The 121896-nt window shown below is 34.4% G+C and overlaps 3 protein-coding genes across 15 annotated transcripts; 1 reads left to right on the forward strand and 2 right to left on the reverse strand.

Annotated features, from left to right (window-relative positions):
• Window positions 1-1445: 1445 nt before the first annotated feature.
• Window positions 1446-4778, reverse strand: LOC134846478 (uncharacterized). Its single transcript, XM_063863852.1, has 4 exons — window positions 4709-4778; window positions 3116-3216; window positions 2171-2273; window positions 1446-1829 (listed from the first exon to the last, which is right to left on the reverse strand). The coding sequence occupies exons 2-4, from the start codon at window positions 3167-3169 to the stop codon at window positions 1558-1560; spliced, it is 429 nt and encodes a 142-aa protein (XP_063719922.1). The 5' UTR covers window positions 3170-3216; window positions 4709-4778; the 3' UTR covers window positions 1446-1557.
• A 10111-nt stretch (window positions 4779-14889) lies between these two features.
• On the forward strand, window positions 14890-81129 carry LOC134845999 (spondin-1-like). 13 transcript variants are annotated; one of them, XM_063863152.1, is made up of 19 exons: window positions 14890-15002; window positions 19383-19885; window positions 21109-21209; window positions 43959-44098; window positions 47567-47640; window positions 52626-52694; window positions 56438-56452; window positions 57635-57766; window positions 60377-60391; window positions 60700-60714; window positions 62173-62208; window positions 63364-63527; window positions 63937-64070; window positions 66820-66934; window positions 68749-68838; window positions 69440-69542; window positions 76850-76955; window positions 78101-78288; window positions 80625-81129. In XM_063863152.1, the coding sequence occupies exons 2-19, from the start codon at window positions 19558-19560 to the stop codon at window positions 80825-80827; spliced, it is 2028 nt and encodes a 675-aa protein (XP_063719222.1). In that variant the 5' UTR covers window positions 14890-15002; window positions 19383-19557; the 3' UTR covers window positions 80828-81129. The 13 variants fall into 13 exon arrangements, 12 of the variants coding, with proteins under 12 accessions (XP_063719222.1, XP_063719223.1, XP_063719221.1 ...); XM_063863153.1 differs by lacking the exon at window positions 14890-15002 and adding an exon at window positions 15196-15373; XM_063863151.1 differs by lacking the exon at window positions 14890-15002 and adding an exon at window positions 18200-18293.
• Window positions 81127-120585, reverse strand: LOC134845998 (protein fantom-like). Its single transcript, XM_063863150.1, has 2 exons — window positions 116911-120585; window positions 81127-82285 (listed from the first exon to the last, which is right to left on the reverse strand). The coding sequence occupies exons 1-2, from the start codon at window positions 120543-120545 to the stop codon at window positions 82033-82035; spliced, it is 3888 nt and encodes a 1295-aa protein (XP_063719220.1). The 5' UTR covers window positions 120546-120585; the 3' UTR covers window positions 81127-82032.
• Window positions 120586-121896: the final 1311 nt, after the last annotated feature.

Here is a 121896-nt window from a genome sequence, read left to right on the forward strand (position 1 = left end):
TTTTGTTTTGTAAATTAGCCAGTTTATTGAAACTGGTTTCAGATGTTTTCTTCCTGTGGCAATTTCCTCGCAAACCAAAATTAAACTAAATTTTTAAGTTTAAACAAGACTGCTCGTATCAGGGCAAAGCCCTGAATGTTCCGACTGCCTTTTAATGTTTAATAAAATGTAATTAAAATGAAATTTTTTTTTCTAAAATTTGAAATTTTTCATGAAAATCATCCCCTCACACGCCATCTAAAGTACAAGAGGATAGATTTTGCTCCTTGTAACAAATCAATTATGCCAAATAAGCTTCTTCCAACTAATTTGGAACGATTTCTAAGACGGATTAAATCTCCGCTTACGCGTTAATAGCGCGAATTATATCGCGCGTTAATTGTCCCAAATTGGTCAAAATGGCCAAAATGGCAATCTTTAAACCCTCATAACTTCACGAAAAATGATCACAGGTGAAATATCTTTTCAAATTTAAGCTCAGGACAACAATATCTTTTGAATGATAAAAAAAAATTCCGTCAAAAATGGCTAGTTAAAAAGTCGAAATTTGTCTGAAGAAAAAAAACCCACCCCGAGCACAAATATTCCGTTACTTTCGTACCGAAAGTCGGAACAATTAGTAAGCTTGTGTTACTTTTAATACAACGGAAAGGCAACAGATGAATTAAATAGTTAAAAGAGTTCGTTTGTCTAAAAACGGTTGTATCTGTTTTTATTGAAACAGACATTAAAACGTCTTGGAAACTAATGTCAGAAAAAATGGCACAATTGTGAAACAACCTAACTACTTATGAAAATGCTGTGCATGACTCAGAGCAGTCATTTTTTTTAAAATACCTGCCGGAACAATGTTTTTGTTGGCTCATTCCAATCATCAGCGCCAAATTACTCATACAATTTATCTTTTCTTTGACGCCGGACTGGGTAACTCTATGAATCTTTTCGTCTGTTACTTTCCCGCGTTATGAAGAGTAAGACTAGCTTATCAGGTTGTTGAAGAACTAAACTGAGCTCATTAACTGGTCTTTAAAACAAAACAAGCTGTTTTACGACTTCAAAACAAAATGCCTCACATTTTTGTCCAATTAGCTCCTGCAATTTAATTTAAGCTAGCTTGTGTCAAAGTTTTAGCCCTATTTCTTCATTAATTGAAGAGAAAACGAAAACAAAACCTGAAAAAAAAAAATCATTCAACTGCTCATTGAGAGCAAAAAGTTTCCATTTCTTGCTCATGACTGGACTGTAGTTCAATAAAAATTGGGATCAAAAAACAAATAAGGGAGATTATTGTTCATTTGGTTTTGAAATATTATTTTCAGCCAATCAGATTTGAGCATAGTACATGCAGGCCTAATGGTTTGATTTCACTATTCAGTTTTTGAAGGGATTGTTCACTTGGTCTATTCAGGGTGGAGATTGCCCACATTTCACATGGGCCAAAAACTGATAGTCGAAAGGAACAGTGCAATTATCGAAAAAGCAAACAAATTCAAAAACCAAAATGCAATATCTGATATAATGGGTGCAGCTATGTTTCTGAGGATGCCAGTTTTTCATTCACCGATTGGCCGAACTGTTCAGAGATGCGCCGAAGTCTTCTTCGGCTAACATCCAAATTGGCGGCTCGATCAGGCTCGACTTCATCGATTTTACTGTCGTCTTTTGTGATTGCGCGTTGTCCTCCTCCAATTGCTCGACTCTGGGGTCAAATTTGGGAATCGTCGGTTTCGAGGACTCGTGACGACGCTGCTGTTTATTCTTGTCACCTCTTCGCTTTGGAGCGTTTTTGCTGAACGGAATTAGCCCTATCCCCCCTGTCATAAGGCAACCTAGTAATAGTAATAAATTTATTAATAAACCAGTAATATTTTTTTTTTAAATTGAAAAAAAAATTGTTGGTCCCTGGCAACGAGCAATCCTGCACGCTCTTAAACTATTCACAATATCTATCGGTCATTGACCTCTATTCCTGTCAATATATTTTCACTTCAGATAATCAGAAATTAATTTTTTTTTTTTCAAACTAATTTCACCGATTTTCGATAATGCTCAATTTCACCATTCGTGTATCCCGCTTAGTTAGTTCTATTTCCGGGAAATAATCTGACATGTATAAACTCGATGTTTTTTATTGCAAAGAAAAATTCAAACTTTCTAACAAACCACTTGCTTTTCTTAATGATTGGTTCGGTGTTGTGGCGTCTCAATATTCTCACTCTGTGCACTCCACTTGTGTTCACGATGACATCTTTAGTGGCCAGAGGTCTGGACACCTAAGTGTTGAAATAAATAGATCATCAAATAAAATTACAGTGCAACAAGAATAGCTGGTTGCCGTGAGCTCAGCTTCAGAACTTCCCATTAACAGTTGACTTTGCAAACAACAATTTGAAAAAAAAACAAGAATAACCAGTCACTTTTTTTTTCTTCAAACTAGTGTCGTTGTTTGGGCTTGAACTATACAAACGCGTCAAAAGTTAGTAGATGAGACATAATCGACATCTTTTGTCTCCAAAAAATGAACAGAAAACGAAAAGGCAAAAGAAAACATTTCAAAAAGAAGTTTTTTTGTTGAGAATTATTTTTGAAGCCAGGACACCAAACTATTAGACCCCCTGACAAACCAAAGTATCTCCCTTTGATACTATTTTGCGACATCCAGTTTAATTCAACGGACCAAAACTGGCCAAAATTTTTCCAAAGACGCCGGTATATAAAACTTTGAGGGGTGAGCGCGCCAGAAAAAAAAATTTTCGGTCAAATTTTCTAAAAGCTGCCTGAAAGCGGAACTTTTGGCCTGTTTTTTTTTCCCACAAAAATACGCGTGAAAGTATAAACAAAAGTAATTTTTTGTTTTTAATTTTTTGAGAAAGCTCGGAAAAATATTTTTGTCGACCAAAAAAGTCGCCAAAATCTTGAAAGTTTTTTGAAAATCCGCGGAATCTCGACAGAAGCATTGATACGCGCCTGATTGAAAGTTTTCAAAAAAAGTGATTGAAATTTTTTTAAATGATGTTTTTTTAGTTGAAAAGCCCGAAAAATTAATTTTGACGACCAAAAAAAAATTTAAAAATCCGGCAAAACCCTCGACAAAACCCGCGCCTGAGTGAGATACCTTGCCGATGTTCTTCATCTCCACGTCCTCCTGTGCCGGCTGACATCCAGACATGCAGGAGACATACCGAGTGGAGTCATCCAGATAGGTCACATCTGCCACTGGAGAAAAAAGAGAAAAACCAATTAGTTTTTAGGATAAGATAGAAATATACAATAGAAAACGTAGTGTAGTTCAAGTAGGCATAACATTGGGCACTTTAGATCAAAACAAATGGGTCAGGTAAACCGAGTGCGGCTCTTTTGTCCGAGGCCATCTTCAACTATGTTCTTACTGTTGAAGTGTATATTTTGCTCTTTCTGAGGGAAAAATGCCAGAAAATTGTGAAAGAGCCGGGAAAAGTGCGCGAAACTATGCAAATGATTTCTTTTTTTGTTCATGCGTTCTAATATTTCATTTTTCATTCATGTCTTGTCATGAAAGAACATGTGTGAAAGAGCAAAAACATACTCTTCTGAGAAAAGTGAGAACTTAAAATCAAGACCTCTTCTAGTTTCCATAGGTTTCAATTTTTGGATAATTTTTTTTTTATATTTAAAAGGAGGAAATCGTTTTTAAGGTCGGACATTTTCTTAAGTTTAAAGGCCAAAATAGTTCTTTATAGGGCTGGGGGAAGAAATTGTCTACTTTTTCTTAGACCCTATAAAGACCCTATTTTGAGCAAATTTTCTGCGCCGCGGGCAATTTTATGAAAAAAAAACAGGCCAAAAATTTTGACCATAAAAATGCGTTTTTCGGCGTGCTTTCATCCACCAAAATCAGTACATATTGGCGTCAAAGGTTCCCTTGCAAAATTTATAGCTTCAATCAACCAAAAATGGAGATCTCAAAATAGTACAAAGGGGGACTCTGCGGGTTGACAGGGGTCAAATCCCTGAGGGGAGGGCTTCCACTCCTCCCCCTCCGCCCTAATTGTCTTCTTGCTACACCTACTGTATATAGCTTCGAGTAGAACAAGCAAAACTTATTGTGCTCAAAAAGTTATCGTGGTTTTTTAAAACAAAAAACTTCAAATTGGTATTGAGAGTTACGGAAATGGGGGCCAAATTGGGTTGCGGAAATGGCCATTGCGCGACCGTAAGTCCTCTTTTGCGCCAAATATTGAGTCGCGGAAAATCGCAACTTAAGGCGCGCAAATTCGCGATCCAGCTTATTTAAACAAAGAGGCGTAAATATTGGAGAAAACCGCTTAGATTTAAAGGGCGCATCCAAAATTTTCCAGCTCGCAGTTTTTCAAAAAAAAAAAACAAATTTGAAAACGATTCGATTTTTATACCTTGTAAGCACTCCTAAAATACTAAAAAAGACCTTATTTATTCAAAAAAAGCTTCCGTGCTGCCATTTTTGAGTGCGGGCACTTTTGAATAGGTTTTGAAAGGAATCGCTCCCTTCAAAATTAGTAGATTTTGGTGCCAAAAGCCCATACAGCAAATTGTCAGAGCCGAAAACGGTTGTCGTAAAATAGAAAGAAAGGGCTCTCAAAATCGCCAAGAGGCGTACTCAAACCCCCCCCCCCCGTCCACTGCTGGTTTTCAATATGATTGAAGATTGAACTCGACAGACTAGCATCGAGTAGTAGGCGTATAGTCTAACAGTTCTCATATATGCTGAACTGTTCTGGATCTCCGATGGTGTAGCTGTCTTTCCTGTTTCTGTTCTCCCCCCTCCCCCTCCCTCCCAGCAGTCTCCCCCAACAACAGTTCTTCACCATTATGGCCGTCATCATCAGGACACAACACACCAGAATCAGCAACACTTTTATCAGATTGATTTCCTCGTCCTCTTTTCCAGGAATCTTCATGTACACCTAAAGTAACAGGCAAATAACAATTATTTAGACTATTTACCAGAGAAATAAACTTAAATATGACATTTTTTCCCGCGAGGATAATGATCAACTTATTTTACTGCATACAATTTGCGGTTACTTTTGGCTATTTTTCTGCGCCCAGCGACGCTAACTCTTACTCAAGCGACGAGCATGAACAAAAATTTAACAAACAAGAAAAATTTCCGGAAGCTGTGCAAGTAGCAAAGAAAGTTTCGACACAATAAATACTTGCAAAAAATACAAAAAAGTCGGTTTTCAGACTGAGTTTTCCGACACTGAAGGCGTAGGGAATCTTTGAGCTCAATTGTGTTTTCTATTTTGGGATCTTTTTAACTATATGCTCATCTTTTGCAAAAGAGGGGTCGATTCCTTACAATATTCATATGCTTATCAGTTCAATTTTTCCTTCATAGGGGAGCCAATTCGCTACAACGTACAATAGGGGAGCAACAAGATCCAATTTTTATATAAGCAAGTTCAGGTAAGCAATAAACGCTTCACGTGGAATCTATGACATGTAATATAATATACCCTTCAATCGTGATTCTACTTGCAAAAAAAAGTTTCGAAAGCAAAGGATTTAAGCTGTGTACAGAAAACGCAGTCTGAAAACTTAATTTTCAAGACCAACTTGTTGCAAAAACATGCTGAAATTACCCTTCTAAATCTTATAAGAAAACATAACAAGCTGAAAAACAAGGTTAATTAAGCTCTGATTAATTGAGCCTAGATAAGGGTCTCCCTTTCACAACAAAATCAAAAATAAAGTCCAAAAAATCTGAAAAAACATCACTCTTGTTGCAATTTTCTGTGCTATTTATGCAACAACCCATTAATCTTAGTTTATTTTTTTTTGCCGGAGAAGGAAAAACGTAATAACAGAAGAAATGCAAAAATACGTTTCAAAGGAACAACTTTTTTTTTCACTGCCGTTGCTCGATTCGTGTTTGGCGCCGTAAAAGACTACAAAAGTAAAAAATTCTTCACATTTTTGGAACTAGATTTCTTCGGGACTTTTTCAATTGACTTTCCAAACTCTCACAAAATACTATTAAAAGGAAAAAAATTATCTTTTTTTTTCTCGAAAATAGCGTCTCATTGGATTTTTTCGTTAGATCACTAAATTTTTCTCTTCGCTGTACAGTTTTAACATATTTTTTCTGCTTATGTTAATGGTTATTCAGCTTTTAAACTTGAAACAAAAGCTGCCAAAAATATGTCAAACTACACGTTAAAAAACAAAACTAGCGTGTGAAGAAATCAAACATTCAAACAGGGGCGGATCCAGAATTTTCTCGTGGGGTGGTGGATTTAAAAAAAAAGTTCGACCAATTTGATTTTTTGAGCTGTACCAAATCACTATGAAGACCCTACTTTGACCAAATTTTTTGCCTTTAGAAAGATTTTAGGGCCAGTAAGCCAAAAATGGATATCTCAATAGTTCAAAAAGGGGACCCTTTAGTTCGGCAGGGGGTCGAATTCTAGAGAAGGGGTGCTTTCAAATACGGCGCTAATTTCGTTTTTCTTCAAAAAAATACGAAAACGTGAATGCGTTTTTGTTTCCAACTCGAAAACCAAAAGTGATCGAAGAACAAGCTCCTTAAAAATTTTTGATAGTTTTTGATTCCGTTATACTGATACGGGACAAAAACCGTTTTTTCAAATTGTTTCTCTTCTAAAATAAATAAGGAGAAAATTTTTTTTGAGATATTGAAACTTTCCCAAAATGTTTCTAGAGAATACTGAAGAGTGACCGTTAGAATTTTCCTAAAACGGGGATTCTCCATTGAACACATAGCACGTTTCTTGTCACAGTAGTTTTCGACAGTGTCAAAAAGTATCCGAAAAATATTCAAAATTTCAAAATTTGCTCTGTTTAAAGGCCATAAGTTTTTCTAACAAACTTGAGCATAGTCAATTATAAAAGGCGGCTTTCAACAATCTGTCATTTTCATTAAGACGGTCATACAAAATAAAAGATTTTTCCGACTGCAAAATTTTTTTGTATCAAAATATTTGTGAGTGGGTGAAAAGCAGAGGAGCTTCCCACTACCCGTTATCTCCATTGAACCCATGATGTCTAAATTGGGAGGTTAGTTTTCCTGAATAATCAAAAAGATTCAAAAAACGGTCAAAAAATTAAAAACTTGCATGTCCGAGATTTATAGCTTTTGGAGTAAAAATTAGGAATAGCCATTTATGCAGAAGAAATGTACGCAACTTTTTACTCCGATTGAATTGAAAAAATCAGATTTTCTACGGGAATGGTAGTTCTCGTGAATAGTTAAGAATTAATGTTTTCGTTTTTCGATTTTCATGAGTTATAAGTAAAATAGTTTAAGCGTAGTCGAGTTTCCAAAGGATAAATGAACGGTCAAAAAAATGAAAAAAAAATCCGATGAAAAAAAAGTAAATTGCCGCTAATGCAGAGCAGCTCCTCGTTTTTCGGGATTCTCATCGAGCCCGCAATCTCAGCTTTGGGGGTTAGTTTTCAAGAAATGTCAAACATATTCAGAAAACGATCAAAAAACTTTACAGAACTTGTCTATTCCGAGGGCCATATTTTTAGGTGCAAAAAATGGGTGAAGCCGCTTATACAGGAGAACGTTCGAAAACCCGTCATAGGTATTATTAATTAAAAATGATTGCAATAATAAAATAAAAAGGTTAAAAAATGAAGCAGGTTGGAAATTGGTTTTAAAAATTCTTGTACAGGATTACAATTTACTTGCTTTCGCAAGTGTAATCAAACCAAAATGTCACATAAACATTTTAAAACTTCATTACGCTAAGAAGAGGCGCACAATTAATGTTTTCCACAGTTAATGTTTTTGTGGAAAATAAAAGCTTCTTGGGTCTTATTACATTTACTTGATATCAACACAGTTTGGGAAAATGCATTTAAAAATCAGGTTTTTTCTTTGGTTAATTTAAACCAAAAAGGTAGCAGCTTAGGATTTTGGCGACAAGGACTAGTATAATTGCGATTGCTTTTTCGGGTCAAAAAAATTGATATTTTGATCTCGACTAAGTAAAACATTTTTTTTTGATAAAATGAGGTTAAATTGCCCTATTTAGCACAATTTTCTATAGTTTTTTAATCTAAAAACGCGTTTTTTTATCGCGCGCCACTCCAAATATGTACCACCAATGCGTATCGTCTTAAATTAAACAATAACTTTATCTTCAATCAAGGAAGTCGCTAATTAGCTTTGCGTTTTCTGACGTATACAAGTGTTTTTGTCGGCAAATTTCAGAGGTTAAAAATAAAATGTAGAATTTTTCGGCCAAAAAAGTTGCATTGCAAGTATGAGCGCATGAATATTTCACTAGAAAAAAAATTGGTAACCAAGCAGGGCAGAAATTTGCAACCACTGCATTTGATGATTAAAATTTGAAACAATTGACGAAAAAAAAACAAGTTATTTTGTTTTCACTTTCTTTTTTCTTAGTTTTCTGCTGTTGTTTGGGTCCTCAAAGAGCTGAAAGTTCACTTCCGGAAATTTGATCAAAACATGTTTTACTCCATTTTTACTGGGTGTTTGTAAAAAAGGACGTTTTTGATCGATGAGAGCAAGCGCCACTGACCTTCACATAGCTGTAGGGCGCGTATTTGATTGGTTCTCCTTCAAAATACCTCGGATACTTGGTCAAATCCAGACCATAATATGTCGTCATTCTGAATCAAAGATAGCCAAATATACCAAAAAAATTTTTTTAGCGCATTAGATCAATCACATGTTCCTGACGATAAAAGTTCTACAAACATTTATAAATTGAACAGTTGTTTTTGTTTGATTTCAGCTTTTACCAAAAGTGGAATTAATTAAACTGAGCCGGATAAATTGTTGTAACTTATTTGATGGTGCAAAAATGGAGCAAATCTGACATAGCGTAAAACAAAAAATCAAACAACGCTCCAAATTGCTGTAGTATTATCTTTTTGTAGATTTATCGCAAATTTTATGGCGGAAAAGTTTAAATAATTGATGTTCAAACGGATTTTTTTAGCATTGAAAAAACCGAAATGTAATCAAATGCAGCTGTTATAATTTTTGCGCCATTGACGCATGTCCTGTTCCAGGAAAACAACGCCTTTCTATTATAAAAAGTAATGAAATTTCCGTCACGCTTTTTCTAATTAATTGACTGGAACTAGAAAATCTGGATGTTTTTTTTTCAGTTAATGCGATTTGATCGAAGTTCGAAACTGTACTTTATGTGCCTCCAAAACTCCAAGTTGAAAAAAAAATTGGCCTAACTATCACAGAGACCTGTTGATTATTTCGCAAACTACATCCGTGACAGTTAGACCATGGAAGTTTTACCATGGAAACGATTTAATCTTACTGAGTGTAAATTGTCTTTAGGAATTGTTTAAGGCTAATTTTCCGCCTGTGTTCCACTTAGTCTAGATTTTGCCGCAAGAAGCTTTCGTATTTAATTACAAGACTGCTCGTATTCAAAGCAAAGCCCAAATTGTTTCGACAGCAACTTAAAGCAGAAAAAAAAACAGCTTTTTCTTCAAAAAGTGAATTTTACCGAGAGAAATTTTGAAAAGCGGTTTAATGCTACCAAAAGGTATATTTTCTTTCACTTATGGTTTTCTCTCGTGCCTACTTGGGCTTAATCTAGTTGTATGTCTCGACCCGACTGCATGAGCAGTGGTAAAAGCTTTTGTGTAGTTTTTTGGGATCAGTGACCATTCAATTTTTGGCTTCCTGCCAAAGTGTGATTAAAACGGGGAGAATCTGGCTACTGAAAAATTTGTTACTTGACTGTTTTCTACAGTTTTTTTAATACTGATTCAGTATCTCGATGGTTTTCTTCTAATTTCAGAGCTTTATTTTTCTTTGACCGTTTGAATAGTAGTACCTTTCACAAATCCGCATCAACCTGTTAATGATGACCAGACAAAATGTGTATTTTTATTCCTTCAGATTGATAATGCATTTTAATTTCAAAACCTGCGTACAGGTCCGTTCTAATATTTTGTAGTATGTTTTGTGCAAAAAAGTTACTCTCTTGAAATTTCGAAAAATTTTCTCATCCACTTAATTTGGTAAGAATAGTTGATGAAATCTAATTTACTAAACTGTTGAACTTTGGGTCGGCGTAATCTAACTGAAGCTAATTGTTGGGCGCATCAAGAAGGGAGAGAGAAAAAGCTTTTTGCGAAGTGAATGAGCTCATTGGTTCTAGCTTTTAAAAATTTACCAAACTTAGTGCACTCATGGCAATTTTTGCCTAATTATCAACATCTCTCTGCAATCTCGGCCTCTACAGGTACTGGACCGCATCGACCATCAACTCATCTCCTGGGTGCGATCTGTGCAGCCGGATCAGAACTGCGAGTTGAAGACTGAAGCCGATCGTCGATGATTATATGCAGCCTTCCACCACCGCTGCTAAATTCCAGAAAACTTTGCTTTGAGGAAAAAATTTCGCAATTCTTGTTTCTGATCGACGTCGTAGTTTTAGTCTTGCGTCATCTTTTCGGTTTAGGATTGCGGAAGCAATTTTTTGTGTTTTGGTGTTGCGAGAGCAATTTTCTGTCCTCCGCCAATTTCTTGTTTCTGAGAGAAACTTTATTGACCTGTTCGAGCCTCCTAATAGATTTGGTTGTGCGTTTCTTGTGGAAATTTGCGAAAAGTGTGGCGTTCTCATTTAGTCTTTTCCGACCAACTTCGAATTACGGCATCTGCCTGGGTCGTATGGCTAGCTGTCTTGTCTGATTTGACCTGGATGGCTTTTTTTGTGAATACGAACTCGTTGAGCTCATTGGTTGTTTTTTAAAAGTCTGAAAAGGTACAGAATTCACTGGTGGGTGAACAAATATCATCAGAGCGGCAATGAAAAGATGACACAGTTGATTTCGTTGTGTTGCAGATATGAACAATGAACAGCTGCGTTACATTTGGGAAATTTGAAAAATGGTCTCAATTTGTTGTGTCAGGATGCTAAAGACGAGGCTCGAATGTGATTGGTAGTTTTTTTGTATATATCAAAAACGCCCTCTTGCGATTAGCATCTGTTTCCGAAAGTAAAACGTCAGAATCCTGAAACAATCAAAATTTTATATGACTGTTAATTCAATACACAATTTTTGACTGCTAATTTTGACGGAAACGTCATGACTTAAACGGCTATCGAATTGCCATAAAAAATTGTCAACAAAGTAGTTTATAGTCTGCAAACTATTTATGATAGCGGACGCTACCGGCTAATTTGTTAAGCGTTCAAGTTTGGTCAAGAATGGGACTTTGAACTAGAAAAAAAGACGAAAAAATGTCTTTGCCGGATTGTTCACACATGTATCTTCATCCTACTATTAATACACTGTATAAGCAAAGGGCCTGTGAGGGATTCGAACCCTTCCCGAACTCAACTACTTGCTTTTGGCGTTTCTTTATCTTAGAACGCTCGGCAACCTGTTCTTTTTATGAGAGTATTTCAACATTAATTCAAGCACTTAATTTTTACTTCCTCAACTTAATCTTCTCTTCATCCAAAAGGAGAAGGGTTGAAGCGAGCTTAGGAAACTGACAAGTAAGTTTGCCGAACGTGGACGTAAAACAGCAAAGACGGCGACACAATCCCTACCTTAATGCGAGCGGGTATTAGCCTTTGGGCTGTTCGTTTCAACTACCCAAACGAGGTCACCAATTTTAAGTTTACGGTCGGGTCGGGAGCACCACTTCTTGCGCTTGTTGACATACTCTCCGGCCAATGTGATCATATATCATTCGCATACCGTTGCGCACGGATATATCGTTTCTAATGGTCAAAACAATCATCAGCAAAAATAGTCGAAAATTTTGCGATATGTTGCCCAAACAGAAGTGATTAGGCAACTTTTACTAAGCAGAGATCTTCATCTGTCATTATACGGGAAACTATTATCTAAGTAGATATTCGCTCAAGACTGCGTACATTTCTTTCCCATAGCCCACCATGATGTGGGGCTCCTGGTGATTTTAATTTCCCCTTTATCATTTATGTACCAGAGGGAAGGTAGGAGCTTGTTCCACTCATTTATCCATACAAGTATATGTTTTTCCGCGCTAATTGAATCGGTTCCGTTTTTGGACCAAAAGGCGGTGGAGGTAGCGCGGCGCTCGATAAGTCACTTTTTGCTCATCCAACAAGAGCTTGTATCTGGCAAAGGTGGTTAAATGAAAATATCTAGGTTTTTTTCTAGCAGCACCGGATGGTTACACGATATGTACTAAAGTAATCCACACCGCAAAATTTGCTAAGACCCCAAACGCTCATTCGGGAGATCCGACGACATCATCGCTTTTATCGCTATGGTTTTTTGTACACGGCATATGAAGCAAGCACTTTTGTGAACAGGTTGCAATACGACTATTTGACTGATCATTGTTGTTAGATGACAATAGCCCAAAGTCCTCTGGGAAATTTTTTTCTTTGTGAAAGCCACAACAAATTTTTAAATTGGTCGGTTAAGGCTGTATAAGAGTTACGCAAATGTTTGTGACTGCTTAGTAGTCACAGTCGGCACAAAAACATCCGTAGTAAATGGCGAGAATAGCTAAAAACGCTCCAAACTATAAACGGTTTTGTTGGTGCACTGGTACTATACTATCTAAGAAATTACCGTTGTTGTCAATACCATCATCAACAGGGCTCTGAAGGCGAGTTTACTTAATGAAGTCTGTTAAAAGTTTGACTGGCCAATCATTTGTTAATTTTAAGCTAGGTTCTAGGACCCGACTTACTTCTTTCAAATAATCAGCTGAAATGCGCGAGTTTCAGTGTTCGCAGGTTATTCGTCACTACCGACAAGAGACGTCTCATCAACCCTAATCAAATCGAAAAATTGTGTCATCCAGTTCGCGACAAACACGGAAAGTTTTTCTCTCCAGATAAGCCACCGAACACGATACTTAAAGACAGGCTGCACCATCGTCGTAACGATAATCGGTCACGCAATCGAATAGACATAGGTCGATGAAATTGTGTCACTTTGTCGATATGGTTTGTTATAGGGTTGTAAGGAAGCAAATGGTTTGACTGAACTCATTTATAATGTAATTCAGAGCCAGTTTACCCGGCACCGACGCGTTTTTTTTTCAGGTTAATTACATCAAATTTGCAAACGCCATAAATATACCTAAGAAAACGGGAAATAATTTTTGATTTCTTGTACTCTTCTAGGCATTTGAAGCTCGACGCATCGACGTTTCTCAGATGGCATGTAAAATTTCTGAAATTCAAATTCTGCTTAGTTAGAGGTTGAAGTTCGGTCGACCAAAAAAACTATACAGAGAAAAAATATTTTGTTATATCTGTGAAAAAATGGAGAAAAATTTCAAGAACAATTCGGGTACGTTTTGTATTTGGTTGCGTTTTATTTTTTTTTGTTTTCGCGCAAAATCGGGTAACACAAATAATCATATTCATGAGCCGAGTGATCTATCATGATAAAGTGTTTTCAGCCGTAATTCAAACGAAATTCATAAGAGAAAAAACGGTTTGAACTTTTTGAGATTTTGTCTAACTTCGAGCAAGTACGCGATCGAGTAATGCTTTTATATGAAAATTTGCAGTTTTTAGAACGAAATTTTGGTTTTAGTTATTGTAAGACTATGTAGCGCTTGTTTGGCAAAACAAAGTTTTTTTTAATAAAAAAAATTAGAATTTGGTGCAAGTTAGAAAAAAACTTTTTTTTTTCTTTTATTTTTTTTTTCGTTGTTTTAACTCATTTTTTGGAGACAAATGTTGCCGATGAAGCCTGACTTACTAATTTTCACGCAATTGTATAGTTCCGAATCACACCACCCACTAAACACACGACACTAATTTGAAAAAAAAAACTTTTGTATCTATTTTTTTTATGATTATGGTCAGAACATTCTGCTCTACTTGCACAGTAACCGGCTAGCCTTGTTATATATGGTTTTATTTGATGTTTTAGAGCCAAATAGTTTTTGAAAGTTCTCTAGTTTGGAAGTATGTCTTCACTTTTAGTCATTTTTTTCATCTTTCTTCATCGCTAACACCGTGTACTTTGCATAAAAATAACGTTAAGTATTTGATAAGTTTTTTGAAGATACTGAATGCTTGAAAAAAAATCAAATTTGACCCGAATACTGAAAAATACGAGCTAAGCTGCATAAAGCGGCCTTGAATTGAAAACAAGAGCTTTTTTTATCACCGATTTATTTTCAGAGCCACCGAAATCTTCTTTCTGAGCTCCTTTTTGAAGTCTTTGTAAACTAAACAAATAATTGCATCTTGTTGCTAAGACCGTTTTTGCGAAAATATTTGAAGGTATGTCAAAATTAGTTGCACAAAAAGTGCTGAAGGAATACATACCCTCTGGATGATGAACTTCGTCTCAAAGTCCAGCATTGGTCGACAACTTTTTTATGAAACAAAAACATAAAATGGCCTCTAAACAGTAGAGCATTAAACAAGTGGAGAAGTTTTTGAGTGTTCTTGGGAGACATCAGAAAATCGAATTGGGCTTGAGAAAAGTTTTTCGAAAACTTTTTTTTATAACCCCCACCTAGGGAAAATACCAGACCAACGCCTGGTTTCAAATATATAGATTCCAATATGTGAGAAAAGTACGCAAAAAAGCATGAGTTCATTATTTAAAATTTATAAAAAATCAACCTTGAAAAAAGCAAAACGAGGGGGAAATAGAGGCGGAATTTTCCAGCAAAATTTTTTCAAAGTTTTCGGACCATGAACCTCTTAGCGAAGAACAATTTTTAGGGTTCTTATGAAGTTATTGTTAACGGTATAACTATTTTAATCTACTATAGTCTAAGAAACATCATCAAATCGATCTCTTGAATTAAGGCTAATGCATACCCTTGGGATACTTTTCTATCAAATCTTGAGAGTACTCATTTTCTCATTAATTTAAGACCTGTCATCAGCTAATGGCATTTTGTATGCAGACTTAGAACTAACCAGTGATCATTAGCAAGATGAGGAGCCTGTTTACATGACAGCTAAGAGTTTTTATTTTCACTTCAACTTTTTGACAAGTCGGATTAACTAACTGGTTAAAATTGTACGGTAAGTTATACAATTTTGCACCAAACAATTATGATCTTAGTAATAACTTATTGAAATTTTAAAAGCAATAGTAAGTTTTATAAAATGATTTATTTTTATTGCACCGATTACTTTGACCTGTGAATCGATCGTCACAGATATGTGCAAAAAGCAATGTATATTATGCATTATATATTGTTACTCACTTCAAAAATAAGAAGTGTTGTCAATCGTTTTCTATCAAAAAGCTGTTTTTCGGCTTAGCTAAAATGAAGTTTTTATTGAGTTGGTTTAGTAATGTGATGTTGTCAAATTACCGTTAAAATTACAGCGCTTACAAAAAGTACAAATTGTTTTCATTTATGTTTCAAAGACTCTGGACTGCTCTACGCGTAAGTAAATATCTATTCTGGAAAGAAAGTTGAATTGTTCTGATTTCATCGTCTGAGTATCACCGATTAATTACGTGTTTTTGTACAATTTAGCATTTGAAAACTCAGTTTTACCATTTTTTGTTGTGTTTGCGAAGTGCAATTTCGCCTCTGCGCATAAAATTATCAACATTTTAGAATATTGCGCGAAATTATTGTTGCAGTTGCAATATTAATGCAAAGATATTTTCATCGCAACAAGCTGGATTTTGTGCTCAGCAATCGGATATTCTTGTTTGTTCTTTCATTTAAAATTTTCTCAAAATAACATGCGCTCTGACGGCTAAAATTGGTCAAATTGAAATTTGAACAAGACTGCTCGTATCAGGGCGAAGCCCTGAAAGTTCCGACTGCCTATTAATGTTTATGGAGCAGTAATAACATAAACAGCATAAAAAAATTAAATGAAATAAAATATTATGAAAAACGTGTTTTCTAAAATTTGAAAATTTTTCTATGAAAATCATCCCCCCACACGCCATATAAAGTACAAAACAATAGATTTCGCTCCTTGTAACAAATCAATTAAGGCAAATAAGTTTCTTTCAACCAATTTGGAACGATTTCTAAGACGGATTAAATCTCCGCTTATTACGCGTTAATAGCGCGAATTATATCTCGCGTTAATTGTCCCAAATTGGTCAAAAGGGCAATCTTTAAACCCTCATAACTTTACGAAAAATGGTCACAGGTGAAATATTTTTTCAAATTTAAGCCCATGACAACAATAGCTTTCGAATGATATAAAAAAAAATTCCGTCAAAAATGGCTAGTTAAAAAGTTGAAATTTGTCTGAAGAAAAAAAAACCCACCCCGAGCACAAATATTCCGCTACTTTCGTATCGAAAGTCGGAACAATAACTTCAAGAAGACTTTTTTTGATCTGCAGTGAAAACTGCCTCGCTACAGTTGATATCAAAAATCAAAGTTGTTTTTACAGCTGATATTTAGAACACGATGGAAACACAACAAGGATAGCCGGTTGCTGTGAAAATACCACAGAATGTTCCGACCATAGTCTTTAAAAGTCTACTAATTTTTTTTTCAAATAAGTGTAGATTTGTCTGCATCGTGTGATAAAAGGATCTGCTATAAAACTATAATATAGGCATATTAGAGAGTCATAGCCGATTAATCAAAAATGTCAACCGGTTTTTCTCGAAACTAGAAATAATTTTTGGGAATTTTTTAATGTGTTTCGAATCACGACTGAAAGGGATTAAATAAGATTTATTACTCAGCCCAGTCCAATGTTTAATTGACTACCTAATTTTGTGTGAATAACAAAACTAAGAAAAAGAAAACACACCCGAATTCAAAGTTCCGCCCCATTTCAAATGGTGGGAACAGCAAAAAAGTGAAAGTTTGAAAAAAAAAAAATGGTAGAAAGAAGAATTGAGAGGAGCTGTCGTTTTTTGCTAAAAAATGATGAATCATAGATTACGGGTGACGTTATGCCATCAAACAAAACAAGATTAACTGAAAGTTTAAAAAATACTAGAAAATCACAAATACCGGGTTTTGAAAAAATCAAAAACAAAATTTTTTGAAACTTCTCATCAGAAAGTCTAATTACAAAGTTTAACTCTGAAGCTTCGCCCTGATGCGAGCAGTATTGTTGATCCTATAGGTGACGACCTCTGTTTTTTTACGTTTTTGGTCCTTGAAGCTTTTTTCACTGCAATATAGCAAAATCCTTGAAGCGAATTGAGATCGAACTAACAAACTTGTGATACTCATCGCGTCTTTTGAGCCCAAACATCAACACGAAAAGTCAACTGAAAAGCAGAGGTTTTAATTTTTTTTCAGTTTTTTCTATCGTTTGACTGTTAAATATAATTATTGATTATAATTATTGCTGATTATAATTGATATGTAATCATTATGAAATGAATATACAAAAAAAGACAAAATCGCTTCGAATTCATTTAAATCGATTTTTTGCTACTGAAATCCTATAAAATGAAACCAAAAAATTTGCCAAAAAATAGCTTTAAATATATTTATATTCGATTGAAGTTGAATTGTTAAGCTACAGTTTCCTTACGAGGCCAAACTGTGCACTGGATAGGAGCACAATTTTGTGTCTGTATGTTCCTGGATTCCAGAGACAAGTCTTTAAAAATGTTAAAGTTTTGTCGGAACGATCAAAGAGAAGGTAAGAACAAAAAAAACGAAGGGAACGTCCTTGCTGCGGAATCCGCTTACAATGCACAAAATGCACAGTTTGGCCTCGTAATGTTTGTATCAAAGCAAGCCAATTTTGAATTGATTCAAAATCGAATTTTTTACAGTTCTTTTTTTTATAATTTGTAGAAAAATTGATTGCAATCTATTTCTTGTCAGTACAGATAGCTTTCACAAGACTATTTTTTTGCATTTTTTTTCGGTTTTTCTTTTTTTAAACACTAGTTATTGTGTGATAGGGCTTCGGCAATTTCAGCTTTACTTCAAATGACACTTTTCAGGGTGTTTTTTTTCTCCACTCATATGGGACTTTTTATCAAGCCATTTGTTAAACAGTCTGAAAGGTATTGATGATAAGTGCTCAAGCTACAAAAAAGTTTGCCGCTAAATTATTTGTTTTAATCGTGATTTGCGATCACGCTAGAAAAAAAGAGCAGTTATGGGGGTTTAAAAATTCAGGCACTTAAAGGGCAATCAAAACATTCAGGGCCCTAATACGAGCCGTTTTGGTTGCTGTGTTAAAAGTTAAAACATATAGGCTATAAAAATATATCCAATGAGTGGTTTGATTTTACAAAAGTGCAGGTGATAATACAGGATATCAATTAACCCATGCGAAAAAAATGTTGGTTCCTTCTATACGATAAAAACGGGAACAATAACTTCAACTACGCTGCAAACTGTGATGTGAAAAGTTTGTATTATTTTACACAGGCACTTTCACTTTTTATTAGATTTATGTTTTATCTATATAATCTGAATGTTAAATACACAAGGTTTTTCAAAACTTCTCGAATGTATTCTATCAAATTTGGTCAATTTGAACCAACCATTTCAATAGGCAGACATATCCGACTACACAACCAGACATGACCAATGTCTTTCCTCTTTAGTTTGAAAGGAATCTCAAATAAAAAAAATGCGATTTGCAGCCGTTTGTAAGTAAAATGCATAGATTTAGTCCACATCAACTTCAGTTCCATTCATTACTCAGTGGTTTCTAAATAATAGGGCGAGATGATTTTATGGACCGGTTTGATCATTCAACAACGGACCAATTAGATTCTTTCATGGTCTTATTTGGCGACAGATACAGAAGCCATACACAAACTTTTAAGATAACAGTCGTGACACTACAATTGTGTCAATTCAACCGATTTGTAGCAAAATGATGAATAACACACAAAAGCTTTATGTTCAAAAACATCCAAAACCCAAGCCACAAATATTTATCAATTAAAAACGAAACAAAAAAGGTTAAAATCAAACCAAAAAAAAAACTGAAAATGGATTTTTTTTTGTTGAAAACAGTTCCATGGGGCACATTAATCGCAGTTGTCAATGAGTGGAGCAAGCTTTTGTTTTGGTTACAAAAAATCCATGCAAACAAACTTTTGGAAATTTTGCACAAGTAATTTTGCCACAGTAAACTTCCACTCGTTCAATGCACACAGCGGATGTCCAGCTAAAAAATTAAATATGGTACCATGCAAAAATCTTTCCATTATAGTGGTACATATTTATTTCAACATCAATAATGCATCAAGCATCAAGTATGAATTATGAAAACGGCTTCCTTTTCATTTGGTTCCGTTTTTAGCTGAAAATGTTGAGCCGTAAAAAAAACTAACGTAAAGTTGTTTTATTGCTTAAAATCACTGGTTTTCATTGATTTATTGAGGGAAGTTTTGGATATTACATATTTCCGGCTTCGATTTGGAAGTTAGTTTGCGAAAATTTAAAACACTCTAGGTGAAGAAATTTTGATTGACGAATATTTCAGATGGCAGCCACGAAATCAGAGACGCAGTCGCTCATCAAGCTCCTCCATCATGAACTTTATTAATTCTGCATTAACTAATGTTTAATTGATTCATTTCTTTTCACCTATTCTAGAACTAGAAAAACTTAAGTGAATATCAAAAATACTCAAATTTTACAAATTTATTGTCCAAACAATGAGACTCTATTTATTGAAAAGCGAACCTTTCTTTTTATATTATTTAAGTCTCCTATCCTTTATTCGATTAACTTACTCTTCGCCGTCGGTTCGGGGCACTATGCGTATGTCCCCACTGAGTGTATTATTATCACTTGGACTAGTGCTCTGCGGACTTGGTCACGTGGGTGCAATGCCGGATGGAAACCCCGGCCACTGGTGCAGTCGCTTCCCAGGAGGGCACGAGGTGGAGGCGCTGGGGGGCGATAACGGCTACTTCATTGAAGTCAGACACGCCACCTCCAAGCTAGTCGTGAACGACTTCGTCCCATCTCACAAATATGAAGGTTAAGAAATTATTTGAAGGTGAGAAAAATATGAAGGTGAAAAAAACCTGTGTAGCCCCCAACAACAAGATAGACACCCTAGTGATATATAACACATTCTGTTTTAGGACCATAGATTTTTTTTACTGGGGATGCTATTATGGGAAAGGACCCAAAGTTATGTCAATTGTGTTCAGATTCAATTGAATTGATTTGCTTATGCCCAAGGGCGGATCTAGGATTTTCTCGAGGGGGGGGGGGGGTGGGGTGGCTGATTTTTAAAAAAATTTCGAAAACTTTGTCGATTTTTTTCTTAGGTTGACCAAATTGATTTTCTGAGCTCTCCTAAATCACTATAGAGACCCCATTTTGACCAAATTTTTTGCACCGCAAGCAAAATTTTCAAAAAAAGGCCAAAAAAGCGTTTTAGGCAATTTTTAGAAAAATTTGACCAAAAAAATGCGTTTTTGTCGGCGCGCGCTCACCACTCAAATTAGAACATTTTGGCGTCGATGGCGTCTTTAGAAAATTTGAGGGTCCGTCACAAAAAATGGATATCTCAAAACAGTACAAAGAGGTCGAATTCCTGAACGCCCATCCCCCTCCCTAAATCCGCTGGTGCTTATGCCTCAATTTTTTGCCCCAAATTGCTTCGCAACTGAAAATCATAAGTAAACTTTAGACAAAATTTTTAGCGAAAAATTGAAATTTTTCTGATGGTTTTTAGTTAATTCTTGGTCGCAATGCTTCATTTTATAGCTCATAATTTTGATTCATCAAATTTAACATCTTTTATAACCTGTTTCTAAAGCGCTCACAATCTCCGAATTTTAATAATTCAAAAAATCTTATAAATTCTCTGCGATCTTTGTTTTTCGTCTTCTATTGTTTTTGGATTTTCTTCACAATCTTCACCCCATCTTCAAGATCGTTGGCACGGTCTTGCGAAGTTCTTAAAGAACTTTCTTCAAGCTTTGATAAAAGTCGCAAAAAATTCTGGGACCAGGAAGCCTAATCAATTTCGGCTCATGAAATGACCTCTCTATTATAATTTGTTTTTAAAATTTATTTGTGAATATTAAAAAAACAGAAGATGGCATACCATATTCGTTCATACGCGATATTTAATTTTTGCTATTATGATATTTTACGGTAGCTTTAGAACTGTTGAATTGTTGAACTTTTATTGATTATGTCAACTCTCGTACAGTGAAATTCAGTGAAAAGATTTCGTCTCGTTTCAGTCTCGATCGCGACCAGTCGGGACCCCTTCAAGGGCTTCGCCATAGTGTCTGCCGACCCCTCCTCCTCCTTCAATGAAGAGCAGTACTTAGGACACTTCGAGGTCAGAGTGATTAATTAAAATTAAGACGATTTATCCAAAAGGGAAAGCGCCAACATACGAGCTCTTCAGCTCATCTCGGAGAACCGCTGTTGAGCTCCTCTTTAAAAACCACGTGGATTTTTTTTGGTTCTTTTTTTTTCGGGCTGGGTAATTATCACTCACCCTCTAGCAACCAGCACTGAGTTAAGTTGTATGGTCTAACTCATAGAGTAATTTCGGATAGGGTACACCGTCTGCTCGTCACGCTATCTTATTTTCGGCCGGATAGATTCGTGCAACTTCTTAGTCTAATACCGATCCTAATCTTACTCTTATATCTACTAGTCTCAGGGTGTTTAACTAGTCTCTGCTAGGCTCAATAGATCTAGAGTATACTGGCTTATTGCGGCAGCTGAAGTTCTCTTGGAGAAGCAACTAATTTCTAAGTTAAATTCAAATCTCTCTGGTGCTGCAATTACAAGTAATTTCAGCACTTACAAATAAGTGGGTTGTTAGTTGGATGGATTATGATTGGTTAATATTAAATATTTTACAGTGGTAAAATATCTAATTTATCCAATACTAAAATGTAGTTTAGATCAGGTTCCACCCATCCGGGTTTTACAGAGTTTTTTGGTACTATCTTTCTTCTCTGCAATTTGAAGGATGGATGATGAACGTTTGTATTTGGCGAACATAATTTTCTTATCCGGTTCCTCTTGGATAAGGAAGTTCCAGGACGCTGGAATTATGGATAGGAAATTGTTATGTCGTCATTCGACAACGACTGTGATCCCCAATGAAATCGATCCGATTTCAAGATGGTTGCTACGACGGGTTTTCCTGTATTATGTAGAGAACTTGTTTTGTGTGCAACCTCGTCTGGGAATGGCGTGAAGATCATGTGTGGAAGGGATGCCTTGTAACTCGGATCTGTACGTATACTTGAGCATCGAGGTGGTCATTGGTCTAGTTCAATGAAGTCCTTTTCTGAGAAGTCAAGTCGTACTCTAAATCCTTTTGAGTCGTGATTGTGGACGGCATGTCGGTTGTGCTTAGCCATTCTTTCGTTCGAGTGTGATGGGATCATCTAGTTTTTGGAAGTTCGTCTTTGTTCTTGTGTATTGATCTATATACTGCAAAGTATGATTTACATTTTATTAAATTATGTTAACTCTGTTTTTTAATCATGAATTTAGTTAGTTGTTTTCACAAAAGCGTTTTGTTTTAGTTCGGTTATTTTGAAGAGTTACTCACCCTTGAGTACCTCTTATTAAAAATTGAAGTGTGGTCACAAAGCGTGGATCTAGCGCGGTGGGTTAGGCCGGCTATAGAGCATGCTCAGGACGTCGTCTCTGATGGGTTAGGCCAGGAGTGGGAGTATGATTTCATGCTGTTTCTTTGAGATGTCCCGTTATGTGATAACGTTTTATGTTGGTTTTATGTTGGTCTTTCTTATGTTACTTTGGTTGTGTCCTCTTTTCAAAAATCAAATTGTTTTTGGTATTGGTTTGTCTTGCGACTTTTTTGTGTTTTTTTATTTCTTTCTTAGACTTTATAATAGTCTTCAAAAGATTAAATTATCCAGTTTTAAACTGGGTTAATCCGGTTTGGGTACCGTTGGTTTTCTTTTCTTAGTCATGCTGCCATTTTATGATTTGTGGTGTTTAGTAAGCTGCGTTGGTTAGTTTGATTTAGTATATAATTCCTTTCCAACCGGGTTAAAAAAAAGTTTGCAGCTTGTTATCGTGTGTTAGAGTTGTTTATAGTGAAAGCTTGAAACTTAAAATCATTATTTAAACAATTCTTCGTGGGCGAGCTGTGCGGGTGGTGGGAAAGCAAAAAGTGGGATTATTGGGATTTGAGTTTGGAGGTTGGCTGGGTGGGAATTTGAGCGATGGAGGGATCCAAGTTGTCGGCTCATCGTGGGCTAAAAAAATGATTATTTTGAGATTGAAAAGTGGTGGTGTGAGGTTGTTCTTTAACTTTTTCATATGTATTTTCATTTTGTGAATGATGTGTCATTATGTGTTGGATGGGACTTTGTGTTGTATCTTGTCTAGAATTTGGATTATGTGCTAGGTTTCGAAAATTACGGGGAACTAATGATAATGAATGGTTTTGTGCTGGGTCATAGTTGCGGAGGATTTATTGCATTGAATTTGATTTTTACTGCGTGTTGGGGAAATTTAAAATTATAAATTTTCATCGTATTTAATTTTACTGCTTTGTGGGGAAATAATTTATAAATGAAATTACACATTTGGTATGAATTTTACTACATTATTTAGTGCAAGAAATTAATGAATTTTAAGATAATTCAACAAGTTTGTATTTTTATTTTTCTTTTCTGTTTTGTAGGTGATTGTGGTGCGAAGACTAGAAATATAGATCAAACATTGATAAAAAATGGTTAGTACTAATTTAAATTTCTTAGTGAAGAGTATTTTAAATTTTTTTTTACCTGTTAATCTTCTGGGAAAAAGCCGTGGGGGAAGATGTCGTGTATCATATCTGATTTTGTTAGTAATTTGGCTAGTATTTCAATCGTATGAAGTTTTTAGTTTGTAGCAGTGGCCAAAGCAATTGAAGTGCTTTGATGGTTTTTAGTTCTTCGGTGCCAACTGCAAACTCACAAGGTGTGTTTTGAATGAGGTTATATATCTTATGATTATATTTAGTATTGTGAATGAATTCTAATATGGGTATTTCAATAGGCTGGATAAATTCATGCGGGATAAGGAAGGGTCGTGATTCTTCGGCATTAAGGGTCTTCGTGATGGGACAAAATATATACATTTGGGTAACTGGGTCATAGTTGCGGAGGATGCCATGGAGGTTAGTATCTTTGATGCAGTATGTAAAATTAAGGAAAAATGGTGACGTGTACTTTGAATTAAGAAACTGAAAACGGTGGTGAGGTTGTCTTGATGGGGTATGCAAATCAAAATGATTTTGTATAAAACGATAGTATGTATATGTGTGGGTTTGTTTACTGCGTAACATAATATCGTGGGAACAGTGCAAATCGCGTTCATGTGGTGAAAGAAAGTGAAAGCTTATTGAAAATAACTGAAATTTGTCATGGAAACTTTCGTAAGCTTGAATATCAGCTAGTGATTCTGAAATAATGTGATCATACTTTCTCTCAAAAATATTAAGTGTGAATACGTATGATGTTTTGATGAAAAATTTTTCTGTTAGTTGCGGGTTAGCGAAGCGGTCTTCATCTAAAAATTGGTCTTGATTGGTTCGGATGATATTATGGTCGTAATATTCTATTGTAAATTCGTTAGCTCGGGGTGCAGTGAATGTTTTTAGTAATTTTTTATATCCTACGTAAGTAAATTGTCGAGGTGTTAGTGTTGTAGTGAGTCTATATAACATGTCTTTGTTTCTTTCTATGCTGTCATGAGTATTAGTTAGTGGTAGGCAAAGGGGGTTAGTAAAATGATAATAAGCTGTCCAATGAAGTGTTGGCATTAAAACATGTTCATCTACAAAACTACGTGTGTCATTAGTATCGTTACGTGTGTTTAATGTATATTGTGGAAATGAGGGTAAGGTGATTGCAAGAAAATTTTTTGTGTTTGTGTGTTGCGGGTGATTAATATATTCGCAGGCTGTTCCGGGTTTGGTCGGGAATGGGTGATTCGGGAATTTTCGTTTAAAAGTGCGATAAGCTGGGTGAGTGCTACTAGGTGTTTCAGTGGATGTGGATGATTGTGTGAATGATGCAGTGTAAGCTGAGGAGGGTGTAGGAGTAGGTGGGTTTGAGGATTCTATTGTGGATGATAGTTGATGTATTGTGAGGGTGTTAGGGTGTATTAACTGTTGCTGTAGGGTAATAAAATTATCGAGTCCCTGGGAAATTTGGGGGGAATTATTATATGATCTGTCGGAATGAAGTGGAGAATAGGTTGGGGTCACTTGCGAAACATAAGAAGGAGTGGAAACGGATGGGAGTGAATGATTTGATGGAATTGGTTGAAAAGGGGGTTTTGAAAAAACTGAGGGGTTGGTCTGAGTATAATTTGATGGGGATGGTTCGGAGTCTGCAATTTCGTCAGGGGTTTCTACATTAGGATTATTAAATTGTGAGATAGAGTATAAAACTGAAATATCTGAGTTAGTGTCAGAATTCGCGCTTGATGATATACTAATAACCGGAAAATTGGGTGGTGGGAAAGCAAAAAGTGGGATTATTGGGATTTGAGTTTGGAGGTTGGCTGGGTGGGAATTTGAGCGATGGAGGGATCCAAGTTGTCGGCTCATTGTGGGCGAAAAAAAATGATTATTTTGAGATTGAAAAGTGGTGGTGTGAGGTTGTTCTATAACTTGTTCATATGTATTTTCATTTTGTGAATGATGTGTCATTATGTGTTGGATGGGACTTTGTGTTGTATTTTGTCTAGAATTTGGATTATGTGTGATTGCTAGGTTTCGAAAATTACGGGGAACTAATGATAATGAATGGTTTTGCGGTAGGGGTGGCAACTGTGGTGCGGTAGGTGTTATCTCTATATTATTGTGTTCTTCGTCGTAAGTGTTCTGTCTTGTGGATATTTTCGTGTTATATTCTTTTATTTGTGCATCTAGAAGTATTTTGTTTATTGATGATGAAAAAATTCCAAAAAATCCTGCAAACAGTATGCGTGCTACACTTGCATGTCTGTTTACTTGTGTGTGTATAGCGCATGTGTTATAGATTCCTTTTAAGAGTGAGAAAAGAAATCCTATAAAATTAAACATTGCGTATAAGATTGTTAATTTTTCTAAGATGTAATAGGGCCATCCTAGAAAAGCTAGAATTTCGTTTTTTAATGTGACAAAATTGAAGATATTTATAGATGAAATATCTTGTGTTCTGTATTTTTCACCGTTTAAAAATATGTAGTCTTTGATATCTTTAAAATATCCGCTATAGTCTTGTGTATAAATGTCTGCGAATCCTGCGGTTTCGGCAAGTTTTCTTAAATTCTGGTCAATTGATTGTCTTTGTATTGTGTCCATTTGTGTTAATAATTCTTGAAATTGTTCGGTTCTAATTTGATGCTGGATATCTGATTTAGAATATATTCCAATTGATTGTAAATCAATATTTGGATTACGAGCAATGGCTCTGATGCTTTCGGGTGAAAACTCTTTGAGTGATTGCATTAATGTAGGGTATGGTGTAAGGAGATAGTATTTATCTTCATCGGGATTGAATTGTACTACATTGTGGCTATTTTCTGACCCACAAGGGACTGCGGTATCCCAAAAATATGTCCGTTTTGAAAGTGTGTCGAAAAAATGTACTTTATTTTTATAGAATATAGGGATTCTTTTATAACAACGTTTATCTTCAAAAACATATAGTGGTGATACTTTTTTGATACAAGTATAAAACCATAAAATATTTCCTTCGTAGTCTAGAAAATTTTATCTATTTCCAGACAATAAGTATCCTGCGTAGGGTATTTTTAGTACTGCTAGTGCGAGTGATTGTAAGATTTGTGTTCTTTCCAATGCGCATAACTGGTGAAGTGTTTCTAATTCGGAGAGTGACATTTCTTGAAAAATTCGACTAATTGTGTAGTCTAACTTCATATCTAAGTGAATATCGTAATGAGTATTACCAAAATAGGTGCTATTCATTAATGATAATTCTTGTAAACGTGTGCTTTTACTATCATGTGGTTTTAGTTTTCCACCAGGTTGACCTGTGCTTTTTTGAAAGTTAACTGGGATGTATGATGTTCCTTCATTTATAAGATGACTTGTGGCATAAGGGTCAAATTTTAGTTTTCCAGTGGTCATGTCGAAACCTTTTTCGTATTCGACAAGTATTTCAGAGTATTGTGTTTTATAAAGTGGATTTCTGTATTTACATGCAAATTCAGTTTCTTGATAGATTTGGAAACGTGTTAATTTATTTTCAATTTCATGAATATTTCTAAAGTCATTACTTTGTTTTCGGGATGGGTTTACTTGTTCGTATGGAATTGATTCTTTAAAATATTTTTCATGAAATTTTATCATTCGAGCGTATATTTTTGCTACTTGAAATGTTGTGCATGTATCTTCGGGAAACCAAACAATTGTTGCTTGTGTCCGTGTTGTAGGGTCACAATAACCTTGATCATTTTTGCAAGGTAATCTAATTCCTTGATAGATCATTGTGTTATCTGATAAATCTCGTGTGAGTTGTACTTTTTCGAGTTGTAATTTCCAATCGAAAAACATTATTTCTTGATATCCTTTATTTTTTGTGTCTGCTTTGCAGTTTGAAGGGTCATTTATTCCAATGTGTGGTTCCAGTGTTTATCGTGTATGTCATAAGTTAATCTTCCGTGTGCGCCGTTGTATGGGTATTTTTCGTCTAGTTTTATATGTCCTTGATATCTTTCAAGCTGTGCTTGGTGTACAGAATCGGCAAAGACTTGAAAATTTACTAATTTTCTGTCTGTATTTTTATTTCTTGTTATATTTAGTCTGAGTAGTTCGTTTTTACAATCACCGGGATTTAGATGTAAAAGTCGTTCTAAATTACTTTGATAGAATGATTCGTGGTCAAGTCGGTTCTTATTTCCATTGGAAACTTGTGAACAGTGTACTTTCTTTTCGGAAAATGTTGCTGTAAATTTATATCCTATAACTGTTGTTGCTCGGGCTTTTGAATAGAGTGTCGCTATTACATTTGTAGTTTCTATAGCTTGTGGTTCTGTTTCGCATTGTGATACTTGATTTATTGCATATTTGTGTAGTGTTTTTTGTTCGTTTTCTTCACAATCGCAGTGTGTTACTAATAAATCCTGGGGTCCTGTGCAAGGAGAAGGATTTGTGTTCTGGTCGGAAAATATTAGAAAAAAGATGTGTTGAAATGTTAATATTTTTAGAATATACATGTGTATGATAATCCTGAGCATGGGTTATAAAATGTAACGTAACCAATTGTGTTTTTGGTGTATCTATCGTATTTATGTATTACTTCAGTGGTTATAAATGGTGGCGGTAGTGATTGAGCTGTTATTTTTGGTGGATTTAATGGGTAGGAGTGTTGAACAATATTATTAAGTTTGATTGTGACTTCAAATTTTAATTGGAGACTATTTTGTTGAAGTATTTGAATATTGTGTTCACGAATATCTTTGTGGATATCTTGTCTATTTTGTAGTCTATTGAGTGCCCAACTGTGGAGTCGGTTACTTTCTTGATTTTGTCCAAATAATGGTGGGGGTGCTACGAATGTGTTCCAATCTAATCGTAAAGGGATATTTGTTGATGATTGTTCTCGATATCTAGCGTCGAGGTTATTTGGAAAATTTATTGGGAAAAGTGTCGGTGAGTTTTGACTTAATGATGGTGTTGACGGTAGTGATAATGTTTCTGGTAGTGATGATAGTGTTGTATCCGTAGAAATATCTATTGGATCAGTCACTAAGTTTGGTTCACCTTGTGTATAAGAGTGTGTTGTCCAATATGGTAGTCGTGCGGTGGGATTGGGGGGTTAAAGGGATTTTCACGTATTTGCTCAGATGTTGGTGTTGAACCTAAGTAATCTGAGGGTATGCTCGAGGTGCTACGTTGTGAAAGGAGTGGGGGAGTTTCTGGTAATGTACTACTTGGATTTTCTGAAGTAGTTGGTGTAGGTGATTGGGGTATATCAAAATGAACTCTAGGAGTTTGAAAACTTCTGTTTCGTCGTGGATGTATAATTTGTCTATTTATTTCGACTGTATTTTGGTTTTGACTAATGTTTCTTATTGTGCTTAATTCTTGTGGTAATGTGGGGTACAAATTATATGCTGGTTCACTTAGAGGTGCCTGTCGCTGAACTGGTTCTAATGGTTCGGATAAGCGAGCGTGTCGTTCTTCAAAAGTGTATGGATTATCTTGAAAAGAAATTCGTGTGGATGTTTGGGGATTTTGGGTAGTTGTGGGTATTGCTGGATTTTCTTGGGATGATGTCGGTGAAGACTGATTTTGTGATCGTTGGTTAGCAATTTTTTAAAGTGTTCGGTTGATTTTTTCTAGTGGGAAGTTTATGTTTATTGTAGTATTCTTCAATGATAAGAATTAAAAGGATTGTTGCTAAGGCGAATGTGACTATTGCCTTTTTTTTACATTTGCACATTGTCAGTATTAGGGATGATAAAAATATGATGAAAATTACAAATAGTAAAAAAATATCTGTTCTACTAAAAATTGTTCGTATCATTTAAATAGATTGTGAATTATCGTACCTGTGAATATGATCAATGATTTGGGAAAGTTGGAGATATATTTCAAATAGGGAGTAGAAAATTAAAAAAATGTGGCAAAAAATTATTAAAATGATTATAAAAGCTTCAAAAGTATCAAATAGAAATATGAACAAAAGTTTGAATAAAATGAAAAAGTTATTAAAAGATTTAAGATTGTATGTTTTAAGATTTTGACTGTTTGAAAGAAAAGCATTTAAGAAATGATTTCTTCGTCGAATATTTTTTGTTGTTTGAGGCGAGATTCAAGTCTGGTCGAGTTATTTATTGATTTTTTGACAAGTGTGTTGAGTTTTGTGAAAAATTGTTGGGGGCTAATTTTATGGTGTTTGGGAGGTCTTCTTTGCTTTATTTTTATTTTTCGGGTGATCTGGGGTATTTTTGAAATATTTGTACTTTAGGCAAAATGATTATAGTCCTTCTTTACTTTAGGCTAATTTGTTATTTTTGGTTGGAGGGTTTTTGAGGTCTGAGTTGGGAAAATATTGTTGATCTTTGCGTTATTAGACAGGGGAGGGTTGTAATATTATGGTGGTATTTGTTTTAGTTGTCAAGTTTTAGCGAGTTGCTTATTTTTGACCTGGAGGTTGTAAAGTTATAGTTATAGATATGCCTGGAGTTTAATATCTTTCGGCTAGTAGGTTGGTGTTAGAGATATAGAAGGTGACGGATTTAAGTGAAACCTATTGGCTGAATTTGAACTAGAATTGTTGCTTGTTGGTCAGCATGTTATCTTGAAAAATGAAAGTTCAAATTGATCCAGAGGTGCAAAAATTATTTATTTTAAAATTAAAGTTGTTTTTGAAATTCAACTTTCTTTAATATTTTAGATTGTGAGATGAATGTTTTGTAGTTTTTACGTGGTTGATTTCTAAGTCGTGATAATTCTCTATGTTCTGATTTTTCTACTTGTTCTTGTGGTAGAATTTTTTCTATCATTTTCCTGTTTTTTCTTTCTTTTTGAGGTATTTTTGGGTCTGGTTTTATATGATTGTTTTGAGTTGTGGTTTGTTTTTGATTTTGGTTTTCATGATGAACGTTGTGTTGTTCATCTATTTCTTTTTCTGTATGTGAATGACTTTGAATAACTTTAAAACCTGTGAAAGAATATAATTGAGTTAATTCGCGTAGCGCGTATTCTTTTGGGTAGTAGGGCAATAGATTGTTTCGATGTTGAACAATTTTTTTTAGTTGATTCTGTGAGTTTATACGTTACGTCAGTGGGTTTGGTAATTATTTGGTATGGTCCTTTCCGAAGTGGTTGTAATTTCTTAGAGATTCCTTTTTGCGTATTAAAGTTAGGTAGTAAAACAAATGTTCCAATTTTTAAATCTGTGGCTGGTGTAAAGCGTGAATTAGTTTGATCGTTAATGTTTTGCCTTTGTAACAATTTCTTTGTTACTTTTTTTTTTAAATATCATAGTGTTTTTTATCTCTATTTAATATCCATTCGGTATGTGTGCCGGAGGCTAATTTAAGAATTTGTGGGTGATGAAAATGATCTTCATCATGTGTGTGTAAAGGTAGGTTATAACAAATTGAGTCTTTATTTGGTTGGCAATAACCTTGTGAATTTTTATGGGCATTTGCTGTAAACATAAATGGTTTACGTGGCTTTTGATTAAAAACCATTTCGTATGGTGACATTCCTAAAGTTGTCGTGATTTATGAATTGTATGCTAAGGGAAATAATTTTACATCTGCTGACCATTCTGTGTATTTTGTATCATTTCCAATTATGATACATCTGAGATATTCTTGAAGTGAACGGTTCATACCTTCGACTAAACCGTTTGTCCAAGGTGCATGAGATGTACGTGGTTTATGTTTAATATTATATAAGTGGCATAGTGTGATGATTTCATTATTTATGAATTCTGTACCGTTGTCTGTAACTAAGATTTCGGGTAATCCGAATTTAGCTATCCAATGTTCATAAAGCGTCGTTTAAGCATAATAAGCATTACAATGTGGTACTGGGTTGAGTGCTACATAATGTGTGAATGCGTCAACAATGACCATAATGTAGGAGTTTCCTTCTGAGGATGGTGAGATTGGTCCTTTTGTGTCGAATGAAATTCTATGGTTGAAATATAAACTTTGTCCTTTAAAATCTTGTTTTTGTGCTATTTGTTTTTGGTTTGGGTAAGATTTGTTCAATTGACATATTATACAATCATTGCATAATACTTTTTATCCAAATTGGTGCATTTGGGAAATAAACATTTTGTGTAAAGTTTTAGTATGTTTTCTCTGATCCGGAGTGTCCTTAGTATTTTGTGTATGTGAGATGTTAAAAGCTATTAATATCATAGTTAAAGGAAGACAGGGAAATTTAGAATCGTTTAATTTATTTTCTAAAAGATCTGTATTTTCATTAATTGTTGTGTTATTAAATTTTCGGAAATATCGGAGGAGTGTTTTATTTCCTAAAATTGTGGTATCTGCTTTTACGGGCTTAGTTTTGTATTTGTGCCATGATTTTAATTGTCTAATTACTAAGTCGAGATTTTGATAGTGTTTTAGAGTTCAAGTGTAATTTTATCTGTTGGAGGGGGGGAGAAAAATATTGCCAATTTCTAGTTTTGATAGGGGAATTGTGTCAAGTGGGTCATGGAGGTCAAAAACTTGGTTGATTGTGTATTTTAAATCTTTCGTTTGTGGTCCTGATAAATTTAATTTATCGGTTAAATTTTCTTTTTCAATTAATGGAAAAAGGTCTTTTTTATGCGAGTTTTGTTTTATTCTCTTTTGTTGAGTATTATTTTTTATCCATTGTGAGTATGGAATTGGTTTAAAAGTTGCTGTTACAAGTAAATCAACTTCGTAGTGATTATTTTGGCAATCTAAGTAAAGTGGGAAATGTTGTAGATTCTTTATCTGTGATTGATCAAAGTCAGTTTTTACTGCATATTTGCATTCTAATCGGGGTAATGTTTCATCTTCTGCGAGATAAAATTTAATATTTTGTGGTATTTCAACTGTAGTTTTTCGTGTTAGTAATTCAGGTGGCGTATTTCTACTTAATGTATCTGGTAATGCAAGGTTTTTTCCTGCTGTCCAAACTATATGTAAGTTTGGGAATTTCATTAGAATTAGTTGAAATCTATAAACTCTATGATTTGGATTTGATTTTTGTGTAAAGAGAAATATAATTGGTTTATGATCTGTGAATAAAACTGTTGGGTGTTTTGATCCAAGTATCAGAAGTTCATATTCTGTAAGTGTATAAATTATAGCTGTACATTCTCTCATTAGAGTTGAGAGTCGTAGCTCTGCTTGTGTGAATAATCGTGATTTTGCTGATATAAAGTTCATTTTATTTGTTCCACTATGTGATTGTAGCAATGTTGCGCCGATGCCAAAATTTGAAGCATCGCACATTGCATAGAATGGTTGATTTGGATCTGCAATCGTATTTGAAATTTGTTCAGTTAAAAGTTTTTCAATTTCTTCAAATCGTGTTTGATGTTCAGTGGTCCATTCAAAATTATTTTGTTGTCTGAGGATATTATAAAAAGGTCTTAAGTATAATTGCATTTTGTAAACATCTTTACCTAAAAAATTTAACATTCCAAGAAATTCTTGGGTTTTTTTTATTTGTAGGTGGCTGAAGTTTTTGAATGGCGTCAATGCGTAATTTTAATGGAGTGATAGTGTTTCGTTCAATATTATGTCCTAAAAATTTAACGCGTGTTAAAAAGAAGTGTGATTTATCGGGGGCTGCTTTCAGATTTTTGTTCTGAAGTATCTTATGGTATTGTTCTAAAACTGTAAACATCTCGTCTTTGGTTTGCGATTGCATAAAAACATCGTCTAAATAGGTGATTGCATTTTTCTTGAGTATTAGTAGTCTAAAAAATTTACTCATAAAAGCTGAAAAAGCTGCTGGTCCTATGGATATTCCATAGAATAAGCGATTAAATTCATATTGTTGATTTCCAATAACAAATTGTGTTAAACGTCGTGATTGTTCATCTAGTGGCATTTGAATGTATGCACTATTCATAACTGCGGTTGTGAAGTATTTACCATTTATCTTTGTTAAGATAACTTGTATTGGTTCAATGGGCCAATTGCATTTTGATTAGTCAATTAGTGAATTGAGGTATGTAGCGTCTAAAACTATTTTTAGTGATTCACCTTTGCTAGAATGATAACAGGGTTAATGAAGGTATTTCCTTTTGGTTGTTCTTCTTTATTTACTGGTGAAATAATTTCGTATTGTTCTAAAATGTCAAGTAATCTGTTTACCTTGTCATGTAAGTGAATCGGTACTTTACTTGCTCTTTGTTTTTTGAAAACTGCGTCAGGTTTTAACGGAAGGTGTAGTGATGAACTAACTTTTCCAACGTCAAATTTTGATTTTGCATAAACTGTTGAATATTTTAACAGTTGTTTTGCTAATTTAACAAATTCAATTTGTGTAATTTGTGAGTGTTCAAAATTGAACATTGTTATAAATTTTTTTGCTCTTTTGTGTAATTTGTTATATTGAATGTTGGTTTAAAATATGGTGTTTTTGTGAAGTAATCTGTGTTTCTTTTTTCATTACTTATTATATTATTTATGGATAATTCTTCGTCAAGAATTGTTGATTGACAAATATCTAATAATTGGAGTATATTATTAACGCGGTAGGCTACTTCATTTATAGGTGAAATTGTAGCATTTGTTTGACAATATCCTAAAAGTCCTAAGGGTAATGTTACTTGATATATTTTTTGAGTATTTTATAGATGAGATTGTAATTTTGAAAAATTTGTGAATAGGTTTAAATTCGAAGTCTGACATGAAAATTTGTTGTTTATTTTGACTGTTGTTATACTGGTGAACTTGTTTTATTGAAAAATTATATATATTTCCTGATAGAGGTTTCAGGTGTTTCCGTTGTTGATTGTAAATGGGGTAAGGGGTAAAATTTTGAGAAAAATGGCGGTTGTTTGTTTAATCTTTGGAAGAATGTTAAGGCTGTGTTTTTTGCTTTTGTATATTTGTCTTTGATATAGATTTTACTGTTTAAGATGTTTATTGTTGGTATATATTTACTAATAAATGGTATGTCAATGATTTTGTGCTTAATATCAGTAATATGGAATGTTTGTTTAAAGGGCTTGTTCAAAATCTTGTTTCGTTCCATTGTTCTTGTGGGAAGGAGGAATAATTGGATTTCTCCATAGTTTACTAATGTTGATCCTTGTTTTTTGTTTTTGTTTTTGTGTATTTATCTTTGATATGTATCTTACTATTTAAGATGTTGATTGTTGGTATATACTTAGATATAAATGGTATGCCAATGATATTGTGTTAAATATTAGTAACATGAAATATTTGTTTAAATGGTTTGTTCAAAATTTTGTTTTGTTCCATTGTTCTCGTGGGGAGAAGAAATAATTGGATTTTTCCATAATTTACTAATGTTGATCCTTGTGCTGTTGCTAATTTGCTAGAGGTTTCAAGAGGTGTTAAATTTGGATGCAATGTTTTGATTTCCTTCCATGTAGGAATATTAATTATATTTGATTCTGCTCCTGAGTAAATTAAAAAATCAATTTCAAGATCTGGTGGTTGAAATTCTTTATTTTTTGGACTCTCTAAGAGAAATGGAATTGTCCAAATTTTTTCTCTTGTTTGTTCGTTTTGTATATTTTGATAAATATGGTTTGTGTTTCATCTTTTTTATCGGGTTTAATTACCGTGTTAATTTTGTTGACTTCTTGTGTAGTTTGTGTATTATCAATGGGTCCAATATAGTAATTGTGGAGGAGTTCCAATTGATTTTCATATATATGTGAAGTGAAAGGTTGTTCATATATGATAGGTTCATAGTCGTTTTCGACTGTTATCATATTTACAGAGATGGTATTATCTGTATCACTTTCTGTATCTGACGATTCTTAATTTATATGATTTAGTTGTAGTTCGTTACTTCCTTTGTCATCAATACCTGGGGGGTTTGAAGTTGTTTCTTCAATTGTCTGCACTTGATTAATGTGTCTTTGATGTTTTGGTGTGCTACTTCTATATCGATGTTTAGAATCGGGATAACGGTTATTATTCCTATGTGGTGACTGGGAATAATTTCTGTATCGATTATTGTAACTTGAGTTTCGATTTTGTGAATTATTTCGTGTTCTGTTTTGGTAATTATCATTTGATCTGTGATAATTTGATCTGTTATATGAATTATTCCTTGATCTACTGATTGGATAATTCTGATTTCGATTGTTTGAATAACTTCTATTTCTACTATGTGAATAGTTTCTATTTCTGTTGTATGATGAGTTTCGTGATTGATTATTGGAATAGTGTCTATTCCTTGGGTTTGATTGGGAACTGGATCCAGAAACAAATTGTGTTGTATTGGAATTTGATCGTGAATAGTTATTTTGGTTATTTTGGCTATTCGATCGACTATATCTATTTTGTGAGAAATTTCGTGTATTTCCTCGTTCGGGTGATCTACCTCTATAACTTGAGTTATATGGTGATTGATTTCTTGTGTAATTTGAGTTGCTTGGAAGTGGTTTTCCTGAACTGTTATTACTATATATATTTTTGTTTGGTAGATTTTTGTCTTTTTTCATGTATTGATAGAATGATTTATTTGGCCTTTGAGGTTTATTCTGATTGTCTTGTTGTTTTTGTCTACATTCGGAAATACTCGGTCCGTATCGTCGGCAATAATTACACCATTTTTTGAAAGATGGTTTGCCTGTAAACTTTGGATGTTTTTCGTAGATATTTAGTATTTCAGTGATTTTTTCAATCAGGTCTGTGTCTGATTCTTGTACATTATTTATATGTGTAGTATTTGTTTCAATTCGATTAACATATTGTAGTTTTAGATTTTCGGTTTCTTCGAATTTCATTGTTATTTCTGCTTGTTTTAGTTTATACACTAATTTTTCTAAAATCTAAATCTGGCTCTCGAATTGAGGAAGGATGAGATGCTCTCTTTTTTATAGCTATTTTCCTTAATTGAGGTGTTATGGTCATCATTAAAATTTCTGTCATTTTTGTGTTTTTATAGTCATGTGTAATGAGTGAGTATGCTTTTCGAACTAGTGTTTCGATACGTACTGCTGATTGTTTAATTGTTTCATTTGGTATCTGCGTATTTCGTTGCATAAAACTCTTTGATGTTGTTTGTTTCTTTCAGAGTCAAACATTTTTGAAAATTCTGTGTGAATCTTTTCCAGTCTGATTTTAATTCTATGGGTAATACTGAAAACCATTTTTGAGCTGCGCCATCTAGTGTTGTTTGTAATAACGCTGTGCGTCTATGTATCCAATTTTGATGTAGTGGCGTATTAATTGGTTCAGGTCCTATATTTAAACCTAAATTTGCTGTTACTGCATTTAAGTAATCTTCTACAGAATATTCAGGGTCTGTTCCTGTGAATACCATCAGTAGTTTATTGGATGTTATTGATGATCCACCCATGAGGTATGGATTCATTGTCATCTGTAGTGATTCTGCGGCATTTGGCATTTGAGAAAAATTTGAAAAGTGATTTTTTGTTATTTCGTGTTGCTGAAGGTAAAATGGAAGCGGTCTTTCATTTTGCATTTGAGTTGGTTGATAAGAATGCATTAACATTGGATTTTGTGGTTGTATTCGTGGAAAAGATTGTGTGTTAAATGGGTTTTGTAAATGCATTTGTTGTGGATTTTGTATATTTGTTGGATTTTGTGGGTAAATTTTCATATTTTGAGATGGTTGAGATTGTCGCGGTCTCTGTGTGCGATATTTTTTAGTATATGGTGCAAAAATATCTGGTTGGTGATAATCATCTTCCTCAGATGATAAATAGTTTGTATTATATGGTGTATGTTGTTTATTTTTATTTTGTTGAAAGAATGGATAATTTTCACTATAATCCTGTGTAGGTTGTGGATTATCTGGAAAGTTTACTGAATTGGTTGATGTTTTTGGGAGATTCCAATAATGTGAACATACGTGATTTAAATTTTGTGTATTTTTCCGGGGGGGTTGATTTGTTTTTTGTTGGTGAGCATAATTATAATTGTGTTTTGCAAAAGTATTTCTTGTGAACGGTTTTCGTGTTTTTGACGGTATTGTCATTGGTCTATACGTTTGATAGTCCATATGTGAATATTTTGGAGCAACCGACGGTTTAACGGTTGATTGTAAGGTTACTTGTGTTAGTGATGTATTTGTATTTCTTGGTGTTGTCAGATTGGTGTGTATTGGTGAAGCACTTTGTTGTGTAGTTGTTGCTGTTGTTTGGGCGATTTCTTCGTTTATGAAGTGTGATGGTGTTTGAATATCTTGTTGTGTAAGATTCCTGGTTCCATTGAGTTTTCATTATGTATGACCGTCGAATTTAAACTGTTATTTTGTGTATCAGGTAAAAATGTATTATAATTTAATGGTGTTGCATCAATGGTTAATGGTACTACTTTCACATAATCTCTGTGAAAAGATATTGTACTTATTGCTTGACTTGAGATAGCTTGTGGGATATTTAGAAATGCATGATGAGACCAGTCAGGGTCCCAAACGTAATCTGATTGTTCTGAAAGAACAGTGTCGTCATTGGTATTTTGAGGTCTAAAATTTTTTCTTGCTTGTGAAATTAAATCTAATTTGTGGGTGAAATAATCTATTATAAACCATGCTAAAATCTTTTGTAAATCATGTTTAGTGTTTTGTGAAACATCTTCTTTAGTGAAATTTTTGCGAATTATATGTAGAATGTTGAAAATACTGTGATTTCATTTCGTACTTTTGTATGTTTGGATGTTTCAGTTGGTGATATACTTTGAACTTCTGTTTTTTCTAATATAGATATATAACTATATATTATTGCAAAAACTTCGTTAGTGAATATTGAGTTTGCTCTTTTTGAATTATGATATTGTATGCTTTTGATATATTCTATGAATACTTTTGAAAATTCTAATTCAATATCGTCTGTTTGAATTACATATTTACGATGGGCTGTATTTGGTGTGCTGAATTCTATGGTGTAGATTTCATATTGTTGTGTTAGATTACATATGTCTTTCAAATAATGTTCAATAATTTGTCTTTTGATTTTTACATCTAGGAATTCTTCTTTCCATGGGCTGATTCCTGGTTCAAACAAATTTACGAGTAAGTTCTTGCAAAAATCGTGTTGTCCTCTATCATCGAGTGAATCTATAAGAAAGGGAAAAACTGCTTCGTCATCTGGACTTTCGTCACTTTGAGTGTGGCTCATTTTTTCGTTTGATTACTGTTAACATATAACTATCGATTTGTCTAATTGGTTGATTCCAATTATACAGGTGTACTGGTTTGTGTTTGTATTGCTTTTTTGTTCTTCTTTTTCCTCTTTTTGATGAATTTGAAGTTGTTTCTGAGTCGGAAAAATATAATTGATCATGGATGGGACAATTTTTATCTATTGATTCTTTTAATTTGTATAGTTCGTCTAAACTATTGACTTCTGATTCAGAAAATGCATTTCTATTTTTTGAAAATCTTTTTCGTGTGATTTGTCTTTGTTTGTTTATATATATTTTCTTTTTATTGTTTGTCGTTTTCGGTTTCTTCGAATTTCATTGTTATTTCTGCTTGTTTTAGTTTATCTACTAATTTTTCTAAAATCTAAATCTGGCTCTCGAATTGAGGAAGGATGAGATGCTCTCTTTTTTATAGCTATTTTCCTTAATTGAGGTGTTATGGTCATCATTAAAATTTCTGTCATTTTTGTGTTTTTATAGTCATGTGTATTGAGTGAGTATGCTTTTCGAACTAGTGTTTCGATACGTACTGCTGATTGTTTAATTGTTTCATTTGGTATCTGCGTATTTCGTTGCATAAAACTCTTTGATGTTGTTTGTTTCTTTCAGAGTCAAACATTTTTGAAAATTCTGTGTGAATCTTTTCCAGTCTGATTTTAATTCTATGGGTAATACTGAAAACCATTTTTGAGCTGCGCCATCTAGTGTTGTTTGTAATAACGCTGTGCGTCTATGTATCCAATTTTGATGTAGTGGCGTATTAATTGGTTCAGGTCCTATATTTAAACCTAAATTTGCTGTTACTGCATTTAAGTAATCTTCTACAGAATATTCAGGGTCTGTTCCTGTGAATACCATCAGTAGTTTATTGGATGTTATTGATGATCCACCCATGAGGTATGGATTCATTGTCATCTGTAGTGATTCTGCGGCATTTGGCATTTGTGAAAAATTTGAAAAGTGATTTTTTGTTATTTCGTGTTGCTGAAGGTAAAATGGAAGCGGTCTTTCATTTTGCATTTGAGTTGGTTGATAAGAATGCATTAACATTGGATTTTGTGGTTGTATTGGTGGAAAAGATTGTGTGTTAAATGGGTTTTGTAAATGCATTTGTTGTGGATTTTGTATATTTGTTGGATTTTGTGGGTAAATTTTCATATTTTGAGATGGTTGAGATTGTCGCGGTCTCTGTGTGCGATATTTTTTAGTATATGGTGCAAAAATATCTGGTTGGTGATAATCATCTTCCTCAGATGATAAATAGTTTGTATTATATGGTGTATGTTGTTTATTTTTATTTTGTTGAAAGAATGGATAATTTTCACTATAATCCTGTGTAGGTTGTGGATTATCTGGAAAGTTTACTGAATTGGTTGATGTTTTTGGGAGATTCCAATAATGTGAACATACGTGATTTAAATTTTGTGTATTTTTCCGGGGGGCTTGATTTGTTTTTTGTTGGTGAGCATAATTATAATTGTGTTTTGCAAAAGTATTTCTTGTGAACGGTTTTCGTGTTTTTGACGGTATTGTCATTGGTCTATACGTTTGATAGTCCATATGTGAATATTTTGGAGCAACCGAAGGTTTAACGGTTGATTGTAAGGTTACTTGTGTTAGTGATGTATTTGTATTTCTTGGTGTTGTCAGATTGGTGTGTATTGGTGAAGCACTTTGTTGTGTAGTTGTTGCTGTTGTTTGGGCGATTTCTTCGTTTATGAAGTGTGATGGTGTTTGAATATCTTGTTGTGTAAGATTCCTGGTTCCATTGAGGTTTTCATTATGTATGACCGTCGAATTTAAACTGTTATTTCGTGCATCAGGTAAAAATGTATTATAATTTAATGGTGTTGCATCAATGGTTAATGGTACTACTTTCACATAATCTCTGTGAAAAGATATTGTACTTATTGCTTGACTTGAGATAGCTTGTGGGATATTTAGAAATGCATGATGAGACCAGTCAGGGTCCCAAACGTAATCTGATTGTTCTGAAAGAACAGTGTCGTCATTGGTATTTTGAGGTCTAAAATTTTTTCTTGCTTGTGAAATTAAATCTAATTTGTGGGTGAAATAATATATTATAAACCATGCTAAAATCTTTTGTAAATCATGTTTAGTGTTTTGTGAAACATCTTCTTTAGTGAAATTTTTGCGAATTATATGTAGAATGTTGAAAATACTGTGATTTCATTTCGTACTTTTGTATGTTTGGATGTTTCAGTTGGTGATATACTTTGAACTTCTGTTTTTTCTAATATAGATATATAACTATATATTATTGCAAAAACTTCGTTAGTGAATATTGAGTTTGCTCTTTGTGAATTATGATATTGTATGCTTTTGATATATTCTATGAATACTTTTGAAAATTCTAATTCAATATCGTCTGTTTGAATTACATATTTACGATGGGCTGTATTTGGTGTGCTGAATTCTATGGTGTAGATTCCATATTGTTGTGTTAGATTACATATGTCTTTCAAATAATGTTCAATAATTTGTTTTTTGATTTTTACATCTAGGAATTCTTCTTTCCATGGGCTGATTCCTGGTTCAAACAAATTTACGAGTAAGTTCTTGCAAAAATCGTGTTGTCCTCTATCATCGAGTGAATCTATAAGAAAGGGAAAAACTGCTTCGTCATCTGGACTTTCGTCACTTTGAGTGTGGCTCATTTTTTCGTTTGATTACTGTTAACATATAACTATCGATTTGTCTAATTGGTTGATTCCAATTATACAGGTGTACTGGTTTGTGTTTGTATTGCTTTTTTATTCTTCTTTTTCCTCTTTTTGATAAATTTGAAGTTGTTTCTGAGTCGGAAAAATATAATTGATCATGGATGGGACAATTTTTATCTATTGATTCTTTTAATTTGTATAGTTCGTCTAAACTATTGACTTCTGATTCAGAAAATGCGTTTCTATTTTTTGAAAATCTTTTTCGTGTGATTTGTCTTTGTTTGTTTATATATATTTTCTTGTTATTGTTTGTCGTTTTGTTCGAATGTATCCAACTGTTTGTGTATGTGGGGTGATTACAAGATTGTATTTTTTGTTATCTAATTCACAATTGTGTAAAACGATTGTTTATTTTATTCCTAAATTTTTGAATGACATAAGGTTTAGGATGAGGGATGCAAGAAGTTTTTAGTGATTTTTATTTTCCTAGACTGTTAGTCCTTACGATTTTTTGGTTAGTTTAACCTGGGTCTTTTTGTTCAGGGTTGGAGAGAAAAGTATATCGATTCCGGAGAATGATTTTTTACTTTCTCGTGGCTAGTCTAAGGTGTTAACTTACTTAATCTTACTTAGGGGTAGTGATTGTGTTCAAGGGTTGGAGAATAGTAAATCGATCCACAAGGTTCAGGTATAATTAGAACGCAAGTAGTTCGTTAGATACTATTTTAAACTTACTAAGTCAAGATCGATCCTGGGTCTGTTAAGAGGAGGGTTCAAGTGAAGGATGAATAACCGAAGTTCTTCACTGTTTAACTTAATTTGAATGGTTAGTTTTATTTGAAAATTTCTATTAGTCCTGGGTCTTTTGGAAAGGTTGGATAGTGAATCGACGTTTGAGGTCCTTAGACACTTGCTAAGTGGGTGGGGGAGAACAAAATTGTTCTTTTTGATCCAAGGATAGGCCTTGATGATCAGATTTTAAATTTAGTGAGATAGAAAATTTATAAAGATCCAAGGAGAAGCCTTGATGATCTGATTTTTAAAATTAAGTGAATCTAAAATTAAAATGGTTGAAATTTATTTAATAAAAAGAGTTAGTTTTTTAATGATGTTAGTGAGTTTATGATTGCTGTTATGTTTAGGTGATGAAACTGGAACAACAGGATGATTTATATATACTAACTATTTATTGTCATGCTACTAATTTTTATTTTTATTTTCAATAAATATTTTACAAATATGTTTTGAATAATACTGCAGAAATTAGGAAAACGATCTCAGATCTTTTTATCAATCGTTATTGTACATTAAAAATTTTGTTTAGCGCCTGAAATGATCATGAAGATTTACTTCAAAATTTTATGTTTGTAAATGAAAATCTTAATTCATTGCTAATAAGATTCTAAATATAAAAGTTTGTGTTGGCTTTTGCCTTACAACCATGAAACTAATTGGTAAGTTTCTATGTAGTCGTATATCGTCTCTTGTCCGAGGTCTTTTTCCAATACCAGGTAGTTCTAGTATTGTGCGGAATATCGGCTCTGATCTATTGAGTCGTAGAGACATTTCAATTAAGTTATTATCGTGTAACATTTTGAAAATGTTTTGTCTAATTTCTAATCTATTTTTGGTTAGTTCTAAGCTATTAAGGTCTTATTCGAGACTTATTGTTGCACCAGATGAGTTAAGTTGTATGGTCTAACTCATAGAGTAATTTTGGATAGGGTACACCGTCTGCTCGTCACGCTATCTTATTTTCGGCCGGATAGATTCGTGCAACTTTTTGGTCTAATACCGATCCTAATCTTACTCTTATATCTACTAGTCTCAGGGTGTTTAACTAGTCCCTGTTAGGCTCAATAGATCTAGAGTATACTGGCTTATTGCGGCAGCTGAAGTTCTCTTGGAGAGGCAACTAATTTCTAAGTTAAATTCAAATCTCTCTGGTGCTGAAATTACAAGTAATTTCAGCACTTACAAATAAGTGGGTTGTTAGTTGGATAGATTATGATTGGTTAATATTAAATATTGTACAGTGGTAAAATATCTAATTTATCCAATAATAAAATGTAGTTTAGATCAGGTTCCAGCACTGATATTTTGCTATAATTGGATCAACACTTCTCTGGCAATTCGAACTATTTCATTTGAAAGATGGTTTTCCCCCTGTTAACTAAAATAAAATACCGCGATGGTCCTCGTCCCCTAACCCCCAGTCCCCCAGAGGTGGTAGCTATAAGTCACGATAACAACAAAGACTCCAATTGAGCTTGTAACGACGACCCTGATTATTTCAAAGTGGGCTATTTACAAATTATGAGGATTGGGACAATTATACACAGGCCGCGGTGCTCGACTTATATTTCAATCGTCCCGACCAAAATTCGGTTAATTTCCGCTTTTTCGACCAAAAGTCCGTTTATTTCGACTTTATCGACCAAAATTCGGTTGATTTCACCTTTCTCTAACAAAACTCGGTTAATTTTGACTTTCTCGACTGAAATTTGTTATGTTTGAATTTTCTCGACCCGAAACAACAATACAATGACTAGCAAAATAATTTGATCTGTCGGACGGATTGTTAGGTCCTGGACTCGAAGACGACGAAGAGTTCGAGTGGGTGTAAACCGATGATGACTCACGTGAGTGCGAGTGAGAAGCAGTTCGTCACCATGCTCTGGTACGCACCCGAAAACACATTCGAGCAGCCATGTGTTCAATTCAGGTACTTTGTAGTCTTTTCACAAGGAGAAGTACAGTTTAAAAAAATGTTGGGACCTCTCTAATCCCCCCCCCCCCCAATGCAAGGGGTGGAAAAATTTGTTAGTAGGTACAAAATATGAAAGTGTCTCGTTAAATTTGTTCTTCATAGGGGGTCGATAGTATTTGCTATGTACCAGACAGAGTATAGTAGATTATTATTCTGTGAACAATCAATCCCCTAAATAGACCAAGTGAAAATTTACTCACAAGATATTAAAAGATCTTTTGTTAATCATCATTTTTGAAGTACAATTTTTTTGAGTTACTGTTTCGATTGCAGCTTCACAGTAATTTTTAGCCCCACCAAGGCTGATGAAACAAATATACACATTTGATAGTTATTAGTAGGGCCAAATTTTTTAAGTTGAAATCCAAACTTGGATTCGAAATTTGATCAATTGCTGATATCAGGTTTTTCATACATTTTTCTCTTTTTGCCCAATATTTTGACTAGCTTTGAGGCTTTTTTCCTTTTAGAGCAAATAGTTCATTTTCGTTTTAATTTTCGGTTTTCCGCTGAACGTGTCAAATCTGAATTATTTTGATTTAACAATAATATTTTTAGCACCTTGTCTGCAATCATCAAATTGGAGAACTTTTTTAAAATTTTGCAAATTACTGTCAATTTTTAGAAGTAGAATTATAAATTTTGAGTATTTTAGATCTTGGAAAGCTTGATTCATTCTTTCAATTGCTTGACTCGACGCATTGGCATCGATATTTGGTTTTCTAGCCTGAAAAAATCCGAATCAAACAGTTTCCCCTCCCCTCCCACTGCAAGCAAACTTATTTTTCTTTGTAGCCTCTTTTGTAAAATAAAATCCCACCAAGTTACCAGGAAAACTTATTGGTTTTTTTTATCTGGATGGGAGCTGTGAAGGTAAGAGCTAGCGAAGGGAGGTGAGGTCAAAGGTTAATGACCCAAATGATAAAATCACCCCAACTGAATTAAATCAGATAGCGAGCACCCTTCTCTATATGTGAAAACCCGCCCCTACAAATTAAAAACTACCAAGAAAACAAACAAGACTGCTCGTATGGAGCTGTGTCTGCTTTACAAATAGAGATGAAATTTTTGAGCTATATTCTGAAAATCATCCCCCCACAAGCTAAATAAAGTACAAAGTGATAAACTTCAATCCTTGTAGCGCGTGCCAGACATCAAACCGACTGGACTTTAAGCCGAATCGTAAAATTAGGGCCGGAATTTTTCTCAAAAGGTCTTGAAATATAATTAATTTGAAGACTGGTTTGAAGAATTTCTCAATTTCATGATCTTTTCTCTACCAGTTTTGGCTTTTATAAAATAAAAGCTTCCTTTTTGATGCCCAGGAAAGTTAAGAAAATAAAAGCTTGCTGAAGGTATTTTTATGTTTATATTTTATTTATTTCAAAGTCCGGCTGATGTAAATCTCCGATACCATTCTTAAGAGTCGCATTGTTGTAAAAAACGCTGTTTACGGACTAAACTAGTCTAAATTTTTGAAAAATACCATTTTACAGATGGAAAAAATGTTTTGAGGTGCTTATCAAGTTGAAATTTTGGACTGAATTCCCTTCGATTTTAAATCCCGTCGGCTTGTTGTCCTAGACCCCGTAGTAACTTAGCAATTATGACAAGAACAAAAAGCCTGCTTCAACCGTTTTGGAACGATTTATCAGTATGATTAAGTCTCCGCTAACGCGGTAATAGCGCAAAATATATCGCACGTTACTTTTCCCAAATTGGCCCAATTAGCAGGCTTAAATCTCCGCTTACACGTTAAAAGCGCGAATTATATCGCGCGTTAAATGTCCCAAATTGGTCAAAACGGCCAAAATGGCAATCTTTAAACCCCCATAACTTTGCAAAGAAATGATCACAAGTGAAATACATTTTTAAATTTTTATTCAGGGCAGCAATAACTTTCGAGTGGTAAAAAAAATTCGGTCAAAAATGCTAGCTAGTAAGTCAAAATTTATTTAAAGAAAAAACCCCCCGACTATAAACGTTCCGTTAATTTTTCCGAAAATAATTTGCGGTGTGGCAATGAGTTGTTTACGTTACCTGGCAGGATAATACAAGGAAGAAAGCCGGGATGGGACGATGCGCTTGATTTGAAGTTTGAAATTTTCAATCTCCCCAAATTGTGTATATCAACCAGTAAACAGTCGTTCACGCATCTAAGCTACTAGGGGAAAAAGTAGAGGACTTTATTGGAGTGCTTAGGGATTTCAAAAAAACTTAAGAACTGTTTCTTTTGCTTTACATAAATCTATGAGTCTATGGAAATTGGTTGATTGTCGTGAGATGACTTTCGGTACCTCGTTCAGTCTGCCCGGGTTGACATCCATAGACCAAAAAAACTAATTACATAGTTCCATAAACTAAGTCTATGAAAAAAAACTAATCATACCGATTTCTTACAAATTGCTAAAATGGTGTCATCAAAATTTCAACGAACTTTTTGTTGTTTTGGCTTGTATTTCGGGGAAACGTACTATGTAAAAAAAATTTGCCAAAGCAATTACTAATCATATGATTTTCATATGTGGAAATTGTATGACTACCAATTTTTCAATTTTTTGATGGCGACATCAAAAATATTTTCCAAGTGATTTTTAAGATTGCCCCAAAATGTTTTTTTTTTCGGTTTTTTTTTGTTTTTTTTTATACCGTTAATTGAATTTTGTACTCAAACAAACACTATCCAAAAAGAAAATTTTGAATAACGTAGTCTTAAATACAAAGAAATAGGATTTTTTATGTTTCCTGGTTAATTTTTTTTTTCAAATACGCTAGAAACTTCAATTTTTTTTTGAAAGGCATGTTTATCTATGCCTTGATCCTTGTCTGATAAATTAAAATTCAAATTTTGAAATTAATCATCTCTGAAAATGTTTGCAAAAATTAAAAAACTTGATGCTTTCAGCATATCATTTGTGTAAGAAAACTTCAGGTCGTTTCCAATGCATAATAAATGCGAGACAATCAAACCTTTGGTGATTCGAGTTTTGAGTAAACCATGGTTTTTGTTACTTGTCACGTAGCGTTAATTTTGTCTGCGTATCAAAAATTGGTAGTTTTAAAGGCGCTGGATACTCAGTCGCATTCGCAAGGGAAACTTTGAAAACCTTTTTTCCTCAAACTCCAATACCATGTTTTCTTTTGACGTTTGATTTGTAGCTCTCATTATCTGATGAAATATAGTTTATTAACTGTTTCCAAAAAAATACAAAGTTTCAGCCTTTATCAGACTTGATTATCTAAGCACAGAAGATTGGCTGCACCTTTTTGCACCTTATAAAATAACAGGAACAAATTAGGAATAGTTTTTTTTTCAATTTAGCTGTTTTTTCTATTTTATGCGCTGCTTGCTCAGTAAACAATAACTTGCTTCAGCTTGAAATAATTTTTTTTAAGAAAAAATTTTCGTTTTTTTGTATTTAGAGCAACAGTGGTGAAGACTAAAACTCAGTTTTACATGGACGAAGGAAATCTAACCAAGAAGATCTGCAAAAAGAGTGAGTCACCTTTTCGTCTTTACATAAGGGCGTTCAAACTAACAAAGCCTTCCCAGTGGTTCTCAATGGCTATCAAATATTTTGAATCAGTCAACTCAAAAATTGTTCATTTGAGCACGTTTTTGAAAGAACGCTTAGGCGAACTCCAAATTTTTACAATTCATCAGTTTGACTTAAAAAAAAAACATTTTTTTTAAGAAGTTGAAAGCCGCTAAATTATAATGTCACGAATTTAAGGCTTTTCTACGTTTTTTTTAACATATAAAATGACTTTAAGTCCGGGGTGGCTCTGATAGTTATGGGTCAGATAGTTAGAAATATCTGATATGGCTGGTTAGAAATATTTTATAGGGGTAGTTTTATCAATAAAATAATTGAATATAAATACTAGTTTTAAAATGGTTCCAAAAAATCAAACTCCAAAAAATTGTACAGATTGGTACTTAAAATTTATCAAACTTTTTTCAATCAACCTAAACTTGAGGTTTTCCAAGATGACTATCTAAGAAGTTTATTGTATATTTTGTTCATTGCAGAGAATTGGGATCCAATACAATTTGGCAAGTAGCGCTCAAAAACTTTAATGAGTTTTGCATTAGTAGAAATAGAGTAGTTTTTGTTTCGCCCATTCATCATGCTTATAACAAACTGCTCAAAAATGAGCAGTTTTTTGAACAATTTAATGCAAACAATTAAAAACTCCTTGTGCGAATAAGACGTAGAAACCTATTTTGCCATCACAAAAATGGGAAAAAATAAGATTATCGTAATGATTGTGTGCAATTTTTCACAGATTTTGCACTAGAAGGAACTCAATAGTTACAAACAATTCAAAGCAGCTGCAGAATTTTAAACCATTTCCTATTGTGTGAAAAAAAAAGAAATAGAGTTTTATTGTTTCCTTTTTTCGTCGCCTTGAGAAACCAGCATAGTTTAAATAGTTTAAAGTATTATTTACAGCTTCATTTGAGCCTCGCTTTTTAAGTTTTTTATTTAACAGTTTATGACGGGACATATAAGAACTTTGCAAGCAGTTGATGTACTATTCAATTTACTGTACATGCTATCGAAAATATATACTATACCATATATCCTTTACCATCCAAAAAATGTATCCTTTTTTATCAAAATTATATCCTATACAATCAAACATACTACTATACTATCAAAAAATGAACGATATGCTATCAAATACACTATATTGTACCGGACGGTCAAGCACGGTCTATATCTACCGACTTTCGACCGAGGCAGCCCAAACATACCAATTTCGGTCGAGATAATCGAAACCTAAAGTGAGCACCTCAACCCGGGAATCAACATTGAAATCTGCTTGGTATCAAAAACACCACGGCTGCTATGGTTTTGATTCCCAACTTTTGAAAAAGAAACGTATATTTTCTCTAGTCTGGATTATCAAACAAATAGCAATAATAATGTATTTTCGTTCAACAAAACATTTTCTAGATAGTCAATAATTGTGGCAAATTTAGACCATGTTATAGATTTGCAATCTAGTATTATCAAGTTATGTCGAAAAATTTTTAAAAAATCCATTTTGATCCATTAAAATTGATTAAAATTCATTTTTATTTGCGAAGCGAAATCGTTTTTGTTTCTTTGTAGAGTCCATGAAAGTCAAGTTTTTGTAAATGGTAAAATTTTCATCGTCCCATACTTACACGCTTTGTTTAATTCCAAAATAGAAAACGATTTTGAACAAGCGAAAGTAGTACATAAACAGAAATAAGCTATTATGATTATAAACTATTATGATGGATTCAAATGGATTACTTTTCTTTCACAAAAATCGAAATCATGTTGAAATCGTACAATTTATGACAATCCTATATATTTGGTTGTTATCCATGAAACGTAATTGCGGCAGAGTGGTTTGCAAGGAGATCTAAGTACTTTGAGTTGTATCAAAAATTGCCGTAAGAAAGCTCCTCATATATGTTGATTGATTAAGTTTAACGTAGGCATTCATTATTCATGTAAGTTTTTTCTTGAGGTGAACATTTCCTAAACATTACTTGTGATTATTTCCGTAAGTAATGTTTACCATTTGAAATTATTCAGAAATTTGTGCTCACTCTTTTTTCTCCGGAAAATTTCGACTTTTTGAACGAATTTTTAATCAAATTTAATTATTAAAAGTCAAACATTTTTGCTATTTTTGGGATTTTTTAAACGCACGAAAAATTATTATCAGGGCGTAGCGAGAAGCAATTCAATTCATAATTTTTATAATTAATTTATGTTCATCCAATAATTATCCTATAATTATCAAAAACTTGTTTATTTTATTTTTTTTTAACGTAAATCTAGCAAAAGTTTATCATTAGTTCTCAAAAAAGCCCCCCGATTTTCAAACAGACCTTTTCCCGATAAATATAACAAAACTGCTCGTATCAGGGCGTAGACTGAATGTTCCGACTGCCCTTTAAGGTCTATAGAGCAGTAGTAACATGAAAAAATTAAATGTTATAAAAATAAAATGAAAAAAATATATACAAAATTTGAAATTTTTTGTGAAAATCATCCCTTACGCGGCATATAAAATACAAAGTGATAGATATAGCTCCTAGTAGCAAATCAATTATGGCGAATAAGCCTCTTTCTACAAATTTGGAACAATTTTTAAGACTGGCTAAGTCTCCGGTTACGCGTTAATAGCGCGAAATATCGCGCGTTATCGGAGTCCCAAATTGGCTAAAATGGCGATATTGAAACCCCCATAACTTCACAAAAAATGATCACAGGGAAAATATCTTTTTAAATTTAAGCTTAGGTCAAGAATAAAATTTGAATGATATAAAATACTCCGCCAAAAATGTCGGATTAAAACGTCGAAATTTGTCTGAAGAAAAAAACTACCACGAGCAGAAATATTCAGTTATTTTGGTTACGAAAGCCCGAACAATAAAATTAGGAAAACGTGCACCACACAGTTTTATAGTATGGAAAAAGACTTATCGAACAATTTCATATTATTTAATTAATACTTATCATACAGTTTCATTGCATCGAAAATTTGTTTTTTTTTCTACAATTTCCTACTATAGACAAATGGTATCATTCAATTGCATAGCATTAAAGTTGTTTATCCTACAGTTTCATAGTATGGCAAAATGCTGATCAGGTTTTTTCGATACTATTTCAAAGAAAAAAAAGAATTTGTGAAGCTTATAAATAATTCCAGACAGGTTTAAAAAAATGCTTATCGTACTATTGTCATATATTTTTTTGATTTATGAAACTGAATGATAAGTATTTTTTTTCATTGTATGAAATTGTAATGTAAGCGTTTTTTGTCAAGCCGTGGTGCTCAATGTGTGTTTTTTAAAAAATAATAATCTTTGCCTTCTAGTTTTACGATTTTTGACGTAGTCCTGGATACGATAAAATTGGCTTTTATTTTCTTTTCACTTAAATTTTTTTTTCAAAAACGCTGAAAATTCCTATTTCTTTTGTATGGGGTGTTAATGTATGCCTTGATCAATGTCTGATAATTTGAAAATTCACAAATTTGAAATAATCATCATCAAAAAATTTTGCCAAAAAAGAAAAGTTTGTTACTTTTGTTATATTAATTGTGAAAGACAGCCAAATTCAGGTCGTTTTCTACGCATTGTAAATGCAAGACCGTCCAACCTTTGGTGTTATGAGTAACCAAGGTCTTTGTCACTTGTGTTCGGTTGCAAACACAACCGAAAATTTTTCAGAAACTAAATTCAGAAAGAAAAAATCAAAATTTTTGGTTTATGGGAAAACACCTATCATACAATTTTCATATATGGAAAAATGCTTATCATAGAGTTTTCATACAATTTTCTGTACGTATGGAATTGTATGAAATTGTATGACAAGAAGTTTCTCATATATGAAAATTGTACGATAAGAAGTTTTGGTCAACCCGGGTCATTTGAAATAAATATTGATGTACTGTTTCCAAAAATGACATACTCCACCTGTATTCTCTGTGATCAAGTTATTGTGTTTTGAAAAAAAAGCTTTTTTACGGCTTTCAAACTTTATTAATATCAGCTCTGAAAAAAAGCTAGAAACTCTTGAAGGCCAAAATTTTATTCGACTTTCTTAAGAAACTATAAATTTCCCTGGCCTTGATGTAAAACTTACAAAATTGTATGAAAACGCTTTCAATTGTATCACAAAATTGACCATAAATTCTTAGCTTCAAACAGAAACTCAAGATTAGCTCAGCTATCATTTTCAAAACGATTGATTGGTTTTTATCAATATGTAGTCTACCTTTTAAACATGGCAAGACAATTCTCTCGTGGTCTGAAGAGCTTGAGTGCTGAAGTTTAGTCTTTAGCATTCACCAAAACAACACTCTTTCTATACTTAAAAAGTAATAAAATACTGTTGGTTCGAATTCCTGCTGTTTAAATACAAAACCATTCTTTAGTTTGTCTCTATTACGGTGAATACTGAATAGCAGTGCGTCCAAAACTCTTCCTCAACTATTAACTCTGTGAAAAGCCCCGTAAATTCACAGAACACAAGAAGCTCTTGCTAGAAAGCCAAATTTAAGAGTTACTCTCGGTGAATTACGGGGTTTTATTATGGCAGGCATTTAGTTTGAGCTCAATGTTCCCGTTGGGATTTGATGGGTCCATTTTATTTCCATTTGTGACCGAATCTCCACCAAATTTGTGAACTCAGTTGTATTTTACAATTCAAATTCAAATTATACATATTTTTCTTTTATAAAAAAATTATATTTTCAGTAAAAGTTAACGCGACCACGATACTTCGCCCAAAATTAGTCTGATCACAAAATTTTCCGTTCGGCTCAAATATTAGTTCGATCACAGAATTAGAATTTTAATCAGAGTTATTTGTCAACTGCAATTTAATCGCAACCCTTATGTGTTAAATGGAGATGAATGTTGTGAGATTGCCGTTTAGAGTGGTTAGATTGGTAGTTAATGTCTGTTCATGTTTCGTCCTCTTAGCCTCGTCCCCTGCCGCGTCGGGTGGGCCCGATGACTCATTCCGACAGGTGGATACATTATGGGGTGAAGGTGGGTAATATCGATTCTGTATAACTTACTATATTACTACTATTTTTTTTGTTATACGGCCCAAAATTTGATGGTCAATATTAAATATACGGCCCAAAATCTGATGGTCAATATTGAATATACGGCCCAAATTTTTTGACCATCAATATTAAAGCTAAGAAAATTAAAGTAAACAAGATCTATTTTTCAAAGAAAAATAACAAAAACATAACTTTTGAGCCGTTTAACAAAAAAATTGAATTTTTGATTAAAAGACTACTGATGTCTTAGTTGTTAAACTGCTTTCATGTTTTTATGCCCTTATCTTGCCCGATGAGTCATTTAACATGTTCAGACGTTAAAAATCCACTTGAAGGATGGCTTTGCATTATCTGAAATTTTTAAAAACCACCTGAAAGATATTGTTGTCCTGAGCACAAATTGAAAACAAGACTGCTCGTATCAGGGCGAAGCCCTGAAAGTTCCGACTGCCTTTTAACGTTTATGGAGCAGTAATAACATAAACAACATAAAAAATAAACAAAAATTAAATAAAATGAAAAGCTTTTTTCTAAAATTTGTAAATTTTTCTATGAAAATCATCCCCCCACACGCCGTATAAAGTACAAAAGGATATATTTCGCTCCTTGTAACAATTCAATTATGGCAAATAAGCTTCGTTCAACCAATTTGGAACGATTTCTAAGACGGATTAAATCTCCGCTTACACGTTAAAAGCGCGAATTATATCGCGCGTTAATTGTCCCAAATTAGTCAAAATGGCCAAAATGGCAATCTTTAAACCCTCATAGCTTTACAAAAAATGATCACAGGTGAAATATCTTTTCAAACTCAAGCTCAGGACAACAATAGCTTTGGAATAATATTTAAAAAAATTCCGTCAAAAATGGCTAGTTAAAAAGTCGAAATTTGTCTGAAGAAAAAGAAACCCACCCCGAGCACAAATATTCCGTTACTTTCGTATCGAAAGTCGGAACAAATATAGTTTACTTCTTATCTTTTTTGCTACGGGATTTGAAAAATACTAATTTTACCAGTTGTTCCAATAACACAGATAAAGAAGCAAACTAATTCGTTCCAAATTTAATTGAGACCGGCAATTTAGTCCTGTCATAAAAAAAAACGTTTTTTAATCCCCCACACGCCATGTAAGATTCGAAGGGTATGTTTACACCCTTCGAATCTTGCATAGCGTGTGGGTGATTAAAAAATTGAAAAAAATCCCGATTAGTTTGTCAATTATTCAAACCGAAAAAGTTTTTGGTTGGCTTTAAAGTGCAGTTGGAAAATTCAGGGCACTGCCCTGGTATACAGGCAGTCTTGGTATACAGGCAGGGGCGGATTTGGGGGGAGGGGGTGCGGACGCTTCCCCTCAGCAGGGTTTCGACCCCCTGCCGAGCTAAAGGGTCCCCCTTTGGTACTTTTCAAGAAATCCATTTTTGGCCGAGGGACCCTAAAATTTTTCTAAAGGCACCTTGGGCGCCAATATATACTAATTTTGAGGGGGGAGAGCGCGTTGAAAAAACGCGATTTTTTGGTCAAAATTTTCCAAAGTGCCTAAAAACGCCTTTTTTGGACGGTTTTTTCAACATTTTACCTGCGGCTCAGAAAATTTGGCCAAAACAGGGACTAAACCGTGCTAAGGGAGAACTCGAAAAATCATTTTGGTCGACCTACAAAAAAAACGACAAAATTTTCGAAATTTTTTTGAAAATCCGCTCCCCTCGAGAAAATCCTAGATCAGCCCCTGTATAAAGGCAGTCTTTTTTTGAATCTGAATACTGATGACTAAGCCCTGAAGGTTTTTAACAGTTTTTTAGGCTCTATAGAGTAAAGTTCCCCAGAAAAATTGATGAAACTATCGATGAAAACACACAAATATCATTAAAAAAATTTAGATTTTTCAAAATCAGCTCACTGAACGCTATGTTAAAAACAAAGTGAAACATTTTGCATTAAGCAAAGTTTTAAGAAGACCAAGTAAAAAGACTCAATTCAATTTTGAACGATTTCTAAGGCGGATGAAGTTGCCGTTTACACGTTAAAAGCTCTAAGTATAGCACGAATTAATTCTACCAAATTGGCCAAACTGGCCTTATCCAATCCACATAGTTTCTCAAAAATGATTACGAGTAGAACATCTTTTAAATTTTAGCCTCGGACAACAATAATGTTTTGATTGATAAAAAATTTCTTCAACAATTCTCGTTGAAAATTTGAAATTGGTCTGGAAAAAAAACTACCTGAGCTCAAAAAGTCCATCATTTTCTTCGAAAATTAGAGCAATGAGAGCAGCCGGTTGCTGTGTTGCGCAACTTGCATCAACTTTTGTGACCACAAAATCAAAACAAAAATGAAAGTTTCGATTTTTCTCAGAATTAAAATCAGTCTAATTTGAATTTATTTTTACAAGGCGAGAAGGTTTAGCCGCATATCCAACAATGCTTCAATCTAGATTTTTGAACCATTTTAACTTGTATAACAGAAATAGCAGAGTTTCAAGTTTTAATCAAAAAGACTTGTCAATCAACTTGCGCCAACTCTTGTTAAGTTTAGTTTGAAGACCAGAAATACTCAACAAGTTTTCCTGGAAACAGAGGCTTTTTGTGATTTTTTTGAACTCTGAGCCATGGCCAATAAATGTGCCACAATCAACATTCTAAAAGCATTCCTTGACCAAAAAACGTAAGTGAAATTTTTCAGGCAGAAAAACACAAAACGTCACTAAACGACACTTAAACTACCACAATCGTTACTGCAAAAAGTAGAGAAAAATAAAAAACTAAATTTTTGTCACATTTTTTTCAACAAATGTTTTGTGTTTTTTTTTTCAAATAGAATAAACTGATGCCGATAAAGCCGCTGGATAATTATACTAAATCATAAGATACTAGTTCTAATGTACAACTTGTAATTCTTTTCGCTGTTCCCTGTTTTTGGATCTGACCAGGTTTTTTGACGCAGAGAAAACTTTTTAGTTTTTAGAACCCGAGTCACGACTGAAAGGGATCTAAATTGGTATCACATATGAACACTGCGAGCGTTTTTTGAGTTACCTAAGTTTGCACAAAAACGCAATCTACGCCATGTTTTCTTCTCGCTCAATCAGTAACTGATGGGAACAAAACCTAATCGATATTCCTAAAACTTCAAATCCCGTAATGTTCCAATCACCACAGGTGAGAAAGAGCTCAGTTATTTTTTTTGTGTCACGGTATTTTAAGGCCCACAAAAAATCATTTGGGGTCGTGTGGTTATAAGATTGAAAAGTTTTTTTAGTCGTGTTTCAAACTTTTTCACAATAAATAACCGTATTTACCGTGGCGGTTCTGACTAATTCGAACAAGATTTTGACCAAGCAACTAAATCTAGTGTTTTTACAGACAACTATTAGTAATCCCATGGTTATTTAAACGCCTTCTCAGTCTACGCCAAATTTTCCAGACACCAAAATTTTCGGGCAAAAACTGATAAACCGGGAGAAAAAATCGTAGAAAAATGTTTTTTGCTTTAAGTTTTGATTTTTTTTAAAATAAGATATGGCTTTGATGAAAAAAGTCTAGCTGCACTTTTTCAATGTTGAAACTTTTAAAAGCTTTAAATCCACGGTTTCATAATTTTACTTTAAGATACGCATTTTGCCTGCAACAATCATGAACGTCTCAAAAATGTCAACTATTACAAATAAAAAGCATCCCATCGTTCAGCCAAACTAAAAAAATAGCTTCAAAAATTCGTTTAAGTAGCTCCTGATAAAGGTTGATACCTCTGATATGACTGTTTGCTCATTTCAATAGTTTTTGTTTCAAAGTTTCTATTATAACTTCTATTATAACCGACTTGCAGTTTTGCAATAAATTCGTTTAACTGTTTTACTGAAATTTTTCAGCTCAGCTGTTTTGTAAATTTACTTCAAGATACGCATTTTGCCTGCAAATTTATTGCCCTTAAAAATGTCAATAATAACAGAGAGCCTCGCATGATTCAGCTGAATTGAAAATAAGCTTCAAAAAGCTGGTTTAACTAGCTCCTAATAGTAGTTGATTCAGGGGCGGATTTAGAGGGGGGGGGGGGGGGGGGGGGGAACGCTTCTTTCCTCAAGGATTGGACCCCCTGCCGACCCAAAGGGTCAGCTTTGTACTATTTTGAGATATCCATTTTTGGCTGACTGACCCTAAAATATTCTAAAATATACTAATTTTGAGGGGGGAATGCGCGCTGATTTTTTAGTCAGCGTTGTCCAAAACCTTTTTTTTTTTACCTTTTTGGCCTGTTTCAATCAAGAATTTGCTTGCGGCGCAGAAAATTTGGTCAAAATTGGTCTTTTTGGTGATTTGGGACAGCTCAAAAAACCAATTTGGTTGACCTAGAAAAAAAATCGACAAATATTTCGGTTTTTTTGAAAGTCCCTCCCACCCCTCGAGAATATCCTAAATCCACCCCTGGGTTAATTTCTGTGATATGACTGTTTGCTTGATGATTTCAACCATTTTTGTTTATAAGCTTCTATTATAACTGACTTGAATTCTTGCATTTACTATTTCTGTTCTCTTTTTTAAATTGAGGGCTATTTTCATGACAGAAAGACCGAATGCTCGAAAGGTTCATCCAATAAGTTTCTTCTAAACGTTCCAAAGCAGACTATTTTTCCGGCGCAACCTTGTAATATATTTAAGAAAACCGAATTTTTTTGGCGAATTTAATTTTTCGGGCATTGGAACCTTCTGGTATGAGCAATCCCACATCACACTCTGCTTACGTGATGCTCTTCTTGTCGTTGGGTGGCTGATTTGAATGATAGAAGGAGCAAAAAATTGGAAAATTTCTACCAATCAGAATCGTCCCAGTGTCATTTTTATAACATTCGGTCCTTCTATCATTCGGGGCGCCACCTTTTTATGTACTGTCGCTTGATGGTGTTTTTTTTTCGTGGGGTGTAGGGTCGGCGGCGGACTATTTGGCCACGAACCCACAGATCAGACAGTGTTGTGCTTGTGGAAGAGCCAACTATAGAATCAACTTCGCCGCCCTGTGGGACCAGCAGACAGATGTCAACGGAAAGACACCCTTTGGTCAGTATATTGCATAATTAATTTAATAAACTGATAAATAAATAAATGATTTTTAGGCTCACAATCAGACAAGATATTCGTAAATGTATTCCAAAGACACCAGTTGGTCGGTATTGCATATTTAAATGAATAAACACATAAATAAATAAAACACAAAATTGTTTTCAGGCTCACAATCAGACAAGTACTAGATATTTATAATAACTGTTTCCTAAAGACACCAGTTGGTCGGAATTGCATAATTAAATAAATAAATCAAAAATAAATAAATTATTTTTAGGCTCACAATCAGACAAGTGCAATATATTTGTAATAACTATATCCCAGAGTGAAGCCTGAGAGAACGCCAATAGACCAAATAGTGCGTTTTCAAATGTCTCATAATTAACTCCAATATAGCTACCTTTCGATGAGTTCCATATTTGTATTAAAAAAATTTTTTTTTAAACATATCTTTGGAATCCTAGTTACAATTGTAATGGTTTCTATATGGACTCACAATCAATCCTTATCAACTATTGCCCGCATTTAAGTTTAGGTTTATCCAAGTTTGCGATTTCATATAAAAACCATTACAGTTGTAATTTGGATTCCAATAAAATGTTGAAAAAATTCTTTTTATACAAATATGATGTACTTGTCTGATTGTGAGCCTGGAAACAATTTATTTTTTAATTTATTTATTTATTTAAGTAGCGGCTTAAAATATCAATTATAACGGGTTATTATGCTGATTTTTGAAAATTAAATTTGAACAACTATTAACAAAACTAGGTGTTTGAAAGATTTAAAATCGATTATAATCGTGAAATTTTCCAACAGATTATAATCTTTTATAATCCATTAAAATTGATTAGAAATCATATAAAAAACAAACCCATTATAATCGATAATTTTATCTTATTCTAACAAAAAATTGTCACATGAAAATCCTATTAATTTTCTTGTTTTTGTAGGTTATTATTTTTCTGTCAATAATAAACTTCGAAACAATAGAGATCTTGTCATAATTCGAATCATTTGAGCACAAGAATTTACCACAAAACAAAGTTTCATAGAAATACTTTCAACCTAGTTGAAAGGTTCTAGCGGTACGAAAAAAAATTTTTTTTTCCAAATACAGTGCTGATTTAAAGTATCCGTACAAACGCATTAAACTAGAAATTTAAAACTAGTTTGTCTCAAAATGGGTTGACTTTGGGTGAAAAATGATGAAGACAAAATTTGCTTTGAATTTTAGCTGAACTAATATGATGCAATTTGCTTTGCAAAGTTCGGGCTCAAAATTCTTCCATAAAAATGGATCAGTTTTGGCTTTTTTTATTCAATCAAAGTTTACGCCGAAACTACCTGGGATTTCACTGACACAATCATATCACAATGAGCCTCTCATGTAGTTCAACAAACTTTAACAGGGGTATACCATTCAAAAAAATTGCAAATTAATAAAAAATTGTTATTAAATGCAAAGCTGGTATTTTAAATAGCAAAAATGACCTTTTTTGTCTATCAAATAAAAATGAAATTTTGTGTTAAATGTCTTGGAGAGTATACTCATCCTAACTTTTATTGGGCTAGGTAAGAGGCTCACTTTAATTTAATTGTGTCAGTGAATGACCAGGTAGTTTCGGCGTACATTTTAAACAACTAAAAATAGCCAAATCTGATCCACTTTTGGGGTAAAAAATTGAGCATGAACTTTGCAAAACAAATTACACCATTTTATTTTTGCTGAAGTTATAAGCAAAAATATTCTTCACCATTTTTATCCATAAGTCAAAGCAATTTAAAAGAAAGGCATTTTAAAGTTCTAGTTTAATGCGTTTTTGACCGGATAGCCTAAATCAGCACAGTAAATTATGAAACTAAATGAACGTGCTAATATTTTGGTGGTTAAAAAACTAAAAATGTGCATCATGAAACAACTTTTATCTTGAAGAAATGAAAAAAAAAAACTAATTTAATTGATTCGAAAACTGCTAAAAACAATTTTCCCCCTTTTCACACGAACTAACGTCTATGAAAAGCTTAAATTATAACCAATTTAGATGCAAGGTTGCAGACTAAAAAGGCAAACAAAAGGGATTATAATTGATTACAATCGACTAAAATCTAGTTTTTGTTCATAACTAAAAAGTTAGAAATTGGGATAAAAGAAATCGATTACATTCGATTAGAATTGAGTCGAAAAAAAATGCAGTAACAATCGAGTTTACTTGATTGAAATGCAATATAACTAATTATGATTTGTTTTTTTTTTTCAGAAAAAAAACAGAGTTCATAGTCAACTTTTAATTGATTGTAAAAGATTTTTTCTAATTTTTAGTAAGACTGATGCTAAAATTGTAAAATAATTAATTATTAACGCTTCAAACTGGATGCGGGTACTCAGCTACTAAAACACGAGAGAAAAAATCCACATTGATCCATAGTTTCCTTCCACTTATTGGTATACCTTGTTCTTAAACTCATCAAAAAAAATTGCGCCAAAGGATACAAGCGAGTATCAAGCAAATATGAAAAACTTTTTCGTTTTATTTTTTTCCTTTGTTCTATCTATCTTATTTTAGTATGAGTTTTTTCACTCTTATCAAAAATATCCTATTTTAGACAATATTCAGACAGGTAAGCTCAAATCTCAAATTATATCTAAATTTTAGTCCAGAATGTAGACAAAGCTATTTTGAGAAGAGAAAGTTTCCAATTCAATTGCTATTCCCGAAAATTGAGTTGCTCAGAGGGACTACATTTGACTGTCCAAAGACTTGTTCTCCGTTTTGTCAGCTTTAAAAAAAATCAGTAGTTTATTTTTTGCTAACAAAAGTGAGCAGTAAAATCATTATAATCTCAACTTGAAGCTCAATGAAAAATCAGAGTAGTGAGTTCAAATAAGTTACGAAATTATCACTGATAAAGTTTATCATTGCCTTTAGAAGGACGAAATCAAGGTATGGATGTTCTTTCGAGTTTCAGGAAAAGTTTTTATCAGAAGTATTCAATTGAAATTTTCAGTGTTTATCAATCCCCCAAAGTTTGGGAGAGTTTTGGCGTCTTAAAAATGATTGTCTGAATGTCTAACCAACTGGAACCATTTTAATGTGTGTGGCTGCTTTTTGTTTTTCATAATCCGCAAACTAACGGCTGTCATAAAAAATAGTTAATTTATAATTGCTCTAACAAAAGGTAATTTTTGAATTTTTTCTCTGGGAAAAATTCCTGGGATCCTTGGCCAAAAAAAACGTTCTTTGTCGGGTCTTTGCTTTAGTTGGGTCTTTGAATATATACCGGGATCCAAAATTGAATAATCAACTTTCGAAAGGAATAAGCAAATCTATAAGCCTAACTTGGAACCCAGTAAAAACTCGTTGACAGCCCTATCTTTTAAAAATAAAAAAAATTTCATATTTCGTAAGGACTCAAAAATGGGTGAAAAAGACTAAAATATAAAACTAAATCTTTTTAAGCTTCAGATTGAGTTTTGAAGTAACTCCAAAGTTTTTTAGTGTCAATGAACAAAAAGAAAACACTTATCCAGGAGGTAAATCTGAAGTCAATATCTGCTTTTTCTAAAACGAAAGCAATTTCTGCTCGCTGATTACGAATAGGCAAACGGAGCAAAAACCACGCCATTTACTTTAAGTTTGAATTTAAATTTTAGTTATTAGGTTTTGCAGCGTAATTAAAAGTTTGCCAGTTTACCTTTTCTAATTGGGTAAATTTTGTCAAAACAATGCCAGTCATAAAAATTTCTTGAAGTTAAAAGAGCTCAAGGATTTTTTTAAAACTCAAACATCACATACAGGGGCGGATCTAGGATTTTCTCGAGGGGGGCGGATTTTCGAAAAAAAATTCGAAAGTTTTGACGACCTTTATTTTTTTTAGTTCGACCAATTTGATTTTTCGAGCTATCCCAAAGCACTGTTTTGACCCTATTTCGGCTAAATTTTGTGGCAAATTCTTGAAAAAACAGTCAAAAGCCGTTTTTGAGACCTTTTTGAAAAATTTTGATCAAAAAATCGCGTTTTTTTTTGGCGCGCGCTCCCCCTCAAAGTTAGTATATATTGGCGCCAATGGCGCCTTTAGAAAAATTTTAGGGTCGGTCGGCCAAAAATGGATTTCTGAAAAAGTATCAAAGGGGGACCCTTTGGGTCGGCAGGGGGTCGAATCCCTGAAGGGGGGCGTCCGCCCCCCCCCCTCCTTCCCTCTAAATCCGCCCCTGATCACATATTTTTTTCAAAGTCTGTTATTTTTTCGGTTTTCTTGATTTCATTGACATTTTTCAAAGTTTTTGTTGGGTATGTTGTATAACTTTAAACCTTGACAAAAAAAATCCTGAAAAAGACTCATCTTTGATGTTTTAATAAATTTGATTTTGAGTAATTTCGTCATTCTGTCATTTTTTTCAGGAATACCCTTAGATTTCTACACTAGCAGCGAGCGCGGTATGAACAAATCATCCACAATCATAAAATAGCAGATGAAAAATAATTCAATCTCATCTGAAAATGAACTAACTGAGAGTAAATAAAACCAGCGAAATATAAACGAACCGAAAAAGCGCGGATTATATAAGCCAGCCAAAAAATTACATAATTAGAATGAATTTGCACAACTTTCGTAACTGCTTATTAATTGTTACATAACTTTAGCATAACATTTACGTATTTTCGGCAAGTTGATACTTCGGCTGGTTCAGACTTCGGCTGGTTTATATACCACCGAACTAACTATCAGATCTACTAAATTTCTTTGCGTTTTGGTTAATCAGGCGCGGATTTAAGGTTTTTTTTGTGGCGGACAAAATCGATTTTTATTCTTTTTTCCTTTTTAGAATGGAATCCATTGATTTACAGAGCTCTTTTGAACTGCAGAAAAGAAATTACCCTACGTTACAAAAAAAACTCAGCGTTGTACACAAATTTTTGAGAATTGGTGCGAAAAGAGCCATTTTTCAAAAAACAGTGCCAAAAGAGAGCCAAAAAAGAGCCAAAAATAGTTTTGTTTTTGGGCTGTTTGGCCAATAATGGATTCCGTACCCTTTGAGTGGCAAGGTTGTCAATTTCCTGAAAAACTTAAACGCATTAACCGTAATTTTAAATTCGGTTTGGAGCTGTCTGTAAATTCTTAAATTTATTTTAACTATGTTTTGAGTTGACTTTAAGATAGTTCTCTCCAACAAAAAATTGGCTTTGGAGCCTGGGCTGACCTTTGTACGCAAAAAATGCTTATCAAACAATTCCATGCATGAAGTGTAGGGAAAAAATGCGCATCATGCAATTTCTTGATATGAAAAAATATGTATGATACGCATTTTTTATTTAGCTTCAAAAAATTTCCAAAACAAAAACTTTTGAAAAGTGCTAGATCAGAAGTTTTGATCACCCCGAGAGCTAAATGCAAATTTATGAATCAACTTGCAATTCTTACATCTAGGAACAGACCTGATTATTATTTACACAACTGGATCAAAAAATAAAAATCAAAACAATAAAAAAATCCCACACGGCTTTTTATTGTTATGAGTTGTGTAAATAATAATCGATTTGTTTCCTTCTTGAAAACAAATTCATTTTTTTTATTATTATTATTTACTATAGAGTACATCACTCCAAAATGGCAGTCGTTAATCGGGGCGTCACATGACGAGACATTCTCGCTGTGGCGGTACGAGGAACAAGCACCCGAACACATGAGGGCCGACATGTCTCTCGCCTCCGGCAGAATACAGCCCCGAAATATACAGAACTTCCTCAAGGAGAATGTAAGACACCACAAACACATATGTCCTAATACTAGCGAGTTTAAGAGGATAGAGGTTCGAACCCCTCACGATCCAAAGGGTCCCCCTTTGGTTCTATTGCACGACATCTTTTTTTAGCTGACCGACCCTTAGACAATTTCCGCGTTTGTGTCTTATCACCTGTACAATAATATCTGACTTCAAATTTAGCTTCCATCATCTGTAAAAAGGAAAGCATTTATATTAAAATGAATAATTATTTCTCAAGAAAGGAACATTTTTGACATAGTTAATTATATATAAAAAAAGTCCCATGAAAGAATCAAACCAAAAACATTTTGCGAGACGAGAAACCCAAGAAACTGGCAGCTGGATTCGAGGCGCCTCTGGTCTCAATATTATTGAGATATGTGTGCTTGTTTGTTCATAGTTTCGAAGTGTGCGTACTGTGATCCGGATGCCAGACATTGCGGACGCCAAGGGCGATGCCAGTGCACAGTTCTCGGTGGACAAGAAATTCCATCTGGCGTCATTCCTCGCTTTTATCAGTCCCAGTCCCGACTGGTAAGAATTTTAAAATATAACATCATATAGATTATATATTATATAAATATACATTATAAAATATAACAGCACATGTGATAGGGTTCGAAACTCACATATGCTTGGTCATTGAATTAGTTTTTTATGGGGGTGGGGGGGGGGGGGGGGGGTGACTGAATGGTATGCGAAAACCGAACGAAGTGCTTGAGTAAGGTTCCAAACAAACGGGAAGAGCCTTTTTTACAGCTAACTGCATCAAATACGTTTTTCGACGACGCTTATAAGTTATAACCGCACATGTGATGAACAGAACAAGACCAAAGATAGCTACTCGAATAATGATGCAACGGAGAGGAAAGAGCAATTGGTGATATATTACAAAAAATGGCAGTTTCGAGTTAAACATCTCGATCGCTCTGTTATACTTCGAACAAAAATTATAATTTACTTCAGAGCAAAAATATTTGGAAAAAGAATCGTAAATTTTGAATTTATGAAACAACATTTTATCTGGCAGACAAATATATTTACAAAACTAACTTAGTTTCATGTCATTACGGCGCCAAGCTCGGTTTTAAAACTAAGCACGTGTTTATTCTTTCACCCGTCTGGGTTCCACGGACACATCTTTTGCGGGAGTTAGAGCCTGTTGTGTGTAAATTTCGCAGTAAATGGTTCCTACAGAAGTGCCGACAAGCTCTTTTTTGTCAATCGATTCCGGAACAAATTATGTGTTGGCTGTAGAAATGAGTTCCTTTAAATGTCGCTGGATTCCACAACTTTTTCAGTGGATTTTGCAGTTAATTTTTCTTTTCATGGCTGGATTCCATCCTTTGTCGGTTAGCTCTGAAAATACTAAATTTACTGCGGAATCCTCTTGTTTTTAAAATACATATTGTCACTGGATTCCAAATTTTTGCTCGCCTACCAAAACTTAGTTTTAGCGCCTAATGCGTGAGCATTTATCTTTCGATTCCATCAGAATTCCGACTTCCAAAAAAAGTTTCGAAATAGTGCGGTATCCAAAACAAATTATGCGAATCCAAGGGGCAATGCATTCGGAATCCAAACCATTACCAAAATACCCGAGCTTGGCATCCTAATGGTACCATTTACTGAAATTGAAATAATTATATCGTGTATTTTAGTTCTCATGTATTTCTCTAATAGCTCTCAAAGTTTCCATCAATTGTAATATAGCCCAGAACATTTTTCTCCAAGTGGTCTTCGTTCAACGAAAGTTTTTTTTGATAACGTTGACAATAGTTGGGTTTGTAGTGCATTATGATTCTGTCAATTTGTTTTTTAAGCAAACTTTGCCGTGTTATGTTTCACCTAAAGTAATTGTGAATTTCACATCTTTTTCTGACCAAATGCACAAACAATTTATTAGTTTTTTGACTAACAGATTTTTTCAAAAAACAAAGAAATTTTGTTTTAGAGCTTGACGTTCGCAATTAAAGAGAGTGGTACATCCGATGAGTCTGACGATGCATTTTAAGGCAACCAGTTTTGGGGCCTTCAAAAATTTCACGCGGCTGTTTTCGAAATATTACAGAAAAAACGGGAAAAAAAAGCTACGCGTGCTTATAGACAATGTCAATGCATATAATGAAAATTTACATTTTCGTCAAATTAGAGTTTAGTTAAGCTGATAACTTTAAGCTGAAAACTTTCACAGCTCAAGGAACAGTGATTTAACTTAATCATATCTATCCAAGGTATATTTTTGTTTAAGGGAGTGTCAATCTCAGCGTCGATTGTTTTTAATTCTACAGTTTTATTTTTTTGCTTTGTTTACGACTCTCAAACAAAGTGACGAGTTATCTATTATCGGGGTTGTTTTCTTATTCACATCTATTTAGTTTTTCCGGGACAGTTCTTGACGAAGTGTTTAAAAATCATCTGGAAAACATCTAAACTTTGAAGTTAACTATAAAAAAGACAGTTCACCTGTAATTATCACTAAAATATTATGGTTTAAACTGGCCAATTTAGCCAAAAGTCAGTAATTGTTTTGCATGAAATTTCCACTTTTATTGCATTCGTCACCTTGATACGATCAGCTTTCTTACTCTCGAACTAGCCCATTCAAAAGCTAAGAACCTTTTTTATGAAACCATCGGTCACAGAAATCCTCTGATAGTTCTGTCAATTTTTTTCTGGTTTTCGAAGACAGGATGAAGTGTTTTGTCTTCAAGTGGATTTTTTTTCTTTAGCCTCAATTCGACTTTTTAAATGGCCACTTTGAAGAAAATTTTTACGGCTAGTTTTATGTAAATTATTGGCCAGAGAATAGGGTTTGAAAATCAATTCAAGTCTCTGAAATCCAAAGGTACTGAGTTGCCATATAATTCACTTAAGATATTAGCTTTTATTAGTGAATTCAAGTTACAATTCTCTACTTCCTGGAAAATTACAGTTAGTGGTAGCGTTCCGATTCCACTAACTGACAATTACTCAACAAAGTTTGGAAATATTAGATCTATACGCAATCATGTGTATGGATATGATACAAAATTGAGAATAATTGTGAGAATTTAAAAATGCAACCTTCTTGTAGTGCAGTCCCAATATACAAAAAATGCAACATTAAAGAAGAAAAAACTGGAAGCACTCCAAATAACAACATAGCTTTTCAAATTGGTCAAAAACTAAAGAAATTCCGAATAAAAAAAAATTAGTCTAACCATTCAACTTGGGCTTAAAAATTTGCGCCAATTATCCTCTTGTGGCATTTAGTTGTAATAGTTTTTGTGTGGTTTTTTAGGTTTGTGGGGTTCAACTCCGTGGACTTGTGTGACCAAGACTGCACGTGGAAGGATAAAGTGAGCCTCAGTCTCTACCCCATAGACGCAGGCACTCACTCCGGCGACAACTTCCTCGTAAGACATACCAAAACTAGCAGACCAGGTCCAAACATTTTAGTCTTAAATTTTTTGACCTTGTGATTATCCTATTGCTTGAGTTTTAAACTTTTTGTTTTCATTTTTTATTTTTTTGTTGAGCAAAAAAAATGTCACGTTTTTTTAAAAGGTGATGTGTTTTTTGGTTCACGTTAAAATTTTCTTGCGGCTTGACGTTTTCTTTTTCAAGTCCACATTATAATATGGCGCTGTAACTATTAGGGTAATTGACAAAAATTGAATGTGACTTATTATGGTGCCACTTTTCAATCATCACGCTTGCTCCGATTTGCTTACTTTCGGCACGAAAATCATAAGCAATCACTGTTCCGAAAATTCTGTTGTTCCGACTTTTGAGGTATTTTACCAGGCTGATTTTTTACCCCACCAGAAAGCAAGACTGCTCGTATCAAAGCAACGCCCTGAATACTCCGATTGCCTTTTTAGGTAAATGAAGCAGTTCATTAAAAAAAAAATTTGTGAATGTTTTTAAATCATCCCCCATCACGCCGTCTTAGGTACATAGTGACAGATTTCGCTACGATTAATCTAGCATTTTTGATGGCAAATACTCTACTGGAGTTTTATTGTTCCGACATTTGAAGAAAATGGAAAAATTTTGCTCGGTGTGGTTTTTTTTTCATCGATCGAATCGAAATAATATTTTTAAACAAAATTTTTTATACCCCACCCCATTGAAGATATCGACTTGCTGAGTCCACATTTAAAAAGTTATTTTACTTCCAATTATTTTTTGTAAAGTTCTGGGGGTGTGAAAATTGCCAAACTGACCTTGTTGTGGACTAAATTATGCGCGTTTTGATGAGTTTATTCATAATGCTGAGAGCGTAACGCGAATTATTTATGCTTGGCGAATTATCCCGCACAACAAATTCGTTCCAAATTGAATTGAGGCTAGCTAATTGGTCGTATTATTTTACACTTTGATTTTGTCCAAAATGTATAGGTTTTCAACATTTTCTTTTCCCAAAATTTATTCGATATGAATTAGGGGACAGTCGGAACATTCAGGGCTTTGCACTGATATACGAGCAGTCTTGTTGCCTTTTAAAAACAAATCTTTCTGTATCACGGCAAAGTACTGAATGTTCCGCCAGTCCTATAATATGTCTGATATTGTTTTCGCTACCTCAACCTTAATAGTGCAATGTTTGATTTACTTAGCAAGATTTATAAAAATTAGAAAAACTTTTTGAGTCGCAAAAATTGACCACTAAATAAAAAATTGAAAATTTAGCGCGCATTACTTGCCCAACGCTATAATTGGCAATTTTCAAACCCCACGCTAAAAATGACCGCAGTTGAGTTTTTGTTAAAACTGCGAGCTAATTATATCAATGTTTGTCATATCCATGAAAAATCTAACAATAATTGTGGCTGAAAAATTCAATAGAAAAAACCCGCACCGAGCACAAATATCTCTAACTTCCTTCAAAATTTTGCGTTTCCAATAAGTAAAATGCAAATAGTGTGATTGATGGGTTCGGTTCGAATATTAATTTCAAAAGTAAATAATAAGTTAGGAGTTCCCATCAGAACAAAAATTTTTGGACCCATCAAATTTTTGACCCAGTTTTTTCAAATCAGGCATTGTTTCAATCGTAGTACAGACATGAATTTAAAAGTTTTAAAGTTATTTATTTATTTGAAATTCAAAACTTGAAAATTTTCCTAAAAATCAGAAATAGAAGTCAAAAATATTTAAGAATAGGAAAATCACGAAATAAATATTGCTTTTTCTTCGATTAATGATGTCTGTTTCATTTGTGTAGTCTTCGAGGGAGGAGTTAGTCACGCGGCAGAAGATCCAAGACTTGCGCTACCTCAACCGCAACAACTCCGACTCCCCCTTCTTCGAACAGGTTCCTCACACATATTGCGATAAGGGGACAATACCAGAGTTGCTGAAATTTGGGTTTAAAAAAATCGAGTAGGGTTTAAAATCAATCCGAGTAAGGTTTTTTATGGTTTAAAAATCGAAGTAAAAAACTTTATAATATGCAGGGGCGGATCTAGGATTTTCTCGAGGGGGGGGGGCGGATTTTCAAAAAGTTTTGGAAAATTTTGAAAGCCGTTTTTTTAGGTCGACCAAATTGATTTTCGGAGCTCTCCTAAAGCACTAAAAAGACGCTGTTTTGACGAAATTTTCCGCGCCGCAGGCAATTTTTTGAATAAATAGGTCAAAAAAGCCGTTTTTGGGCACTATTTGAAAAATTTTGACAAAAAAAATCGCGTTTTTTGGCGCGCGCTCCCCCTCAAAGGCGCCTTTAGAAAAATTTTAGGGTCCGTCTTCAAAAATGGATTTCTCAAAAAGTACCAAAGGGGGACCGTGAGTAAAAGCGTCCGCAGACGTAAGAGAGCAGACGAGAGATAGAGCTCCGGTGTTCGATCCCCGTAATGCGCCAACAGTTTTACTCAGTTGCGATTCAAATTATGTAATTTTTTTTGTCATTTTTGCTCCAGGTGCGTAATTCTATCCCCAGATTCGCAAGTGTGGATTTGATTCGTACAGCTGTGAGAGACGATGCATGCCAAGCTAGCAACTACAACCCAGCATTCAGCGCCAGTGAGTCCCACTATTATCATTCCAAAATGGCCTAAATTTTCCACAGACTTAATTTTTTCCATCGATTTTTTGAGTTCTAAAATCTGGTTGGCAACCATTATTTTCAGGCATTCCGTCCTTTGGTTATGAGGGATTCTCCAAGCTCACATTTTGCTCTAGAAATACTGCCACCTGGTTTTCCTCCGAAATTTTAAATTGATAAATTTTTGTAGTCATTTAAAGATTTTCGACGAGATAAAATGGCGTGAAAAAATAGAGAAAAAAACGTATTCATTGCGATTTTTTTAATTCACCGTATCAAATATCAGTTTCAGATCGATTTTAGTCGGTTGGTTAAGCCATATTGGTCAAAACTGTGAAACTCTGAACTGACTTATCGCATTGCTTTTCAGCGAATTGACTTTGAACTATTTCGAATGACATTTAAACTGTATTAAGTAGAAACGGATCAGATAGAAGCCAAAGCTATTTTTAGGGTTAAGCAGCGGATTCAGTAACCGAAGAATTTCAATAGTCCTTTAAAGTGATCGGCACTTTTTAATTGACAGCATAAGAGAAGAAGGGGAGGGGGAATCATTGATTACCAGATCTGTTATTTTTAAATGAATATGGCATGTTTCATTATTTTGTCCCACATTTATTACGACACTTTGTGTGTAAGATATCAGGGGCAAAATGAGGCGGGGGGCGTCTGAAATGAGCCACTAAATTTAAGAGGGTTAAGGGTGTGTATACGGTTTTTATATCTGGTGTGCGAATACAGACCAAGGGGACGATGCTGTCATCCCGTTCGAGGAGCGCACTCCGCACGAGGAGGTGTCGCCGGGATGTCTCATGTCGTTCTGGTCCGAATGGGGCCGCTGTGAGAAGTGTAGCGACTCCATCCATCGCAATCGCGAAGTCGTCAGCTCAGTCGACAAGTGTGCCACTCATGAGCTAGTCCAGTTCGCCTACTGCACTACGGTTCTCAAGGGGTGCTGATTCCACCGCCAAATTCCCTTCTTATACTGGGATCTGATTGGTCCGTTTTTGAATCCATCCAATTGGTCGAAACCCGATAGAATTAAAGGTCTCAAACACCGTTATTGACATAATTCACAGTAACTGATCGTGTGATTTAACCAAAAAGAGCATTGCAAGGAAGCTCTGAGTGTTTTAACGAATAACCCCACGTTTTTATAAACAAAAAAGCTCGTAGAACTCGTTTTGGTGCGAGCCTAATAATCTAAACAGAGCTCCACAAAAAGTTTCATAATAAACCTTATCTGATTACTGAAAATTATCTCAGCTAGCTAGCACGTTTTGTTCCGGTTACCGAGAAATGGTTTGACCATTACTTTTCTGGAAGGGGCTATGTGAACTCACCAAAAATATTATGAGATAGATATCCAATCCAACATCTAACTGCTCTCCTGATAGCGTAGAAGCTCCGCACATTCCGGAAGCATCAAGGCCACCATTTCAAAAATATTTAGTAGTTACTATAGTCAAATGCATCCTTAACTATATGGCTACTATTCTCATCCGAATTTGTCAAATCCGAAAACGCATTTTTTTTTTCGGTTTTGACTATCCTAAATTGAAATTGAAAACATGTGAAAAAAGCATAAATTTTCTTTGACTAATGGCATTTTAAAACCTAGACACAAAACTAGCGCATACTTTTAAGTCTGCTAACTACGTTTGTAATGAGCAAACGCTTTGTGCCAGAACTCTCGGAGTAATCAGGGTTTGGTTGATAACTTGGGATTCGATCCAAATTTCTCGGGCAGAGAGTCAAAGAACTTCTTATCATTTTCACACCTGTTGATATTTTATAGTTTCAAAATTTAGCTAAAACTTTATTCGGCAGATTCTCAAATCTTCTCCGCTATCGGCTCTGCTGTTGATTTATGCCGCGAGATCTAAGTCAAGTTGAAAGTTTCGATAAAAACGAGATAACATCATGTCTCGACAGGAAATTTCCGTATTTTAATCTAGACTTTATGTTTTACTTAATGTTGCTCATTTTTCACGTGGTCAATGTCAATTTAGACCAATTCAGTCCTTAATTTAAAAAAAAAACATGTAAACATTTTCACACATACAGATTTGGCCATACATTTAAGGACAGCAGCCATACTTTAATGGGCAGAGGTCATACATTTAAGGACAGTGTCTATAGTATAGATTTAAAGACAGCAAAAGGAACGGCATACGAGGCTTTCAGATCTTTAGTAACAGGCGCTACTCTGCCCGCCCTGCTTAAGAACTACAAGCACTGTCTTGATTTTTTTCTGTGTGATGAGAATTGTTAGCTTCCCTGTGGAAAAACTAACACGGATCATGGTGGGCCTCGAACCTTCAACCTTTCGACATACAGGGGCAGATTTTGGCAGCTTCACCAGCGCTCTTCATCTTTGAATTGCTGTATTTCAAACTAACCAACATTTCTCATTTTTCGCAATCGTAAAGTTTTTTTTGAAATATTCAGTGAACTGACTAATGCTTAATTGTTTGTCCTTCTACTAAACGCGATTTCCTTTTCCGATTTCGTTTTAACGTATAACATGCTAATTTCATGCTAATCTGTTTCATTTAACTCGGTTGAACTCTTTTCTATGCTTAGGTCATACCGACTGAAGATTTTCTTCATCTGGAAGAATATCGCAAGTGTTATTTACGCAACTCGACAGACAAACACCCTATACTAAAAATCCACAATTCTGTACTTTCGAACAACTTTACTGACATCTCTTCAACGCTTTTTAAAACTTAAAAAAATTCTGCTGCAGTTTATTATCTTTTTATGTATTTATATTAACTTGTACTTTCAGCGAGCAATATATTCTGCAATATAATACCCAATTTAGAGACTGAAAAAAATAGATTATTCTTTCTTTTTTCTTGTACTCAATTCATTCGTCCTTAAACTGAGAAGAAACAGTCAAAAATGGTGCATATACCAAACAGTCCCATACAAATCAGGTCAAAACAAAACATCCTCATAAAAATCATGAAACGAACAAAAAACAGTCCAATACAAAACTGGCCGGCTTAAGGTCGCCAGTGGGCGCGCTGCACGCGCGTCACCACTTCGCGGTGATAACCGGCTCTTATTTTTGTCCCACCTGTTCGCAAGCTTGCAACACGTTTGCTGCGCGACTGCGGCGGACACTATTTTGTTGGTTAAGTTTTTTGAACAAAAGAAAATTGTCGACCTACCAGCTTTTATAAACAATTATCACTTGGGACTGTTTTTTGGACCGTTTTGTATTGTACTGTTTTTTCGTTCTTTTTCATACTTTTCTCAAATGTTTCGTATTGAACTATTTTGTATGGGACTGTCTTGCACAGACACGCCGCCAAAAATATTTAGCTCAAAAAAATTTTCAGTGAATTATGGAGCATTTTCTGACATAAAATTTGTCATTACAAAAACCTAGACTAAAATTGCGTCAAAAATTCCTATTCGTTTTCTATGTTATTCTTATAAAATTATATGATTTTTACAAACTCATCGGCCAAGAAAAAGAATCATAACAAAAAAGAAAGTTATAGAGAGTTTGAACAAAACTTTCATTTTGTTTTGTTGAAAAACTACTTGACGTCAAAAAGAAAAACGGTGGCTCTTATAAGGGTCCGAATAATGATGAGTGCGCTGGTTCAATTGAATAAATTCGTAACTCGACCACGATATCTGAAATTTGTCAAATTTCGTGCCTACAAGCAGGTTGTTAAAGCTTAGGTAAGTTTGATAGTCAGGCTATTTGTACAAATTCGACTGAAAAAAACTTCTCAAAACTTGCCAGTAAAATAAAATTTGGACAAAGATTGTTGCATTACATATCATTAGGAGCCCCTTTTTTGCGATTGTTTCAAATGTTCGGTATTAAAAGACTGGATTGTTTGGAAAATATCAAAAAAAAAGCTGTGAGAATATATCATTCATCGTTGAGCTGAAAACAATTTTGACACAAAAGAGCAATTGCTATTCTATTCGTGCAAGACTTATTTTTATTTTTAAACTAAAAATTGTTGTCCACCAAAGTTCATTTCGTTCATTTGATCAGAAAAAAACTACTCTCATCTGAAATGTTGGACACTAGAATTGTACAAGCCTATAAGATCATTCAGAATTTTTTTTGAAAACATAGGCAAAGTTTTTATAGAAATTTTTATAGATTGTTAAAATGCGCATGTTTTGAATTTTCAGAGCAAAAGCAATACAGTTTGTTTATTTTTTTTGTCTTATGAACGACTGTAATTTTATACATGGGCCATTTTTAAAGCAATTGCGAAAGTTAAATATTAAGCTTGTTCTGGAGGTGAAGCAATTACCAAAATGGTCTAAGAGCGGAAAGGGTGAAAGTGCAGAAAACGGAAAAATAGTGACTTCTGTAGGCTAACACGTAAAACAAGCATTAGAACTGTCAACAACAACAAAAAGAGTGAGTTGACTTGAAATTTATTCAGTTTTTTTCAATTCAGCAAAAAACTTCATGAAATTATTGAATTTAAGTTTATTTTTATTAGTTTTATTGGTAGCATTGACATTTATGCTATTTGTTTTATCGATTCGCCCGTATAAATTAATATTTGCCTGTTTTTTTTCACTATAGCCTTCTATTTTTTGCTCGGGAAATCGAGCAAGTCAATGAGCAGAACTGTCTCAAAGCAGAGAATATCAGCAAACAAAAAATCCGACAATTTTTAAATTATAACGGTTAATCGACACATCGAATACCATATTCGTCAACTCTACAACTGAAATGAACAATTTATACTTATATTGATTTTTTCATCAAGCTTTTAATCGAAGAGCTCAATTGATGTAGAATTTTTTAGTTTTGTCATTTTGACTATCTGTTTCAACAATTAGCCTACAAAAATGAACTTTTTTCCGTTTTCTGCTTCTAGACCCTTTCAGCTAAACAAATTTATTTATTGCTCCGCCCCACAACAGACGTACCATATCTGACGCATGCTTATGTTGAAAGCATGCACCAGATAAAAAATATTTATTTAAATGACAAAAAAATTAAACAAACAAAGTTGTGTTTGCAGTTGCTCTGAAAGCTTGGTGCATGTGTATGTTCACAATTCAAACACTTTCTCAAAATTTTGTCTTTTTAAAAAAATTTTGAAAGAAAAAATTTTTAGGAAAGATATTATCCGCTTTCACGCTTCTTGTATGCAATACTTCAGGTCAGAGTAACTTTTTGCATCATACGTAAAAATTGCATAATGAAAAACAGCAATTGATACCTCAAAAACAGAGTTTTTTCAAAAGACCGATAATACCTAACTTTCGAATTGCAATTGCTTTTTGAGCCAAAATTCTTTGATTTTTATTTGGTACAATTGTTTTGCAGCTAAAGAGAAACCTTATTCACTTATTTAATAAATGATATGTTCTTACAGCTATTCTTGATATTTTCTAAACAACCCTGAATTTTATGGCCGAGGCTTTTGGAACGATGAAAAAATTAACTTGAAATTCAAAACAACTTAAGCTCTGGTAACTTGATTGCAGACACAAAACCTGAAAAAACTTTAGTTGTCGCGTTTGGATTTTGAACTTCGCTGTAAAGAAAAGCAATTTGACCGAGGGGCTAAGCGAACTGTTAATTTAGTCAATATCTAGTTAAAAGCTCTTTTTGAACTATTTTGTTTTCTTGTTACAGCCAACCTGAAACAAGCATTTTTTGTTACAATCAACAATATATTGAACAAATGCGTAAATTAGTCGAACAAAATTTTGGCGGTCCATTAGATATTATCAAATTTCCACCCAGTGGTGCTGCGCGCAATATTTTTGACGAAGAGCAAAATTCTGAAAAATTTACCCTCCTTTTTTGAATATGCCTTTTAAAAACACCATTCTGACCTTCCAATTACTTTTTTCAGCCTTTGGTGTAAAAGTATACATAAAAAAGTATCAAAATGTACCCTTTGTAAAACTTTGGGTATCAGATTTGAAGGATGCTGGCATCGAAAGTCTGGTTTTAGGTTGGGGATCTATGATTGGTCTGATAAAGTGGTACGCATTTTTTAAAAACATAAAATAGCACAAAATTTTTTTAAATATATATTTAAAAAAATAGAAAATTATGAAAATTGTTATTTCCAAAAAAATTGTCCCCAACTGAAACTCGTCTCGATTAGGCCATCAAAAACATACTCAAGACGAACGCCAAAAAATGCTCATTAAACGAAAAACTCAAAACAAAAGCAAAAAAATTCTTAGACAGATGCGAAGTAAAGCGCAGCTGAGCTTCGCATCTGTCTAAGAATTTATTATGCTTATATTCTATATTTTTTGTTAAATGAGCATTTTTTTGGCTTCGTCTTGAGTATGTTGTTGATGGCCTAATCGAGATTTTTTTCTGGAAAGGTTAATTCATTTTCAGAAAACAAACGATAATTTAAATACCAGCACTAAATACGTTTTTACAATTTCTAAAGCGGCCACTAAGCCGACAAAAAATTGATAGATGACAAGCTGATAACAGAAAAAAAAACAATTTATAAGAAACTTTTCTAACTGTTTCACATTTCCCTTTCCTTTTTATCATCGCTTTTCCGCGCTAAAAGCTCTGTAATTTGTCCAAAACGAGAAAGTTTTCTGTGATGCGTACAAAGCTAATGCCTCGAAAATTTTTGATCGAATTGTATAGCTTTGAGCGCGAGAAGTTTCAGGACCGCTTTTTAAAACTTTAAAAGTTTAGACTAATGTAGGAGTTTCCTAAAATAAAAATAGTGTATAAAAGGGAAATTATTGTCGGATGGTAAAGTCGGGAAGCTTCTTGTCACATACTTGACTTCTCGTCAACCATTTGATTCAATCAATATAGTGGAGGAAACTTTGACTTCCTTCAATTCGGTGACGGACCATTTTCATTCAGTCGAACCCATCGCGGAAAAATTATATTCCATAACGCCTGTTGAAAGTCTGAAAACGCTGTTTTTTGGTCGCGACAGTCTGGAAAAATCCCATTCGTGATCGCGTTAGTCTAGAAATAGCGATAAACGGTCACGATATTGTCTGAACATAAAACCACGAGTTCGACTTAGGTTGATTTAAGCGGATGCATTTTGCTTCAGAGAGTGGTTTCGATGCTAATGATTTACCTTATGAAATTTCACCTCCATATAGACCTAGAACTTCAACGCAAACTTGCAAGTTAGGCTGGAAAACAGGATTGATTTTGTAACCCAAGCATTGCTAGTTTATAATGATAATTGATAACTCTAAACCATAGAGTGAAAATCAAATTCGAAAAACTTCAGTTTGTCGGAAAAAACTCAGTCAGTATTTGTTTTAGATTACGATCCAGGTTTTGCTCCGGCGGCAGGGGACGAGGCGACGGACCCCTCGCGGTACGACTATGCGGATGAACACATTGGAGAGGGTTCTTTAGATACCAATAGGTAATACTACGGATCTACGTAACAATCTCTCCCCCCTTAAAAAAGGGGGGGGGGAGATTTTTAAGTAGATAAAAACAGTCGAATTTTCGACCAATCAGAAAGCAGCAAAATTAGAATCTGCAATAGAAAGCGCTGTGCTAATTTACTGTATTTATTCACAGGGGGGAGATTCTTAAGTAGATACCATAAGGTGGAGATTGTTAAGTAGATCAATACTACTATGGTGAACAAGTTCCGTTAAAAAACAATCTTCACAAGTTAAAGCGCAAAAAATGTTATCATAAAACCGTGCTTAAATTGAACAAATCGGTACTCGTTTAAATTAGGTGCACAGATTCAAGGCCTCCGTGGAAGGTCAATATATGAAATTAGTGATAAATTATTAGCTTTCTTGGGAAAAAAATGTAATGATCTTCAAGATGTTTTCAATAAATTGCTATCACAAAAGCAGTTTCTTGGGACCATCTATTATTCTTGAATATCGGTGGGTCCCGTCTAACATATATAGTAGGAGCGCGGTCAAAAAGTAGACAACTTTTATTTCATCCAGGGGCGGATTTAGGGGGGGTGGGGCGGACACCTCCCCCCTCAGGGATTCGACCCCACTGCCGACCCTAAGGGTCCCCCTTTTTTGAGATATCCATTTTTAGTGACGGACACTAAGTTTTTCTAAGGGCGCCTTAGGCGCCAATATGTACTAATTTTGAGGGTAGAGCGCGCGCCGACAAAACGCGATTTTTTGGTAAACATTTTCCAAAAAGTGCCTAAAAACGCCTTTTTGGCCTGTTTTTTCAAAATTTTGCCAGCGGCGCAGAAATTTCGGCCAAAACAGGGTCTTTGTAGTGCTTGGGAGGAGCTCAGAAAATCCCCCTTTGTAGTGCTTGGGAAGAGCTCAGAAAATCCCCCCCCCCCATCCCACTCTCGAGAAAATCCTAGATCCGCCCCTGATTTCATCAGGTCAAAAAGTAGACAATTACTATATTAACCTATCAGAATTGAGAACTGAAAGCAAACTCAGGGAATAAATAATTATTTATTTCTTAAGTTTGCTTCTTTTTCTCGATTCTGATTAGTATAGTAGTTGTCTACTTTATGACGTGTCTACTTTTTGCTACATAACCCATAGTAACAGTGGCCATTAACAGACTGTGCATGTGGAGCGAGTGGAGTGATTGGGGGGAGTGTGAGGCCTCCTCCCGCAACGGAGTCTGTTCCCAGTGGGGCACTCAGAAGAGGAGCAGGAGCAGCAGTTCGAATCCAGTCTACTGCAACGTAAACAGTGGACTCGCGGAGGAACAGACTACTTGTGTGCTTCAATTGGGACCAGAATGTGGTGAGCAATCCACCAAACTTCATCAAATTTTGGCTTTTCTACCGTTTACCCCTCCCCACAACATTCCATTTTTGGTACGCAAAACACAAACGTCAATTTTGGAGAGTAATTTTTGATTTAAGAAATTTTATATGACAAAATGTCAACTTTTGCGGTAGCCGTTTATTATGCAAACAAGCGTATCCAACGCAGCGAGCTGCTTCGACGAACGCAGATATACTACAACATAAAGCAATATAAATTTGATAGACAGTTAGGGTGAATAAATTGCTGTCAGTTTTTGGGAAGATCAACTCGACTTTTCTAAATTCTTTTTCCGAGTTTTAATTATGAAATTTTTTTTAACTTTCTAAATACTACAAATAGATAAATAACTTTTGCTCTAAATTTCTTTGCTCTATCGTTTCTAGATCAAAAAATTGCGAATTATTTCTAAACTTGAGCTTTTTAAATGTTTTGTATTATCACCATCAGATCTCGGAAATTTAAAAAGTTTGAGCAACCAAAGGTATGTATGCCACACCTGCAAGTGCTGGGAAGCCCCTGACATTGCCCCACCAAAAGGTCGACAATTTCAAATTTTCGAATCAAAGGATAATGTGCCTCAAATTTGAAAATTGAAAAACTTGAATGAAATTTGTTGAAGAAATTGTAGGCTAAAAAATCACAAAATTTTATTGCAAATGTGATAAAATCAATTACGTTCAAAACAAAAATAAGAATTGGGCTTAACTCTATCCATTTTTTTCTGATAACCAATAGATGAAAACGATAAAGAAATTTCGATCAAAAAATTGAGATACAAATAATCCCGGTGCATATACAAAACAGTCCCATTCAAAACAGTCAAATACAAAACAGTCCGATTTAAGGTCGCTGGTAGGCGCACTACGCGCGCGTCCCCTCTTCGCGGCGATAAGCGGTTCTAAATTTCGTATAGAAAACTAACCTCTGTTGGCAAGCTCGCAACACTGTTTTTCGGACTGTTTTGAATCGGACTGTTTTTTCGTTCATTTTCATAATTTTCCGGACTGTTTTGTGTTGTTCTGTTTTTTTACAGCCACGAAAATGTACTCGAAAACTGTTCATTAAACCTTGCAACTAGACAATGTGCATATCCAACAAGAACAGTCGGGAGTTAAAGGCCCTTCCACTAATTGCTTTAGCATAAGATTAAAAAAAAACGAAAAACAAAATTTCTAAAACAAGAACGCAAAAATTACAAACAATTGCCACAAAAGAACTTGCCGAAAACCTATAGAATTTGAAAGCCTATGAAAATAGCCCAAATACATCAAAAATTATTCGCAACGGTAAGAGAGCTAGATCACAACAAAAAAATAACATCAAAAAAACGCCAAAAAACACGAAAAATATTCAAATAATAGTCTATCTTGCAAGAAAATCTAGAAATTTATCAATTTGCATTGACACATTGAAAAAATACGTTAAACCATCAACTTCAATCAATTTTAATTAAATTTGTTCAAACCTAAGACACAATTAACTAATTTTAACTTTAACTTAATTTACGCACTTTTAGAACAAAAAAATCAGAAAACATTCATCCGACTAAAATTTTTTGCGAAAAAATTCAAAATTGTTTTTTTTTTCTAACAGAAAACTTTGGCGCCTATAAAAACCAAAAAACTATGAACTATATTTACCCTCATGAAAATGAAGAAAAAAAGCATTCAAAAAATTTACCAAAAAAATTAGAATTAAAAACCCGGCAAAAATTGGCGAAATCCATAAAGCCGACAATCACTTACAACCAAAAAAAAGTTTTTTTTTCAGCTGTAAAACAAATATCAATTCAGGCGTTGAAGCCAGCTGTTGATTTACAGATGAGATGTGCAAGTGGAATAGAAATAGAGATGGATTTGTAGTAACCCTTTATAAGATTTTTGGCTACGTTCATTGACTTTTACAACTGCAGGTACCGTACGTACATCCCACTTTTTGATTTTCTTCAATTGAAAAGTTCAAACTTCACAGTAACAAGAAATTTGGCATAAAAATATGATTTTCACTCTTTAAACCTTATATAATGTAATTGAACATTTCAAGGTAATTTGACATCAGATTCCGATGGATTTGAGAAAATGTGGTTGTAGAATGGTTGTAGAAGGGATGAAGATTTTTTTTTGGGCGGGGGGGGGGGGGAAGGTGGTAGGGGAATAAACAGCTGTTAATGTGTCCTTGGTTATCCGGATTCCTGTTTCTGTAAGACTTCGTTCATCTTTCTCGTTCCGGCCCAAACAATGTGTCATTTGTTTTCGCTTACCGTGATTATAAATTATGAATTTAACTCCAAGTTTGTTCGTTTGATGCAGCAAAGGATTGTGTGGTTGGTCAATGGACCGAGTGGTCTTCCTGTTCCGGGGGCACTTGCAGAGGGGGAGGGGGAGAAAGAGGGGAGGGGAGACAGACTAGACAGAGGTCCATCTACGAGCAGGCTCAGTTCGGGGGCAAGGCTTGCCCTGGAGACAGAGATCTAGCGGACAGCCGATACTGCAAAGACACTAGGCCATGTTAATTTTATCACGCGTCAACTCGCGAGAATGAAATTCAAGTTCTTCCCCAAATGACAACACGCCAAAAACGTTGAGGGTCAACTCATCAGAGAAACTGTCACATTTATAGCTGATATTAATCATCATAGCTTCTATCACTTTTATTATAATCTTTATTGTGTCTTTTCATTAGTAACTATTCCCTCATTAGCGTACAGGAAAGAAGGAATAGCACATTTTCCAGAGAAAATACTACAACTTGTAATCCTAACTGAAGCTATGAAAATTATCTCAAACGTCTTGACGTCATATCAAAATGTAGTATAGCAGAAATTGAATTTATTTTACATAGACATTTACATATTTAAATGTTGTATTTTTGATCAATCTAATATACTGTTAAAATTATTTACATCAATTCTGATTTGTACATTTCAATTTAGCCAATTATTTACAATTTTTCAAAACGCTGCAAAATTCTTTTACAAACATGAATCGACAAATTTAACGCAAAAAATGAACTATTTAAATCTCAGCAAAGAACATCATCGTACCAAAATACTTCAACTTCAACCTTCAAATGGTATCTACAAAGGATATCACTGGTTTTAGGATTGAAATTGAAATTTGCGTCAAATACGTGTTTGTTTACCTGTGCTAGGCCTTAAATGTCTTAACTCAGATTTCCAGTTTGCTCAGATGGTAAATTACTAGAACAACATCAAAGAGCAGAGCAAAATACACTCGACAGGGGCGGATTTAGGGGTGGGGGGCGGATGCCGACCAAAAGGGTCCCCCTTTAGTACTATTTTAAGACATCCAATTTTGGCTAAATGTCCCTAAAAACTTTCTATGAAGGCGCCTATAATTTCTCTAAAAGATCCTAAAATTTTTCTAAAGGCGCCTAAAAACGCGTTTTTTTGCCTGTTTTTTTAAAAAGAACGGTTAAAATAGAGTCAGTGTACTGATTTAGGAATCAAAATTTAGGAGCTCTGAAAATCAAATTGGTTGACCAGGAAAAGGTCGACAAAATTTTGGAAAATTTTTAGAAAATCCCCCTTCGAGAAAACCCTAGATCCGCCCCCCTGAAACTCAACCCAAGACAATACACTTCTAATTATCAATTGATCGACTACATTTCGGAAATTGCCCAGTGGTTTTCACCCGGGCTCTGCTAGTTTGACGTTTGGATGAGTAGTGGGTGGTGCTAATAATTGGATTAAGACAGTTAATTGTCGAGTAATTTGGCTCTGTCTTTTTTCTCCTTCAGCTCACTGTACACACTCTTCAGTGCACTCAGTCCCTTGACAGTGAGTTTGATAGAGCCCACTTGCAGTCCATCGGTGTCTGCGTCTCTCAAGTCGAAGTCCCTCTCTATTATATTCTCGTTTTTATTCAGCAGATCCAACACACTCACTTCCACAAAACCAACATCCGCACAGTACCCGTCTTCCTGCTTGGGCTCAGCCACCACGTCGAACCTAGAACAAAAAAACTAACAAGAGTAGCCGGTTGCTGTACAAGAATCACAGACTGTTCCGAGCAGTTACTCAAAAAAATAAAGAAACATTTTCTTAATGTTTCTTAATAAGAGATCGTAACTGGGAAAATTTTGTAAAACAATCATCTCGTGATATGTCTTTTTTAATGAAGAAACATGAATTGGCTGATTTCCTGATTAAGTTAAAACAAAAATTTGAAATATCAAATATTGTCAACAAAAATAATATTGATACTGCCCACAATAATTTTAATGAATACCTAATTGAATCAATAAGTGAGTTTGCCCCTCAGCGAAACTACATCCAAATAAAAATTCAAATGCTCTATGGTTTACTAAACAAGTTAAAAACTCCCTTCTGCGGAGGAAAGAATTGTATTAAATTTGGAAATGTGACAGGAAAATTCGAGTAAAAAAGAAGAGTTTATTAGAGAACGACAAGAACTGAAAAAAATTTGAAAGCAACAAAAAGAGACTATTTTACAAAAAATTTAGTAATTGTATCGTAGACTCGAGACAGCTTTATAAAGTTTTAAATAAAACAAAAGGAAGAAAATTCAAGTCATCTCGTATTGTATTGCAGCTATATCTGTTGATGGTAGCAATGTGTCTGATTCTTCCTCAATATCAGACATTTTCAATGAATTCTTATTAATTGGATCTAATTTAGCTAAACCTATATCAAGTAGAACCAACCTTTCATATTGAAAATGCTGCTAAATCAATTTACCTTTTCAACTGTTCTTTCCAAGAGGTCAAAAGTGTTATACCAGCTTAAGGCCCAAACAAACTTCCGGAATCGATGAAATAAGCAATTTGCTGCTGATAGAAAGCGGTTACGTTATAACTCCTTGTTTAACATTCATAATAAACCTTTCTTTCAATTCTGGTGTATTTCCGCAAAATCTGAAGTAGGCAAAGATTTTACCTCTCCATAAAACTGATAGCAAATTGGATATTAATAATTACCGACCGATATCTCTTTTAAGCAGCTGTAGCAAAGTAATAGAAAAAATTAAGAATTTTCGTTTGTACAATTAATTTGAAAAATTCGATTTGCTCTATGATAGTCAGTATGGGTTTCACGAAAACAAATAGGACAAGCGATGTGCTAGCGGAATTAACTGAGCGCATTCGTTTAGGGATGAACGGAAAAATTAGCGCTAGTTTTTTTGTTCATTTAAACAGCATTTGATACGCTTGATCATAAAATTCCTCTACGGAAATTAGATTGCTACAGTATACGTGGTAACTGTTTTACAAGGCTTGAAAATTGTTTGGCCAATAGGTATTAGTGCGTTCAAGTCAATAATCAACATTCTGACTGGTTGCCCATAAATACACGGTTACATCAGGGCTCCGTTCTTGGCCCTCTCCTTTTTCTTATTTATATTATTGACCTGCAAATCTCAGCGACTGTTTCAAACGTCTTTCTTTATGCTGATGATACAAATGTGGCCTGTAAAATTTCGTGCCTTGATCTATTTCAAAAAGATTAAACGAATGTTTTCAAATGATTATGTGCAATAAATTAACACAACTCAGATAAAAACAACTTTTGATAGAAATGATAGTGCTTGCAATCTTCAAACTTACCTAGCTGAAATAATGTATGAGCCGAGGCCATCCTGTAATCACCTGGGTGATATACTGGATTGCAAATTGTCGTTTGTTTCATATTAAAAAAAATTAAACGAAACTAGGGCGTCATTGTGGCATTGTTTCAAAAATGCCTCATTATGTTCCAACATCAATTTTACTTAAATACTACAACTCGAATATCAAACCAATAATAGAATACGGCTCGCTTGTGTATGGGGAATCAATTTTTCTCTTGAACCAAATTTATGTTACAGCGAAAAATTGTCCGACCGAATGATTTTTTTTCAAGAGAAAGTATGGCAGTATAGCACAGTATTTCTGGGATTACAGAATCTTAATGGTGCATGAACTTTAAATATGCGATTTATTGAAGTTTTGCTCCAATCTTTGAATCATTGACACCAACAATTTTTCTGAAACTTAGTGTTTTCTCTGAAAAATTTTATGTATAGAACCAGAAATTCCAAAAAACAATTATTTGTTTCTCTGTTTCGTAAAAATCAATCAAAATCATGCTCTCTAACTAAAAGAGGTACAAAATTGTTGATTATAATGAGCAATAACAATCTGCTACCTGACAAATTGGTGGAATGACCAAAAATGAAGAAACAAATTTCGTTTAGAAATTCGAAAATAAGTTTAAACCTGAAAAGATTGATTTAGCTCATTCCATTGTTAATTAACCTTTCATATTTACTTATATACTTTTTGAACACATTGAGTAAATGCTATCAAAGCACCCTTTCAGGGTTGCAATTATTATCCGAAAAATGACCCTCTGATATCGTCCCTTTTCAATTTTTTTCGGGTTTTTTTTTAACTTGAATTTTTTAAGAAAAAAAACTTTTTTAAATTACTTAATACTGGGATTAAATTATATGTGATTAGCAATCACGCGAAATCAATGCAAACTAAACAGTATTTGGCTCTTAATTAGGTATATTTCTTTCAGAAAGCATTATACATCCTCTGCCTCTCATAGATCCTCTGCGAATAGCAGAAATACCAATTAAAAATTAATATTATAGGTACATGAACTCAAAGAAAGCTTACTGACTAAAGAAATACCCATTATTAATTAATATTACAGGTACATGAACTCAAACAAAGCTTCCTTCCGTTTTTTCTCTTATTTTATTTAAACTAGCGTGTAACGCACCCTTAGGTGCTGCTAAAAGCAATTGAGCAGTAGAATTTGGACGCAAAATTGGCAACTCCATAGAGTACCCTGACAGCACCTAACTATAGGGTAAGGAATGTCAAATTTAAAAAACCAATTTAAGTTTTTTGAAAAAATCACAAAAACGTCATATCTCGAAAACTACAAGGATTTGAGCAATCATAATTGGACGCAAGATTCGCAATCCCTGAGAGTACCCTGACAGCACACAATTACAGGTTAAGGGATTTCAGCTTTGACAACAAAAATTAATTAAAGTATTTTGAAATTTTATGAAAATCACAAAAGTTATATCTCGAAAACTACAAGAATTTTAGCAGCCATATTTAGAGGCCAGAATCGCAACCTCCTGAGGGTACCTTTACATATTTCAAAAACAAGATTGATATCTTCAAAGTTTTGCAACTTTTTAACATCTATTTTTTTTTGAAAATTTCGGAGAAAACCATAAAAAACGTCATATCTCGAAAACTTTAAGGCTTTGAGCAATCATATTGGAAGGCGAAATTCGCAACCACCTGAGAGTACCCTCACATATTCCAATTAGAGAATTGAGATCTCAAAACTTTTGGAATTTTTCAGGTTTTCTTTGAAAATTTCGGTAAAAATCATAAAAAACGTCATATCTCGAAAACTACAAGGATTTGAGTAGTCGCATTTGGCGTTAAAATTCGCAACTTCTGAGAGTACCCTGGCAAAGCCTCACTACAGAGATGGTTATTTCAAGTTTTGTGAAACTTTTTATATCTAAGTTTTCTTACAAGTGTTGAAAAAATCCAAAAAAAACGTCATATCTCGAAAACTACAAGGATTTCAGCAGCCATAATCAGAATCTAACAACAGTAATGAGATCATCCTCAAAATCTCAAAATTGCCTAGCTCGTAAACTAAAAAAAAATTGGTTACTCATATATGGAGGCCAGAATCGCAAAACCTGGGAAAAATCTTTCAATTTCCTGGTTGCTCATTTCAAATTTGATGAAATAAACACGGAATTTAAACTGGAAAATCGATAAAAAACTGAATATTGCAATATACGACATAGCTTAAACGTGAAAAAATTCTTTTGTTTAACATGCAAAAATAATACGTTGAAAAAGCTTAAACATGGCGAGATAGTGCAGCCCGCATTTAAATATATAAGAGCAGAGATGAAAGTTGAAAAATTGATCGACGGGTAGACAGACATTATCAAATTAATTTAAAAAGCAGGTATACAGACAGACAGATAGATTTAATTTGGTCTCGAAAGAAATATTGAAAAATTAATTGAAAAATTTTCTTAAGCATTGCAATATATGACATAGCTTAAACATGAAAAATTCTTTCGTTAAACATGCAAAATTTTTATGCTTAAACATGGGAGATAGATGTCACTCGCATTTAAATATAGTATAGATAGATATAGATATAGCTTAAACATAAAAAAATTCTTTCGTTAAACATGCAAAATTATTATGCTTAAACATGGGAGATAGCTGTCACTCGCATTTAAATATAGTATAGAGTTATCACAAAGTTGTGTTCGGGTAGATTGTACCTTCAGTCTATCCAATCCATTCTGGTATTTTGTGCAAAAGTTATTTTGAGTTTCCTAAAATACTTAAGAATTACTGTTTTATCTGTACTTATACTATTATGGAGAAATAAAGTCTTTCTTTCTTTCTACATATTTTCCTTTTCAATTTAGGCCGTTTTTGGGTGCATTGTAGCTTAGTGGTAAGGGGTTCACTTGAGATTGTCAGAACGTTTAATCGATCCCCTGCCAAGTAAATGATAGTGTGCGAGGACGGGCTCGTTTTTAATTTCTAGCTTCAGGTCGACCTCATCCTGACCAATTTCGGCTGCATCAATGATAACAGGTGAAATTTCTAGACGCAAAAAATGGCCTTGACTCGCATAAAAAGCTTCGCTCAACAAACTAACTCAGTCTGGAATGAGAGAAATAAGAGAAACTGACTAAGCTTAGAAAGAAGGTACGACAGCCTCTAATAGATTCTCTGCGAATAGCAGAAATACCCATTATTAATTAATTGTAGGAACATGAACTCAAAGAAAGCGTACAGCATATGCACTGGCCTTGACTAACCAGTTGTCTTTCGATAATGAATGAACAGAACAAAAAATATGAAGAGAATTTCAAAAAAAAAAATTGGTAAACTAAGTTTTCCATAGCTTAAATTGCCAATTTTCATATCAAAAACCATTATTCGCTCGCTTTACCCTGTTAAAATTGAACTTAAAAATTCAATACGGTTTTCTTGACACCGACAAAACCTTTTTCAAAGTTTATAGCGTCGATCGATTGAAAGAGATTTACTACGATATAGCACTCGACCCATTCAGATTACTATTTTGCGTGGCTCTTGATTATTTGAGGAAATACAAAAACACACCCGAAGTCATAGTTCCCTTCCACTTTCAATGGTTGGAAAAAAAACAATTTCCAATTTTATCTTTTTCCAAAAGCAATCTAGTTTAGTAGCATAAAAAACAAAAGTTGAATAAACCAGTCTCTTAAATAAGCTTCAAATTGAGCTGACTGAGGACTGTTCTTCAAAAAAAAACAGCTTGTGTTATAAGGAAGTTTTTGATGCAATTTGCTCAAACTAAACAATATTGAGTCAATGGATGGTGCCTAGTGAACAAAGAGCTAAATTTTTACGATACAGAAACTCCCAAACATAGCCAAGGGATATTTGGAAAAATTTAACTGAAGAGATATGCAGTGAGTTAGGACCGAGGTGTAACTCATAGAGTAATTTCGGATAGGGTACACCGTCTGCTCGTCACGCTATCTTATTTTCGGCCGGATAGATTCGTGCAACTTCTTAGTCTAATACCGATCCTAATCTTACTCTTATACTATCTAGTCTCAGGTTGTTTAACTAGTCTCTGCTAGGCTCAATAGATCTAGGGTATACTGGTTTATTGCGGCTGCTGAAGTGCTCGGGAGAGTCCAACTAATTTCTAAGTTAAATTCAAATCTCTCTGGTGCTGAAATTACAAGTAACTTCAGCACTTACAAATAAGTGGGTTGTTAGTTAGATGGATCATGATTGGTTAATATTAAATACTTTACATTGGTAAAACATTTAATTTATCCAATCATAAAATATAGTTTAGATCAGGTTCCACCCATCCGGGTTTTACAGAGTTTTTTAGAACAGTTCTTCTGTAATTCAAGGGTGGATGATGGACGTTGGTATTTGGCGAACATCATAATTTTCTTTCGCTTCTTCTTGTGACAACGACTGAGTCTCTGCAACAAAGTCAATTCTGATTCCAGAATGGTTGGCTATGTCAGGTTTTTCTGTTCTGCGTGGAGAACTTCTTTTGTGTATGATCTAGTTTGGGAATGGCGTGGAGATTGTGCGTGGAGGGGATGCCTGGTTACTCGGATCTGTACGTATACTTGAACATCGAGGTGGTCATTGGTCTAGTTCAATGAAGTCCTTTTCTGCGAAGTCAAGTCGTACTCTAAATCCTTTGAGTTGTGATTGTGAGCGGCATATCGATTGTAGTTGGTCATTCTCTCTCGAGTGTAGTGAGGTCGTCTTGTCTTTTGATGTTCGTCCTTGGTGTTGTATTCTGATCTATATATTGCATCATGTGATTTTACATTTTATAAAACTTTTATTAGTTTAATATTTTTTTATAATGATTTTAGTTAGTTGTTTTCACAAAAGCTTTTTGTTTAGTTCGGTTATTTTGAAGAGTTACTCACCCTTGAGTAGCTCTTATTAAAAATAAAGGTGTGGTCACAAAGCGTGGATGTAGCGCGGTGGGTTAGGCCGGCTATAGAGCATGCTCAGGACGTCCTTCCTGGTGGGTTAGGCCAGGTGTGGGAGTATGATTTCATGCGGTTTTTGTGAGGGGTCCTGTTATGTGACAACGTTTTATGTTGGGTTTGTTGTGGTTTTACTTATGTCTTGTTGGTTATGTACTTTTTCCAAAAAGCAAATTGTTTGTGGTATGGGTTTGTCTTTCGACTTTTTTGTGTTTTATTATTTCTTTCTAAGACTTTGTAATAGTCTTCAAAAGAATAAATTATCCAGTTTTAAACTGGGTTAATCCGGTTTGGGTACCGTTGGTTTCCTTTTCTAAGTCATGCTGTTATTCTATGATTTGTGGTATTTAGTAAGCTGCGTTGGTTAGTTTTGTTTAGTATATGATTCCTTTCCAACCGGGTTAAAGGAAAGTTTGAAACATGTTATTGTATGTTAGAGTTGTTGAGTGTGAAAACTTGAAACTGAAATTCATTATTTTAAACAATTCTTCGTGGGCGAGCTGTGCGAGTGTGGATAGAATTTCTGTGCGAATGAATGAAAATATCAAAAGGTTAGTACTGCAATTGCATTTTATTAATTTACTACATAGAATTTAGAAATTTACTGCTAGTTATGGGGGAATTTTAAGATACAAATTTTCATCATATGTAGATTTACTGCTTTTGGGGGGAAATTTTATAAATTAATTTACTGCATTGGTATTATATTTATTTAATTGTTGGTGCAAAAGTTTAATAGGGTCTTAAACAGTTTTGAAGAAGTTTGCTATTTTTTATTTTTCTTTTGTGAATTTTTCAGATGATCTAGGATGAAGGCTAAAAATCTAAAGAAAACATGAATAAAGAATGGTGAGTTTTTTAATATTTCAATTAGTTAGTTATATTCATTTAATTCATACTTACCTGTTAGTCGTCGGGGAAAAAACCGTGGGGGAAGATGTCGTGAATTAGTTCTGAAGTTGTTAGTAGTTTAGCTAAGATGCGGATGATATTTTTAGTTTGAAGCAGTGGCCAAAGCAATTGAAGTGCCTTAATAGTGGTTAGTTCTTCAGTGCCTACTGCAAACTCATAAGGTGTGTTTTGGATTAAGTTATATAATTTGTGGTTAAATTTAGTGTTGTGGATGAATTCTAAAATTGGGATTTCTATAGGTTGTAGGAATTCGTGCGGGATAAGGAAGGGTCGGGATTCTTCGGCGTTGAAGGTCTTGGTAATGGGACAGAAGATGTACATTTGGGTTATGGGGTCATAATTACGAAGAATACCATGGAGGTTAGTGTCTTTAATACAGTATGTGAAATTTAGGAAATACGGTGAAGTGTATTTTGAATTGATGAATTGGAAACGATGGTGTGGTTGTCTAGAGGGTGTGTGGAGGTCAAAGTGATTTTGGATGAAACGATAGTAACTGTATGTATGTGTTTGTTTAGTGCGCAACATAATATCGTGTGAGCAGTGTAAATCTCTTTCGTGTGGTGCAAGGAAATGAAAGGTTAGTGAAAATATTTGGAAGCGTTCTTTAAAACTTTCGTATGCTTGTGTGTCTGTTACTGCTTCTGAAATAATGTGATCAAACTTGCGGTCGAAGATGTTTAGTGTAAATATATATGGTGTCTTGATGATAAATTTCTCGGTGATTTGTGGATTAGCGAAGCGATCGTCGTCTAAGAATTGATCTTGGTTAGCTCTAATGATGTTGTGATCGTAGTATTCTAGTGTATATTCATTAGCTCTAGGTGCAGTGTGTATTTTTAGTGATTTTTTATATCCAACGTAGGTAAATTGTCTAGCGGTTAGTGGTGTAGTGAGTTGATATAGCATGTCCTTGTTTCGTTCTATATCGATGGAAGTGCTGGATAAAGGTAAGCAAAGAGGGTTAGTGAAATGATAGTATGAGGTCCAAGAGAGAGTGGGCATTAAAACGTATTCATCTACAAAGTTGCGTGTTTCGTTAGCGTCGTGAGGGGTGTTTAAAGTGTATTGTGGAAACGAGGGTAAGGTGATAGCTAAAAATTCTTTAGTGTTAGTATGCTGGGGGTGGTTGATGTATTCACGGGCTGTTCCTGGTTTTGCTGGGAAAGGATGGTTGGGGAATTTTCTTTTAAAAGTGCGGTAAGCTCTATTAGTGTTTAGTGAAGATATAGTGGATGTGGATGATGGTGTTAATGATTCAGTATAATTTGAAGAGGGTGTAGGGGGATTGGATGAATTTGTAGTGGAGGAGATTTGGTTTATGGTCGGGGTGTTAAGGTGGTAGGGTTGCTGTTGGAGGGTAATAAAATTATCTAGCTCTGGGGAGATTCGGGGGGTGTCTGGAGAATGAGATGATTGGTCAGATTGGTATGAGGAGTAGGTTGGGGTAACTTGGGAAGCATAAGAGGGTGTCGGAGTGATTGGGTCAGGGTTATTGGACAATATGGGTTGAAAAGGAGGTTGAGAAAAATTAGAAGGGTTATGAAAATTATTGGATGGGGATGGTTCTGAGTCGGCAAATTCATCGGGGGTTTCAATATTCGGGTTATTTAGCTGTGAGATGGAGTATAAAACTGAAATATGTGAGTTAGTGTCGGAATTCATGCCTGATGTTGCATTGCTAGATGGAAAATCGGGTGGCGGAAAAGCAAAAAGTGGTATGATTGGGATTGAAGAGGTAAGATTGGTTGGATGGGAATTTGATCGGTGTAGTGATCCAAGTTGGCGGCTCATCGTGGGCTAAAAAAATTATTATTTTGAGATTGAAAAGCGGTGGTATGGGGCTGTTCAATAATTTGTTCATAAGTATTATCATCTTGTGACTGGTGTGTCATTATATGTTGGACGGGACTTTGTGATGTATTGAGTCGAAAATTTGGATTATGTGTGATTGCTAAATTTCGAAAATTTCGTGGGACTAGGGATAGTGGATGGTTATTTGGTAGGGGTGGTAATTGTGGTGCCGTTGGCTGTGTGTCGACATTGTTATGTTCTTCGTCGTATGTATTTTGTCGTGTTGTTATTTTTGTGTTATATTCTTTTATTTGTGCGTCTAAAAGAATTTTGTTTATAGATGTAGAAAAGATTCCAAAAAATCCTGCAAAGAGTATGCGTGCTACGCTTGCTTGTCTGTTTACTTGTGTGTGTATAGCACATGTATTGTAGATTCCTTTTAAGAGTGAGAAAAGAAATCCAATAAAGTTAAACATTGCGTATAAAATAGTCAATTTTTCTAAGATGTAGTAGGGCCATCCTAGAAAATCTAGGATCTCATTTTTGAGTGTAACAAAGCTAAAAATGTTAATTGGTGATATATCTTGGGGACGGTATTTTTCGCCGTTTAGATATATATAATCTTTAATGTCTTTAAAATATCCGCTATAGTCTTGGGTGTAGATATCGGCAAAACCTGCGGTTTCTGCAAGTTTGCGTAAGTTTTGGTCAATTGATTGTCTTTGTATTGTGTCCATTTGTGTTAATAATTCCTGGAATTGTTGTGTTCTAATGTGATGTTGAATATCTGATTTTGAGTATATTCCTATTGATTGTAAGTCTATATTTGGGTTTCGAGCGATAGCGCGAATGCTTTCTGGTGAAAATTTTTTGAGTGATTGCATTAATGTTGGATATGGAGTGAGAAGGTAATATTTATTTTCATCAGGGTTTAGTTGTACTACATTGTGGCTATTTTCTGATCCACATGGGACTGCGGTATCCCAGAAATAGGTTCTTCGTGAAAGTGTATCCACGAAATGTACTTTATTCTTATAAAAGATAGGGATTCTTTTATAACATCGTTTATCTTCAAAAACGTAGAGTGGTGATACTTTTTTGGTACAAGTATAAAACCATAAGATGTTTCCTTCGTAGTCTAAAAAATTTGATCTATTTCCTGATAATAAGTATCCTGCATAGGGTATTTTTAATACTGCTTGTGCAAGTGATTGTAATATTTGTGTCCGTTCTAATTCGCATAGTTGGTGTAGTGTTTCTAATTCGGAGAGTGACATTTCTTGAAAAATGCGGCTAATTGTATAGTCTAGTTTCATATCCAAATGAATATCATAGTGGATATTACCGAAATATGTAGTATTCATTAGTGATAATTCTTGTAAGCGTGTGCTTCTGGTGTCATAAGGTTTTAGATGTCCACCAGGTTGTCCGTTGCTTTTTTCAAAATTAACTGGTATATAGGATGTTCCTTCGTTTAGAGGATGACCTGTGGCATATGGGTCGATTTTTACTTTTCCAGTGGTCATGTCGAATCCTTTTTCGTATTCAACTAATATTTCAGAGTATTGTGTTCTGTGAAGTGGATTCCTGTATTTACATGCAAGTTCTGTTTCTTGATATATTTGAAAACGTGTCAATTTATTTTCTATATTGTCTATGTTTCTAAAATTAGAACTTAGTTTTCGTGATGGATGGACTTGTTCATATGGAATTGATTGTATAAAATATTTTTCGTGAAATTTTATCATACGAGCGTGTATTTTTGCTACTTGAAATGTTGTACATGTATCTTCGGGGAACCAAACAATTGTTGCTTGTGTTCTTGTTGTAGGGTCGCAATATCCTTGATCATTTTTACAAGGTAGTCGGATTCCTTGATAGATCATTGTATTATCAGATAAATCTCGTGTGAGTTGTATTTTTTCGAGTTGTATTTTCCAATCGAAAAACATTATTTCTTGGTATCCTTTATTTTTCGTGTCTGCTTTGCAGTTTGATGGGTTATTTATACCAATGTGTGGTATCCAATGTTTATCATGTAGGTCATAGGTTAATCGTCCGTGTGCGCCGTTATACGGGTATTTTTCGTCTAGTTTTATATGTCCTTGGTGTCTTTCAAGTTGTGATTGGTGTACAGAGTCTGAAAAAACTTGAAAATTAACTAATTTTCTTTGGGAGTTTTTATTTTGTGTGATGTTTAGTCTAAGTAATTCATTTTTACAATCGTCGGGATTGAGATGTAAAAGGCGTTCTATATTACTTTGATAGAATGATTCATGGTCAAGTCGGTTTTTGTTGCCGTTTGAGACTTGTGAACAATGTACTTTCTTTTCGGAAAATGTCGCTGTGAATTTATAACCTGTAACTGTTGTTGCTCGGGCTTTGGAATAGAGTGTTGCTATTATATCTGTGGTTTCTATAGCTTGTGGTTCTGTTTCACATTGTGATACTTGATTTATTGCATATTTGTGTAGTGTTTTTTGTTCATTTTCTTCGCAATCGTAATGTGTTACTAATAAATCTTGTGGTCCTGTACGAGGGGAAGGGTTTATGTTTTGATTTGAGGTTACTAGAAAAAGGAGTTGGAGAAAAATTAATAATTTTAGAATATACATGTGTATGATAATCCTGAGTATGGGTTATAAAATGTAATGTAACCAATTGTGTTTTTAGTGTATCTGTCGTATTTATATATTACTTCAGTAGTTATAAACGGTGGTGGTAGTGATTGAGCTGTTATGTTAGGTGGATTTAATGGGTAGGGATGTTGGGTAATGTTATTTAACTTAACTGTGATTTCAAACTTTAATTGTAAACTGTTTTGTTGGAGTATTTGAATATTGTGATCACGGATATCGTTATGAATATCTTGGCGATATTGTAATCTATTAAGTGCCCAGTTATGAAGGCGGTTACTTTCTTGATGTTGTCCAAATAATGGTGGAGGTGCTGTGAATGTATTCCAGTCTAATCTTAAAGGAATATTTATTGATGATTGTTCTCGATATCTGGCGTCGAGATTATTTGGAAAATTTAAGTTAAAGGGTGGTGGTGAAAATTGGCTTATTGATGGTGTTGATGGTAGTGATAATGTTTCTGGTAGTGATGAGGATGTTGTTGTATCCGTAGAAATATCTATGGGGTCATTGACTAAATTTGGTTCACCTTGTGTAAATGAATGTGTAGTCCAATATGGCAGTCGTGATGTTAGGTTTGGGGGGTTAAAAGGATTTTCTCGTGCTTGTTCAGATGTTGGTGTTGAACCTAAGTAGTCTGAAGGTAGACTTGAAGTGCTTCGTTGTGAAAAAAGTGTAGGAGTTTCTGGTGTGATACCAGTGGTGTTTTCTGGAGTGGTTTGTGATGGGGATTGAGGTATATCAAAATGAACTCGGGGAGTTTGAAAATTTCTATTTCGTCGAGGATGTATAATTTGTCTATTTATTTCTGTTGTGTTTTGGTTTTGACTAAGGTTTCGTATTCTGCTTAGTTCTTGTGGTAGTGTTGGGTAAAGATTGTATGTTGGTTCACTTAGGGATGCTTGTCGTTGAACTGGTTCTAGTGGTTCAGATAAACGAGCGTGCCGTTCTTCAAAAGTGTATGGATTGTCTTGAAAAGAAATTCGTGTAGATGTTTGAGGATTTTGAGTAGTTGAAGGTGGTGTTGGATTATCTTGGGATGATGTCGGTGAAGACTGATTCTGTGACTGTTGGGTAGCAATTTTTGATGGATTTTTGAATTTTTACTTTAGTGGGAAGGTTTATGTTTATTATAATATTCTTCCAAAAAAATAATTAGAAAAATTGTTGCTAGGGCAAATGTGATGATTGCTTTCTTTATACATTTACATATTGTCAAAATGAGGGATGATAAAAATGTTATGAAAATTACAAACAATAAAAAAATATCAGTTCTACTGAAAATTGTTCGTATCATTTAGACAAGTTGTGAAAATCGTACCTGTGGATATATTCAAGGGTTTTGGAAAGTTGGAAGAATAGTTCGAGTATAGTGTAGAAAATTTAAAAAATGTTACAAAAAATGATTAAGATTATTAGAAAAGATTCAAGTATATCAAAAAGAAATATTATAAAGGTTTCAAGTATTGAAAAAAAATGTTTAAAATTTATAAGTATTTGAGCAACTGTTTGAGAGAAGAGCATTTAAGAAATGATCTCTTGGTCGAATATTTTTTGCTGTTTGAGGCGATTTTCTAGTGTGGTCGAATTATTTATTAGTTTTTTGACAAGTGGGTTGAGTTTTGTAAAAATTTGTTGGGGGCAATTTTCATGGTGACTGGGAGGTCGTCTTTTTCTTTATTTTTGTTTGTCAAATGATCCGGGGTATGGTGAGATTTTTATACTTTAGGCTAATTAAAATCTTCATTTTGTTACTTTAGGCTAATTTAACAAATTTGCTTTGGGGGTATTCGTGGTCTGAGTTGGGGAAATATTGTTGATCTTTGGGTTATTAGATAAGGGAGGGGTACGGTATTATGGTGATATTTATTTTAGTTGTCAAGTTGGAGTGGTTTGCTTATTTTTGACCTGGAGGTCGTAAAGTTATAGTTATAGATGTGCCTGGAGTTCTATATGATTCGTCTAATTGGTCTTAGTTTGAGTTAGAGAAAGTGACGGATTGGATGAATCCAATTGGTCTATTTTGAACTAGAATTATTACGTACTTGTCAGCATGTTATTTTGAAAAATGTAAATGAAAAATGTTTCGGAGGTTTCAAGATTGTGAAGCAAATGTTAAAATTACTTTTGAAATTCTACTTTCTTTAAAATTTTAGATTGGGGGATGAATATTTTATAGTTTTTACGTGGTTGATTTCGGAGTCTTGTTGTTTTTCTATTTTCTGATTTGTCGATTTGTTCTTGGGGTATTATTTGTTCGGTCATTTGTCTATTTTTTCTTTGTTTTGGTGATTCTTTATGGTTTTGTGTATTGTTTTTGGTGGCGGTTGGTTTTGTGTTTTGATTTTCGGTGGGGTTATCATTTTGTTCTGTGTTTTTCAGATGTGGTTCGTTTTGAATGATTTTTAATCCTGTGAAAGAATATAATTGAGTTAATTCGCGGAGTGCGTATTCTTTTGGGTAATAAGGTAATAGGTTGTTTCGATGCTGAACGATTTCTTTTTTGTTTGAGTCGGTAATTTTATATGTGACATCAGTGGGTTTTTCAATTATTTGGTAGGGTCCTTTTCGGAGGGGTTGTAATTTTTTAGAAATTCCTTTTTGAGTATTAAAATTAGGTATTAAAACAAATGTTCCAATTTTTAAATCGGAAGCTGGTGTAAAACGTGAATTGATTTGGTCATTTATGTTTTGTCTTTGTAATAACTTTTTCGTTATTTTTTGGTAAATTTCATTGTGTTTCTTATCTCTATTTAAAATCCATTCGGTGTGTGTACCGGAGGCTAGTTTAAGAATTTGTGGGTGATGAAAATGATCTTCATCGTGCGTATGTAATGGGAGGTTATAACAAATTGAGTCTTTATTTGGTTGACAATAACCTTGTGCGTTTTTATGGGAATTTGCTGTAAACATTATTGGTTTGCGTGGCTTTTGGTTAAAAACCATTTCGTATGGTGACATTCCTAAAGTTGTCGTGATTTGTGAATTATATGCTAAGGGAAATAATTTTACATCTGCTGACCATTCGGTATATTTTGTATCATTTCCGTTGATGATACATCTAAGATATTCTTGTAGTGAACGGTTCATACCTTCGACTAAGCCGTTTGTCCAAGGTGCATGAGATGTACGTGGTTTGTGTTTAATGTTGTATAAATGACATAGTGTTATTATTTCATTATTTATGAATTCTGTACCATTGTCTGTAACTAAAATTTCTGGTAGTCCGAATTTTGCTATCCAGTGTTCATAAAGTGTTGTATATGCGTAATAAGCATTACAATGTGGTACTGGGTTAAGTGCTGCATAATGTGTAAATGCGTCAACAATTACCATAATGTAGGAGTTTCCTTCTGATGAGGGTGAAATTGGTCCTTTAGTATCAAATGAGATACGATGATTAAAGTACAAACTTTGTCCTTTAAAATCTTGTTTTTGTGCTATTTGTTTTTGATTTGGGTAAGGTTTATTTAGTTGACATACTATACAGTCATTGCATAGTACTTTTATCCAGATTGGTGCATTTGGGAAGTAAAAATTTTGTATAAAATTTGAATATGTTTTTTCTGATCCAGAGTGTCCTTTAATATTTTGTGTGTGTGAAATATTAAAAGCTATAAGAATCATACTTATAGGGAGACATGGAACTGTAGATTCATTCATGTTATACTCTAAAAGGTCTGTGTTTTCGTTAATTGTTGTGTTGTTAAATTTGCGAAAGTATCGGAGGAGTGTTTTGTTTCCTAGAATGGTTGAATCTGCTTTGATAGGTTTAGTTTTATATTTGTGCCATGATTTCAGTTGTCTAATTACTGGGTCAAGGTTTTGATATTGTTTCAGTGTTGAAATTGTAATTGTTTCTGTTGGGGGGAGAAAAATGTTTTCGATTTCTAATTTAGATAAGGGTATTGTATCAAGTGGGTCATGGAGGTCAAAAACTTGATTTATTGTGTATTTTGAATCATTTGTTTGTGGTCCTGATAAATTTATTTTATCAGTTAAATCTTCTTTTTCAATTAGTGGAAAATGGTCTTTTTTAGGTAGGTGTTGTTTTGTTCGTTTTTGTTGGGTGTTATTTTTTATCCATTGAGAATATGGGATTGGTTTGAAGGTTGATGTTCCAAGTAAATCAACTTCATAATGATTATTTTGACAATCTAAATAAAGTGGGAAATGTTGTAAATTATTTATTTGTGATTGTTCAATATCAGTTTTTACTGCATATTTGCATTCTAATCGAGGTGATGTTTCGTTTTCTGCAAGGTAGAATTTTATATTTTTGGGTATTTCAACTGTTGTTTTTCGTGTAAGTAATTCAGGTGGTGTATTTCGACTTAAGGTGTCTGGTAATGCAAGATTTTTTCCTGCAGTCCAAACTATATGTAAGTTTGGAAATTTCATTAGAATTAGTTGAAATCTGTAAACTCGGTGGTTTGGGTTAGATTTCTGTGTGAAAAGAAAAATGATTGGTTTGTGGTCTGTGAATAAAACTGTGGGATGTTTTGATCCAAGTATCAGAAATTCATATTCTGTCAGTGTATATATTATGGCTGTACATTCTCTCATTAGAGTTGAGAGTCGTAGCTCTGCTTGAGTGAATAATCGGGAATTTGCTGATATCAGGTTCATTTTATTTGTACCATTATGTGATTGTAATAGTGCTGCGCCGATGCCAAAGTTCGAAGCATCGCACATTGCATAAAATGGTTGATCAGGGTCTGGGATTGTATTTGAAATTTGTTCGGTTAAAAGTTTCTTTATTTCTTCGAATCGTGCTTGATGTTCTGTATTCCATTCAAAATTATTTTGTTGTCTAAGGATATTGTAAAATGGTCGTAGATATAATTGCATTTTATAAACATATTTACTTAAAAAGTTTAACATTCCAAGGAATTCTTGGATTTTCTTTTTATTTGTTGGTGGTTGAAGTTTTTGAATAGCGTCAATGCGTGATTTCAGTGGAGTTATTGTTTTTCTTTCTATGTTATGTCCTAAGAATTTAACTCTTGTCAAAAAGAAGTGTGATTTATCGGGGGCGGCCTTCAGATTTTCGTTCTGAAGTATTTGATGATATTTTTCTAAAACTTTGAACATTTCGTCTTTTGTTTGTGATTGCATAAAAACATCGTCTAAATAGGTGATTGCGTTTTTCTTGAGTATTAGTGGTCTAAAAATTTTGCTCATAAAAGCTGAAAATGCTGCTGGTCCTATGGATATTCCATAGAATAAGCGGTTAAATTCGTATTGTTGGTTTCCGATAACAAATTGTGTTAAACGTCGTGATTGTTCATCTAGTGGCATTTGATTGTATGCACTATTCATATCGGCGGTTGTAAAGTATTTGCCGTTTATTTTTGTTAAAATAACTTGTATTGGTTCAATGGGCCAATTACATTTTGATTCATCTATAAGTGAATTGAGGTATCTAGCATCGAGAACGATTTTTAATGATTCTCCTTTAGCTAGAATGATAACGGGGTTGATGAATGTGTTGCCTTTTGGTTGTTCTTCTTTATTAACTGGTGATATAATATTGTACTGTTCTAAAATATCGAGTAATCTGTTTACTTTATCATGTAAGTGAATTGGTACTTTACTTGCTCTCTGTTTTTTGAAAACTGCGTCTGGTTTTAATGGGAGATGTAGTGATGAACTGATTTTGCCAACATCGAATTTTGATGTTGCATAGACTGATGAATATTTAATTAGCTGTTTGGCTAACTTTTCGAATTCGTCTTGTGTTATTTGTGAATGTTGGAAATTAAACATTGTTAAAAATTTTTGTTGGTCCTCTGTGTAGTTACTGATGTTGAATGTAGGTTTGAAATATGGAGTTTTTGTGAAATAATCCGTATTTCTGTTTTCGTTACTTATTATATTATTTATAGATAATTCTTCATTAAGAATTGTAGATTGGCAAATATCTAGTAATTGGAGTATATTATTTACGCGATAGGCTTTTTCGTGTATTGGTGATATTGTAGCGTTGGTTTCACAATATCCTAAAAGTCCTAAAGGTAATGTTACTTGGTAAGGTGTGTTGTTATAGACATGTAAGGAAATAATATCTGAATTCGAATTTTTCAAATATTTTATTGATGAGATTGTGATTTTGAAAAATTTATTAATAGGTTTGAATTCAAAATCTGACATATAAAATTTTTGTTTGTTTTGTTCTTTATCATATTGGTGAACTTGTTTGATTGAAAAATTATATATGTTTCCTGATAGTGGTTTCAGGTGTTTTCTTTGTTGGTTATATATTGGATAAAATTTTGAAAAGAATGGTGGTTGTTTGTTTAATCTTTGAAAAAATGTTAGGGATGTTTCTTTTGTTTTTGTATATTTATCTTTGATTAATATTTTACTATTTAGGATGTTAATTGTTGGTATATACTTCGAAATAAATGGTATTCCAATGATATTATATTTAATATCAGTGATATGGAATATTTGTTTAAATGGCTTGTTTAGAATTTTACTTTGCTCCATTGTTCTGGTAGGGAGGAGAAATAATTGGATTTTTCCGTAGTTTATCAATGTTGATCCTTGTGCTGTTGCTAGTTTGCTGGAGGTTTCAAGAGGTGTTAGCTTTGGATGTAAAGTTTTTATTTCATTCCATGTGGGGATGTTTATTATGTTTGATTCTGCTCCTGAATCAATTAAAAAATCTATTTCAAGGTCTGGTGGTTGAAATTCTTTATTTCTTGGGCTTTCTAAGAGAAATGGTATTGTCCAAATTTTTTCTTTGGGTTGTTCTTTTTGTATATTTTGATAAATATGGTTTGTATTCAAGCATTTTGTTTTGGTATTTTTATTGGTTTGATCTGTAGTGTTAATCTCGTTTGTTTCTTGCGTCGTTGATGTGGAATTTATGGGTGTAGTGTAATAATTTTGAAGAAATTCTGATTGATTTTCATATATATGTGATGGAAAGGGTTGTTCATATATGACAGATTCATAGTCATTTTCGACTTTTATCATATTGATAGCAAGAGTGTTTTCAGTATCACTTTCTGAATCTGATGATGTACAGTTTATTTGATTGAGTTGTAACGTATCAGTTACTGTGTCATCAATACCTGGGGGGTCTGATGTTGTTTCTGGATTAGCTTGTACTTGATTGATTTGTGTTTGATGTTTAGGTGTACTGCTTCTATGACGATTATTAGAGTTATTATAGTGATTATTATTCCGGTGTGGTGATTGGGAATAATTTCTATAACGATTATTATAACTTGGGTGTCGATTTTGTGAATTATTTCGCGATCTATTTTGGTAATTATTGTTTGGTCTGTTATAGTTCGATCTATTATATGAGTTATTCCTTGATCGATTGTTCGGGTAATTCTGGTTTCGGTTGTTTGAATAACTTCTATTTCTATTATAGGAGTAGTTTCTATTCCTATTGTATGATGAATTTCGTGATTGGTTGTTTGGATAGTAGTTATTTCTTGATTGGGAATTAGATCTAGAAACAAATCGTTGTGTATTTGAATTTGATCTGGAGTAGTTATTTCTACTATTTGGTCTATTGTAGTGATTTTGTGATGAGTTTTGTGTATTTCTTCGTTCTGGTGATCTTCCTCTATAACTTGAGTTATATGGGGATTGATTTCTTGTATAACTTGTATTGTTCGGAAGTGGTTTTCCTGAACTGTTGTTGCTGTATACATTTTTGTTTGGTAGATTTTGATCTTTTTTCATGTATTGATAGAATGATTTATTTGGTTCTTTGTATTTTTGAGGTTTATTTTGACTATCTTGCTGTTTTTGTTTACATTCGGAAATACTATGTCCGTATCGGCGGCAATAATTACACCATTTTTTGAAAGATGGTTTGCCTTTAAAGTTCGGGTTCTTTTCGTAAATATTGAGTATTTCAGTGATTTTTTCAACGAGGTCTGTTTCTGATTCCTGTATATTATTAATATTAGTGGGAGTCGTTTCAATTTTGTTAACGTATTGTAATTTCAGATTTTCCGTTTCTTCTAGTTTCATCGTGATTTCTGCTTGTTCTAGTTTGTCTACTAGTTTTCGAAAATCTAAATCGGGTTCTCGAATTGAAGAAGGATGGGATGCTCTCTTTTTTATTGCTATTTTCCTTAATTGTGGTGTTAAGGTCATCATTAAGATTTCTGTCATCTTTGTGTTTTTATAGTCATGTGTATTTAGTGAGTATGCTTTTCGAACTAGTGTTTCGATTCGTACTGCTATTTGCTTGATGGTTTCGTTTGGTAATCTGCGAATTTCATTACATAAAACTCTTTGTTGTTGTTTGTTTCTTTCGGAGTCAAACATTTTTGAAAATTCTTGTGTAAATCTTTTCCAGTTTGATTTTATTTCTAGAGGTAGTACTGAAAACCATTTTTGGGCTGCGCCATCTAAGGTTGTTTGTATCAACGCTGTGCGTCGATGTATCCAGTTTTGATGTAGTGGCGTATTAATTGGTTCAGGTCCTATGTTTAAAATCAAATTTGCTGTTACTGCATTTAAGTAATCTTCTACAGAGTATTCAGGGTCTGTTCCTGTGAAAACCATTAAAGGTTTGTTTGATGTTATTGATGATCCACCCATTAGGTATGGATTCATTGTCATTTGTAATGATTCTGCTGCATTTGGCATTTGAGAAAAATTTGAAAGTTGGTTTCTTGTTATTTCATGTTGTTGAAGATAATATGGGAGTGGTATTTCATTTTGCATTTGTGATGGTTGATACGAGTGTGCAGTCATTGGATTTTGTTGTTGAATTGGTTGAAAAGATTGTGTATTAATTGGATTTTGTTGTTGAATTGGTTGTTGATGTTGTGCATCTATTGATTGTGGAGAAAAATTTCTATGATTTGTACGTGTTTTCTGTATTCCTTGTCTACGATATTCTTGAGTATTTGGTGCAAATATATCTGGTTGTAAGAAATCGTCATCTGAGGATAAATAATCCATTTGATAAGGTGTTTGTTTTTTATTTTTATTTTGTTGAAAAAATGGGTAATTTTCACTGCGATCCTGTGGAGGATTTGATTGAAAATTTTTGGAATTATATTGGGCCGTTGGGTTATCCCAGTTTCGAGGTTTTGTATATTGATTAAAATTCCTTTGTGGTTGATAATTTGTTTTTGATGGATGTGTATAATTATAATTATGGTCTGCAAAGTTGTTTTTAGTGAATGTTTTGCGTGTTTTTGATGGTATTGTCATGGGTCTGTATGTTTGGTAATCCATATGTGAATATTTTGGAGCAACCGAAGGTTTAACGGTTGATTGTAAGGTTACCTGTGTTTGTGAAGGGTTTGTATTTCTTGGTGTTGTTAAATTTGGGTGTATTGGTGAAATACTTTGTTGTGTAGTTGTTGTGTGTACAATTTCTTCATTTATGAAGTGTGATGGTGTCTGGATATCTTGTTGAGTAAGATTCCTAGTTCCATTGAGGTTTTCGTTGTGTATGACTGTCGAGTTTAAACTATTATTTTGTGTATCGGGTAAAAATGTATTATAGTTTAATGGTGTTGCATCAATTGTTAATGGTATTACTCTTACATAATCTCTTATGTAAGATATTGTACCTATTGCTTGACTTGAGATTGATTGTGGAAAGCTTATAAATGCGTGATGAGACCATTCGGGGTCCCAAACATAATCTGATTGTTCTGTGATAGCGGTATCATCGTTCGAATTTTGGGGTCTAAAATTTTTTCTTGCTTGTGCAATTAAATCAATATTGTGTGTGAAATAATCTATTATGAACCATGCTAAAATTTTTTGTAGATCGTGTTTGGTATGTTGTGAAACGTCATCTTTCGTGAAATTTTCTTTAATGATGTTTAAATAACTAGAGAGTAGTGTAATTTCATGTCGTACTTTCAAATGTTTAGATGTTTCTGTCGGTGAGACATTTGTTAGTGGGATTTCGTTTTCTAATATCGAAATATAACTATATATTATTGCGAAAACTTCATTAGTGAAAATGGAGTTTGCTCTTTGTGAGTTATGGTATTGGATGCTTTTTATATATTCTGAAAAAACTTTTGAAAATTCTAAATCAAGATCGTCTGTTTGAATTGTATATTTTCTATTATTATGGTTTGGTGAGGTGAATTCTATGGAGTAGATTCCATACTGTTGTGTTATGTTGCATATATCTTTTAAGTAGTGATCTATGATTTGTCTTTTGATTTTTACATCGGGGAACTCTGTTTTACATGGACTGATTCCGGGTTCAAATAAATTTACGAGTAAATTTTGACAAAATATGTGTTGTCCTCTATCAGTATCTGCGTCTACTATAAAAGGAAAGATTTCATCGTCATCTGGAGTTTCGTCACCTGGGGTGTGTGTTGAACTCATTTTTTCGTTCGATGACTGTTAATATGTAATTATTGATGTGTCGAATTGGTTGATTCCAATTGTATAGATGTACTGGTTTGTGTTTGTACTGTTTTTTTATTCTTCTTTTTCCTCTTTGTGATGAATTTGAAGTTGTTTCTGAGTCAGAAAAATATAATTGATCGTGTTGTGGGTAATTTTTATCTATTGATTCTTTTAGTTTGTAAAGTTCGTCTAAACTGTTGGTTTCTGATTCTGAAAATGCGTTTCGATTTTTTGAAAATCTTTTTCGTGTTATTTGTCTTTGTTTAGTTATTATTTTTCTTTTTAGTGTTTGTCGTTTTGTTCGAATGTATCCAACTGTTTGTGTATGAGGTGTGATTACAAGGTCGTATTTTTTGTTATCTATTTCACAATTGTGTAAAATGATTGTTTGTTTATTTCCTAGGTTTTTAAATGACATAAGGTTTAGAATGACGGATGCAAAGGTTGTTAAATGATTTCTATTTTCTTAAACTGTTAGTTCTTACGATTTTTTGGTTAGCTTAACCTGGGTCTATTTGTTCAGGGTTGGAGAGAAAAGTATATCGATTCCGAAGAATGATTTTTACTTTCTCGTGACTAGTATAAGCTAAGGTGTTAACTTACTTAATCTTACTTAGGGGTAGTGATTGTGTTCAAGGGTTGGAGAATAGTAAATCGATCCACAAGGTTCAGGTATAATTAGAACGCGAGTAGTTCGTTAGATACTATTTTAAACTTACTAAGTCTAAGATTTATTCTGGGTCTGGTAAGAGGGGGGGTCAAGTGAAGGATGAATAACCGAAGTTCTTCACTGTTTATCCTAATTTGAATGATTAGTTTTGTTTTAAAAATTTCTATTAGTCTTGGGTCTTTAGAAAGGGTTGGGTAGTGAATCGACGTTTGAGGTCGTTAGACACTAATTAAGTGGGTGGGGGAGAACAAAGTTGTTCTGTTTGATCCAAGGATAAGCCTTGATGATCAAATTTAAAATTTAATTAAGTAGAAAATGATTTAAGATCCAAGGATAAGCCTTGATGATCTGGTTTTAAAATTAAGTGAATTTAAGTTTTAATAAAGTTTTAAATGTGTGTAAAGGAAAGATTTAGTGTTTTATGATATTAGTGAGTTGATGATTGCTGTTATGTTTTAGGTGATGAAGCTGGAACAACAAGATGATTTATGATTACTAACCATTTATTGTCATGCTACTAATTTTTATTTTTGTTTTCCAATAAATATTTTTCAAACATGTTTTGTATAATACTGCAGAGTTTTAGGAAAACGATCTAAGATCTTTTTATCAATCGTTATTGTATAATATTAATTTTGTTTAGCGCCTGAAATGATTTTGAAGATTAACTTCAAGGTTTTATGTTTGCAAATGGAAATCTAAATTCATTGCAAGTAGTATTCGAAATATAAAAGTTTGTTCTGGCTTTTGCCGAACTATCATATAACTATACGGCAAGTTTCTACTTTGTCGTATGTCGTCTTTGGTTCGAGGTCTTCTTCCAATTCCGGGTAGTTCTATTATGGTTCGGAATATTGGCTCTGATCTATTGAGTCGGAGAGACATTTCAATTAAATTATTGTCGTATAACATTTTTTAAATGTTTTTGTCTAATTTCTAATCTAATTTTGGTTAATTCTAATCTAGTAAGGTCTTGTTCGAGACTTATGGTCGCACCAGATGAGTTAGGACCGAGGTGTAACTCATAGAGTAATTTCGGATAGGGTACACCGTCTGCTCGTCACGCTATCTTATTTTCGGCCGGATAGATTCGTGCAACTTCTTAGTCTAATACCGATCCTAATCTTACTCTTATACTATCTAGTCTCAGGTTGTTTAACTAGTCTCTGCTAGGCTCAATAGATCTAGGGTATACTGGTTTATTGCGGCTGCTGAAGTGCTCGGGAGAGTCCAACTAATTTCTAAGTTAAATTCAAATCTCTCTGGTGCTGAAATTACAAGTAACTTCAGCACTTACAAATAAGTGGGTTGTTAGTTAGATGGATCATGATTGGTTAATATTAAATACTTTACATTGGTAAAACATTTAATTTATCCAATCATAAAATATAGTTTAGATCAGGTTCCAGCAGAACAATATCAATTTGCTTAAAACTTTGAACACCTGGGCTGCTGCCGGACTTTTACTTCCAAATTTAGTTCTTGGACATTAATCACTCTGCCACGAGGCATGTTTATCGGCTTTTAGTATCCAGATACTCATTACCTACTTTTACCACAAACAAACAGCTTAAAATCAAGCCGATATATCACGCTATGCTCACAGAACAACGAAAAGTTGAAACTTTTGACAAATCGTCATTGAATCGTTTATGATCTATCGAAAAAAAGCAGTCGGATACGAACCTGCGATCTCGAGATTAAGAATATCACGCCCTTTACTTCTTGCATCAGACGCTTACCGACCGTCAAACACAAGCAGAGAACAGATGCTATAAAATTTCCAATGCAAAAGAGCGTGATTATAGCAAGTGCTACCAAATCAGCACTTTAATTTCCAAGTTAGGTTGGAAAAAAATTAGAGTCATACTAATACAATAAACTGGCTAGTGTAAATGCAGTAAAACCATTGTCAACAATAGTAAAAAAAAAGTCAACACAAAGCTGGAAAAGAGACAATAAACGCAAGGTTTTCAAAAAAAACATCATCTTTCGAAACTCAAAGTAACAAAATATATTTCTTTGAACTTCAAGAACAGTTTATGATTGGCGCTTCTTTGATACAATCACCGCAATTTGAGATCAATGGATCAATAGATAAAAATTTTAATCCACTGGAAAATTTAAAAACTCAAATCTATTTTTGAAACTAGAAGTCATTCACGATTTTCGCGCCATTTCCATTCGTATTTAGAGTGATAACAACCCAATGTGATAACGCTTACCACAAATATGTACACAGAGACGAACTGGAGCTTCGCATCACTTGCGATACAGCGCAAGCGCAGCATAGCAAGCTAGCGAATGAAAAATAAGACCAGGGTCACTAGGCCGATGAAACATAAACTGAAACCTTTTAGGCCGAATAAAACTTTTAAAGAGAAAAAAAAACAAAAAAGAAAATATACAACGTCAAGGCTAATAATTTCTACAAATTACAAGAGTAAATGAAAGACACTTGCATCTACGATGAAAACTGCTGACAGCATGAGAAAATTACCCAATGGGACAACTAAGCCGACAGAACATAAGAAAACAAATTAAAGTCGGACAAGTCAAGTTTTCTCGGAAGCAATACTGTCAATTTCATATATACTGAAAAAACCGGCCGGAGACATTAGGGTATAAAGACAACCGCGTTACCTTTAGGCCAAACGGGATGTAAATTCGAAATTTCTAAGGTTCACAAATAAATCAACTACACAATTTCTCACAGATTTGTAAACAATTTCTCACCGATTACAAAACAATTGCTCTCGCACGTGTAATAAGGACCGACACGTGCGCTTGTTACGCGTGTTTTTCGCAGAAAAGGAAGCTCACTTATGGACGATGTAATCGTAAATCGCATGAAGCACAACAACGAAGCGCGTGCACGAAGTATTAATTAACTGAATCTAAATACAACCCTGAACCTCAATTGAAATAGTAGCCAGGGTACGTATAAACAAGTAACGGATATTTTAACTTCTGTTCATAAAAGTCGTGCTCATCTATAGAATGTTTTACACAGAGGCGAAGCAGAGCTTCACACCACTTGCGATGCAACACAAACAAGAAAAATACATTAGTCGAAAAAAAATTTTAGATGTTGAAAAAACTAGGTGACCTAAAATTTTCGTATGTCTCGATAAAAACAACAACGGGCCCAGCTGAAGCTGGAGATACGTGTCTGATATTGAATGAATTTGCTATATTGATGCGGCACGAAAAGTTAGATTTCAAAAATTGGACTTTGCCTTAAAACCTTAGTTATTTCTCTAACAAAATGAGTGAGAAGAGTTAGAAATTTTGATAATCAATTTTCCCAAGGATATAAAGTTCGCTACAAGAAATTCAAGAATCGCCGCTTCTACAGAAACAGTTAATTGCAACCCGTTCTTTCAATGAAACTTTTTATCTCAGATTTGATTGGGTAAATTTTAAGAAAATTCAAAAAGTTACCAAAAAATGTTCGAAAACATTCCAAACTTACAAGGTTTTTCTACAAAAAAGCAGGCTATAGCCGCTTAAGCAGAGAAGATTTCCAAAGCCGGCTTTCTCGATTAAACACAACCTGAGAATTGGCCCGGTAGTTTTCGCGTAAAGTCAATAAGTTTCCAAAAAACTGTCAAAATTTCACAACTTTGACTTGTTTGAGGCCGTAGCTTTTTCTTAAGCAAACTGGGCATAACCAAGTACGCTTTTAACAACCGATTCATTAGCTTCAACCAATGATATCAGATTTGGCAGGATAGTTAGTGAGAAAAGTAAAAAAAACGGTCAACAAATCAAAAAATTGACTATTCCGAAAATCATAGCTTTTTGTTTGAAAAAAATTACGGAGAAAGATTATGAATTAGGGATTCATGCAATCGGTAATTTCGATTAAACCCAAAATCTCATATTTGACAGGGTAGTTTTCGAGAAAAATCAAAAACTTTAAAAAAAAACTTTCGCAAACTGAAAACTTTTACTTTTTCGAGAGGCAAAACTTTTGGAGTCAAAACATTTGGTCGTAGTAGCATAAGCAAATGAGCTTCTCGATACCCGTTCTGCGAATTGAACCCAAAACCTCAGGTAAGACAGGGTAGTTTTCAAGAATTTTCAAAAGTTAAAAACTATCAAAAAATCAAAAATCTGACTTTTCAGAGAACGATAACTTCTTGTGGAAAACTTTTAGTTAGTGTCAGCTAATGCAGAGGAGCTTCTCATTAACCGTTATTTCATTGAACCCACAATATCATATTTGAGTTCAGTTTTCGAGACAAAAATGAAAAGATTCAAAAAACGGTCAAAAATCAAAAGTTTGACTATTCCGAGGGCCATAACTTTATTGGCAAGAAAAATTCGGTCGTAGCCACTTATGCAGAGGAGCTTTTCAAAACAGTTCAATTCATAGAAACCACAAACTCATATTTGAAAGGGAAAACATATTTCGAGAGGCAAAACTTTTGGAGTCAAAACATTTGGTCGTAGTAGCATAAGCAAATGAGCTTCTCGATACCCGTTCTGCGAATTGAACCCAAAACCTCAGGTAAGACAGGGTAGTTTTCAAGAATTTTCAAAAGTTAAAAACTATCAAAAAATCAAAAATCTGACATTTCAGAGAACGATAACTTCTTGTGGAAAACTTTTAGTTAGTGTCAGCTAATGCAGAGGAGCTTCTCATTAACCATTATTTCATTGAACCCACAATATCAGATTTGAGTTCAGTTTTCGAGACAAAAATGAAAAGATTCAAAAAACGGTCAAAAATCAAAAGTTTGACTATTCCGAGGGCCATAACTTTATTGGCAAGAAAAATTCGGTCGTAGCCACTTATGTAGAGGAGCTTTTCAAAACAGTTCAATTCATAGAAACCACAAACTCATATTTGAAAGGGAAAACATATTTCGAGAGGCAAAACTTTTGGAGTCAAAACATTTGGTCGTAGTAGCATAAGCAAATGAGCTTCTCGATACCCGTTCTGCGAATTGAACCCAAAACCTCAGGTAAGACAGGGTAGTTTTCAAGAATTTTCAAAAGTTAAAAACTATCAAAAAATCAAAAATCTGACTTTTCAGAGAACGATAACTTCTTGTGGAAAACTTTTAGTTAGTGTCAGCTAATGCAGAGGAGCTTCTCATTAACCATTATTTCATTGAACCCACAATATCAGATTTGAGTTCAGTTTTCGAGACAAAAATGAAAAGATTCAAAAAACGGTCAAAAATCAAAAGTTTGACTATTCCGAGGGCCATAACTTTATTGGCAAGAAAAATTCGGTCGTAGCCACTTATGCAGAGGAGCTTTTCAAAACAGTTCAATTCATAGAAACCACAAACTCATATTTGAAAGGGAAAACATATTTCGAGAGGCAAAACTTTTGGAGTCAAAACATTTGGTCGTAGTAGCATAAGCAAATGAGCTTCTCGATACCCGTTCTGCGAATTGAACCCAAAACCTCAGGTAAGACAGGGTAGTTTTCAAGAATTTTCAAAAGTTAAAAACTATCAAAAAATCAAAAATCTGACTTTTCAGAGAACGATAACTTCTTGTGGAAAACTTTTAGTTAGTGTCAGCTAATGCAGAGGAGCTTCTCATTAACCATTATTTCATTGAACCCACAATATCAGATTTGAGTTCAGTTTTCGAGACAAAAATGAAAAGATTCAAAAAACGGTCAAAAATCAAAAGTTTGACTATTCCGAGGGCCATAACTTTATTGGCAAGAAAAATTCGGTCGTAGCCACTTATGCAGAGGAGCTTTTCAAAACAGTTCAATTCATAGAAACCACAAACTCATATTTGAAAGGGAAAACATATTTCGAGAGGCAAAACTTGTGGAGTCAAAACATTTGGTCGTAGTAGCATAAGCAAATGAGCTTCTCGATACCCGTTCTGCGAATTGAACCCAAAACCTCAGGTAAGACAGGGTAGTTTTCAAGAATTTTCAAAAGTTAAAAACTATCAAAAAATCAAAAATCTGACTTTTCAGAGAACGATAACTTCTTGTGGAAAACTTTTAGTTAGTGTCAGCTAATGCAGAGGAGCTTCTCATTAACCATTATTTCATTGAACCCACAATATCAGATTTGAGTTCAGTTTTCGAGACAAAAATGAAAAGATTCAAAAAACGGTCAAAAATCAAAAGTTTGACTATTCCGAGGGCCATAACTTTATTGGCAAGAAAAATTCGGTCGTAGCCACTTATGCAGAGGAGCTTTTCAAAACAGTTCAATTCATAGAAACCACAAACTCATATTTGAAAGGGAAAACATATTTCGAGAGGCAAAACTTTTGGAGTCAAAACATTTGGTCGTAGTAGCATAAGCAAATGAGCTTCTCGATACCCGTTCTGCGAATTGAACCCAAAACCTCAGGTAAGACAGGGTAGTTTTCAAGAATTTTCAAAAGTTAAAAACTATCAAAAAATCAAAAATCTGACTTTTCAGAGAACGATAACTTCTTGTGGAAAACTTTTAGTTAGTGTCAGCTAATGCAGAGGAGCTTCTCATTAACCATTATTTCATTGAACCCACAATATCAGATTTGAGTTGTTTTCGAGACAAAAATGAAAAGATTCAAAAAACGGTCAAAAATCAAAAGTTTGACTATTCCGAGGGCCATAACTTTATTGGCAAGAAAAATTCGGTCGTAGCCACTTATGCAGAGGAGCTTTTCAAAACAGTTCAATTCATAGAAACCACAAACTCATATTTGAAAGGGAAAACATATTTCGAGAGGCAAAACTTTTGGAGTCAAAACATTTGGTCGTAGTAGCATAAGCAAATGAGCTTCTCGATACCCGTTCTGCGAATTGAACCCAAAACCTCAGGTAAGACAGGGTAGTTTTCAAGAATTTTCAAAAGTTAAAAACTATCAAAAAATCAAAAATCTGACTTTTCAGAGAACGATAACTTCTTGTGGAAAACTTTTAGTTAGTGTCAGCTAATGCAGAGGAGCTTCTCATTAACCGTTATTTCATTGAACCCACAATATCAGATTTGAGTTCAGTTTTCGAGACAAAAATGAAAAGATTCAAAAAACGGTCAAAAATCAAAAGTTTGACTATTCCGAGGGCCATAACTTTATTGGCAAGAAAAATTCGGTCGTAGCCACTTATGCAGAGGAGCTTTTCAAAACAGTTCAATTCATAGAAACCACAAACTCATATTTGAAAGGGAAAACATATTTCGAGAGGCAAAACTTTTGGAGTCAAAACATTTGGTCGTAGTAGCATAAGCAAATGAGCTTCTCGATACCCGTTCTGCGAATTGAACCCAAAACCTCAGGTAAGACAGGGTAGTTTTCAAGAATTTTCAAAAGTTAAAAACTATCAAAAAATCAAAAATCTGACTTTTCAGAGAACGATAACTTCTTGTGGAAAACTTTTAGTTAGTGTCAGCTAATGCAGAGGAGCTTCTCATTAACCGTTATTTCATTGAACCCACAATATCAGATTTGAGTTCAGTTTTCGAGACAAAAATGAAAAGATTCAAAAAACGGTCAAAAATCAAAAGTTTGACTATTCCGAGGGCCATAACTTTATTGGCAAGAAAAATTCGGTCGTAGCCACTTATGCAGAGGAGCTTTTCAAAACAGTTCAATTCATAGAAACCACAAACTCATATTTGAAAGGGAAAACATATTTCGAGAGGCAAAACTTTTGGAGTCAAAACATTTGGTCGTAGTAGCATAAGCAAATGAGCTTCTCGATACCCGTTCTGCGAATTGAACCCAAAACCTCAGGTAAGACAGGGTAGTTTTCAAGAATTTTCAAAAGTTAAAAACTATCAAAAAATCAAAAATCTGACTTTTCAGAGAACGATAACTTCTTGTGGAAAACTTTTAGTTAGTGTCAGCTAATGCAGAGGAGCTTCTCATTAACCGTTATTTCATTGAACCCACAATATCAGATTTGAGTTCAATTTTCGAGACAAAAATGAAAAGATTCAAAAAACTGTCAAAAATCAAAAGTTTGACTATTCCGAGGGCCATAACTTTATTGGCAAGAAAAATTCGGTCGTAGCCACTTATGCAGAGGAGCTTTTCAAAACAGTTCAATTCATAGAAACCACAAACTCATATTTGAAAGGGAAAACATATTTCGAGAGGCAAAACTTTTGGAGTCAAAACATTTGGTCGTAGTAGCATAAGCAAATGAGCTTCTCGATACCCGTTCTGCGAATTGAACCCAAAACCTCAGGTAAGACAGGGTAGTTTTCAAGAATTTTCAAAAGTTAAAAACTATCAAAAAATCAAAAATCTGACTTTTCAGAGAACGATAACTTCTTGTGGAAAACTTTTAGTTAGTGTCAGCTAATGCAGAGGAGCTTCTCATTAACCATTATTTCATTGAACCCACAATATCAGATTTGAGTTCAGTTTTCGAGACAAAAATGAAAAGATTCAAAAAACGGTCAAAAATCAAAAGTTTGACTATTCCGAGGGCCATAACTTTATTGGCAAGAAAAATTCGGTCGTAGCCACTTATGCAGAGGAGCTTTTCAAAACAGTTCAATTCATAGAAACCACAAACTCATATTTGAAAGGGAAAACATATTTCGAGAGGCAAAACTTTTGGAGTCAAAACATTTGGTCGTAGTAGCATAAGCAAATGAGCTTCTCGATACCCGTTCTGCGAATTGAACCCAAAACCTCAGGTAAGACAGGGTAGTTTTCAAGAATTTTCAAAAGTTAAAAACTATCAAAAAATCAAAAATCTGACTTTTCAGAGAACGATAACTTCTTGTGGAAAACTTTTAGTTAGTGTCAGCTAATGCAGAGGAGCTTCTCATTAACCGTTATTTCATTGAACCCACAATATCAGATTTGAGTTCAGTTTTCGAGACAAAAATGAAAAGATTCAAAAAACGGTCAAAAATCAAAAGTTTGACTATTCCGAGGGCCATAACTTTATTGGCAAGAAAAATTCGGTCGTAGCCACTTATGCAGAGGAGCTTTTCAAAACAGTTCAATTCATAGAAACCACAAACTCATATTTGAAAGGGAAAACATATTTCGAGAGGCAAAACTTTTGGAGTCAAAACATTTGGTCGTAGTAGCATAAGCAAATGAGCTTCTCGATACCCGTTCTGCGAATTGAACCCAAAACCTCAGGTAAGACAGGGTAGTTTTCAAGAATTTTCAAAAGTTAAAAACTATCAAAAAATCAAAAATCTGACTTTTCAGAGAACGATAACTTCTTGTGGAAAACTTTTAGTTAGTGTCAGCTAATGCAGAGGAGCTTCTCATTAACCGTTATTTCATTGAACCCACAATATCAGATTTGAGTTCAGTTTTCGAGACAAAAATGAAAAGATTCAAAAAACGGTCAAAAATCAAAAGTTTGACTATTCCGAGGGCCATAACTTTATTGGCAAGAAAAATTCGGTCAACAGTTCAAAACAGTTCAATTCATAGAAACCACAAACTCATATTTGAAAGGGAAAACATATTTCGAGAGGCAAAACTTTTGGAGTCAAAAAATTTGGTCGTAGTAGCATAAGCAAATGAGCTTCTCGATACCCGTTCTGCGAATTGAACCCAAAACCTCAGGTAAGACAGGGTAGTTTTCAAGAATTTTCAAAAGTTAAAACTATCAAAAAATCAAAAATCTGACTTTTCAGAGAACGATAACTTCTTGTGGAAAACTTTTAGTTAGTGTCAGCTAATGCAGAGGAGCTTCTCATTAACCGTTATTTCATTGAACCCACAATATCAGATTTGAGTTCAGTTTTCGAGACAAAAATGAAAAGATTCAAAAAACGGTCAAAAATCAAAAGTTTGACTATTCCGAGGGCCATAACTTTATTGGCAAGAAAAATTCGGTCGTAGCCACTTATGCAGAGGAGCTTTTCAAAACAGTTCAATTCATAGAAACCACAAACTCATATTTGAAAGGGGTAGTTTTCGAGAAAATGAAAAAAAAATCAAAAATTTGGTTCAAATATTCGAGATACTTTTTCAAAGGCTGTAGACAGAGGGGTCAAGTAAAAATTACTCGAGGGGAGTACGCAGGCACACAGAGGAGTAAGCGGTATTTGAACTGATACCCCTTTTCTGAAAATCATGAGAAGTTTGAGAAAAACTAAAAACTTTGCAATAAGTGAAAAATTTTTCAAAAACAAAAAAAAATAACCGATTGGTAAAATAACAACCAAGTTGAAAAGGGTGGAGGGGAGTGCTAAAATTTTGTTTAGCTTGAAGCGGCCAAAAATTAGGTCATTGAGCCGATAAAAAATAATGGCCGATGAACTTTTTTAGCCAAACAAAACAAAAGGAAATAAAAACGAAGTCAAGGTAAATAAAATTACAAAATGTAGGCATGCGTAAATCAAACATTAAAAACAACCTTATAGAAAAATACGTACAGACAACAAAATAATTCCAAGATGTGACACTAAGCCGACAACAGATAGGCAGACATATAATTGGCCGACAATTTTATTTGAAACAAATTTCCAGTTTGAAAAAAAACAGGTCCTGGTCAGATTCCAACCCAGGCACTTTGCCGTCTCACGCATATTCGTTACCTCCAGGCTAAGTTGGCCAGGAACAGTAAGAAATTTGAATACATTATGAAACATTGAAACAAGGTAGCGATGAGTCCAGACGTCCAGATGAGTCCTGTGAACAAAGTTTTTTACGGGAAAAAAGTCTAGTGCACGGTTGCAATACCCTAGCTTATTGCAAGGGTAACAAGGCATTAGAATGTGGAAATTAGCATCGGAAGAAAATTTACCAAGCGGTAAAAAAGCAGAAAAAATACCTTAGCAGAAACCCTGTAAACCGAAAAAAAAATCAACGAGACTTATAAATAATAAACAAGTCTCCCTCGCCCTCAACAACAACAAACAACAAATGAACCAATATGAGGCTACTAAGCTTATATTAAAAAAATCTGAAACCAATTAAGACAAAAAAAAAGAAAATAAATAAGGCGAAAATAAATTCCGAAAACAAATTCAAAAAATTTTAAGAATAATAAAAAACTATTAAGTTCCCCTCAGCCTCAAAACACCCAGGCATGCACAATTTTTTTTCGCTGGTCGACAGACTCAACAGGAGGCCATTAAGACGATATGATAATAGGCCGAAACCAATTGAGAAAAAAACAAAAACGCCGAAAAAATCTGTCATGAAAAACTTGAACTATAATTTCAATTAAGCTTTTAGCAAAAGGTGCGATCCAGAGGTGAGCATAAAAACTACATACCATTTAAAACGACTCATAATTAGGTCACTAAGCCAATAAAAAATCAGTCGAAATCGTTTGGACAAAAAAAATAAGCAAAAAAAAACCAAAGACAATATACAAGTCAAGAAAACTCAAACAGCAGAAGTAAATCAAAACACTAAGAGCAACTACAATGTAAATTGAGCATAGCAAGAAAAACCAATTCTACGATAAGGCAACTAGGCCGACCAAACATGAGCAGCCAAATAATGGTCAGATTCGAGACCAGTACCTTTGCCGTATCAGGCAAATTTCTGCCGTATCAGGCAAACCTCCAAGCGTAGTGGGCCGGGAAAGATAAGAAATTGAGGTGGGCCTCAGAACGTACCACTAGATATGAGTCCTCAAGACAAGTTTGTTTGAGGGAAAAAAGTCTAGCACCCGATTGCAATACCCTTGCTTATCGCAAGGGTAATTAGACCAGTTGATGAATATAATCAGAAAACTCACTTGATTTTGCCGGCGTTGTCATTTGGCCTCGCCAGCAACATTTCCTTTAAAGCCTCCCTAGACTTGCCATTGTTCAACGCCGACACAAAAAACAACTTCTGGAAGTTGAACTCAATGTCTTTTTCAGCCACCGATGGGATCTCTAAAGATGTCGGCGTCTCAGTGAATTCCAGTGGAATGTCCAAGAATTTGTAGCTCACAAAAAGTGATACAAGATTAGGGTCTTTCAACGCCTTGCAATTTGATTCCAAAGCAACGCTGTGCACCACAATTGATATCAGATTCGGGTCTTCAACCGAGCTCGCTAAGAACGATTTCATAGTCTTCGTGTTTACAAACATCTCTGAGTCTGTGCTTTCTCCGCCTGATTCCAAAATTTCATCTGGTTGAGCTGGCTCGAAATCCTTTCGATTTTCTTCTGTAATCGAGTCATCCTCGGGTTTTGATTGGTCCTCACGCTGACCTGGCTCTTGTGTCTCTCCCGGCTCTTTTTCTTTCGGTTTCAGAGTTGCTCTTCTTGGTTTTGCTGTTGGTGCCTCTTGTTGAGCCGTGATTTTCTCTGAATTATCTACCTTTATCTCGTGTACAGGTATATCTTCCACTTCTTTATTCACTGGCACGTCTGGCTCTGAATCAATCGAGAAACCCACCTTTTTCGGGGAACCTCGCGTAGATGTTGACGGTTGAGGCTCCTCTTCAGCTTGGACTATTTTCGGTTTTTGGGGCTCATGTTTTACTATCAGCTCACTCTTGGTATCAATGCTCGACTTGGGTGCTCTGATTGGTTCCTCTTCAATTCTGTTGATAACTCGCTTCGGTTCTTTTTCTATCTCTTGGAACTCATTCGTTGAGAGAACTCTTTTGTTCTTCTGATCATTCAGCTCTTTCAGTTCCTTTTCCTCATTCTCCCTTTCAGCAATCAAGCGCATTGCTTCGCCTCTTACAACAGATTCGCTCTTGTAATCTGAGAACCACTTGAGATTCACAGATATTGACCCATTTGTCTTTCCATCTGGTAATCTGATCTCGTAGGGTCCATGAATTGCTCTGTTGTGAGCTAGTTCAGTCAACGGCACCTTCGCAATGCCAAGAAACGACAGATCACTGCTTTGCTGAGAATCGTCAAACACGTACAGCTCCAGCTCACTAGCCTTCAGGTAATTGTCCAGACTATCTGACATATTGACCTTGAACGACTTGTTGTCCGAGAACTGTGGATGACAACTGTTCTCCACGACGGGCGTGTCGTAGTCGTCAAAGTCGAAGAACTTGTACACAACGTACGGCGACGGCTGACGATCCGGCAAGCGAGAGTTCAAATCAGAACATTTTTCAATCTTGACATACAAGTAGTTCGATCCCGGCTCCACCTCGCGCTCACGCTCTAGCACTTTAAGAGCTTCGTTGTCTACCTGGGCGTTAATTTTAGAATAGCCCATGGCCTTCACTCGTTCGGAGTACAATCTCAACGCTTGTTCGACGGGAACAACAAAGCGAATACTGTATTCGAGCGTTCCAAACACCTCGACGCCGTCACGCGAATTGCCTACAAGGGGTGCGGAGGCGTACATTCTTCCTTGCGGGTTGTCAAATATATCTCGGAAGCACAGTTTAGTCGATGCTAGAGTCCTAAAGTCTGTTCCGATTGCCTGGTGTAACTCAAAGGCGCTTGAGTTTTTCATCAAGTAGGCCAAGAACATATCGTCCATATCGACTTTGAACTGAGACGTGAACTTGAACACCGCTACTGGTCCTTTGGCCACAGGAGTTGTCTGAATCTCGAACTCGTGGAATCCGTAAGTCATGAACATAGAAGGCTGACTGTCTCTGAGCAACTTCTGCGCATCTTCCGAAAGAGCAACGCGGTCAATGTGAATTTCAAAGATATTTTTTCCACGTTCGATTTCGAGTGTTTCTTGGCCGAGAACCTCTGCATCATCATCGTCTCCCTCAATTCCTGGCTCTGCGCGTATCTTGAAAGACTTTGTTCCGTACGCTACGTCCTTAAGCTGTGCCTCCAGCTTTTTGATTCTCGCTTGTCGGATGTCTAGCAGTCTTGCATACTCCTCGGCTCTCGCTTCAAACTCCTTCTTGTACTCTTCAACTCTTTGCGTCGAAGTGTCCACTTCCTTTTTGTACACTTTGTTGATGTTGTACTGCTGCAGAAGCATGTTCCTCGCCTTCTCTAATTCAGCGACCGTGTCCGCCAACTGCGCTTCCAGGTCCAGAACTTTGCTTTGACTCGGCTCCTCCTCCGTACTCTCAACGAAGTCTGGCTTATCACTTGGTTTGTCTTTTCTTGACCTTAGCAACACCAACGCTTCTTCCAATTCGTTGAAATCTGTTCCACTTTGTGTGGTGAAGAACTTGATTTTCTCCTGAGCTGATTCATACTGCTGCTTCACAGTGTAATACTCGATCTGCAGCTGTCGCATCTCAGTTTTCAATTTCTCATGGGCTTCTGATTCCGCGTGATACTTGTCCAACACTTCTCCTTTGTCGGATAGATCTCCCTTCATCGCAGCTTGAAGTTTGGCGATTTCTAACCTCAGCTCTCGCTCCTTTTCCAGCGACGCCGAATCTCGTTCCGTATCCAAAGCTGACTTCATTAAGCTCTCGTTATTGGATTTCAAAATGTGGCATTCCTGTTCCAACAGTTGAATTCTGTGTTGCATCTCAAGGACAACCTTTTCTCGCTGTAAATCATCCCGCATCTTGCTTTGCAACTCAACATAGCGGGCATTTTCCTCCCGCAGATCTTTGTTCAACTTTTCAAGCTCTGCAAGCAGACTTTGATTCGTTCCTTTTACCGACCTCAAGTTCTCTTCAAGTGTCTGATACTGCAATTGCAGCGAGGTGAACTTGGTTGACTTCTCCCTGATTTCGCGCTGCAGCTTGATGATTTCGACATTCTCTTGGATTCCTGACTTGAAATCATTGTTAACCGTCTCCTTGTACTTCACAATACCCTCATTTCGATCCATATGCTGCTGTCTCAATTGATCTTTCAGATGGTCTGATTCCCTTTCTGCTTCCTGTAGCCGCTCTTCCATCTCAACTAGAGCTTCGTTCAGCTTCGCATTTTCATCGCGGGCCTCCTCCAGTAAACTGTGACCATACCTCGGTAAGGCTTCCATTTTCGCGCAGTTATTCCTGGGAGTTCGCGCCGTGTCACCTCTAACGCCTCTCCCGGTATCGATTCGATGTCCGATATAATTGTAGGTGCTGTTCGCCGGACGTTTATTTTGGGCCGCCAGCTGTTGTTTTGCGACAGCTAATTTATCTTTCAGCATATTGTTTTCCTTTTGCAGTTCCAAAATCTTCATATTCTGATCTTCTATTTTCTCTGTCAGCTCCACGTCGCGCTTGGTCATTCCAACAGCAGCTCCGCCAGATTTGAGCAGTTTTTTATTGTCGTTGAACAATTTTTGCATTTTAGTAGTCAACTTTTTAATCTTTTCCTCTTGTTTTCTTCCATGCTGTTTCAGAAGAATATTTTCAGAGTATATTTGCAAATAATTGTCCTCGATATCTTCACGTGACCATTTTTCAACGATTCGCTTCTGCTTCGGGTCCATCTGACCTATCCCATTCACATCTCGCACTGGTATATCTTCTAGCGGGTCGTCATTCATTTTGCAATCTGTAGCAATCAAATAAGATCAGAAGAATAAAAAATGATCACGGAAACCTGTAATTTCGAATGAAAAAGAGGGCCCATGATAGCTAAAGCAGCAATTCAAACTCCAAATCCTTGTTTACCAGATAACTCAGCGAATTTCTGCAATGAATTTTTTTTAATCTTCGTGCATGTGACGTGCATGTTCTTGTATTGATCTTAAAAACAACTTTTTAAAAAAAAAAAACAACTTCTTTGTTGATTACAAACGGTTAAAAACAAAAACGTTGGATTAAAACAAACACTTTATAACAGGATTGCCATGCGCTTTTTCCATGACCGCTGTGCAAAATTCTGACATTACTCATGATATTTTTTTTTCAAAATAGAGCTCCAAAATTTTTTTCTTGGATTTAAAAATACCCACCTGAACTCCACGTCACAGCAAAAACAGCGAGAAAATTAAACATAGCCAACAAACAGTAGGAAAAGAGTCAAAGAAGGCAAGTAAACAGAAAAAAAGTACTTCAAAAAAATGGACGGCTTTAAAGCTCTTCGAAGTTGAAGAACAATTTGTGATTGATACATTTTTGATAAATTAGCTTAATTTGAGAAAACTGGATCAAAAGTTGAATTTTGTTCGTTTCAAAATTCGATAATTAAATTCCCCTTTCGAAACTAGAAGTCGATCATATTTTTTGTGACCTTTTCACTTTTGCTGTTCGATAGTGGAGTTTGTGTTCCCTTTAACAAGGAAACTCACTGAACTAAAAGCAAACAAAAAAAAACGAAAAAAAAAGTCACCACGGCCTAGAAGAGTCTGAACTACGTTCATCTACACTTAATAAAATAATTTTAAAAATTGGACGTTGAAATTTCTCCCATTAAATGAGGCAGAATTCAGTATTAACAACCTTGTTTAAGGTGAATCCAAAAAAATTAGCAATGGATTATCGAACCAACAGTTTTTGTCTCGAGGGTGATTAATTATAAAACAATTCCTGAAAAAAAAATAATAATCATCAAGACCAATATTAATTATAAGACTAGAAGACTTGCAACTCCACGAATGAAATCTGCATTCAAACTCGGTTTGACTTTTCAAGAATTTTTTGACCAAGGTGCTCTTTGGATAACTGCAATTGTTCTGCCAACTTACAACTGAACTGCATGGGCAGGGATTTAGCAATTTTAATTGATACTGCTAAGTCGCTTATCGGTGTTAAAATAAGTCGCTTATCGGTGTTAAAATAAGTCGCTAAGCCGCTGTTCTGCCACTTGTCTGATGCTATAACTGATTTCATTAATTTTAACTTGAAAATTCCAAAGAAACTCTTCTTGGCCTATTATACCGTCCACAGTGAAAA

This window comes from Symsagittifera roscoffensis, chromosome 5 (genome assembly GCF_963678635.1).
Source record: "Symsagittifera roscoffensis chromosome 5, txSymRosc1.1, whole genome shotgun sequence".
NCBI classification, from domain to species: domain Eukaryota; kingdom Metazoa; phylum Xenacoelomorpha; order Acoela; family Convolutidae; genus Symsagittifera; species Symsagittifera roscoffensis.

Bases quoted from the DNA above. Each gene is read 5' to 3' on its own strand.
- LOC134846478 (XM_063863852.1), bottom strand. From the start codon at position 3,169: ATGTCTGGATGTCAGCCGGCACAGGAGGACGTGGAGATGAAGAACATC. The intron at 2,274-3,115 runs GTATCTCACTCA...TTCAACACTTAG, and splicing joins AGATGAAGAACATCGGCAAG to GTGTCCAGACCTCTGGCCAC. The intron at 1,830-2,170 runs GCAAGTGGTTTG...TACTATTACTAG, and splicing joins CGAACCAATCATTAAGAAAA to GTTGCCTTATGACAGGGGGG.
- LOC134845999 (XM_063863152.1), top strand. From the start codon at position 19,558: ATGAGACTCTATTTATTGAAAAGCGAACCTTTCTTTTTATATTATTTA. The intron at 64,071-66,819 runs GTAAGAATTTTA...GTGGTTTTTTAG, and splicing joins ATCAGTCCCAGTCCCGACTG to GTTTGTGGGGTTCAACTCCG. The intron at 69,543-76,849 runs GTGAGTCCCACT...TATTTGTTTTAG, and splicing joins CAACCCAGCATTCAGCGCCA to ATTACGATCCAGGTTTTGCT.
- LOC134845998 (XM_063863150.1), bottom strand. From the start codon at position 120,545: ATGAATGACGACCCGCTAGAAGATATACCAGTGCGAGATGTGAATGGG. The intron at 82,286-116,910 runs GTGAGTTTTCTG...TTTTTGTTCTAG, and splicing joins GACAACGCCGGCAAAATCAA to GTTCGACGTGGTGGCTGAGC.